Genomic DNA, 106,802 nt, shown 5'->3' on the forward strand with positions numbered 1-106,802 from the left:
CTGTGCTAACACACTAGTTCCCACCCATGTAATTGAGCATTGCGTGGCACATCCAACATACTGTTTTACTTTAGTCCATGACGCGCTTACCTTCAGGGTCATACGTCACATGAAAACTAAAATAATTCCAAACGCCAGATCTGAATGAGGGTGGGGAAGGTCCATGTTGCAAGGAGAGCTTAACTTCTGTCTCGCTAGCTTGCCCTGCTCTCTTCCTTCTGACGATGCTGTCTGTGTTGAGCGCTCAGTGGATCTGCGCTCGACAGTGCAGTCTAGGCGGAGTAGTCGAACGCAGATTCACTGAGCGCTCCACACAGACAGCATCGTCAGAAGGAAAGTTGATAAAATAAATTACAAATTTTGTATTGTTCGATACATATGCGTACCGAACCGAAAGCACTGTATCGAACGGTTCAATATCGATACGAATATCGTTGCACCCCTAGTGATTAGGGGAAGTGGGAACACATGGAGGAACAGCTGACTGACATGAACCTAATGACAGGACAGGGGAAGTGAAACTAAATACAATGAACAAAGAACACACGACTCCTTCAAAATAAAACAGGAAACACTGAAACTAGACATGACAACACAAGCTTAACAGACCTAACACGTGATGAATGATACAAGAACTCAAACATAGAAACCAAGGAAACAATAAATAATAACTGCCTTTCTTTAACTAAAGCTAAATAGGAATGACACAAACTAATCACATATCTAAAATGAGACAAATACAAAATGAACTCAGAGCGCTGGGTCAGAGACCCAGCCTGTGACATTATGTTTCATAACTGCATAGTTTTACAGACGTTTAATGGTTCACTGGCACATGTGTTAGACTGAACTATTCGTTTTTCTTTATCTGGTGTGTTTTGGATTTAACAGTGAATTTTGAGATTAAACTGACTTTTAAAATGTTTTATACAAAGAGGAAAGAGAAGGCGCATTTCCACCAAGAGGAGCAGGGTTTGCAACAGCATGTTCATCATGAAGTCTGCAACCTGCACAGAAATATTATATCGTCTGTTTTTTTTAATAGTTATTCAACTGTATTCTAAGCACCAGCTGTCTGTTAGAATGTGATTTTTTTCTCTCTCTCTTTTTTTTTTTGCTTTTTCGGTCATGTTATGTTTACCTGTCAAAGGCTTGTTACAAACTATGAAACACATCGTGCAGACTTCTGGATGTTAGAAGAAAACTAATACTGCTCATGAAGGAGACTAAAGGCAGGAAGGTGTCCTTTAAAACTAAACATGTTAATAGGACCTCCCTATTTATATCATAGTTTATGATACAGCACGTGTATTTCAGTAATAGCCTGCTGATTTCAGTGTAGTGGTGAACAGTCGCACAGCTCACGTAGGCGTTATCTGTGATACTCCTTAACTATAATTTATCCAAGTTAACTTCAGTTAACCATTCAGACGGTTCTTTTGCAATGAAAAACATAAACACCCATGCTGCCGGTAGGTTTCCTCAGTGCCAGCTGTTAACATTATAGCTGATTATGCGGTAACCATGGTAACCACGGACTCTGAGCGGCTGGATCGACAGAGGTCAGACAACAATTTTACATGTATGATCTTAAAACAGGACACAGCCACTATACGTGCTGGCCTCATATCAAATGTGAAGGCAGACTGAGTCTATGTTTGACGTTTTTTATACCTAATCTTCCTCTCAAACATTTAAACAGCAGCGAGTCTGCAGCTGAGGGAATACAAACTCAGGTTTGCTCGTTTCTTGGATTCATTTGGTGATTTATTAAATGTATAACTGTTATTCTAATCTGCTGCTGAGTCTCTTACACTTTTCTTTATGCTGTATATTTTCACGTCTCTGGAATAGTTGGCAGTTAGATAGTCAGCTGGGAAACTCTGTCTTAACTCATGGAGCTGAGGATATCGTGGATATGCTGACCTCGCTCCGTGGTGTACAGGGCCGTTTACCCTCATGATTAATATTCACAATAAAAATATTAGCCGAACATCATGAAGTCTTCAAGGTTCAAGGTTCAAGGTTCTTTATTTGTCACATGCAAAGTTATACAAGTATAACACACAGTGAAATGTGGCCTGACACGCTCCTCGACATGTGCAAAAATTTGGGGGGGGGGGTGTAGAGGAAGAACATTATATATATATATATATATATATATATATATATATATATATATACATACATATAGTATATACACTGGGTGAATGTGCAGTAGTAGCAGCAAGCAGGTGAATTCTGTACATTAATATGAATAGACATCTGACTATTTTACAGGATAGACAATATAAACATATTTAAAATTAAAGGAATTTGGAATGTACATTGTGCCTTGGTTTAGTGTCTGGAAGAGAGTCCTGTCTCAGTCAATTATAGATGATGTGAGAGGGCGGGTGTGTGTGTTTAGGGAACGGATGGCTTGGGGATAGAAGCTCCTCTTGAGTCTCTCTGTCCTTGCCCGGAAGATGCGGAACCTTCTACCATATTGCAGAAGTTGGAACAGTTTGTTGCCAGGATGAGACGGGTCCTTCAGTATCTGCGCTGCTCTAGTCCGGCATCTCCTGGTGTAGGTGTCCTGAAGCGGGGGGAGAGGAATCCTGCAGCAGCGTTCTGCTGTACGGATCACTCTCTGGAGAGCTTTTTGGTCCTTCACACAGCTGTTCCCAAACCACGATGTCATGTTCTGTGTGAGGATGCTCTCCACAGCGCCTGTATAGAAAATCCTGAGGATCTTTGGAGAGACCCTGAACTTCCTCAGTTGTCGAAAGTGATACAGGCGCTGCCTAGCCTTTTTGGTCTGGACCTGAATGTGGGCAGCCCATGTCAGGTCTGAGGAGATGTGGACACCAAGATACTTGAAGGACTGCACCCTCTCCACTGGAGCTCCATTGATGATAATGGGCTTGTAGTCTCTGTGCTGACCCCTTCTGAAGTCCACCACCAGCTCCTTGGTCTTGCTGACGTTCAGCTGGAGGTGGTTGTCCTGGCACCATGATGCCAGATTCTTCACTTCATCCATGTAGGCCGCCTCATCATTGTTGGAGATGGCACCCAACACCACTGTGTCGTCAGCAAACTTCACAATGGTGTTGGAGCCATGGGTGGCCACACAGTCTGAAGTGTAGAGGGAGTAGAGCAGTGGCGAGAGGACACATCCCTGAGGTGCTCCTGTGTTGATGGTGATGCTGTTGGAGAAGCACCTGCCCACCCTCACCACCTGAGTTCTGCCAGTGAGGAAGTCCAACACCCATGCACACAGACGGCTGTTAAGTCCCAGATCCCTGAGCTTTGTGAACAGTCTGCAGGGCACTATTGTGTTAAACCCTGAACTGTAATCAACAAACAGCATTCGCACATAGTTACCCTGTTTCTTGTCCACGTGGCTGAGTGTGGTGTGTAGGACGTGGGCGATGGCATCCTCTGTAGATCTGTTGGATCTGTAGGCGAACTGCAGCGGATCTATGGTGTCTGGGATGGAGGAGGAGATGATGTTCTTCAGCAGCCTCTCAAACACCTTCATTACTACCGAGGTCAGTGCAACTGGCCGGTAATCGTTCAGGGATGAGGGTTTGCTGTTCTTGGGCACAGGGATGATGGTGGATCTTTTGAAGCATGTGGGGACCACAGACTTCGCCAGGGACTCGTTGAAGATGTAAGTGAACACACCTGCTAGCTGGTCAGCACAGCAGCGCAGCAGACGGCCGGTGATGCCATCTGGCCCCGCCGCTTTCCTTGTGTTCACTCTCCTCAGTGCTGCTCGGACGTCATGCTCCGCGATGCTGGTCACCGGTCTCTCGCTGATGACGTCACTGTCCTCGGTAGCCAGGCGGTAGATAGCATTAGCTGCCTGGTTAACCTCGAAACAGGCGTAGAACCGATTCAGCTCGTTGGTGAATGCAGAGTCGGCGTTGATCGGCGCAGTGTCCCTGGCTTTGTAGTCCGTAATGGTGCGTAGTCCGTGCCACATACTCCGTGTGTCGCCCTGGTGGAAGCGGGACTCCACACGTTCCCGGTACCGGCGTTTGGCATCTCTCACTGCGCGCCGTATGAGGCCGCTTTGTAGGCGCTCATATCGCCAGTGGCGAGACCCGCGTTGTAGGAGGCGGTCCTGGCGTTTACTGCAGTGCGGATCAATCTGTCCATCCACGGTTTCTGGTTTGGGAATGTGGTGACTCTCGCAGTGCGGATAATCTCGCAGTGGGGATAAACAACCTTTGTACAGTTAAAGCCAGCAGTTATCCAACACCAACGTTATCTCTTTTATGCGTTTATACACAGGTCACGCTGATTACTGAACAAAAACCCAAAGATCAGATGTTAAACAGATTTATTTGCTCTCTGTCCTCCTTAAACATGTTTTTAATGTTAGTTATAATTCAGAATTGGCGACTGAAACACGTAGGACACATAAGAACATCAGGAAATAAAACACCGATAAATATAACCTCAGTAAAAGAAGTCAGCGGGGGTTACTACAGCTGTGTACCGGGGCCTGCGCTTTGTCAGCGGTAATAACAGCTCGATTGCTTGCGAGGCGAGCGGGTCTATCCACGCTTTGCCGTGAGACTGGGCAGACATCTCCGAAATCATTGAAGCACTTTTGCAAAGAGGCTGTATCTTGACAAACCGACCAGGCACATGAAGATTAAACTGCTACATGCTCGGCTAAAAAAACATTAAAACGGTATTTGGTGACACACAAACAGGGTTTTTCAAAGTTCAGTTCTGTTAGCTTCCACATGCCGGTTGTTGTGTGCTAGAAACAATGGCCACCAGGCCAAAGCAATGGTTTTGACTCGATCAGCGTTAACCCCGCCCCCTGAGTTTGATGGGTGAGGCTGACAGATAAAATTAATCCAAGATGAGAGCCAGGCGCCAGGACTGCCAAAATGAAATAAATAAATATATCATTAAATAATTAATTAAATGTGTCAATAATTAATTAAAATGTGAAATACATGAATAATTAATTAAATGTGTCAATAATTAATTAATTACATGTGTCATAACTATCTATTTAATTAATTAATTCCAATTTTAATTAATTATTGCCACATTTAATTAAATATTTAATGGTGTATTTAATTAATTCATTATGGCGTGCTTAGGGCGTCGGGGGGTTCCCCGGAGGCATCTTCCTTGGGGGGCTCAACCCGGGGTAGCGGTCATGTCCGGTTGGGGGCTCTTTTCTGACTGTTTCCTCGTGGCTGCGTGCAGCGGGGCTAGGGGAGGGTCTGTGCTGACGGACGTGGGTTACTGACCTGGTAGCCTGGCTGCAGCTGGGTGGGTCCGGGATGGGCGTGAGGTTCTGGGGGCGCTCCGTCTCTGGGCTGGGGCCCTGGTCGGGCCTCGGGGCCTTGGGTCCTGGTTTGTGTGTTGCCGGGGTTGTGGGCGGGTGGGTGCATGGGGGCCCATCCCTGGCGCATGGTGCCGCCGGTGTGTCGAGCCACCTGGGGGGCTCTTCAACTGGTGGGGGAGATTGTCACACCTTGCAGGAGCTTTCCTCTCCTCAGGAACTCTCTGCTGGAGGGGGAGATACAGGAGAGGTGGAGGAAGATCTCAGCCTGGGCGTCTATCGTCTCATGTAATCTGGAAGATGAGTGGATGGGGGGGTGGGTGCAGTTTTCTCTGTGGTGGGGTTGGGTGGACTGTCCCGGGCTCAGTGGGGCCGGGAGGCGCTGCTGCACTGGGCCCCGGTCTGGATGGGCCTGGGCCCCCTTTCCCTGGCGGGTCACGGAGTATGGGAGTGCCTACTGGGGTCAGCGGGGGAGCTGGCCCCAGGGAGGGGTCACCTGCCCCTCCCTTCCTTCCCTCCCCATCTCCAGCTGCCTCCCTCTTCCCGCTCCACCACAACCACCCACACATGCAGGGCCTTGGAGTAGGGGTATGTCACCAGGGTGCAGAGGAGGCTACCCCCCCCCCCCCCCCCCCTCTGTCCCCTTCTGGCTGCCTCTGCCTCAATTTTATCCCACAACTTAGACATTCACATTACTCACACTCTCATTACACATACATATAGGATCTTGGGGGTGGGCACAATACACGGAATCCAAATTACCATCAGGGTGTACACCTCACCCCTGGCGTCGTTGCCCACCTCTCAATTTTAAATACACGTAGACATTGAGGGCTAGCAGGAGGGACTATGCGCTTACCTGCTGCTCTCTGGCAGGTAGCTCCATGCCCTCCTGGGTTTTAATTGCACCTTAGAACACACATGCATCAACACTACAATGAGCGGGTGGAGGGAGGTTTGGAGTCTTCTCTCACCCCCGTTCTCTGCGACCTGCTGGAGCGGGGGGGCTAGGAGGAGTTGGCCGTCCGACTGCGGTCTGGGGTGTGGGGCCTCCCTGCTGCTGCGGAGTCGGGGCGGTCTGCCTCTCCCCACCGCAGGGAAAAGGGTAACACCACCTGGGTCTGGGTGCAGTTCCCCCCTCCATGGGCAAGGGTACCTAGACCCGGTTCGTAGAGTACGCTTGGGGAGTGTGATCGTGTATACAGCGTCTTTTTATGTCTGTCTCCACGTTGGTTGAGTGTGGAGTAAGTGCATATGGGAGCATGAGGGTGGGAATGGATGTTTGTATCTGTGTGTGCCTGTATGCCTGTGTCTATATGTCAGGTTGGGTATCAGACGCCACCTCTCTGGGGACATCTCAGGCCCTCCAAGGTTTAATAATAATAATAATAATAATGGATTGGATTTATATAGCGCTTGTTAAGGCACCCAAAGCGCTTTACAATACCACTATTCATTCACTCTCACATTCATACACTGGTGGAGGCAGCTACAGTTGTAGCCACAGCTGCCCTGGGGCAGACTGACAGAAGCGAGGCTGCCATATCGCGCCATCGGCCCCTCTGGCCAACACCAGTAGGCGGTAGGTGAAGTGTCTTGCCCAGGGACACAATGACCAGGACAGAGAGCCCAGGGATCGAACCAGCGACCTTCCGGTTACAGATGCGATTCCCAACCCCCTGAGCCACGGTCGCCCACGTTTGGAGGCCTATCTCCACCCACCACCACTTCCCCTGCCGGTGGCGGACTCCCTCAGGTGTCGGTGCGTTGGTGGTTCTTTGTATCTGGGGGTGGGTACACACCGGCTCACTCCTTGGCGGCCGCTTATTGGGGCTCGCTCGGGCCACTTCGGAGGTGGGGTGCTCCCGGCCTCTCGGCTTGGGGCTCGGTCACTCAGGCACAGCTGGCTGCCGGCGGAGCTCACGGGCGCGTCACTGCAACTCCCCCTGGCTTCTGCTCCGCGGCTGCTGAATGAGCCCTCATCTGGGACTCTCCTTAGCTCTTACTGGGACAGTGGCGCGGCTGCCCCTCTGTTGGTCTTCCTTGGTCTCTTGTGTTCTGGGGGCCTCTGGATGTCTGGAGTTTTGATCTCCTCCATACCTGCTTGATACCATAGAGGACAGGGCTGTGGCCCCCCACACTCCCTAGCAGATCATTACATGGAGAAACCTTTGGAATGCAAGCATGCTGATCCACACAGGTATGCACACAGGTGTACACATGGGTATTCACAGACGCGGGCTACAGCTTTCTTGGCTGCTGCCTCAAAGCACATTGTGCGCTGTCTATCTTGCGTGCTGCACAATATCGTTTATTATTTAGTAACTATTGATATCTACGGCTAGCTAGTTTATTGTGATGGTGCTGTATTTATTATGTTGCTCTTTGTTGTTTGCTTTCTCTTCTGTTTTTTTTTCTCCATACAGGTGACCCAGGTGTTTTTTTTTTTTGTTTGTTTGTTTTTTTCTCTCTTCCCCCCCTTCTCACCGTCTCTTCTCCCCTTTGGTTTTCTTTCTCTCCCTCTCTTTCTTTCATTCTTTCCCCCTGTCCTATCCCACAGTCATGTCTGTCCCGTTTGCAACTGAAAATAAAATAAATTCATAATTATAATAAAGGTCAATCAAATGGACCAATATGGCAAGGCCATGATGATCCACTTGGTAAAATAAATCCGCTTGGCATCTTTCTTGGCCTTAAGACAACAATTCTGATGGCTAAAGATCCAAACGGGACAAAAAAAAAAAAAAATGTATTCATTATGGCAGTCCTGGCGTTCCATAGTCTGTGAGATAGGCGGTAAACCAGGTAAGTGGGCTATGACTAATACCAATGGAAGCTAACCTGTTCAGGAGAATATTGTGAGAAATGGTATCAAACGCCACACTAAGATCAAGAAGGATAAGAATGGATAGGAGACCAGAATCACCTGCCATCAGAGGGCCATTAGTAATTCTTAACAGAGCAGTTTCTGTGCTATGATTGGGGCGGAAACCAGATTGAAATTGTTCATAGAGATTATGGTCATTGAGATGTAAATGAAGCTGGGCGGTGACAACTTTTTCAAGAATTTTTGAAATAAAGGGGAGATTTGATATAGGGCGAAGATTATCAAAGTTATTGGGGTCTGCACCTGTCATGAACTGGCTGTGTGGAGGCAGATGAGGACCCAAACGCAAAACTCACGGAGACAAAAATCTGAACTCAAAATCACTGCTTTATTGCAGGCTTCACAAAGAAACAGAACTAAACTGGGAATGCTAATTGAGGACCGAGGGAACACAGAAAAGCACACAGGTTCGGGGAGGAGACATAGACGACGCGACCCTGAACTGAGGGAGACATGCACATAAATACACAGAGGGTGACACAGATAATCATAATGCCTCCGGTGAATTATCGCGACACCTCCGCCCCTCCCCGAGATGCGAGGTTGACAAGTGTAAACAAACTCAGATGGAGTGGAGTAGTTGAGAGAAACAAAGTCATTAGGCTTGTTTCAGTCAAACAAAGAAAGTCCAACTTGCGATCACAGAGGAGATGTCCCTTACCAGTGAGAGAGCGGATGTTTAATAGACCGAAGTTGATGCTGGAGTTACCATGCCTGACAGTCATAGGGCGAGATGCAGGGTACACCTCAGACAGGTCGCCAGTCTGTCGCAGGGCTAACACAAAGGTTAATTTAAAAATCGAAATTGCCCATAGGTGTGAATGCGGGAGTGAATGTGAGTCTGTTCCTATCCCCACAGGTCTTATATTCTAAGGTAAAGATTGTACAATAATACAGTGACTCATAATTAAATGCAGAGTGTATAAGCACATGGTGAGTGAAAAAGAAACACCCAGTGGATAATTTCTTAGCAGTCAACACCTATTGCGGCATAACTAAGGGAGGATTCACGGTCACCTGGTCCAGCCCTAACTACATGCTTTAGCAAAAAGGAAAGTTTTAAGCCTAATCTTAAAAGTAGAGATAGTGTCTGTCTCCTGAATCCAAACTGGAAGCTGGTTCCACAGAAGAGGGGCCTGAAAACTGAAGGCTCTGCCTCCCATTCTACTTTCAAATACTCTAGGAACAACAAGTAGGCCTGCAGAGCGAGAGCGAAGTGCTCTAATAGGGTGATATGGTATTACAAGGTCATTAAGATAAGATGGGGCCAATGGCTTCCTGTTATTTTTTTTTTCTCCATACAGGTGATCCAGGTGTTTTGTTTGTTTTCTTTCTTCCTTCCCCCCCTTCTCACCGTCTCTTCTCCCCTTTGGTTTTCTTTCTCTCCCTCTCTTTCTTTCATTTTTTCTCCCTGTCCTATCCCACAGTCATGTCTGTCCCGTTTGTAGCAACTGAAAATAAAATAAATTCATAATTATAATAAAGGTCAATCAAATGGACCAATATGGCAAGGCCATGATGATCCACTTGGTAAAATAAATCCGCTTGGCATCTTTCTTGGCCTTAAGACAACAATTCTGATGGCTATAGATCCAAACGGGACACAAAAAAAAATGTTGCTTAAGACAACAATTCTGAAATAATAAAAAAATAAAGGGGGTACAAAACTGGGCGACACTTGATGGTTTAAACATGCGAGAAGCAGTAGGAGGACACAACTAGTGATGTTACAGGGAAGAGAAGTTTCAAACAATACAGGCATGTGATCAGAAAAGACGACATCATAAATTTGAAGATTATAAACAGGTAAACCATGAGACAAAACCAGAGTGTGTCCATGTTTATGAGTGGGACCTGTGACACACTGCAACACATTAAAAGCATCAAGTAGGTTTAAAAAGTCCTTTGCCAGTGGTTTAGTAGGACAACACACATGAATATCACCCAGGATTAAACTTTGTCCTACTTTGTCATTATTTCAGCCAAGAACTCAGAGAAGTCATGAACAAAGTTGCTGTTATATTTAGGTGGACGGTAGATCAGCGCACAGAGAACAGGATGACCCAGCTCAAACATATTCAGGTCAAAACTGGAGAAAGTGACAGGTGACAGTTGGCGAAAAGTATTTCTGTAAACTGTGGCCACTCCTCCACCTCGGCCCGTCCTCGGTGAGTTAAAATACCAACAGTTTGGCGGTGACAGTTCTGAGAAAGCGCTTAACTCACCGTCACTTAGCCAGGTTTCTGTCACACAGAGGAAATCAACATGAACGTTTTATTTGCTAACGACCGAGCGTTAACAAGGGCGATCCTGGTAGGGTCCATCAGACCGGTGACAGCCATCCAGGGAACCGGTTACAGTGGCCACAGATTCTGCGGATTCACTGCAGCGAAGACGAGGTGAGAGAAGGCGGGGACGCTGGATCTCCTCAGCCGAGCCGACCACAGGTGCCGATAGATACTTACTTAAATTAAATTTAAATTATATCAAATTGTTTAGTATGAAGCAATTGTGAGAGTTTTTACTGAGACCATAAAACTACATCTCCCTGATGATGACGACCATGACGACGATGTTAAAGATGATGGCGAGTGCTTCACCAGATCTCAAACTGCGTGTGCTCCTTGAAGGCTGCTCTGATGATGATGATGACGACCATGATGATAATGACAACCAGGAGGATGATGATAATGATGATGGTGATGATGGCGAGTGCTTCACCAGATCTCAAACTGCGTGTGCTCTTTGAAGGCTGCTCTGATGATGACGACCATGATGATAACGATGACCAGGAGGATGATGATAATGACGATGGTGATGATGGCGAGTGCTTCACCAGATCTTAAACTGCGTGTGCTCCTTGAAGGCTGCTCTGTGCACGATGTTGTTGCTGAAGAGTCTAGAAAGAGACCAAAGCAGAGAGAGCAGACGTCACTCACACAGAACAACATGAATCCACGTGAGCTCAGGCTGTGAATGATTCCTCTCAGAGTCTGAGAAGAAACTCCTTCATGTTGGCTCACCGCACACAGTGGATGGAGGGGTTGATGGAGAGCAGCTGCAGTAACACATCGGTCGAAGCATCAGTGATCTGATTGTGACTCAGACTGTAACACAAACACAACATGTGGCTCTAACTGATCGCTGCACATTATATTACTGTAGTGTGTGTGAACAGGCTGATGGTTGTTGGTGCCTCCCACAGGAGGATCAGTGTGTGACACTCACTCTAGGACTTGGACTTTGTGCAGATGTGTGATGAGAGGGAGCAGCAGCTGGTCAGTGAGCTGACAGTGACTGAGGTCCAGCTCTGTCAGCCCTTCACACGAGTCCAGCATCTGGACCAATGCCCCGCAGACCCTCTGATCCAGCGTGCTGTGACTGAGATCCAGCTCTCCACCCAGGGCTGTACACAGGGACACCGCCCGCCTCACTGCGTCCCTCTCACTGTTCACAGGAACCAGAGACAGCAGCTGGAGGAGGACAGTGTTACTGACTCTAAACAGGACAAACAGAGAAACTGTCAGGATGCATCAACACCAGCGTGAACAAGGTTCTCTCTGGTTCAGACTCTTCGGTGGTCTTTCCCACCTGAGGCGGACCCTGTGGAGGACAGGAAACAGCAGGTCCAGCACGCTGTCCTCCACCTCACAGTCTCGCAGGTCCAGCTGTGTGTCCCGGCTGCCCTGTGTCAGGATGGTGGAGACGGCCCTGCTGTCATCAGCAGTCAGACTCAGAGGCTCAGTCTGATCCTCCTCCGGTAGCTCCACACAGGAGGAGCAGGACAGATCCAAGCTGTGCTGCAGAGTCCTCAGCAGGCCTGACGCTGCCTCCTGCTGGACGTCACAGGCAGCACAGCAGTGGATGAACCTCAGCAGCTGGTTCCTGTCAACACTGGAAAGAAACGCATGGAGACAGAAAATCTCAAATGATAGATGCTGCAAACAAACTGCTGGCTTCAATAAAATGTGTTGATCTTTAAAACTAAAGGATTTTAAGAACAGCATCTATGAACTAGCAGCAGACACATTATTGTAATTAGATGTTGGATTTATGCACAGCACTCATGTTATTAAGACAAAGTCACACTGAGCCCAGTTTCCCTGCTTGGGCTGATTGTGCAGGTGGATGTTAACAGATAACAGCTTTAAATGAATAAGGACTCTGTTCATCTGGTAACTCGTTGTTCATAATTTACTGCATTTATCAGATTAAAAGCATCATTTGTCAGCAGTGATGAAGAGTAAATGTCTCCTTTGTGTCCAGGAAGCCACAGAAACACAGCATGTAGCAGATTATTTTAATGGGTCCAGTTCAAATGTGTCTGCAGACAAACTTGTGATTTCCAGCCTTCAGCTTGTTGTTCGAGCAGCTGATAAAAGTAGCCCAGGAGGTGTAATGACAACACTTGATAATAACTATAATTAATACAATTAAATTGTTAATTCGACCAATTTTAATTCACTAAGATTAAAATGACAATAACGCTGATGATACCATTTGGTAAAACCACAAATGAGACACACAAATCAGAAGCAACAAGTCAGAGGCTGCAGTTTGGGAAACACTGAAGATCACCAGAAATGTTTGGGCCTCATTTGTAAACTTCACCAAAATTATTTCCAATAATATATTTTTAAAGGTGAAGGGAGCCACCAGGCTGAAGAAGGAGTCCTATCGGGCTTGGTTAGCCTGTGGGACTCCGGAGGCAGCCGACAGGTATCGACAGGCCAAGTGGAATGCGGCTCGGGCAGTGGCTGAAGCAAAAACTCGGGTGTGGGAGGAGTTCGGAGAGGCCATGGAAAAAGACTTTCGGACTGCCTTGAAGAGATTCTGGCAAACCGTCAGGCGTCTCAGGAGGGGAAAGCGGTGCTCTACCTGCACTGTGTATAGTGCTGGCGGAGCGCTGCTGACGTCGACTGAGAAAATTGTCAGGCGGCGGAAGGAATACTTCGAGGACCTCCTTAATCCCACTGACACGTCTTCCGAGGAGGAAGCAGAGTCTGGGGATGAGGGGAATGACCCGCAAATTTCCGGGGGCGAGGTCACTGAGGCAGTTAAACAACTCCTTGGTGGCAGAGCCCCTGGTGTTGATGAGGTCCGCCCCGAGTTCCTGAAGGCTCTGGACGTTGTAGGGCTGTCCTGGTTGACACGCCTCTGCAATGTTGCGTGGAGATCAGGGGCAGTACCTGTGGACTGGCAGACCGGGGTGGTGGTCCCCATCTTTAAGAAGGGGGACCGGAGGGTGTGTTCCAACTACAGGGGGATCACACTCCTCAGCCTCCCTGGGAAAGTCTATGCCAGGGTGCTGGAAAGGAGAGTTCGTCCGCTAGTCGAACCTCGGATACAGGAGGAACAATGCGGTTTTCGTCCTTGTCGCGGAACACTGGACCAGCTCTTTATCCTCTCCAGGATACTTGAGGGTGCATGGGAGTTTGCCCAACCAGTCTGCATGTGTTTTGTGGACTTGGAGAAGGCATTCGACCGTGTCCCTCGGGGCGTCCTGTGGGAGGTGTTGCGGGAGTATGGGGTGTCTGGCCCATTGCTACGGGCCATTTGATCCCTATACAACCGTTGCAAAAGCTTGGTTCGCATTGCCGGCAATAAGTCGGACTCGTTCCCAGTGGGTGATGGGCTCCGCCAGGGCTGCCGTTTGTCTCCGGTTCTGTTCATAATTTTTATGGACAGGATTTCTAGGCGCAGCCAAGTGGCGGAGGGCTTTCGCTTTGGTGGCCTCAGAATCTCATCTCTGATTTTTGCGGATGATGTGGTTCTGTTGGCTTCATCGGGTGAGGGCCTCCAGCTCGCACTGGAACGGTTCGCAGCCAAGTGTGAAGCAGCGGGAATGAGGATCAGCACCTCCAAATCTGAGGCCATGGTTCTCAGCCGGAAATGGGTGGAGTGCCCACTCCGGGTCGGGGATGAGTTCCTGCCCCAAGTGGAGGAGTTCAAGTATCTCGGGGTCTTGTTCGCGAGTGATGGGAGAAGGGAGCCGGAGATCGACAGACGGATTGGGGCTGCAGCTGCAGTAATGCGGACGCTGCACCGGTCCGTCGTGGGGAAGAGGGAGCTGAGTGTAAAAGCGAAGCTCTCAATTTACCGGTCGATCTACGTCCCTACCCTCACCTATGGCCACGAGCTGTGGGTAGTGACCGAAAGAACGAGATCGCGGATACAAGCGGCAGAAATGAGCTTCCTCCGAAGGGTGGCTGGCCTCTCCCTTAGAGATAGGGTGAGAAGTTCGGCCATCCGGGAGGGGCTCAGAGTAGAGCCGCTGCTGCTCCACATCGAAAGGAGCCAGCTGAGGTGGTTCGGGCATCCGACAAGGATGCCCCCTGGGCGCCTCCTGGGTGAGGTGTTCCAGGCATGTCCCACCGGGAGGAGGCCCCGGGGCAGACCCAGGACACGCTGGAGAGATTATATCTCTCGGCTGGCCTGGGAACGCCTTGGTATTCCCCCGGATAAGCTGGAGGAGGTGGCTGGGGAGAGGGAGGTCTGGGCCTCTTTGCTTAGGCTGCTGCCCCCGCGACCCGGCCTCGGATAAAGCGGATGAAGATGGATGGATGGATGGATATATTTTTAAACAATTATCTGTATAATTAATGAGAAATTGCAAAGCTGACATTTGTAAACTTTGTAAATAATTCATGAATATTGTGTGACATCTAAAAACAGGACGGCTAATGCTAAGCTGCAGTGTGTTCAGCGATAAGTCGGCCCTTGGGTGTAAATAAAAAAAACAAAAAAACTTTTGATTAGTCTGAATTTCTTTGTTGTTTAGTAAAGTTTGTGTTGGATTAAAATACAACAAACGGCTCTCACTGTTGCCATGACAGCGGGCTAATGCTAAAGAAAAGCTTGCGTGAATCTCTGAGACTAAACAACAGTCGGGGGCGGGGCATCTGTGATGAAACCCTCGATGATAAGTAGTGAAATAAACATCTGGTCATCATTAAAGAACACATACCATAGTGATAACATGTTGTTTGTGTCATCAGAGTGTAATTATCGTCTCTTTCCAACTATGATATATAAGATATGAAGCTTCACCACATTGTTGTTCGTACATGTCGCCACTATGAGCACCACTATCAGCGGCTCTGGGATTCTTTTCCAGGAAAACTGAACTCAAAGCCGTCTTCAAACCAGCTTACTGTCTGTAAACATCAACATGAACCAGTTACTGTTTGATCCTGTTTCCTGTTCCGTGTTTGCTACGGTGACCCTGGGTTGTTAGACAGGCGCCCACTAATAAAATGTGTTATTGTTGCTGTTGTTGTTATTATTACTGCTCTACCTTTAAATGATGTTCACTCTGCCTGCTGTTTGAAACTTTCCTTGTAGTTTCTTGTTCAACTGTTCACGTAATCTGTTCCACACTAACAGTAAAATGTTAGCTTGTTTTTGAAGCAATGTCATTATGTTACAATAAAGTGTGTTGTTCAGCAATCACACAGCGCAGCACAGAGAAACGAGCTCTAATATCGGACCTGAGACGAGAAACGCTGTCCAGCATGAGGAGGATGGACTCTACTCCCCCTGCTGGTATGGAGGTCCACAGCAGGTTCAGTCTGACTCCGTCTCCGTGTCTGAGGATGAAGATCAGAGCAGCACAGTCCACTGAGTCCAGCTGTCTGCAGCTCAGGCTGATCACATGACCGAGTGACCTCAGCAAACTGGGAACAGCGTGACTGTCGTGAGCTCTGTAGAGCTCTCTGATGGAGCTCATCACAAAGCTGGGACTGGGCCTGAAAACAAAGAGTTTATTTCCAACTTTGTTTAAAGGATCCATGAAGTGCTGATTAAAGATGAGACAGCATTTCAAATCCTCCTGATTAATCAGCAGAAACTGTGTAAAAGATCAAACCACATTCAGCACCTTGTAAACACAATCCTGTCCAGAAAGGGAAGCAGACGTGTGGTCTCCTCCTGTAAGAACAGGCTCTTCCTCAGGTCCACAGTGATGGTCTGAGCCGACGGCTGCTGCAGCAGATAGTGAAGCAGCTCCCAGCTCAGGCAGCAGGAGGTCAGGTCTCCACCAACCTTACTCAAGAAGGACAACGTCAAGTCCTTGTCCTGGGTTTCATGGAGGAGAGACAGAAGCTGCTGGAAGCTCTCTTCACTCAGTCTGCAGAGATCATCAATATAAAATAAGCTTTGAAGTAAAAATCGACATTTTATTTGTCCTGTGATGTTCAGAAAGACATTTACTTGACTGTCAGAGGACCATGATGGAGCAGCAGTGCAATGAGACCCTGAGCAGGGATGCAGGTCTCAGTCAGGTCTAACCGTCCGACTGTCCAGTATCTCAGCAGGGAAGCCAAACTACTGACGGCCCTCAACAATACTCTGTGTGATGGTCGGGCTTTCTTAGGCACAAGAGAAAGCTCTTCAACAGCCAGCCGACGGGCCGCTCTGCCTCTTCTTACCCACTGAGACAGCAGCAAGGACATGTCGATGGAAAGCCTGAAGAACGAAGAGACGAAAGAGCAGAAATGATGAACACCAAGAACTAAAGATTCACATAGAAATGATGTTAGAAGAGCAGGAGAGAGTCATGGTTTCACTTCCTGCCTCAGACTGTGTAGTTGTGTTGTGTGTCTGAAGAGCAGAGCGCCTCCTCTGGCAGACATCTTGCTGGGTGTGAGGATGAGATCCACTTTAGAGCCGCACAGTTTGAGAACTCTCCCCACAGACCAGCAGCTTTTCCTGTGTAACGCGCCTGTTAGCAGCAGCTGGAAGCCCAGCAGCTGCAGCAGAGACTCCAGCTGCTGGGCCTCCTCTCTGGATCTTACAGACATGGATGTGCACACACTCTGGAAGAACTCTGGATCACAGCTGGAACACAGCGAAGATGGGATCAGAGAACATGCTGGAAACGTTCTGCAAATGAAATCATCACGACTTATTTACCTGAGCTGTGAGATAAAAGGCAGACACTGCAGCAAACTCCTCACTTCACTCTCTTCATGTGAGCAGCCTGTCAGCTCCACTTGTTTCTTCTCTGGTTGGAGTTTCAGCAGCTCCAGGAGGATGGAGGTCTTTCTCTCTGAGAGGTCTATGGACCAGACTGCAGGAGCTGACTGGAAAACTGACTGTAATGATGGAAGGACACTCACACCTGTTTTAGTCTCACAGTCCTTCACATGGGAGCACAGATCCAACAGGAAGTCACTCTGATATTGCTTCAGATCATCATCATCATCCTCCATGTGTCTCTCATGAAGAGGGAATGTCTGATATGTGCACACTGATGCTAACAGCTCCAGGATCTTCTCTCCTGTCTTCTGCTCTCTCTCTGCTGCTGCACAGAACAGACTCACAAAGATCCTGACTGCTTCATCAGGATCTGAACACCCATCATATGCAACACTGGAACAATAAGAAGGAAACATTTAGAGATGATTTGATGTGAGCTGCATAAAAACAGCCACACACTGCTGATGGACCATCTGGTCCATGTTTCCTGTACATAATGACGCTCCATGTTAAATATAACATAAACGAGGGAAACATATCATCTCAGTTGCAGCACATAACTAATTTATTAATCCTCATAAAAACAAGAAAACACAAATATTTTAGAAATTTCTCAAAATTCCACTTTTAGAAGCTTCTTTAAATCAAGAAGAGACGGTCAAAACTTTACTTTAAGATTAAATGAATAGAAAAGTTGTTTTCTGCTTTCTTTGTAAAGTAACTATATACTATGTGTATACTGCATGTGGTGAACGCATGTTCTCCATCAAAACTCTTCACTAAGCTTCTGAATACAATCTGACTTACCTGAGCTGTGAGATAAAAGGCAGACACTGCAGCAAACTCCTCACTTCACTCTCTTCATGTGAGCAGCCTGTCAGCTCCACTTGTTTCTTCTCTGGTTGGAGTTTCAGCAGCTCCAGGAGGATGGAGGTCTTTCTCTCTGAGAGGTCTATGGACCAGACTGCAGGAGCTGACTGGAAAACTGACTGTAATGATGGAAGGACACTCACACCTGTTTTAGTCTCATAAGAGTACAGGTCCAGGAGGAAGTCACACCATTTCTCTTTAAGAGGACTGTTTTTGTATGTGCACACTGATGCTAACAGCTCCAGGATCTTCTCTCCTGTCTGCTGCTCTCTCTCTGCTGCTGCACAGAACAGACTCACAAAGATCCTCGTTCGGTCTTCATCTGATGTCTCAGCATCAACTCTGCAACAATAAGAAGGAAACATTCAGTGATGATTTGATGTGAGCTGCATTGAAACAACCACACACTGCTGACACACTTTGCAATGTTTGTGAGTTTAATCTGGATCTTTGCTGATTTTCTGTCTTCAGTAAAATGAAACTTTGATAAAAATCAGAGTCTGTTTATTTCTTTGGAAGTCAGCAAACTCATAAATTGAGCAGAGGATCAAATAATTATGTCACTGCTGTAAAAAGGTAGAACACTGTGAGAACAGCTGTAATACAGTGTTGTATTATTCATGTACGTCGGAGTATTTGGAGAGTTTAGATTTTATATTTGCTATGGTCACTGAATCCTGGTATTTCTTGGTTTAATGCAGTAACATCTGTTTTCTACAATGACAGGAAATGCTGTTTGCGTTGGATTCTCTATGATGAAGGAGATGGCAAGCCACCTCTGAACCTCATCACCTCCTTAGCCTGAGCAGCTGCTCTGAGTTTTCACTGTGCCAGACGAGGAGGCCACGCCCCCTTTTTCAGCCTTCACCTGAGTTCACCTGTGTGAAAGCACAGCACCAAACAGCTTAGCTGCTGTGTTTCACTCAGGAGCACTTTGGAAGTGAACCTGACTGGACGTCTTTACTAAAACTGACTGACTACAAACCAGAGGAGCCAACGACAGAACTTCCAAACTCTTCAACATCCCAGAGACACTTTCCTGCATCATCAGGTGACTCCTTGTGATGAGGGAGCAGCTAAAGTAGCCTTGATCACTTCAATATCAACACTGTGTTCGTGCTGTTTACACTCGTCTGTGACGCTGTGTGAAATATTCACTAGTGTTTTGTGATCATTCACATTTGATTTGATAGAAGAAGTTTCAGGACATTGAAGTTACAGCTCTGAGTGGCTCCAGCTGCTCAGTGAGTCTCTTCCTCTCTTAAAGCCTCAAACTCACACTCTGGCCCTGCTCATTTAATATTCTGCAAACCTTCAGTGAGTTATGTTTGCACTGTGTGATCAATATTTGTATGTTCTGTATCACTTTGTGCGTTTTCCTTTTCCTGTCATGAAGACAGCTCAGACCTGCTGGCGTCTCCAGGTCCTGCTGAGCTTTCAGGTTATGTGATAAATGCTTTGGAAGTCATGGATGGGCCTCACTTTAGACCAGCTCACACAACATACTTCACTAACAACCAGTAACTGTCTGAATTAACTCAGGAATATCTGTAACACATGTACAACTTTATAAAGTGTTCGTCCATCATTGGAAAAGTATCAGACTGCTGTCATTGAACATGTTATATTTGAGCCTCTTCAGCAAAACGTCATCATGTGTATCCATGATTATGAACGACATACTGAGGAGGAGTAATGCTTCATAAATGATGAAACAAGTATTAACTAACACTAATGCTGAAGAGTGCGCAGCTGTTATAAAGTGTTAGCAGCAAAACACTAAACATCAACAATACAGAAACACACAGAGGGGAACAACAACATCTACAACAGCAGCTTCACCTGCTGCTCACATCACACACGTGGAAATCACATATTTACTAACATTTTACAGTTAATTCATTTAGATTAAGATTTGTTTACACTGAAAATTAGACTCAATTAATATTTTCTGGTTCAGAAACGTCTTAAACACAAAGATTTACATGTTAGTGGCCACGTTGAGCCTCCTGTCAGTGTTTAGTTTCACCAGACTAGCTCTCTGTACCTGGCTATATCACCATGGTAACAGATGCTGAACACAGCCTGGTGTAGATCAGGTTATGTTCAGTGTCAGATTAAAATCAGCTGTAAGTGACACATTTTCTCTGAGTCTTTTATGTCCAGTCTGCTCTGAGCTGGAGCTCATGATAACATGAACGTCACTTTGATGTGGTGACAAACTCCTTCACCAGATTGTGTGTCAGAGCTGAATGCAGCGAGTAACCTTTCATGTTTAAGTGGATCGAGGTCAAAGTGTCACAGCTTTAATGTGCAGCTGTCAGCTTACAAATAAACTGCAGCACAGAGCGCTCACACACATTCATTCATTCACATGTTAATGATTGCTACCAGCATCGCTTAGTCTCCTTTGATGCAGCAACAGTGTTGCCTGTGTTGTTATAGTTACATATTGTTTATAGCTCTGTGTCACCTGTTAATGTAACAATATTTCTTATTAATGGAGGTGAAATCAGTGGGTCTACTTTGTGTGGAAGAAGACAGAAATAACGTATGAATGGTCGTTGTGTGGATGTGGAGAAGAGAGGCCCCAAATGCAGGCTGAAGCTGAACATCCTGGATGACTCAAACTGTTTCCCTCTGCAGTGACAGCTGCTTGATGCTGTTTTGTTTTAAAGCCCATCAGAAACACATAAATACCTTAACAGTACAATTTTTATTAATATTTGTAATGAAGCTTTTTTTCCCAGGAGGTCTTAGTGATGCTGTAAATGTCACTAAGTGCAGTTTTATTCTCACAGACAAACTGTCACATGTTAAAAAACTGTTGAAGGTAAACGTTACAAATTTGTGGACTCATTTCTATAAACTGGCTTCAACCAAGCAGCAACTAAATTGTCAAATAGAGCTAAAATATTTTCATGAATTATTTTCAGCACTCATTTATTGACAGACAGACTTTATTGTGTGAAGAGCGTGTCGTTTACCTGAGCTGTGAGATAAAAGGCAGACACTGCAGCAAACTCCTCACTTCACTCTCTTCATGTGAGCAGCCTGTCAGCTCCACTTGTTTCTTCTCTGGTTGGAGTTTCAGCAGCTCCAGGAGGATGGAGGTCTTTCTCTCTGAGAGGTCTATGGACCAGACTGCAGGAGCTGACTGGAAAACTGGCTGTAATGATGGAAGGACACTCAGACCTGTTTTAGTCTCACAGTCCTTCACATGGGAGCACAGATCCAGCAGGAAGTCACTCTGATATTTGTCATTGTAATGAGAATGAAGAGGGAATGTCTGATAAGAGCAGACTGATGATAGCATGTTGAGGATCTTCTCTCCTGTCCTCTGTTCTCTCTCTGCTGCTAGAATGAAGAGATTCATCAACAACTCAGTTTGATCTGAGAGATTTCCTGATGACTGACAGAAACTGGAAGAAAGAAAAGGAAACACGATGTGATGATTTGATCTGAGCACAACAAACAGAAACAAGCAGCACTGACACCGTCCTAGATATGTCTCGGATAAATATCTCCAGCATTAAAAATACATTAAAACCATAAGGTCAGTACTACAGTTGGTTCAATTATTTCTATAAAGTAACTCAACTGGATTTTAAACCACAATTGAAGATCACATGAAAACATTGAGTGTTTAATAAGTAAAACCAAAGAGCATACCTGAGTGAGTGGATGTGGGGTAAATGGTGTAAGAGGAATGAGCTCGCACTTTGACAGACTCTGTGATCACAGTGAAGGCAGACTTTCACCTTCCTCTTCCTCTTCTGCAGGACTCTCACAGCTCGGTCATACAGTTGTGTTTCACTGTTGACTGGGAGGTGCAGCTGATTCTCAGTGAAGTCAAGTAAACTCACGTAATCCACGTCCCCATCAGTCAGAAGAGAAATGCTCCACAGCTGGCGTGACAAGGAGTCACTCCTACAGTTGGAAGGTTGGTAGAGAAATTCATTAGTTCACATGTAATCAGCTGCTGAGAACAAAGTCTATTTGTGTAGATTCATGCTGAAACTGAAGAACCATGTTCGCCTTTTTTTATGCAAAACTCCTAATTTGTGCAAAGCTGCCAGAGGCTTAAGAGGATTGACTCTGCATACGATATAAAGAGACGGGTGAGCTGATGTGAGTTTGCAGCCTTCAAGGTTTAGAAAGTAAATCTTAAACAAGTGTAAAATGTACATTCAAAATACGAACAGATATAGTCAGCAGAGTCACCGCAGTTTGAACAGGATGTAAGAATCATTCTGTCTACAGAAATAACACCATATAAGACACATGTGGAGCTTCAAATGTTAGAGATCCTGCAGCTGGCTTTTGGGGCTGTGCAGGGCTCTCTCTTCTGGAAGATGATTGAATAAAAAGAAATATAAAATGTTTTGACCACTATGAGTCAGATTTTCTCTGTTCTATCATGGGGACAAAAGAATCGGGGTTTAATACCAATTTACCTCTTGTAGCAGTTTTTATCTCTGGTTATAAGGACAACTTTACCCTCCTAGGATGTGGCGTCCACATATGGGGACATCACATTTTGGTTGCCTAGTAGGGCTGCCACGATTAGTCGACTAGTCACGATTACGTCGACTATCAAAATCATCGACGACTGATTTAATAGTCGACACGTCGTTTGAAGGTTTGTAAGATCGCAAAAGACACAGGAATAAGTAGTAGGATTTAAGAGTGTAATAACGGACTGAAACAGAAGAGGGCAGCACTGCATGTACAAGGATGCCAGCTGCCGTTAAACCCCGAAGAAGAAGAAGCTGTGTCCCAGAATTCATAGCACGGCCCAGCTCAGTTTCCAACAATGGCGGCAGCCACTTAGTTTTAATGTTACTCTTATTATTCTTTCTGGGTCACAAAATAAATGTTTAACATATTTTCAGGCGAGAATGTAGCTGTGTAAACCTCAAATATCTGCTCAGTTTATCAAGACACCACATATTTTCAAAAGCGCTCCGACGTTTTCGGAGACGTCTGTTACACACCAGCTCGATAGCTAGCCGGGGGCTAGGCTCACTAGAGCCGTGAGAACACCGGACTCCCAGCAAATCGTTTTCAAACCCACCGCCTACTCAGGTTAAACATGATATATAAGTCACTTAGATAATTTAAAAATGTTATTGTTTGGCTTTTTTTTAGTATCTTATTTGTTCCTGAGTAAATCGGTTTGGCTGAGATTAAAGTTAGAGTTTTTACACAGCTGAATAAAGGTCAAGCAGACAGCTGATCATCAGAAGTGTGAGATGCTCGAGAATTTACTCCGGTGTCCTGTTATATTTTAGATAGCAAGGAGTTTATTAAACTTCACCGAAACAATCTGCAAACTTCATTGAAATTTAACAAACTATCATCTTGTCTTTATTTTTAGTTTGCACAGACCTTAAACACTTAAAGCTGTAAGCTAATGATAGTTATATAAGAGCAGATGCTGCTGGTGCAATAAGCTGTACGTTTTACGTCCAGTGGATGATGATCTGATTAGTCAACTATCAAAATAATCGTTTGTGGCAGCCCTATTGCCTAGACAACAATACTAAGTTTTGCTCTTTCAAATGAACCATGTGGCTCAAAGGGGCACAATTGTTGTTTCTCATTTTGTTTTTGTACTCAGGAAAAATGCTGCTGTGTTCAGACACCAAATAAAGAGTTTTTTACATCATTACTCAATTGTGACTGTATAGTGTTCTACTATAAAGTCACAAGAGCAAAAAGAAATGTAAAATGCATGAAAGAGTTCAGGTGTTAGGAGGTTAATGGACTGATCATTGCTGACGTGTTTGGGTCTTGCTGTTTGGTTAGAAACTAAAAAACAAAGATACTTCTCTTAAATCTTAAAGGTTTTGACTCACTGTCAGCTTGTTTGTTGTGTTCAGGAGATGAGCTAATATTTACACTGAACAAAAATATAAACGCAACACCTTTGTTACTGCTCCCATTCCCCATGGGATGGACGTAGAGACCTAAAATTCATTCCAGATACACAATATAACCATCCCTCCCAAACAGTGGTCACAAATCAGTCCAAATGTGTGGTAGTGGGCACATCTGCCATATTGAGATAATCCATCCCACCTCACAGGTGTGCCACATCAGGATGCTGATCTGACATCATGAGTAGTGCACAGGTGTACCTCAGACTGCCCACAACAAAAGGCCACCCTGGAATGTGCAGTTTTTTGCGCTATTGGGGGTCTGGGGACCCAGAACCGGTCAGTATCTGGTGTGACCACCATTTGCCTCATGCAGTGCAACACATCGTCGCATGGAGTCTATCAGATTGTCAATTGTGGCCTGTGGAATGTTGGTCCACTCCACTTCAATGGCTGTGCGTGGTTGTTGGATATTCGTGGGAACTGGTACACGCTGTCGTATACGCCGGTCAAGCACATCCCGAACATGCTCAATGGGTGACATATCCGGTGAGTATGCTGGCCATGCAAGAACTGGGACATTCTCAGCTGCCATCTGCCCTGAACAATGTGAACCATGATTCATCCGTGAAGCGCACACCTCTCCAACGTGCCAGACGCCATCGAATGTGAGCATTTGCCCACACAAGTCTGTTACGGCGACGAGCTGGAGTCAGGTCAAGACCCCGATGAGGACGACGGGCATGCAGTTGAGCGTCCCCGAGACGGTTTCTGACAGTTTGTGCAGAAATTGTTTGGTTGTGCAAACCAATTGTTCCAGCAGCTGTCTGGGTGGCTGGTCTCAGACGATCTTGGAGGTGAACCTGCTGGATGTGGAGGTCCTGGGCTGGTGTGGTTACACGAGGTCTGCGGTTGTGAGGCCGGTTGGATGTGCTGCCATATTCTCTGAAACGCCTGTGGAGACGGCTTATGGTTGAGAAATGAACATTCAATGCACGGGCGACAGATCTGGTTGACATTCCTGCTGTCAGCATGCCAGTTGCACACTCCCTCATTGCTTGTGGCATCTGTGGCATTTTGCTGTGAGACAAAACTGCACATTCCAGGGTGGCCTTTTGTTGTGGGCAGTCTGAGGTACACCTGTGCACTACTCATGATGTCAGATCAGCATCCTGATGTGGCACACCTGTGAGGTGGGATGGATTATCTCAATATGGCAGATGTGCCCACTACCACACATTTGGACTGATTTGTGACCACTGTTTGGGAGGGATGGTTATATTGTGTATCTGGAATGAATTTTAGGTCTCTACGTCCATCCCATGGGGAATGGGAGCAGTAACAAAGGTGTTGCGTTTATATTTTTGTTGAGTGTATATATATATATACATTCTAGCCTCCTTCTCCATGGAGGGTACTGCCCCTTGTGGCTGTTCAACTTGTAGCCAAGCATCTCACTGATCACTGCTGCCGTATTGTAGATCAGCTTGTTAGTGTCGGTAATCGTGGTTGTAGGTATTGTCCATAGTGCTGCATTAACATCATCTAGCAGACCTGCTGAGGGTACTTCACGTAATCTTGGTAACCGGCTACGGGGGATCCAGGTTTCAAGCTTGGCCATGATCCTATTTTTCAGGTCAGTTCCTCTCGCACTCAACGATCCTTCTCCTATCGCACTTGGGGCTATGTACCCAATCTCGGGTGGGGGTGATGATATCTCCCCCCTGACCTGGCGTCCTGACTCCTCCTTGCCGTAGCATTTGTGTTGTACCTCGTCAATCTCTAGCTGTGAGAGCAGTCCCTTCTTTCGAATGTTGGAACACTGAGCTACTAGTTGTTTCGCCGTCATTGTGGATGTTGGGTATCGAAGAATCCATAGGTCCGTCATCCTATTCATCATATATATATATATATATATATATATATATATATATATATATATATATATATATATATATATATATATATATATATATATATATATATATATAAAAGCAGCTGGATAGCGTAGTGGTTAGACTACACGCCTTTGGAACAGAGGATCGCAAGTTTGATTCCTGCCTGGGGCATCTGTATCCAGTAAGGGTCCTAAGGCTAGACCCCCTATGCTAAGCAAGCCTACCGCAGACATGAGCGAGACAGATAAATATGAAGGCATGCCGGCTCGGACGTCGCCCGGATCAACAAGGTCCGTGTCAGGTGTTGAGGAACCAGGGCACCCTGACGAAAAGTGGGCTACTGGAACAAGAAGGCATCGGTGGGCAAGAGACGAAAACAGGGCGTTGTTGGAATGCTACTACGCAAGTAACCCTGGCGGAAGGGGCTACATGAATAGGATGAGGGACCTATGGATTCTTCGATACCCAACATCCACAATGACGGCGAAACAACTAGTAGCTCAGTGTTCCAACATTCGAAAGAAGGGACTGCTCTCACAGCTAGAGATTGACGAGGTACAACACAAATGCTACGGCAAGGAGGAGTCAGGACGCCAGGTCAGGGGGGAGATATCATCACCCGAGATTGGGTACATAGCCCCAAGTGCGATAGGAGAAGGATCGTTGAGTGCGAGAGGAACTGACCTGAAAAATAGGATCATGGCCAAGCTTGAAACCTGGATCCCCCGTAGCCGGTTACCAAGATTACGTGAAGTACCCTCAGAAGGTCTGCTAGATGATGTTAATGCAGCACTACGGGCAATACCTACAACCACGATTACCGACACTAACAAGCTCATCTACAATACGGCAACAGTGATCAGTGAGATGCTTGGCTACAAGTTGAACAGCGACAAGGGGCAGTACCCTCCATGGAGAAGGAGGCTAGAGGGCAAGATCAAAGTAGCACGGAGGGAGGTTAGCCAACTAACGGAGTTGCAGAAAGGTGCGACAAATAAGGTGCCTAAGAAATACAGCAAGCTGTCCATACCTGAGGCCTTGGAAACTGCCAAGTAAAGACTCACAGCCTTGGCCAGCCGCTTGAGGAGGTACACCAGAGAGATAGAAGGCAGGAGAATAAACCAGCTGTTCTCCACAGAACCAGCAAAGGTGTACTCTCAGTGGCAAGGGAACAATAAGAGAACAGCACCACCAAGGCTGGAGACGGAGCAATACTGGAAGAGCATATGGGAGAAGGATGCAACCCATAACGGCAATGCTCAGTGGCTAGAGGATCTGAGGGCAGACCACAGCGACCTCCCTGAACAGGGTCCAGTAACCATCACAGTGGCAGATATCCAAGAAAGGGTCTCCAGTATGAAGAGTTGGACAGCACCAGGGCCCGACATGGTTCACGCCTACTGGCTGAAGAAGCTGACTGCACTCCACGAGCGTCTGGCAGCACAAATGAACCAGCTGCTAGTTAACGAGAGACACCCGGAATGGCTAACTGAAGGCCGGACGGTCCTGATCCCCAAGGACCCCAAGAAGGGACCGGTCCCCTCCAACTACCGACCAATAACCTGCCTCAGTACTACATGGAAGCTCCTGTCAGGCATCATATCGGCTAAGATGAACAGGCACATGGGTCAATACATGAGCGGGACACAGAAAGGAATTGGCAAGAATACCAGAGGCGCAAAACACCAGCTACTGGTAGACAGAACAATCAGCCGAGACTGCAAGACCAGACTGACCAACCTGTGCACTGCCTGGATTGATTACAAGAAGGCCTATGACTCAATGCCCCACAGCTGGATACTGGAATGCCTAGAATTGTACAAGATCAATGGGACCCTAAGAGCCTTCATCAGGAACTCAATGGGGATGTGGCGTACAACACTAGAGGCCAACTCCAAGCCCATAGCACAAGTCACCATCAAGTGCGGGATCTACCAAGGAGATGCTCTGTCCCCACTGCTGTTCTGCATAGGCCTGAACCCCCTCAGTGAGATCATTAACAAGACTGGCTACGGATACCGACTACGGAACAGAGCAGTTGTCAGCCACCTCCTGTACATGGATGACATCAAGCTGTATGCCAAGAGTGAACGAGACATCGATTCACTGATCCACACTACCAGGCTATACAGCAATGACATTGGAATGTCGTTCGGACTGGAGAAGTGTAGTCGGATGGTAACAAAGAGAGGGAAGGTAGTCAGAACTGAGGGGATTGAACTACCAGAAGGCAACATTGCAGACATAGAGGACAGTTACAAGTACTTGGGGATCCCACAGGCGAATGGGAACCATGAAGAGGCCGCTAGAAAAGCTGCAACCACCAAGTACCTGCAGAGGGTCAGGCAAGTCCTGAGGAGTCAGCTGAATGGTAAGAACAAGATCCGGGCCATCAACACGTACGCCCTGCCCGTGATCAGGTACCCTGCTGGGGTAATAGGCTGGCCAAAGGAGGAGATAGAAGCCACTGACATAAAGACAAGAAAGCTCCTTACCATGCATGGAGGGTTTCACCCCAAATCCAGCACCCTGAGGCTGTACGCTAAGCGGAAGAAAGGGGGCCGGGGACTGGTGAGTGTCAGCACCACAGTCCAGGATGAGACAACGAACATCCAAGAATACATTGGGAAGATGGCCCCAACTGACCGAGTGCTCAGTGAATACCTCAGGCAGCAGAAACCCAAGAAAGAGGAGGGAGACGAGGAACCATCATGGAAGGACAGGCCCCTGCACGGTATGTACCACCGGCAGATAGAGGAGGTGGCTGATATCCAGAAATCCTACCAGTGGCTGGACAAAGCTGGACTGAAAGACAGCACAGAAGCACTAATCATGGCAGCACAAGAACAAGCTCTGAGCACAAGATCCATAGAGGCTGGGGTCTATCACACCAGGCAAGACCCCAGGTGCAGGCTGTGTAAAGATGCCCCAGAGACAATCCAGCACATAACAGCAGGGTGCAAGATGCTAGCAGGCAAGGCATACATGGAACGCCATAACCAAGTGGCCGGCATAGTGTACAGGAACATCTGTGCCGAGTATAACCTGGAAGTCCCGAGGTCAAAATGGGAGATACCCCCAAGGGTGGTGGAGAATGACCGAGCTAAGATCCTGTGGGACTTCCAGATACAGACGGACAAAATGGTGGTGGCTAACCAACCGGACATAGTGGTGGTAGACAAACAGAAGAAGACGGCCGTAGTGATCGATGTAGCGGTTCCGAATGACAGCAATATCAGGAAGAAGGAACACGAGAAGCTGGAGAAATACCAAGGGCTCAGAGAAGAGCTCGAGAGGATGTGGAGGGTGAAGGTAACGGTGGTCCCTGTGGTAATCGGAGCACTAGGTGCGGTGACTCCCAAGCTAGGCGAGTGGCTCCAGCAGATCCCGGGAACAACATCGGAGATCTCTGTCCAGAAGAGCGCAGTCCTGGGAACAGCTAAGATACTGCGCAGGACCCTCAAGCTCCCAGGCCTCTGGTAGAGGACCCGAGCTTGAAGGATAAACCGCCCGCAGGGGCGTGCTGGGTGTTTTTTATATATATATATACATACATATAGCCACTGGATATCCTACCAGTGGCTGGACAAAGCTGGACTGAAAGACAGCACAGAGGCACTAATCATGGCAGCACAAGAACAAGCTCTGAGTACAAGATCCATAGAGGCTGGGGTCTATCACACCAGGCAAGACCCCAGGTGCAGGCTGTGTAAAGATGCCCCAGAGACAATCCAGCACATAACAGCAGGGTGCAAGATGCTAGCAGGCAAGGCATACATGGAACGCCATAACCAGGTGGCCGGCATAGTGTACAGGAACATCTGTGCCGAGTATAACCTGGAAGTCACGAGGTCAAAATGGGAGATGCCCCCAAGGGTGGTGGAGAATGACCGAGCTAAGATCCTGTGGGACTTCCAGATACAGACGGACAAAATGGTGGTGGCTAACCAACCGGACATAGTGGTGGTAGACAAACAGAAGAAGACGGCCGTAGTGATCGATGTAGCGGTTCCGAATGACAGCAATATCAGGAAGAAGGAACACGAGAAGCTGGAGAAATACCAAGGGCTCAGAGAAGAGCTCGAGAGGATGTGGAGGGTGAAGGTAATGGTGGTCCCCGTGGTGATCGGAGCACTAGGTGCGGTGACTCCCAAGCTAGGCGAGTGGCTCCAGCAGATCCCGGGAATAACATCGGAGATCTCTGTCCAGAAGAGCGCAGTCCTGGGAACAGCTAAGATACTGCGCAGGACCCTCAAGCTCCCAGGCCTCTGGCAGAGGACCCAAGCTTGAAGGATAAACCACCCGCAGGGGCGTGCTGGGTGTTTTTATATATATATATATATATATATATATATATGTATATATATATATATGTGTATATATATATATATATGACACCACGGTGATTGGCCTCATCAGTGACAATGATGAGGCCGCCTACAGGGAGGAGGTGGATCGTGGTGCGACAGAAACAACCTGCTGCTTAACACCGAGAAGACCAAGGAGCTCATCGTGGACTACAAGAGGAATGCTGACCCACATCCACCCATCCACATTAAGGGGACGGCTGTGGAGTGTGTGAGCAGCATCAAGCTCCTGGGAGTCTACATCTCCGAGGATCTCATCTGGACGACCAACTGCTCCAAGCTGGTCAAAAAGGCTCACCAGCGCCTCCTCTTCTTGAGGACTCTGAGGAAGAACCACCTGTCCTCAGACATCCTGGTGAACTTCTATCGCTGCACCATTGAGAGCATCCTGACCAACTGTATAACAGTCTGGTACGGGAACTGCTCTGCCTCGGACCGGAAGGCGTTGCAGAGGGTCGTGAAAACTGCCCAGTGCATCGCCGGAGCACCACTTCCTGCCATAAAGGACATCTACAGGAAGCGGTGTCTTAAAAGGGCTGGGAAAATCATCAAAGACCCCAGTCACCCATCACATGGACTCTTCACCCTCCTGCCCTCTGGGAGCCTCCGGACTAAGACCACCAGGTACCGGAACAGCTTCTTCCCCACAGCTGTCAGACTCCTGAACTCTGCCTCCTGACATCTGACCCACGTTAAACTCATGGACTGAACATACACACACCCACAACCACCTACACACACAATGGACAACTGTACCCTCAAACACACAATAATAACATGGACTGAACCACCACTCACAACCTCTAGCACTTTATATAGCCTCTGTAGAAATTATCCACATATCTCACTTATCTTAACTGCACTACTGTATAGTTCTGTGTAAATAATCATTCTGTACATACGATAATTTTTAATCCTACAACTGTTTATAACTTGCATAGTTCACATTTCTTTATAACTGTATATCTCAGATTTCTGTATAGTTTTTTATTTCATATTTATATCCTGTTCATAGCCTTTACATAGCTTGTACTCACTACAGCCTGTACATACTTATAGTTATAAAATATTCATAACATACTTCATACCGTGTACTTTATAACATACCATAATAGACCCTTTTTCGTAATATACTTACATATCTATATTATTGGTAATATATATTGTAATATATCTATATCACTAAAGCACTTCTGGATGGATGCAAACTGCATTTCGATGCCCTGTACCTGTGCATGTGCAATGACAATAAAGTTGAATTCTATTCTATTCTATTCTATTTTATATATATATATATATATATATATGTATATATATATATATATATATATATATATATATTTACTGTATCTACAGGAATTTGCTAGCTTAACATGGTATTAGCTTAGTTCTTAATTGAAAGACTGGCAGTATGACAGCAGCAAGTGACACCAACACTTTCCTGCTCAGTTAGTCACACCTCAGTTAGTCAGTTGTATTCCCGAGGCCAGAGGAGGTGACATTTAAGTAAATCTGAAAATGTTGGCTCAGGATAACCATAAATTAGGTAAAAAAATTACATTGACAGTAATGGGCGATCGTGGCTCAAGAGTTGGGAGTTCGCCTTGTAATCGGAAGGTTGCTGGTTCGAGCCCTGACTTGGACAGTCTTGGTCGTTGTGTCTTTGGGCAAGACACTTCACCCGTTGCCTACTGGTGGTGGTCAGAGGGCCCGGTGGCGCCAGTGTCCGGCAGCCTCACCTCTGTCAGTGCGCCCCAGGGTGGCTATGGCTACAATGTAGCTTGCCATCACCAGTGTGTGAATGGGTGGATGACTGGTTGTGTAAAGCGCTTTGGGGTCCTTAGGGACTAGAAAAGCGCTATACAAATACAGGCCATTTACCATTTAATGACACCCGGATTAAATCAACACCAGCAAGTAATACTGTCAGAATTAACAAAGCGCTGGTTGATCAAGAGTGGCAGCAATCTGATCTTGTGGAGGGAAATGTTGTTTGGTAGTGGAGTGAGTAACCAAATGCAGGTCTCAGCAGGCATAAGTCAAACTTAAAACACAGCTTACCCAGCTAACACAGCTAACAAGTAACCAAACATGGCAAAGAAAAACCAGACACCGGTGACTCAAGTTAGCAACTTGGGAAACAAAACTGAACACAATACATACAGGACAAGAGACAGAATAACCAGTATAAAACACAAAACTGACACACCAAAGTAAAATTATAATGTAAAAACTGGTTGAGAAAGGCAATTCTTATTGGTTGTGCTTGTATCTCATGCTCAGTGGTGCAGTGAAACTACACCAACACCCTTTGTGCAGGTTTTTGCACTAAGGGTGTTGGTGTAGCTTAATTTTAGCTGATGCTGACTCTCAGAGAGAAGCTGACCTTGCAAAATAAAAAATACATACTAGGACGACGGAGACACCACACGAAAACAAGCAAAACGTTTTTGCATTAAAAACATTTCCTAAGAGTATTTAACTCTTACCTTCTGATGAAAGTAATGAAGGTGCCTGAACTGAGGGATTTCCTGTTGGATGAAAGAACATTTTGAATCATGGCCTCTTAAAAGTGATTTATTAATTAGATTAGATAGTAATTTATTAATACCTTGAGTTGGTTCCTCCGAGAAACTCAGTATAATGTTGTGCCTGCATATTGCATTACTGTGTTGAGTGTCTCTTTTCTCAGACTGACCTTGACTCATCATCTCTAAAATGGATGTCGCCAATTCTATCACATGGTCAGTAGTATATGTCTGCACCATCAAATCTATAGTTTCCAGTCTGTTTGCTTTCTCCAGATGGCACTTCCGAATGGTAGTGAAATCACCTACAGGTACATTCTGTAGGTACCAGTGGAAATGTTTCAGCTCCTCTTCTCCCAGATTCTGCAGCATATACAACAGCTGCTCATGTACAGACCGTTCCATATTGCATCTATAGACACATTAAAAACATCAATGCAGAGACAATGTAATCTTTTACTAATGTACATTTACAAAGAAATATGTAATATTTCTTACTTTTTTGAGAAGGTTATGTATGTGTGGTTGTTTAGGACTACAGTGAATAGGGGGGTGCTTGTTCCACAAACTGCGGTTACAGTACTTTTGCATATAAAAGAAAATCTGTTACATTTCAGGTCTTGTCAATGATTTCACAAAACACTGAAAAACCCTATCAACATGAGATCCTTGGGCAAGATACTAACCCCAAATTGCTTTCCGATGCATCCATCGGAGTGTGAATGTTAGTCAGAAAGCACTAAGAAAAATGTGCTTGTGTCAATGGGCACAAGTTATATAACACGCTTTGAGTGCTCAGAAAAGCGCTATATAAGAACTAGTGCATTTACCATTGGAATCTGGTGACTTCTGGTTAGGCCAGATGGAACAGACCCATCATAACTTTACATATGAAAACAGATTTTTTGGTTATCGTAACATTAGATAAAATAAAGACTTAATAGATTTAGTGAGTGAAAAAGAAACAGTCAGCAGCCTACACCTATTGCAGCATAACTAAAGGGAGGATTCAGGGTCACCTGGTCCAGCCCTAACTATATGCTTTAGCAGAAAGGAAAGTTTGAAGCCTAATCTTAAAAGTAGAGATAGTGTCTGTCTCCTGAATCCAAACTGGAAGCTGGTTCCACAGAAGAGGGGCCTGAAAACTGAAGGCTCTGCCTCCCATTCTACTTTTAAATACTCTAGGAACAACAAGTAGGCCTGCAGTGTAAAAGCGAAGTGCTCTAATAGGCTGATATGGTGGTGACTGTGCTGAAGAGGAAGCGTGTGTGTGGATTACGCCCTCTCTCTGGAGCCCCTTCCAACTCACTGCACATATATGTAGCACTGAGTTGTTCCCTGTTGTAAATAAACTGTCTTCTTTTGATTGCAAAGAACTCTGTCTGCACGTGAGTCCATCCAGTAGCCATGACACTAAAATTAAGTTATTGACTTGTTGAATGCTTTGACATAACTTGTTTTGGTTAATTATTCAGTTTTGTTTACCAAGCGTTATTTTGCGATCTTATTAGACAAACATGATGCTCGTTCGGTTAGCTTGCTAGATCTGGAGACTTGGAGCTGTTTCTTTGGTGAGAAAAGTAACAGTTGCAGTTGCTAAACATGCTGAAATGCTTGGTCACCATTGTTGTTATAATTTTGTACCAAGTCAGCTGCCTTAAACGAACAGTATGGATTAAATCCTTTAGTTTCATGAGTGGTGGGGACGAGATTACGATTTATTACAATTATTACAAGTAAAGAAAAGTGGAAGCAATTAAAAAAAATCCCTAAAAGTCAGCTGTGGTGGAAGATTCTAAAATAAAATTGCTTCTGTCAGATTCAGAAGTGTTTTCATTAAAATGTAAACATTAGGGACTGTTGTGATATTTTGATACCATGATAGCATTTACAGGATATTGTTTTATACAGGAAAACTGTTACTCAATAAGGCCCATCTACTAGTTGTTTTTCTCTTTCTCTGTGACCCAAGAATTAATGTGTAGGACTCACAGGCTGGTCCCCCAAGGTCGAAAACACCACAGAGATGAGACCACTTCCTTACTCCCATCCTCCCTTTTTCTTTATCTCCTGGAAAAGGCTCGTTAAAGGCTAGGTGGTTTGTTTCAGAATTCACTAATGAAAGAACTCTGTATTTTATGTCTAGGAGTGTATTTTGCTGGGATGATCATAAATTGTAGCTGAACTGATAAACTACACACAGGATACTTCTTTGCTCACAAGGCAGGAAGACGTTTCCTTATTTGGTCTGTACCGGTTTGAACTGGGAAAGCTGACACACGAACCTTTTTTTCTCTATATAAACTGCTGTGTATCAAATAAACCTTTGAGTCGATTTGGGAAGACAACCTGAAGCAGTCTGTGTTTCCTTGTTCTCCCAAGCTGCTCCCGACGTCGTAACTAACCCAGCTGAATGGCATACCTGAGTGTTACTTTGAATAATTAGGAATCTTATAAGGAAAGGACAAAACTCTGCTTATCGCTCGTGCCTTGGAGGGAAAACCGGGATGGACATTTTTTCCTTCAGGGACAACGTCTGATTTAACAGCATGTTCAGGACATAAATATAGAAGTAGTATTTTAATTTTATAACAAGTTCAGCTATTAAAGTGCAGAGCAGAAAATGGGGAAATGTTCAAATGGAGCAGACAAACTTAAAGAGAACAGAGAAGAAAATTCAAGGATCTCAAACCTTTAAAGAACGAAGTGCCTCTAATGTCTGAGTGTAAAGATTAATTCAAAAAGAGCCCTGCTGCTGCTCTTATTCCAGATTTATACTCACATGTGCTAAAAGACGGAAGACAGCAGCCTCGTTGGTCCAGCTGTGAGTCCGTCGCCGTGAACTATGGAATGGCAAATTTGTGCTTTTTGTGCTGGAACTAAGCTGCATACAGCTGATGTTAGCCAGGAAAGCATTACCTTGACATGGAGCTTCAGACAAACACGATAATTTCAGGTCAGGAAAGAGAATTGAAATTTTAATGAGGAACCAAACACTGAAGAGGCATTTATAGGGAAATTAGAATTGAGCAAAAGCAGAAATGGATCTGTGTGGATCAGCTGCACTTTGACAGAAACTTTTATACCGAGAATATTTCCTACATATTTTAGACATGAAGCAAAAATGTATTTGATTTCTTACATGTTCATGGACGGATGGACGTGTTTAAACTGCTTCAATGTCCCATGTCTTCTATTTAAGTATGTCTGTCTGTGCTGATTTGTCGCCCTCTCGAGGTCAAAACACAAAGTGCATGATGTCAGAGGTCAAAGGTCAGAGCTCCTGTCGGTCTGAGGGCGGCCTCATGCTGGAGAAGGATGGAGTCTGACCTGAGCCAGTGTTTGACATGAACACATCAGCACTGCTGTCAGTGAGCCTAACGACAGCCGTTAGCATCATTTTAGTGTTTCAGTCATTTAAAAACACTTCCTGTCACTGTGGAGGTTAATAACCATAACCATTTTAGTCTCTTTGCATCTTTAAATGCAAATCCATCCAGACTGTAGCAGAGCAAAAGAAGGTGGAAGCTGTTCTATGATGTTCCTGTTTCCAGCTCAGACGTGTTAAACGCTGCTGCTGTGCTACATTTGTCACTTCCTGCTTTCACTACCATCCATGTCAAAGTGCTGATGTCATCTTAACACTTTAACACTAAGTCTGACATTTATTCACTGTCATCACAAACACACACAGCTGGACTAGCACCCAGACAAAGGTCTGAAAAGCTGAAAATCAGCATTTGATTATTATTATTACATATCCTGTTTTTGTGGATGCACTTTTCTATCTGTCAGTGCTGAAGCAGACGTCACTGATCACATGACTCTGAGGGATGTTTCCAGCACCTTGCTGAGTCTGAGCCATGAAGATTTAAGGCTCAGCTCTGAAGGCAAAGCAGGTCTGAGCCTATGTTAGCAAGCTGTACCTAATAAAGTGGCAGCAAGGACTCAGTCAGTAATGATCAGAGCCAGCAGGGGGCAGCACAGAGAGGTGATGTCATAGAAGCAGGCTGACATCAGACTGGTCATATTCCACAATCTATACCTGAAATAATCACCAAACACACGGCAGAGCAGAAACATGTGGAAACATCTGGACCTCAGTCTCAGCCTCAGACCTGCTCCTCTGCTTCCTGTTTACAGCGCACACATCATGCTGTGTACTGAGAGTCATGTGGTCAAAGCGAGGACCTGGTACTCTGACAGAGAGCTAGCACAGTTATCCTAATGTGTGACATCACTTCTAACCAGAGAGCATTCAGCTTTCACAGCAGCCAACATCCTGTCACACTGAGCATGTGCAAACACAGCTCTCAGCTTCCATCACTCACAAGCTCCAGCCTCCACTTAAAAGCCCAGAACAAAGCTTGTGACCAACACAGCGCAGACAGAGGTGATGTCCACACTCTGTTTCTGGGTGGGAAACTCACCTGTGGGCGTGGCTGTTCCTCCCCTACAATCTCTGATGTCACAGCTGCTAAATTAGACTGAAGCCAGACTCAAACAGAAAACAGCCTCAAAGACTCAGAGAGAGCGCTGCTCCATCTCTAGACCCAAATATATGTTCCAACACCACGCTGCAATGCATCTTGGGATAGGGTGGGCCCACCTGTCCTTCAAATCCAGGGAGAAGGAGGACATGTTTGTGGGAGCCTGGGAGCCTGGGAGTCTGGACGGCCTTTGTGGCCTCGCTGTTATGTCATCAACCTTCAGAGGAAGCAGAGGCTGAATTCAAACACAGCCGCTGACTTCCTGTGTTCTGCTCTGACAGCTGCCATGTGTCACAGCCTGGATAATAAAGCCATCAAACTTCACTCAGCTCCAATAACACCATCAGTGTTTGATGTCCAGAGGATTCATCAGCTTTAACCATGATAGAAGCAGGAAGTTAAGATGAACCATGTTGTGCCTGAAGGACAAAGCTGAAACATACAGATGTGTACAGATGTGTCAAGCTTTGGACGTAAACACAGGTGGAAAACGAAGCAGCAGTCATGTTTGGAGGCTCACTGAAATCATCCCAGCTGACAGTAGAAAAGTTTGACTTTTAAAAGCAGCAAATGTATTTAATGAATCATTTTTAGAACTTCAAAGCTTCAAGTCTATATACAAGCTTTACATGAAATGAAGCAAATGCAAACTCAGCTATCATCTATACAAATACTTTAAAGTGTTTCCACTACAATCAGCTTCAGTTTTATGCAAGTTAGCATATGACAAATAAAACTGTCACAAAGTCAATATTGCAATTATATGTATTTTCACAGGACTGTAAAACTTGATTATTGGGCTTCATTTATGTACTGAACAGTTATTTAAGATTAGTTAGTAAATAACAATTAGCTTATGTTGTTCATGAGACCAAAATCATCTCACTTTGGTAATGTAAATATAATATGGCCAATATGAAAGTTATTATTACATTAATCGTTATTAGTTATTACAGCAGTGAACTTGAACTCTGTGTCGAATACTGAGCTTCAGTAAAGATTCAAGTTTTAGTTATTTATATTTCCTATCACCTTAAATCTTCACAGTCTCTGTTACGCCTTTTCCATTAGTACTTAGCTCGGCTCATCACAGCTCCACTTGGTTCTTATGGTTTAAGTGGAGGAGAGGAAGACAAGAGCGAGTGAGGGAACATGAGGTAGAGCACAGACATGACAGGCTGGGGAAACATGATGGAATAAAACACAAGGAGAGGAAACCAGGCACAAGGACTCACACAACTAAATAAATACAGAGGGCAAAGACACAAGGGAAAATATAATAAACCATACTGGACAGAATATCCTAGGAACCATAGAATACAAGTGAACTCAAAAATAATAGAGAATTATCAAAATTGCATGAAAATTCAAAACACTGCATCAAAATGGGGGACCATGATAGATATAGTGGGATTCATATTAGATTCTTTATGAGTGTGGGTTGTTGTTATTCAGCCTGGTTCTATGCACCTGTTTTTAGCTTTAACATGTCTGCACAGCACTGTGTAGGAGTGTTTATTACAAGCACACGAACAAGCTCTTGTTTCACTGTTTACAGAGAGGAAATCTGCTTCTGTGAATCAGCCTGCAGTACAGAAAGGAGTTCCAGCAGAACAGCCCATTCCTGTGGTCACAGTCAAAGGAATGTGTTGCTAAGCAGCAGTTATTATTCCATGTGTGGAGTTGTTGACTTTTCTTTCTGTGACTCCGCCCAGATTAAAGAGTGGACTTTGGATTTTCCTCTTTTTCTGTGACTGTTACTGTCAGGGGTGCAGACATTTGTTCACAAGTAAGAGAAATAAGACACTGCAGACCGACTCAGAGAGTTTTAAGACATGCGCATGGGTGTGTGCCTCTCAGCAAAATCACACACACTCAAGCGCAGGCTGGTTGCTTTATTTATAAGGCAAAATGAGTTACATAGTACTTCCTCTTTTAACAGAAAGGGGAAAGTTCAGACATTATCTCAGCTTATCTGACCTCTACACACAAACTAAAAATAAAAACATAGAAGTATATCATGCTTATCTGACATCACACACACTGGGTTAAAGAATACATCTTATATCATGACTTGTCAAACATCTCAGACACTGAAGTAAGGAATGCATTATATTCTCCTTAACAATAAGCTTGGTTATGTGAAAATATATGAACACTCGATTATAAGGCACACTTGATTATACTTGATTTCATAAAAATCCTCTCACAGTTACACAAATGTGATCCTTCACCATCACTGACGGTTTTCAGATGTTCAGGAGTTTGTCTCATAGCAAAAAATATTACCTTTATCAGGTTCTGGGAAGATATTTTAAATATTCACTAAACTAACTTTTTTATTTTTGTCACAGTTTGAAGTTTAGGATTTATTCTGTTTGTAGTAATATTGACTCCTAATATTCACAGCTCTGCTCCACAAACACAACATATCATTCTTTGATTTCTGCGGTCAAATATTTTCTTCCAGGAGTGTCACTGCAGGGAATCAAACCTGGTCCTGCAGTTTGTTCCTCCTGACATGTATCTGAGTATAAATGCAGTCTGTGCTCATTAACTGAGGCTGTCCTGCTTCTAAGTTCGCCTGCTTTAATTTAAAGGTGACATGAATCCATGTAAAGCTTTCAGTGAGAGTAAACACAGAGAATCAAAGCATCAACATGAAGAGTCTGAGAAACTGAATCAAGCACATGAACAAAGACTTCCTGACTCTGACTGAACACCTGAAGTCCAGTCTACAAGATGAGCTGTGAAGGTGACTGTGAGCCAGTAAAGATCCACTAAACTCTGCTGTGTTTGAAACAGCTGCAGGGTTTTCAGCCTGAGCTGAATCGAATGAATGAAGCTGTGTGTGAGCTTTAAAAGAAGAAGCCCTGTTAGAGACGCTGCTCACTGACAGGAGAATTCACGTCAAATCAAAGGTTACTGAAGAGACAACTCATTATAATGAAGCTTTCATCAAGCTGGGTATTATAGTATCTGGGGTCTTGCCAGTTTGATACAAAGATCCATTAATTCTTAAATCAACAGATTTAATGCAGACTAAACGTATTCTCTGTGTTTTTCTACTTTTAATAGAAAATCTTATGTGCTGCGTTCAATGAGTCCCTCCTCTCTGACTGTTACTGACACTCAGCACAGCCACCAACTGACTGTACTTAACTGCTGTGAGAAAAATAACAGAAAAAAATAGAAACGCAACAAACAAAGTGAATTTTGGGGGGCTGTGATTGTTCCTTAAAAAAAAAGAAGAAAATTCAGTCCCTGGTGAGGGAGGCGGGCTCTAGCCCCTAGTGATGGGATTTCTGGCTCTTTTTAGAGAACCGGCTCTTTCGGCTCGGCTCACTAAAAAGAACCGGCTCTTCAGGTTTTGGTTGCTTTAATTAATTTATTATTAACAACAATATAAAATTATGCACAGAATGAATTACTAATGTAAAAAAAACTATTGTTTTATTTATATATATTTATATATAAATATATGCAGTGGCCCCTAGAGACAAAGCACGTAAAAACTCAAAAACACATTTCTAGCATGAACTGAACTTCAAAGCAGAGCTACTAGATCACTTAAATTACACAATTGAAAGCATGTGTGTATTGTTTGTGTATTTATACACAGGCACTCATATATATTCAAATAATTTAAAAAATGTTCATTTTCCTGTTACTACCACACACCAAATCTGGTCGTTGGTACTTCCTGGCTTGTGTAGCCACCAGGTAACAAAAGCTCAACACTGCCCCCTAGCATCCTGGAGCACTTCTGTTGTGTTTTATACATGTTTTGTCCTAGTGGCCACCGTAAATATACTTTTATTTATTTACTCCACATAAAATGTAATAAATAAATCATATAATACAAAAACCAACTCTTCACATTTCAACTTTTAACTATTTAAATTTTCAGCTTTTTCCTTTTAAACAAATTTAAAGTGAAACAACACAAAACACTGCAAACCACAACACAATAAAATATAAATATGAAAAAATATGAAAACAAAAAGAAGATGCATATTCTCTGTCATATGGACCTGCATGAATAAACTTTCTGAATCCTTTATCATCTGCAGCGGAAAATAGTTGTGGATGATTACTGTACCTTTATATATTACTATACTATACTATACTATACTATACTATATTATACCTTTCTAATGTGACGTTGTTGTCCCTGGCTCTCTTTCTCTCCCTCTGTCTCTGTTCCTGTGCTACTGCGAGTGTAACTACCGCCCCTCCTCCCCTTCCCAGCGTAAAGCACAAGGCTCACGTGCGGAGTGAAGCGGAAAAAACGTGCGAGAGAGAGAGAGAGGGTGAGAGAAAAAAAAAAAAACACGTCTCCCAATAAGGAGCCGGCTCACGTCGTTCACTTCAAAGAGTCAGATCTAAGAGCCGTTTCGTTCGTGACCGACACATCACTACTGGCCCCTCAGGCCCACCCACAAACAACTCTGGGTTTTTCCTTCTTTCCCAAACTTTTTCTCTCCTGATCTTTGTGTCTTTCCTGACGCTGATCGTCTCCATGTGAAAGTAAGTGAGGCAGTGTCTAAAGTTTTCCTGACTTACATCAGCTTTATTCAGCATTAGTTCTTCTGTGAAACAGCAGCAGAGTTACCTGATGGTCAGCAGCTGACACATTGAATGCGGAATGAAGTCATCCAGAGAGCCGCTCCAGAGACTCTGAGCTCTGGTCTTTATACTCAGAGAAAGAGGTCACAGTTGGTTTCATAAGCTGTGTCCCAATCCAGCGACCGCACGCTCCGGAGTACGCGCAGTTCGCGTACTAGGTACAGCACGTACTAGGAAGTACGAGAAGTGCGGATGTGACAGCAGAGTGAAGCTGACCCCCCACCCACTTGAAACGTAAAGGCAAATAGGCGGAGCGGTTAGTGCTACTTTATTTTATAGGTCATTCAAATGTCACCATCCCCCCAGACTGCTCCAAAACAGACCAAAATGGTCTCCTTTTTTAGTGCTACGTTTGTGCAGATTTGTGCAGGTAAAATTAGTAGGGCAGGGACAGTTAGCAGGGCAGGGATAGCTCAGTAGGTAGCGTGGTCGCCCCATGATCGGAAGGTCGGGGGTTCGAATCCACTAAATGGCTATCCTGAGGTACCCTCACTGCTCCCCGAGAGGTTCACTGAGTGAGTGAGTCAAATGAAGAGAAAAACAAGTAGTTTCCCCACAGGGATCAATAAATATTAGCGTTTGTGCTGCTACGGTTTCTGAGATATTCTGTTATGGTATTACTGCTGAAAAATGTCTTTTTAAAATGACTTTGCGCTTTGTGTGTTCACTTGTTCAATAAAGTTTTGTTAAAAAAAACTTGTGTTATTCTATTTAATCGGCTAAATTTGTAATGAGTGTAATTTTTTTTTATTTCAATTTCTTTACTTCAATCACTTTTCGTTCATAAACCTACGATGCAAATCTTGAGGATTTTTTTTAGAGTGGATTAAAAAAACTATTGAAAACTACATTTGAACATTTTACACTCCCATGAACACTTTTTGAGAAACGAACAAGCTAGCAGTCTTTTGCATCAAATGCACATTTTTTGGTAGAAATTAGTATTTATTGGCATTACTGTGTCTGAAGGATTCCTAGAACAGCGTGTTAAATCTGATTTCTGAACAAGGTAAGCTTACATTTAAAATACTGCAGTTTTAGTTACTGAGTTAATACATGATATAGCTAACTCTCTGGATCAAAGGGATTTTTTTTCAATGCTAAACATTTTACAGCAATTGCAAATTTGCAAATCGAAGAATACAACACGTGTTAATGGGTTAAACACTCAGACTCAAGTCAATAAAACTCACAAATTAAATAGCTCCATCGTAAAAACAAGAATTCAACAAAATATGAAAGTGTAGATTGGGGGAGGGGTATGGGCTCAAAATGTGGTCATAAATATTTTGTACTTGTAAAAAAGATTTGTATGTGTAAAAAAGATTTGTGAGTAGCCAGCAGTTCAGCGCAGGTTTTGAGGCAGGAGGGTGAAACACCATCTGGTCCGGGGGCTTTCCTGGGCTTCTGTTTCTGAAATAGAATCCAGGAATTTCCTTTCCAGGGTGGTGATCTGGTCAGCCAGCTCGCACAGTGCGTTGTTTGGCCTGAGGAGGGATGTAAACTCCGACCAGCATGAAGGAAGAAAACTCCCACGGTGAATAAAACGGTTTACATCCATCCATTCGCTTCCTCTTATCCTTTTCAGGGTCACGGGGGGCGCTGGAGCCTATCCCAGCTGTCATAGGGCGAGAGGCGGGGTACACCCTGGACAGGTCGCCAGTCTGTCGCAGGGCCAACACACAGGGACAGACAACCATTCACACTCACATTCACTCGCACATTCACACCTAGTGACAATTTGGATTATCCAATTAACCTATCCCCACAAGTTGCATGTCTTTGGACGGCGGGAGGAAGCCGGAGTACCCGGAGGGAACCCACGCAAACACGGGGAGAACATGCAAACTCCACACAGAAAGACCCCGGCCTGATGGTGGAATTGAACTCAGGACCTTCTTGCTGTGCGGCAACAGTGCTAACCACCGTGCCTAAAACGGTTTACAATTGATGAAAAAAGTTTCCAAGTTTGGGCTGCAGTGTTTCTGTAACACTGTGACATCAGTACACCAACCTCCATTAATGTAGAAGCAGACTCCACCACCCTTTGTTTTCCCTGAGAGCTTCGTTTCGCAGTCCACCCGGTGAAGTTGGAAGCCCGGCAGATTTAAGACAGCGTCTGGGACTCAACTGAACTCAACTGGGACCCAACTGAACCAGGTTTCAGTGAAGCAGAGTTCAGCAGAGCCTGCAAAGTCCTTGTCAGTCCGGTTTAAGAGCAGTAATTCGTGGACTTTGTTTGGAAGAGAGCGGAGACGCCAACATAGTTTCATTAGCGCACCAGGGCGACTCCCCCGTCTACGTCTCCTCCAGGAGCCACAGAGAGCTGCTGCGCATCCAACTAAAATCTCCCAAAAACTTTCTGGGTTTGTGAAAAATGGATAAGAACTATTGTGACACGACTGCCTGATGTTTAGCAGTTGATCTCTGGAGAAAGTGATGTGTTCTGAGTAACCAAAAGCGTAGAAAATAAACAAAAACAAGAAAAGTGCAAGAGAGCGCAGTACCGAGGCTGCCATCCGTGGCACCATCTAGAAAGTTTCTTTCGTGGAGATACGGTGGCTTTCAAAAGTATTCGGCCCCCTTGAACTTTTCCACATTTTATCACATTACAGCCACAAACATGAATCAATTTTATTGGAATTCCACGTGAAAGACCAACACAAAGTGGTGCACACGTGAGAAGTGGAACGAAAATCAGACATGATTCCAAACATTTTTTTACAAATAAATAACTTAAAATTGGGGTGTGCGTAAAAAAAGAATGATAGAGAGAATAAAAATAGAGCTTTAACAGAGTTCCTGCTGCCACTGCAGCACTTTTCTCTCAAATGGGAGAATGAAGTCTCTGAATACGTCTCTACGAGCTTTTACTTTGAAGGTTGAAACTGAAAGTAAAACTTTCTCATTACAGCTGGAAAGTTAGAGCCGTGTGAGTATTTGGGTGTTGGGTGGAGCAGAGGTGGGACCAGGTTATAGTCTTTGTCACAGGGGGATGGAGAGCCTCATGCCCTTCCTGCTGCTCGTGCACGGTAAGAACTTTGAACCCGTGTGTAGTTGGGCTGCCGTCAGCCACAGGGGGATGTTTTCAGTATTTACCGTTCCCTGCTGCAGTCAGTGAATAACAGAGTGCTGGGTGAGCCACTCTCAATCCGTTACTCTCCAGGGTTATCTGCTTTCAATCCATCCAGTCTTCATCAAAAGACGCAGGTGGCTCCTGGCCTACATGTGAAGTAGTTTTATATTTTACAAATAAAGTTTTTTCTCCAACTGAACACACAATTTGTTTTAACTCTTATATGTAGTTAGTTTAAAACGTGTGATCAGGATGTTTCACAACCTTTTCACAATAAAGCAAGGAGTTGGCTGACCTTGGGTGACCAGTAGAAACTTTTATTAATATTTTTAAAACAGAAGCAGCACAAACATTTGACATCAGTTTGGTCTGATTTGAAGAAGGGAGGGGGGCAACTTCACTCACTTTGTTTCAGCACTAGCACAGGGACAGACAACCCTTCTTTTCCTTCGTCTCTGCATTACCTCATAAATACGTCATAATGCTTGAACTCTAATCTTGAATGCTTCCACACCCTCTGCCGTGATCAAACGTTTGCATTTCACTGCTGCTTGTGTGCCAGGAAGAAATTTCCGTGCGTGTTTTTTTTAGCTGGATAAAAAGGAATTTTTTACCCTGTGGCAGGAATGTTCAGGCTCAAAATGTCTCCATATCATTCACGACAAATTATAGGCCAACAAGTCATTTCCAGCAGTTTGGATGCAGGCAATACATTTTTTGCTAAATAACATCAAATGTGTGTGTGAGGATTTGTCTGACAGAGAAGTGCATGTGCTGAAGGACCTACTTTTACGGAACAGCTACTAAAAAAAAAAGGAAATAAGCATGACTCGTGTCATGTGAGAGGACTTTACACTGAGTTTCAGGTCAGATTAATAAGGGGAGGTTTGCATTGACGTGAAACAACAAGCTTGCTGGAAAGGAAAAAGTGGAGTTTTAAAAAGATAGAGGGTAAAAATATGAGCTTCCCGAGAAATGCTCAAAGTACAGAAAACCGAAAATGAAACATCTGAAACTCAGAGAAGCGCTGGAGTTTGAAAATGGGAAGTTTACTCATTTCATTTTATATAAACTCAGTTCCACAAAAGTCCTGACTGTAAAATCTGAATAAAAACAGAGTGCAATGATTTGTAAATGTCATGAAACAACAATTTACAGTTGTTTACAGTAGAAAACAAAACATTTTTCAGCTGTCTCTGAAGTATTACAGTTCCATGTGTCCTCTCCAGTGATGCGAATAACGGCGTTACAAGTAATGGCGTTATTACTTTACTTTTTTCAGTAATGTAAGTTATAGTTACTAACAAGAAAATGCGGTCCGTTACTATTTTTCAACAAACAGACGGTTGAAGCTGTGTTCAGCTTACTGCACCTTATATTAGCTGCAGGAAGTAGCTGACTACGTAAGTAATCTGGGCGCTACAGCTTTAAGCAGCTGCGCGCTCCCGCGGACGGTTTTCACGATCTAGCACAACACCTGGAGCTAAGGGGGCAAAACAATCACATGAGTGCTGCTGTTTGACTGAGGAAGAATAAAGTAATCGTGGTAAGCTAATTACATGACCACTTAAAGGCAAAACAACAAGGTGATATATACCAGTTTTAAATTGTGTTGAAAAACCAGAGTCATCATAAACAATACACGTGTTTTTTTCCTCAATAATTCCATCACGTTTACTGTCTAATGTTAGCGCAGCAAGAACTCTCTGCTTATGAGCAAAAACAAACAAACAAACCAAAAAAATAAGTTTTAGGAGTGACTGAGAGAGAGAGAGAGAGAGAGAGAGAGAGAGCAGAAAAAGAGAGAGAGCAGGTTTTGAAATGTGAGAGATTTGTGACGTTTAGCGTGTCTGGAGTGTGTAGTTAATGTGTTGTCTTGTGTAGTTAGTGTGTAGTGTTGTGGATAGTTTTGTGTTGTGTATCAGAACAATGAGGCGACTGCTGTCTCCAGGTAGAAACAGGAGTGATACACCTGCTGCTGTCAGACCTGCAGGTATCAGGCTGTGATGTTCTCGTTTATAGTGGACAGAAATTATGTTTTTGGAGTGGCACAAATAAATTGTGGCATCTTATTGAAGAACAGCTGATTGTTCTGTAAATAGTTTGAAATGGTTATTTAAAAAAAGGGTAAAAGATAAATGGATGCAAATAACTTTGTTGTTTACAAAACTTGTGCATAGGATTTTAAAACTGACAATTTATATTTGCATTTAAAGTTATGAAATATGATTCATTAAACATGTTTGTGGTTGTTACAGTAAAAAATATAACTTTTTCTACTCTGATTTTGTGTTTTTTGTCTGATTTTAGATCAATTGTGTTAATACAGTATGTCAAAATGAAAAATAACTGTAAATTCAGACACATTAGGTTGTGCTGAAAAGAATGATACCAAACAAGGCAAAGTAAATAGTCTTTAAAGGTAAAGATCAAAAGTAGTTAAAAATGGCCAATTATACCCTGGACCCCAGAGGGTTAAATGTTTTTTCTTTTTTTAAGTAACGCGATAGTTACTTTTCAAGTAATTAACATTTTAATTTAACTAGTAATTAACTTACTTTTAGAATATTGTAACTCAGTTACTTTTTTGTGTTATTTTATTATGTATGTTGTATTCTTGTACAGCACTTTGGTCAACGCTCCTGTTGTAATTAAATGTGCTATATAAATAATTAAACAATTAAAGAATTTTTAAAAGAAGTAGTAACTAGTAACTATAATTAATTACTTTTTCAAAGTAACTTGCCCAACACTGGTCCTCTCTAACATCAGTCTGTGACCTCGGGACAGCAGCGGTTCTGGTCTGATGGAGGGTTCCAGCTGTTCCAGCAGTCCTGGCTCTGCTTCGTCCTGTCGTTGAGCTCATGATGCTCCAGATGTTGTCGCTGGTGACAGGTCTGAACTGCAGGCAGGAGTAGATGCAATCTGCAGATTAGCATTCTTCTGCTCAAATATTAAGGCCATCAATCCATCCATCCATCCATCCATCTTCATCCGCTTTATCCGAGGCCGGGTCGCGGGGGCAGCAGCCTAAGCAAAGAGGCCCAGACCTCCCTCTCCCCAGCCACCTCCTCCAGCTTATCCGGGGGAACACCAAGGCGTTCCCAGGCCAGCCGAGAGATATAATCTCTCCAGCATGTCCTGGGTCTGCCCCGGGGCCTCCTCCCGGTGGGACATGCCTGGAACACCTCACCCAGGAGGCGCCCAGGGGGCATCCTTGTCTGATGCCCGAACCACCTCAGCTGGCTCCTTTCGATGTGGAGCAGCAGCTGCTCTACTCTGAGCCCCTCCCGGATGGCCGAACTTCTCACCCTATCTCTAAGGGAGAGGCCAGCCACCCTTCGGAGGAAGCTCATTTCTGCCGCTTGTATCCGTGATCTCGTTCTTTCGGTGACTACCGACAGCTCGTGGCCATAGGTGAGGGTAGGGACGTAGATCGACCGGTAAATTGAGAGCTTCGCTTTTACACTCAGCTCCCTCTTCACCACGACGGACCGGTGCAGCGTCTGCATTACTGCAGCTGCAGCCCCAATCCGTCTGTCGATCTCCGGCTTCCTTCTCCCATCACTCGCGAACAAGACCCCGAGATACTTGAACTCCTCCACTTGGGGCAGGAACTCATCCCCGACCCGGAGTGGGCACTCCACCCTTTTCCGGCTGAGAACCATGGCCTCAGATTTGGAGGTGCTGATCCTCATTCCCACTGCTTCACACTCGGCTGCGAACCGTTCCAGTGCGAGCTGGAGGCCCTCACCCGATGAAGCCAACAGAACCACATCATCCGCAAAAATCAGAGATGAGATTCTGAGGCCACCAAAGCGAAAGCCCTCCGCCACTTGGCTGCGCCTAGAAATCCTGTCCATAAAAATTATGAACAGAACCGGAGACAAAGGGCAGCCCTGGCGGAGCCCATCACCCACCGGGAACGAGTCCGACTTATTGCCGGCAATGCGAACCAAGCTCTTGCAACGGTTGTATGTATAGGGATCGAATGGACCGTAGCAATGGGCCAGACACCCCATACTCCCGCAACACCTCCCACAGGACACCCCGAGGGACACGGTCGAATGCCTTCTCCAAGTCCACAAAACACATGTAGACTGGTTGGGCAAACTCCCATGCACCCTCAAGTATCCTGGAGAGGATAAAGAGCTGGTCCAGTGTTCCGCGACCAGGACGAAAACCGCATTGTTCCTCCTGTATTTGAGGTTCGACTAGCGGATGAACTCTCCTTTCCAGCACCCTGGCATAGACTTTCCCAGGGAGGCTGAGGAATGTGATCCCCCTGTAGTTGGAACACACCCTCCGGTCCCCCTTCTTAAAGATGGGGACCACCACCCCGGTCTGCCAGTCCACAGGTACTGCCCCTGATCTCCACGCAACATTGCAGAGGCGTGTCAACCAGGACAGCCCTACAACGTCCAGAGCCTTCAGGAACTCGGGGCGGACCTCATCAACACCAGGGGCTCTGCCACCAAGGAGTTGTTTAACTGCCTCAGTGACCTCGCCCCTGGAAAATGGCGGGTCATTCCCCTCATCCCCAGACTCTGCTTCCTCCTCGGAAGACGTGTCAGTGGGATTAAGGAGGTCCTCGAAGTATTCCTTCCACCGCCTGACAATTTTCTCAGTCGACGTCAGCAGCGCTCCGCCAGCACTATACACAGTGCAGGTAGAGCACCGCTTTCCCCCCCTGAGACGCCTGACGGTTTGCCAGAATCTCTTTGAGGCAGTCCGAAAGTCTTTTTCCACAGCCTCTCCAAACTCCTCCCACACCCGAGTTTTTGCTTCAGCCACTGCCTGAGCCGCATTCCGCTTGGCCTGTCGATACCTGTCGGCTGCCTCCGGAGTCCCACCGGCTAACCATGCCCGATAGGACTCCTTCTTCAGCCTGGTGGCTCCCTTCACCTCTGGTGTCCACCATTTGGTTCAGGGATTACCACCACGGCAGGCACCAACCACCTTGCGGCCGCAGCTCAATGCAGCAGCTTCGGCAATGGAGACGCTGAACATGGTCCATTCAGACTCAATGTCCCCAGTCTCCCTCCTCCTTGAATCGCTACCTTATCATGGTGGAGGGGTTTGTGTGTCCCAGGGATCCCAGGGGCTATGTTGTCTGGGGGTTTTTGCCCCCTGGTAGGGTCTCCCATGGCAAATTGGTCCTGGGTGAGGGACCAGACAAAGAGCGATTCAGAAGACCCTTATGAAAAGAATATCGAGGGAACAGTTTACCCTGCCCGGGATAGGGTTACCGGGGCCCCGCCCTGGAGCCAGGCCCGGGGAGGGTGCCCGAGGGCGAGCGTCTGGTGGCCGGGCCTTAGTCCATGGGGCCCGGCCGGGCACAGCCCGAAGAGGAGACATGGGCCCATCCTCCCGCAGGCCCACCACCCGCAGGAGGCGCCATAGGGGTCGGGTGCATTGTGTGCCGGGTGGCGGCCAGGAGCGGAGGCCCTGGCGGACTGACCCCCGGCTGCCAAGACTGGCAATAGGGACAAACATTAAGGCCTTCCATGAAAACACATCTGCATCTTTTTAATTTATTTATTTTATTTACTTTATACCATTTCCCCAGCTTTGGAAAACTCACAGGCATAGATGAAGCTGGGGTACACAAACTGTAAAGCCAGGTGGAAAAGGTTCTGATAAGATGTATTCCTCATTCCCCAGTACGTTAAAGGATCCTCTGATCTTGGAATGTTTCTCTTCGACACAATACTAAGGGGTTGGCAGTCCAGGGGTTGGCAATTATTTCAAAATAATGAAACCAATATCATTAAAAAAACTGATGATAAAGCTGTTCAGTGTCAATATAGGCGGACCTGTGTTCATTCTCAGTGTGTTTGTCTCCTCATTTTCATGTTTGGCTCTGTAATACCTAAACACTGAGGAGGTGCTTGTGTTTGTGTAAAAAGCTCCACAGAACAGATGCGACATTCAACTTGCATAAAATGAAATAAATAATTTACACTGCAAGTCACATTGTTGTTTTTCTTATTCTGATAGATTACACTGAAACAGAGACAGACAAACAGTCTGGTCAAACTATTCCCTTATTTGCAGATAAAAGATAGATGATCCCACACAGCAGTAACATTTCTTTTTCTTTCGGGCTCCATTTTGTTATGGAGAGATGTGTATTGTCATTTGTTGTAGAGAGATATGTATTTTTTTATATATCTTTGCGAGAGTAATTTTGTGTTTTTTCTTTGGTGGCAACTCATTCCGTTGGCAGATGCGGTACCTTTTAAACATAGTTTGGCGCGTTGCCAATGAGCGATACAGCAGCTGTATCGATCACCTGACTTTTTCTTAAAGCGACGCACGCATTGATACAGGTTTCGCTCAATGAGCTTGATACATGCGTCGGCGCGTCAGTGTTGCTGGACCCATCACTAGCGTAACTCAGCTCATAACCTTAGCACCTCGGAGCAGTGTGCTCATGTGATAGAGCGGCTGTGCGAGACCTCTTGGCGGTCTGGTTTAGTATTAGGAGCCTCGCTATAAACTGGCATTTCATTTCCGAGGAAGTGATCCCAGAGAGAAGTAAAGCAAGTTCATCTCTGAATGTTTGTAAAGCATTCCCACGTTAAGATTAACAACAGATATATGGAGCGACTGCCTCTCTCTCTCCTGCTGCTACTTCAATCATGAAACTGATCAATGATCATCTGATCTGCTTTTCTGTCGGACTCCCGTCTCTATTGTTTGTTTTTGCACCAGAAAGAGGAAACCAGCGACTGAACAACAGCAGCACGTTCAAGCTTGAGAAGCTGTTGTTAGAATTTATTTTATTTAATATTACTTTCTACACCAGGATCTTTTTCTACGTAGCTGACAGCTGGTAACTGTGCAGGGGCAGATCTAGCAAAGTTTGGCCAGGGGGGCCCAGGTAGGGCGTCAACAGGGAAAAGGGGGCACAAAGACATACTTTTCTTTCTTATTCTCATTTAAAATGTCGAGCTTTTAATAAATAATTATCTGAATCTTACACCCAAAGTTTTAATCTGATGTAAAATGTATAGAAGTCCTTTGCTGTATATAATTAAATCTAATTGGCTGTAGCTCAGGTGGCACAGCAGGTCAGCCACTAATCAGAAGGTCGGTGGTTCGATCCCAGGCTGCCTCCTGGCTGCATGCCAAATATCCATGTTTGCCTACTAGTGATGGTCAGAGAGTGACTGGCAGCCTCACCTCTGTCTGAGTAAAAACCGCTATAAAAATGCAGGCCATTTACCATTTAATATATATCCCAGCAAGCTGTAGTACTTTTTCCTTTGGGAAGGTACCATCTGTGCAGTCTGCAGTCCTGCTGAAGAAAGATGTTGAATCTTTTTAAATATTGTAGAAAAATAATTGATTTCTGTGCTTTTTTTATTTTTATTTTTTAAACACACATGCATTAAATTAATGTTGATTGCGTTGATTAAGCATCACGAGGCAGAGGGTGGAGGGTGGTTCCCTATTTTTTTTTTTTTGTTGGGAGTTGGAACCCTATTAGTTAGGTTGCTTAATATTTCTGCTAAGCACTCTTTAAAATACCAGAATAGGGAGGATGGTGCAGGTTTAAGTTCATTAGATTGATCAGTATCGCTGAACTATGAAATATTTTGGGTGCAGTGTATTTTTTTATTTATTTTTTTATTTTTTTACATACAGGTATAACAGAATAGCTTTAGTGTTTTGTTTTTAAACTTGAGTATGAACTTATACAAAATGAAGCAAGATATAAAAAAAAGTTTTATTGATTATTAAATACACTATAATGGATTCATATCGATATCAGCAGATATCTAAGTTTATGATATCGGTATCGGACATAAAAAAGTGGTATCGTGCCATCTCTAGCGTGCCATCTCTAGTTAAAACCAGTCAGAGCGGGCACGCTCCGTTTTGCCTAACTATTTTTAAACCCCTGTAGCACTGCAACCACGTAAGCTAGCACAATAAAAGTTTTTGCATATGAAACCCAAGGAGTTGTACTTAGGCCTATATCTTATGCCATCGGGTTGTCCTAGGTCATGGTTTCCTTCCACTTATAGCTTTGCAAATATTGCACACTGTCGTCATTACTGGTACTAATTTAAAACCTGTTGTTAGAACTCATCCCTACATGTGACCCACACTGTGGACAGACTGAATGATGGGACACTGTTTCTCTCCTCAGTTTCCCATCATGCCTCAGGGGTGGAGGTGTATCAGGTGTATGAGGGGGAGGAGTCTGTCCTGCTGCCCTGTCAGGTACCTGTTAATGCTTCCAGTAGCTCCACAGCAGTGGTCTGGGACCGTGATGAGTTCAAGATCCCAACAGTCCACATGCGTGTGCAGAGCAGAGATGATATTCTGAATGATCAGAACCATCGTTACACCAACCGAACATCGATGAAAGCCGACGCCCTGCAGACTGGAGACCTCAGCCTCACCCTGAGGAACCCTACAGTCTCTGATGGTGGGACCTACACCTGCATCGTCCGCAAATATGGACAAGATCAGAGCAAGACCCATGTGCAACTGAAGGTCAAAGGTCAGTGTGTGAAATCAGTCAGTACTCAGTATGATGCCTTTAAAATATTGTCTGTCTGAGATGTTGTTGCTCTGAGCTCACAAATCATGACTGACTAATAATACACATTCCAAAACACTGACTAAAGGTTCCTGGGCACTTCATTAGGTACACTTGTAAGCTGCTCATTGATCTAAATATCTAATCAGCCAATGTCATGACACCAACTTACTGCACTTAAAACAACCTGCAGAAGTTCAAACTAACCAACATAATGGAGAAGAAACGATGATTTCAGTGACTTTAAATGTGGCAATGATTGCTGGTTTGTGTATTTCACAAACTGGTGATTTGCAGGGATTTTCCCTCCAGTCAGTTTACAGAGGTCTGAAACACAGAAACACAGCACACCACACTTATCCACACCAATCAGGTTAGACCAGAGCACAGACTCACTGGACAACAGAAGGTTGACACATGTTTACTGGTTTCTGCTGCAACATTCAGATGGTAGAGTCACAGTTTGGTGAAAACATCATGAAAGCATGGATCCATACTGACTTGTACCAAAGGCTCAGCTTGCTGGTGGTATAATGGTGTAGTGGAGATTTTCCTGAGACACCTTTGGCCTCTTAAATACCAACAGAGCATTGTTTAAACCCCACAGCCATGAGTACTGTTGCTGACTGTGTCCATCCCAGAATGACCTCAGTGTACCGTCCTCTGATGCTTCCTGCAGGATAACAAATGAGTAACAATGAGTTTGCTGCACTCAGAGGGCTTACAGAGTCTCAGATCTCAGTCCAACAGAGCATCTTTTGTCATGTGAAGGCTGTGTGCAGGCAGGAATAGGACCCAAAGTGCAGACTCACGGCAGGCAAAAGTGTACTTCAAAACTCAACTTTTATTGCTGGATGGCAAAACGTAACTAAAATCCAAATAAACTTAGATAAGCAGGCAGCCGGCGCGCGCGCACACACACACACACACACACACAACATAAATGAGGGTCGGTCGGTCGGAAGCAAATCCAGATACATTAACATCAGACAAGGACCTTCAAAATAAAACAGGAAACATAACACAAATTGAACTAAAGACACAGACTCACATGCAGGCACTGCAACAGAGGGAACAAAGACATGGGACCAGGGCAGACAGACACTGACTGGACACGAGGATATAGCAACTAAGGATTACACAGAGACATAAACCATAAGACATAACTCTGAAACCAAAGACTAGAAATGATAAATAATATAATAAACTCAAAAACCCTGGGTCAACGACCCAGGCATCCTAACATCTTTGCTATGTGCTGGAACAAAAGAGTCACATGATAAATGTGCAGCATATCTGTGATGATGTCACATCGGAGCCATTAACAAGCAAAGGAACAGGATACCAGCAAGGTGTACCTAATAAAGTGTCCAGTAAGGCTCTGTGACAGTGGCTCTGTAATGGTGTGAAAGAAAAACAGATGTCCGAGTGACTCCAGCAGGGGGAGCAATCTGACTTCAACACACATATACACTCAGTGCCACTTTATTAGGCACACCTGTTCAGCTGTTCTTTAACAAAAATATCTAATCAACCAATCACATGGCAGCAGTTTAGTGGATGCTAATAAAGTATCTGGTTAGTAAAAACCTATCATCTTTTCACTTATAGGTTGCTGACATCTTGCTAGTTTATCAGGAATGGCACATCTCTGAGCCGTAGATTGTACAGTCCGCCAGCCCACACTTTTGTCATCTGCTGTGAATTCATCATGTTTCATGTCCAGGTTTCTTTTGTTCACCACAGAGCGGCCTCCGACTTGGCTCTGGGCTCTCTTTGTTGTCCTGGCTATCTTGGCTCTCCTGGCTGTCAGTGGGATCGTCATGTGTTATAGATATAAATGGATCAAACGCCCAGCAGGTATGGTAGTTTGGTTTGTTGTTGGTTCTTTAAAGCAGCAATAAAAAAACAAACAAAAAAAACAAACAAACAAAACTCACTTTTGCAGGGATCTAATGAAGAATTCCCAATACTTATGAAAATAATCATGATTATCATTTTGATCGGGGTTGTGCATTATACACATTATATACATTGTACGATAAAGCAGCACTGGACAGGCAGTAATAAAAGAATGATTATTTCCTCATCGGGGCTTTGTGGGCACTCATTTCCCTGCAGAGGAAGCTGGAACCAGATCAGGAGAAGCTAGCTAATGTGAACGTGACTAAATGATACATTGTTAGTAGCTCCACTTCAATCTGAAAAATCACCTGCTCTTTGAGGTCCTGGTAGACTGATGTGTTGGTGTTGTGTGCACATGTCATGATCTGCTCTGTTGTCCTCACAGACAGTCAGGTATTGATGGTGGAGATCTTGGAGGGAGAGAAAAAGTCTGTCCTGCTGCCCTTTAAGACCACAGAGGATCTTCCCCAGGACGCAACAGTGGAGTGGAGACTCACTGACCCCAAACACATGCAGGTTCACGTGTATGACAGTGGAAAAAATCAGCCGGACAAACAGGACGAGGTGTACCAAGGCCGCACAGAGATGAAGGAAGAGCCACTGAGAGATAAAGACCTCAGTCTGAAACTAAAGGAGCCCCGCGTTACTGACACCGGAGTCTACACCTGCACCGTCAGCAGCAAGGATGGAAGCCTCCTACTTCAGAAAGTGGTGTCTCTCACTGTCAGAGGTGAGTGGAACAGCTTTGATAGTCTTCTGGATCCATATCTGTACAAGATCAAACTGCTGGTGACACATTTTCGATTGATTGAGTTTAATGTATCGTCTCGTTAACTCAGGAATTAGACTTCCACACTGCTGTTTTGTTCTACGGAGCTTAACATATGGCCATACTATGTCAGGTCTCCATGGCAACCTATTCTACCTATATGACAACAAATTTACCACCGTCAATACAAAAACACAAAAATGACACTGAACCCAAACAAAGGTTTGATCCATGCAGTTCAGCAGAGACTGTGATTCCTGCTGCCTCTCTGCTCTGATAAAACAAAAACGCTCTCAGTTTCATGCTGAAGGGTAGACACTGTATGTGTCTGCAGGTGTCACAGAATAAATCCAGAAAACTAAAGAAAGCAGCTGTTTGTGCAGCCTCACACATCAACACACAAGCTGTTCAGCTCCAAGTCAGAGAAACACTGAAAACAGGAGCTGCTGGTTACACAGCAGAGGACATGATGGAGGATCCACCTCACTGATGTCTGTCTGTCTCATGTTCTACTGTGTTCTCCTCTCAGAGAGCCAGATGGAGACGGTGGAGGTGACAGAATGGAGCAAGTCTGTCCTGCTGCCCTTTAAAACCAAAGATGACCTTTCTCAGGATGCCACAGTGGAGTGGAGACGCTCAGACTCCAAACACAAAAAAGTTCACATGTTTCAGAGCAGCCAGCACCTTTCAGGTGAACAGGACGAGATTTACAGAGGTCGCACAGAGATGAACAAAGAGGCACTGAGAATCGGAGACCTCAGTCTGACCCTGAAAGACCTCCGACTAACTGACAGCGGAGTCTACACCTGTACTGTCTGCACGCATGGAAAAGTCCTAAAACAGAAAGTGGTGGTGCTCAGTGTCAGAGGTCAGTAAGCACATCAGAGAGGCTGTGGTATGTTGTCATTTCCTTTTGTCAACTCTCTAGACTCCATTGACTGTATGAAAAACATGAATCTGTGGTCTTTACAAGAAATCTAGAGGTGTCCTATCTAGAGTTGGCTGAGATGCAATATGAAAAAGATCCATCTTTGGCAGGTCTTTTTCATATTGAATCTCAGCCAGTATTAAAAATATATGGTCTTTAGAGCTGCCTACCAATGGGTTGAGGATTGAAGCCAGAAACATTGATCTTTCACCATCTTACAGTGCTGTGATTGCAGGCATTCCCCAGCTCTCTGTAAATGGCATTTTTTTTTAAAAGAAGGCAACATTTTGAACTGTTTTTCATGTTTTATCATATGTCATTAATTACAAAGAAAAAGCTTAAAATAATTTTAACCTCCTTTTGGGCCTGGTATGAAAAATCAATGGGAATAAAGGATCAAAGGTGGGAAGAGATAAGAGTCTAAGGAGCTTGGAAAGAAAACCATCTGGACTTCTTTAAGTTGCTTGAAGACATTTCACCTCTTATACGAGAAGGTCCAACATTTGCTCTTAGAACTGAAGAAGCTTTTCAGATGAAACATCTTCATGCAATTTAACAAAGTCTAAGGAGATTTTCATTCCAAGCTCCTTAGACCTCAATGACCTACATGACTGAGAACCTTCACAGACAGAGATCATCAGTTTCAGTACTGAGTAAAGAATGGATGGTTTCCTTTGATCAACAGGTTAGAAAAGCAATGGCTGAAATTTCTCTGAGTTTCTCTGTAAGCACAACACTCATTTAAATCCTGCTGTTTATAGGTATTTTTCTATACAGTGGTCCAACGTTTATCGTGGGAGTTATATCCTAAAAATTACCCGCGATAGCTGTAATCTGCGTAGTAGTCAACGTTATTGTTTTAAAAATTATTATAGATGTTTTAATGCTGTAAATACCCCTCACTACACACTTTATACACTTTTCTCAGACAGGCATGAACAGTTTCATGTTTCTCTCTTAAAAACTCTCAAAGTTCAAACCTTCATAGAAAAATAAGTCCATTATTACAGAAGGAAACCAAAGATCAAACCCTGTTTTCAGGTCCAGAACATGGAAATAGAGCAGCTGCCAGAGAATTCAACATTAATGAATCAATGGTGCAGAATTGGAGAAAGCAAGAGTAAAAAGTTGAGTAAAGTTTCACTTATCTGACTGTTTTGTTTCACTTATTGCGCCTTATAATCTGAAAAATACGGTAACTTCTACCTTCCTTTAGCATGTCCAGAAGCCCAACTTCTTGTGCGATATTTAGCATCAGCCTCTGCCTTCTGGGTGCTACTGCAGGTGCCTTTGACAGTGCAAAATGTTTCGTCAACATTATTGTTTTTGTTGGCGAGAAAACTTACAAGCATACAGTACAGCACTTCAGAGTCACACTCCTAGCGATCGAAGATTTCTATAAGTTTGACAAGCTGAACACATTCTGTACTGTACAGGAGACAAAGAACAGGAGATGGACAGGAGATTGTTTGACAATGGTCTAGAGCCAATCAAGACACAGTACACAATGCACTGTTAAAAAAATGCATGCAAAATTGCACTCAAAAAAAATCTGTGAAACAGCAAGGCCGCGAAAGGTGAACCACGTTATAGCAAGGGACCACTGTACATCCATCCATTCATGCTGAGTGCTTTCTTTAACTCCACAAAACACATCTAGACTGGTTAATTTAATGAGAGATGATGAGATAGCCTTTATTTGTCAGTTGCAGGTCTTTTGCCCACAACCGAGATGACAGACCTTGCCGACCATACATACAATACACAAACATCACATTGGGGAGACAGGTCAGGCTAGGTAGCGAGGAAAGAAAACGTCGAAATGTGTAACACAGAAGGATAATACAGGAATGCACAGGTATCAACACACCATAGCACAATAAACACAGACAGTAACATGGGAAAGTGTTCCAGTGTGTACATCTGATCTGGGACCGCTGCAATCTTTTGACTGCGCCTCCAACTGACCCAATGTCCACATCAGAGGGGAGGTAAGCGTTGGAGGTGGCGTTGGATCCGGGGTAGAGAGGGTGATGCATCAGTGAGTGCTTATCAGTATCAGTATATGTATGTGTATTCGTGTCCATAGTTCAGCTGTGACAGTGTCCTTCGCCCTGCCAGGCTAAGTAAACAGTCTTCCAGCCAACCCAGGTGGCCTTGCATGGAATGGGAAGGAACAGACTCAACACAGTCGTTATCAGGGAGTTTTTGTTCAGCTCCAGCCTTGAGCTCTGGCCTTGAGCCCACAGCTGGCGCCGAAGGGGTAGCCGGATTATGATGGTAATTTTTCTTTCTTTGCGACAAGTCATGAGAATTTCAAAGCTGTTCTTTAACACTCCGACACTGGTCTCTCAATCTCCCGTTGGAGAACGGCGAGCCTCCCGATGATGGTATCAAACTTGCTGGTGTTTTCATTCTTTTGCCCAAACAGGCGATTCTGAGAACTCACAACTGCAGTGAGCCGTTCTGCGATGCAATCCATCTTTCGCTCAAGGGTGTTATTTTGAGCAGGCCTCTCCTTGATGTATCCCATTATATGTTCAGAGGTGTTATTCTGAGTATTTACGGCAGCTGTAAGCGCCTCCAAGGTCTTAACCATTCTGCTTTTGAGCCCGTTCTGAGAAGTCGCGGCTCGTCCCATCGTTTTAATCCCAGCGGGCAGCCTTGAGGGGGTTTGAACAGCCGGATCCGCTGTCTTAATTCTCCGATAAGCCAGGGCCAAGCCAGCTCCAATCAGCAAGAACCCTGTTATCATGATTCCGAATAGGTAGATATCTTCAGCGTCCTCGATCGACAGTCCCGCCAGGCACACGACCCTCCATTTCTGCCACCTGTCCATCGTGTATCCGGCAGGGAAAGTCCCTTCAGGGCACTCGGGCTCTCCCAAGCCCAGACTTCTTGTTGAGAAAAGGGTGTCAATAGCATTCAGAGACCAGTTGATCAAATCCATAATTCTCTTTAGGTTTTTAAACCATTAAACCTCAAGTATCCTTGAGAGGATGAAGAGCTGGTCCAGTGTTGGTCAGTGACCTAGAAGGAAACTACATTGTTCTTCCAGTATCTGAGGTTCACCCTATCATAAACTTTGCAGAGGAGGCTATGGAGTGTGATCCCCCTTTAAGAATGGAAACTCCACCCCAGTCAGACTCTGCTTCCTCTACATAAAAACCAGTTTCTGGCGGACAGGATAAGGTCCTCAAAGTATTCCTTCCATTGCCCGACAATATCGTCATTAGAAGTCAGCAGCACTCACCCGGACTATAGACTGTGAGAGTAGCACACTGCTTTCCCCTCCTGAGTCGCTCGACAGTTTGCCAGAATCCCTCTAGACAGACTGAAAGTCTTTTTCCAGACTCCTACCACAACCTGATTTTGCTTCAGCTACCGCCCAGGCCATGTTGTGCTTAGCCTGTTTGTACTCATCAGCTGTCTCCTAAGTATCACAGGGAAACAAAGCCTGATAAGACTCCTTCTTCAGCCTGATGCCTCCCTCAGAAAACTGTCAAAGCTCAGCTGGATGTGGGAGTTGAAGATACTATGGACAAATTCAAATTCAAATTTTATTTGTCACATACACAGTCATACACAGTACAATATGCAGTGAAATGCTCTGACAACTGCTCGTGACCTAAAATAAAAGACTATGAATAGGATAGGAAATAAATATAAAAATTAAAACGAAGGGTAAATTTAACTGGGAAAGAATAAAATAAAATATAAAAATTAAAGTTAAAAATAAAATAACTGTACAACAAAATACACAATACACAAAATACACAATATAGAAAATATATAAGAATATATGAAGAAATATAGAACAATGGGAGCAGCTGTACAAGTAATAAATGGTAATGAAAGAAATGTAATGTCCAGGGTTGTGCAATCCACATATTTAAGTGCCTTGTGCAGTGCAAATATGCTTAAAAGTGATTTATTTAAGTGACTTTAAGTGACTAAGCAAGTGATTTGATTAGATGTCCACGCAGTGTAGTTGTGCAGCGGCCACTAGTGTAAACAAATGTCCAGAATGTCCAGTGTGTGTAAGAACTATATGTGTGAGTCAGTACTATGTGGTGGTGTGATTGAGAGACCGTACCGCCTGCGGGAAGAAGCTCCTCCTCAGTCTCTCTGTGTTGGTCTTCAGGGAGCGGAATCACTTTCCTGACCTCAACAGAGAGAACAGTCTGTTGTTGGGATGGCTGAGGTCCTTCACGATCTTCCTGGCCTTGGTCCAGCACCGCCTGCTGTAGATTGAGTGCAGGTCAGGGAGCTCGGAGCGGATGGTGCGCTCAGCTGACCGCACAACCCTCTGTAGAGCTCGTCTGTCCTGCATGGTGCTGTTCCCGAACCAGGTTGAGATGTTTCCCGTCAGGATGCTCTCTATGGTGCACGAGTAAAAGTTCCTGAGCACCTTGGAGGGCAGTTGGAAGTCTCTCAAGCGTCTGAGGTGGTAGAGACGCTGTCAGCCTTTTTCACCACGGTGTTGATGTGACAGGACCATGACAGGTCCTGCGTGATGTGAACTCCGAGGTATTTGAAGCTGTCCACTCTCTCCACTGGGCACTCGTTGATGACGGGGGTCTGGTAGTTCCTCTCCTGCTTAGTGCTGAAGTCCACTATCAGCTCCTTTGTCTTACTGACGTTTAGAAGGAGGTTGTTCCTCTGGCACCAGTTCTCCAGATTCCTAATCTCCTTCAGGTAGGCCGCCTCGTTGTTGTCAGAGATCAGGCCCACCACGACGGTGTCGTCGGTAAACTTAATGATGGTGGTGGAGCTGGTAGTGGCCACACAGTCATATGTGTAAAAAGAGTACAGCAGGGGGCTCAGAACACACCCCTGGGGGGCTCCAGTGCTGAGAGTGGTGGAGGCTGAGACATGTCCGCCCATCCTTACTGCCTGTGGTCTGCCAATTAGGAAGTTGGTGATCCACTGACACATAGATGAGCTGAGTCCCAGATGCTCCAGCTTGGTGGTGAGTGTGGAGGGAATTATGGTATTAAATGCAGAGCTGTAGTCTATGAAGAGCATTTTAACATAATTCCCCTTCTAGAATCCAAGTGAGTGAGTGATGTGTGGAGGAGATGAGAGATGGCATCGTCTGTGGAACGATTTGGACGGTAAGCGAACTGTAGTGGGTCCAGTGTGTCTGGTAGTGAAGAAATGATGAAGTCTCTGACCAGGCGTTCAAAACACTTCATCACTACTGAGGTGAGGGCTACAGGGCGATAGTCATTGAGAGAAGCAGGGTGGGGTTTCTTCGGGACAGGAACCATGATGGACTCCTTGAAGCATGTGGGGATCACCGACCGAGATAAAGAGATGTTGAATATCTCAGTGAACACAGGTGCTAGCTGGTTAGCGCAGACTCTGAGGATACAACCTATTTACATTGCAGATTCTTACTGAAAGCATCAAAACTATGAATGAACACATATGGAATTATTTAGTAAACAAAAACTGTGAAATAACTCAAAACATGTTTTAAATTTTTGATTTTTTGCAACAGCCACCCATTGCTTTGATTATTGCTTTGCACACTCTCAACATTTTTTCGATGAGCTTCATGAGGTCATAAATGTCTTCCTGAAATGGTTTTCCAACACCCTTGAAGGAGTTCCCAGAGATGTTGAGCACTTGTCGGCCCTTTTGTCTTCACTCTGCGGCCTCCACTCTTGTCCCAAACCATCTCCATTGTGTTTAGGTCAGGTGACTGTGTAGGCCAGGCCATCCTTCTTGGTCAAATAGCCCTTACACAGCCTGGAGGTGTGTTTGGGGTCATTGACTTGTCGAAAAATAAATGGTGGTCCAACTAAATGCAAACCACATAAGATGGCATGTGGTAGGATGTTGTGGTAGCCATGCTGGTTCAGTGTGCTTTTAGTTGTGAATACATCCCCCACAATGTCACCAACGTAAAACAGCAGGAGAATCCAAAAAACCAAAGATCTCAAATTTGGACTCATCAGACCAAAGCACAGATTTCCACTGGTCTAATGTCCATTCCTTGTGTTTCTTGACCCAAACAAATCTCTTCTGTTTGTTGTTTTTCCTTATTGTCTAGTCATTGTTTCTTAGCAGCTATTTGGCCTGATTCACACAGTCTCCTCTGAACAGCTGATGAAGAGATGTGTCTGCTACTGGAAATCTGTGTGGCATTTATCTGAGCTCTAATCTGAGGTGATGCTAAATTGTGATTTCTGAGGCTGGTGACTCAGATGAATTTATCCTCAGCAGCAGACGTGACTCTTGGTCTTCCCTTACTGGGGCGATTCTCATGTGAGCCAGTTTCATCGTAGCACTTGGTGGTTTTTGTGACTGCACTTGGAGACACATTCAAAGTTTTAGCATTTTTCCTGACTGACTGACCTTCATTTCTCTTTACTTAGCTGTAAAGAATTCTAACTGTTGTCAAATAGGGCCGTCAGCTGTGTACCAGCCTGACTTGTGCACACACACCTGATGGTGCCAACCCAATTAAGAAGGCAAGAAATTCAACCCTGACAGGCACACCTGTGACGTTAAAATCATTTCAGGTGACTACATCATGAAACTCATTGAGGGGAGGCCACAGTCAACAAAACAAAGAGTGCCGAAAAAGTTGATTCTGTTTAGCTGGACGTAGCGTTTTGTGGGAGAAATGTTTTGTCACTCATCCAAGTGACTTCTTCAGTGTCAGCTGACTGCAGTTTTCCCCAATCTTATAAACAGTACATTTGCATAATGACTGAAACCAGCCCACTAAAGGATCAATGGGTTTGAGGTCAGACAATTTGCACATTTCTGATCAAGGAACTGACCTCACATGTGTTGCTCAGAGGAGATTTTTTGATCAGTGTGGTTCTCTCTTTGATTTTGTAGAGTTATTTTCCTCAGATATACTTTTGTTAGGATCTGACACTGTACAAATGAAATGCAGGACATAGCTTATGTGTGTCTGTACAACTTGTTTCTCTTTTCTTCAGTCTACGAGCTTCAGACAGTGGAGGTGACACCGGGGGTGAAGCGTGTTCTGCTTCCCTTCAAAACCAAAGCTGACCTGCCTGAGGACGTCAGAGTGGAGTGGAGACGTTCAGACCTTGACGATGTGAAGGTCCTTGTTTATGAGAACAGCCAAAAAAAGCATGAAGAGCAACACCAGGACTATCAAGGCCGCCCTGAGATGAATGAAGAGCTACTGAGAACCGGAGACCTCAGTCTGACCCTTTACTACCCTCGACTTACTGACAGTGGAGTCTACACCTGCACCGTCTACAGAAAAGATGGAGCCATCCTGAAACAGAAAGTAGTGATACTCACTATCAGAGGTCAGTAAACTCATCTGAGGCCAGTAAATTTATAATTTGTGTCTGTATTTACAGCTCATGTTGTATTTTATCAGGCTACAAGGTGGAAATAGTCGAAGTAACAAAGGGGAAGAAGTCTGTGCTGCTGCCCTTTAAAACCACTCTTGATTTACCCGATGATGTCACAATCGAGTGGAGACGTGGTGATTCCAGAGATACAGTCCACACCTATCAGGATGGCCAAAACCTGCTAGAAGAACAGGGACAGGATTATAGAGGTCGCACAGAGATGAATGAAGAGCCACTGAGGACTGGAGACCTCAGTCTGACCCTGAAAGATCTCCAAAAAAACCACAGTGGTTTCTACATGTGCACAGTCTCCCAGGGTGAAGACATCCTGAGACAGAAAGGAGTGACGCTTACTTTCAGAGGTAAATGCATCACAGAGGTCAGTAAATGCAGCTTCCTCCAGCTTCTGCTACTTTAGTGGAGGAACTGCTGTGAAAACAGTAAGTAATCCATTTCTGTTGAGTGTTAGATGGGTCAGAAAGAGATTCACATAATAGACTTATTCTGAAACTATATATATATATATATATATATATATATATATATATATATATATATATATATATATAACAATATTCAAACATTATCTATTAGTGTTATTTTTGGTTCTGCTTCGTGTTTAAATGAGGAAAGGTTCTCATAGATTTCTTCGATTTCTCTGGTTGCAGTCTTGATTCCAGTGATTCAAATATTCTTAATGAATCACACCTGAGGTTAAAGACACATTAAGAGCCACGTGATGTGTGTAACCACTCTGCTATTTTAAATTTGTTTTATGTCTCATGCTTTTATGATTGTGTAAACTAATTTTTTTTATCTTGCTTTTTATTATTCTGCTGTGTACAGTGTCCTTGAGTGTTCTGTGCTTTCAAATAAAATGTATTATTATTATTAACTGAGACTTTGAATCACAGTTGTCTGTTTCCTCTGCAGGAAAACATGGTGCAAGCTTTACAGAGCTGTTTCAAGGTTTCCGAAAGAAGAGAAAATCCATAATTGATGGACCTTCTTCCTCTGTGTAAAGTTATCTTCCTCCCTCTTTCTCTTTGTCATGTGTTGCAAAGTTGACGTGAAATGGACAGACTAAAACTGTATCATTTAAAATGTATTCTTAACGCATCAGCGCACATCCTGCAGGTTTAAATCCAATATTTGGTAAAGCCTCAACTTACATCAGAACCTGAATACTGAAAGCATTGCTCATCTATCTTTCAATCCCCTTTTATTGATCAAGTTTGTCTTATTTCTATTATATATCGAAATTGAATCAAGTGAATCATTATTTGATTGTCATGTTAAACTGGAAACTGGAAATAGCAATGTTACAAATGTCGATCATTTGGTTGCCCTGACCGTCTGTTTTGTATTCCCTGGACCAGGATTTATGAATCTATTCCTCTCACGGCTAATGAAACAACTTGATGTTAAATTGAGGAGAGCTGGCAGGTAAGTCATCGTCCACAGCCGTTCCTCTCAGAAATGTTTGATTCAAATTACATGCATATCTGGGTTTGGTTCGTTGTTGTATGTCTGACTGACTGTTCTCTCTCACATTTGGAACAGGATGATCCTCATCTGATCATCTCATCTGTTCATCTTCTGTCTTCCGGAGTACCACAAGATCTACATCAGGGCAACTTAGTTTTCCCTGAATATTCTTCTTTGGTTCCACTTTTGTGTGGAGTTTGCATGTTCTCCCCGTGTTTGCGTGGGTTCTCTCCGGGTACTCCGGCTTCCTCCCACCGTCCAAAGACATGCAGCTTGTGGGGATAGGTTAATTGGATAATCCAAATTGCCACTAGGTGTGAATGTGCGAGTGAATGTGAGTGTGAATGGTTGTCTGTCCCTGTGTGTTGGCCCTGCGACAGACTGGCGACCTGTCCAGGGTGTACCCCGCCTTTCGCCCTATGACAGCTGGGATAGGCTCCAGCGCCCCCCGCGACCCTGAAAAGGATAAGCGGAAGCGAATGGATGGATGGATGGTTCCACTTTTAGAAAACATAATTTCCTCCTGCGACATCATGGATATTGTTTTTGTCTCAAGCGGTTCCAATGACCCACTTGAGACCACTTGAGGTACCCTTCATGTCCCTTTGGAGCTAAATAGATGTAAGGCTAGTTTTCCAGCTTGTAAAAACAAATGAACATGTGTCGACCGTCAGTGTGTTGCTCACAGACTGCAACATGTTCCAGTGTAAGGTGAGTTCATTGATCAAGTCTGCACCTGGAGGAAAGGTGTCTCCTGTTTCTTTACACTATGACATGAAAGAGCCATGTTTTTATTAGTTTTATATCTGTGGTACTGTGTGTGATTGTAATCATACAAACCGGTTTGTGAAGCAGTTTAAAGTAACTGTTGACTTTGTTGTATATATCAGAGGAGCTCTGTCAATATTTAATCTTTTCATTTACTTTCATGAATTTATTTTATGAAAAAGCAAGCTTTTGTACTGCAGGTTATCAGACATGACCATTAATGCTGAAGCAAAGGAGAAGTAACATTGACCGATAGTGAAACTGAGACACTGACCAGAGAAGTGGATAAGAGGAAACAAGCTTTATTTACTGATCTCAGTTCAGGATTCTGCTCAGACGAGACACATAAAAACACAAATCAACTGTTAAAAATAAACACCAAAGATCAGGTGACATTTGTTTGCAAAGCACTTTATAAATAGTATTCTGTGTATAATAGTTTAAATGTATGTTTTAAGTTGAAAATATAGTGTATGAATGAAATATGAAATAAGAAAACTTACATGTGGTTTATCTGTGACCCCTGAGTTGGGTTTCTAGACACTGGAAACCAAACCAGTACTGTGCCATAATGACTCGTGAACCAGCCAAACCTCTGCCAAGTGGTGATTTCTACTGTCAGGCGACTTTTCGTCTGCATCACATCTACTGTCTTTTCACAAACTACTTTGTACTTTGTTTGATTTATACATGAGGTTTTGATGTTAATGTTTTTCTAAGAACTAGCTGGTGGGTTGCTAACAGATCCATGTCATAAAACACAATTACCAAATAATCACCAGCAAACTGTCTTATAGACAGGACGTTGACTCAAACAGTTTATCAGTTCATCATTTCATATTAATGACAAATGTTCAGAATATTTTTATTTTTGATATACATGTATGATTTATGTTTCAGCCATAAATGGTTTTATATTCATATAAACATGACCGATGAATGTGTAGCTCAGTAAAGTTCCATTAAATCTGTCCACACTGTTGTGGGTTGTTTTGATTATTTAATTCTGCTTATCAGGATTTTTAAAAATGTGTTTTTATTTGATTGAATTTATCAGTCATATGAAACTATAATTTCATGTCTCTGTAAAGTTTCTCTGTCGTTGCTTTTTTAAAGAAGACATGGGCAGTGTTGCTCTTGTTCTTATGTTATACTCCTAAAAGAATGCTGTATAAAGCAGAAAGGCCCACTCTATTTTTTCTATTGTTTCATACATATTTATTTTATTAATATTGTGAATGTAGGAAATATATCTTTATTTATAGTTTTTAATGACAGACATAAAGTATATATAACAAGTTATTAACAGCCTCAGTGAGGCTCTGATGAAACAGCTTCAGGGGCTTCACAGGAAGTGAACAAGAGAAAACCAGAATTACGTTTTCCTTCTAATAAACAAGAAGCTGAAGCTTCCGATGAGATGGTCGCTCTCTTTGATCATGTATCATAAAGTTTCATCAGAATTTAAGAAGATTGACATGTTTCAGGTCCCTGCTGCACTGAAACATTAATTTGGATCACTCAGAGAAGTCATGCTCAGTGGTGACATCAACAGCAACCTCCTCATTCTGCCCACCCTGGTGGGTCATCTCCATGGAAACAACAACTCTGTTTCCTGTGGACAGAGTAAAAACATCAGTGACCAGTACAATGAAACAGGTCTAACATAACTATTGTGTCTTTAGGTTTCCTGGATTTGCTTCATTTAGCACTCACACAAAGATGTTTATTTAATCTAGATATAAGTATGAAGAAAGTGTGAAGACGTTTTACTTCCTTTGCCTACTGATTGATCATCAGTGGACCCAGATGCAGACACACTAATTAAAAAACAGCTTTTATTAGACACATGAATGACGGGTAAACAGGAGAGTATCTTAACAGAGACTCAAACAGTGTCATGGCTCGGCTGTGTGGCAGGCAGGAGGAGGACCCAAAATGCAAAACTCACACACACGGGGATGAACTCAAAAGGCAGCTTTATTGCTGACAAAAGATAATGGGAGATACAAAACTAAACTGGGAAAAACTAACGTAAAGCTCATCAGGAAACACGGGGGAATCACACACAGCATGAGGGAGAACACGACGCCGAACAGAGGGAGACTCAGACAGAAATACACAGAGGGTAAACGAGGAAAGTGGGCACACACGGGGAACACAGGTGACACTGATAATCATAACGAGACAGGGCGGGGTGAACTGAACATGACATGTAGAGGCACAGAGGTTCCGACAGGAGGAGAGAGAGCACGGGGAAAACAGACATAACGGGCTGGGGAAACATGAAACAACCACAAAGGGAGACGAGGGCTCATCAATACATAGAGGGCACACAGGGGGGAGAGAGCCATGAAGGGAAAAACACTTAGGGAACAACACAACAGGGCAACTCAGAAGACATGGCCTAAATAAGGAACGAAATACGAAAATACAAAGAACTAAGAATACTGGGCCCACATGGCCCAGGACCATGACAAACAGAAGACAAGTGAAAACTGTTGCTACACACAGTCACAATGAGGATGAATCAGGAAACACCAGAAAACAACAACAGCTGAAACTAATCAGGGACACTGAGATAAGGGAAGCAAAACTAAATCAAGAACCGAAAAGATTAAAAAAAGCAACAACAAAAGTACAGTGACATAGACACACCAAACATGAAGTAAAAGCTGAAAAACAAGAAAGTGAGAATGAACTACAACTCTAACCACGATAATTTTACTTCTAAAAGGTTCCAAACGTAAGAAACATGAAGACTAAACTGAGAAAATAATCCAGGAACAATCTACTCCTACACCAGTAATAATAATTATGATAACGTAAACTCAAAACACCATGAACACAGATATCTAAACTCAATGAAGCAAAACTAAAAACAATGAAACACATCACCTAGCTCACAGTGATGCACCTGTGTGCAGATATCTACCTGAGCGTGTGGCGGAGATCCGGTCGAGGTAAATAGACAGCAGCAGACCGGTTGTGATGAAATATGGACAGAAGACCAGCAGGTGGAAGAGAAGTCTGAACACAGACAGAGAGGAAGGAGGAGGTTGAGGAGCAGGTGAGGAAGAGCTGGTTGGATGAGAAGAAGAGGGAAGAGAGGAGCTGGAGCGCATGGTTTCAAGATGAGGAGCCACAGAAGATCTGAAAGCAGTTACAGGATCTGTAGGAGGAGAGGTGAGGGAGTGATTTCAGTTCATTAAATCGTATTGTCACTCAAAGTAAAATGTCTTGGTCCAAACTTGGCACCGCACGCTCAGAAACACTGCTAATGATTTCATTCCTCACTAATGGTTGTTGATAGGGAATTGTCTTAAATATATGATTCTACTCTTCCTCAGTTCTTCGTGACAACACCTTTCCTCCACCTCATGATGCTTTCCATCAAGGTCAAGGAAAGTGTTTAGGAAAATGTTAAACAGGTGACTTTTGTACTATGTAACCACAATGACATGAACTGATGTCAGTGTACTGACCTCTGATCTTCAGGAAGCTTTTAGGAGATGGTCCAGCCAGATCAGTAGCACACCAGTACAGACCCTCATTAGACTGCTGCACATTGGAGATGGTGTGCTCTTTATATCCAGATCCAAGAAGACGTCCACTGAAGAAGAAGTAAGCTGCCACCATGTCACCATTGATCTGTCTGCAACGCAGAGTAACATCACTTCCTGTTATCACAGGAAGTGCAGGGATCTCCAAGATCACTCCTTTTTCTGTATAAGAGACAAAACGATTCATAAAGAGAGACAGAGTTACACTAACAGAGCAGTCAGAAGCTAAAGCTTCAGCAGGGGTCATCAGTCACCTGTGACTTTGGAGTCAGTCAGACAGTACAGCCACTTTGGTTTTTGGCGTTATTTTTGTGCTACTATTCTGAGTGCATGTAAAAAAAAAAATTGCAGGTGCAAGTGTTGCATTTTGAGGAGAAATTTATTTTGAGCGAAGAAAAGATAAATTTGAGTGAACAAAAGTCATTGCTGCGTGCAAAAACTGTATTTCAGTGTTTGCTATTGTCCATACACACACACACAACAGCAGCCCCTGTCACTCAGTTTTTGCATTTGCTCTTGCTCACATTGTGTTACTCGCGCTCTCAACATTTCTGCCCGTGGGCGCTCAACTCTTTCTGTACACTGTTGTATTTGTGCTACAAAACCAGCCAATCACAGACTTGGATGCAAAAAAAATCTGATTGGCTGTTTTGTTTTCCAATCAGCTTGAAATGACGGAATTCAATATCCCAGAATCCATTTTGTCCAAAACTCAAACAAGGCAGTGGCGGAGGAGCACAGAGTGGTTGAGTTTGAAATATTTGAAATGCAAAATCTATTTAGTTTTGGACACTGAGTCTCTTTAGTAAATCCAGCAGTGTTAAATGTCAAATAGAGGTTTTGTGCCACTACAGTGAATAAGGACCTCTTTGTTCCTTCTTTAATATTCCAACATTTGTAACAATGGGATAGATTTCACTGGCTCTTCTAGTTTATGTGACTTGAATACATTAACAGGGGAAGAACATGTATCGTTAAAGTAAGATGTAAACTACAACCTTTCATTGATCTCTATGACATTTCTATTATAGTCAAGGAAAAGAGTTTGAATAAGGAAAAAGATCACTTCCTTCAGAATCAGATCTGATTCTATACATTACTATACATTAGAAAGGTATAGTAATCATCCACAACTATTTTCAGTTGCAGATGATAAAGGATTCAGAAAGTTTATTCATGCAGGTCCATATGACAGAGAATATGCATCTTCTTTTTGTTTTCATATTTTAATTTATATTTAATTGTGTTGTGGTTTGCAGTGTTTTGTGTTGTTTCATTTTAAATTTGTAAAAGGAAAAAGCTGAAAATTTAAATAGTTAAAAGTTGAAATGTGAAGAGTTGGTTTTTGTATTATATGATTTATTTATTACATTTTATGTGGAGTGAATAAATAAAATTATATTTACGGTGGCCACTAGAACAAAACACGTACAAACACAACAGAAGTGCTCCAGGATGCTAGGGGGCAGTGTTGAGCTTTTGTTACGTAGTGGCTACACAAGCCAGCAAGTACCAACGACCAGATTTGGTGTGTGGTAGTAACAGGTAAATGAACATTTTTTTTAATTATTTGAATATATATGAGTGCTTGTGTATAAATACACAAACAATACACACATGCTTTCAATTGTGTAATTTAAGTGATCTAGTAGCTCTGTTTTGAAGTCCAGTTAACGCTAGAAATGTGTTTTGGAGTTTGTACGTGCTTTGTCTCTAGGGGCAACTGCATATATTTATATATAAATAATACCACTTTTTTTTTACATTAGTAATTATTTTTGTGCATAATTTTATTTTGTTGTTAATACTAAATTAATTAAAGCAACAAAACAACCTGAAGAGCCGGTTTGGAGCCGAAGAAGCGGGCTCTTTTTAGTGAGCCGAACCGAAAGAGCCGGTTCTCTAAAAAGAGCCAGAAATCCCATCACTAATCTGTACCTGAAACAGTGATGTTAACTTCATCGCTACGCTGTCCAGATGAGCTTTCACAGAAGTAAGCTCCATCAGAGGGGCTGCACAAATTGAGATTACATTGAGAATCATCAAGATCAAAGCCTGCAGCTGCTCCACAGTCCTCAGTGAGTCCTCCTCTGGTCCTCTTCACTGTCCATCCATCAGCTGTCTGTTTATCGTCAACACAATGCAGAGACACTTGACCACAATTACTGAAGAACTGCTTTGAGTCTGGTTTAGCATGCAAAGAGACTGGAGGACAGACAGACAGAGCAAATTTATTTGTGTTCTTGTTGGAGTTTCACTGATTGTTTTCACTTCCATCGACTCACCTGCAGAAACAGTCGGTGCAGACAGCAGCAGCACACACACACCTGTAACAGGTGAAAAGTCCACAGAGTTAAAAGTCTTTAAACTCCTTCTTATTGTCCTCAGAGAAAAAAAAACTGCTGTTGCTCTTTTTCTAGGAGATATTCAACTCATAACAACTGTCGCCCCAAGGCGCTTTATATTGTATGGTAGACCCTACAATAATACATACAGAGATTGTTGGGTTTCAACAATCATATGACCCGCTATGAGCAAGCACTTTGGTGACAGTGGGAAGAAAAAACTCACTTGAAACAGGAAGAAACCTCCGGCAGAGCCAGGCTCAGGTAGGGGTGGCCATCTGCTGTGATATCCACGCTTGATGTCTTAGATGGCTATATTTAAAAGCATGACCTAATCTGGGCATGCCTGGATAAAGTTAGCCCAACCAAGTCATCAGCCTGTAAACTGTTAGAAGCACTTTACAAAAATCTGCTGGGTTACCAAAGCTCAACCATCTGTGCAGCACTTCATGTATCAGGCCTTTTGGGATAATGTCATCAGAGGAAGTCATTCCTCACTAAAGGCACCTGAACAGCTTTTAAATCATGACAAGCTAAATCCTAAATCTCAAGTTTGATTGACTTCACGAAGAATAATGAGTTTGTTTCCAGCTTACAGGGCCAGAGCTCCTCCTTTACTGATTTTTAATCCCTCAGCACTTCTCATCAGTGATTGGGAGATACAAACCTTTTCACATTGAAGATTTCTTCAGTCACGTACCTGAGCACAATCACACAGTGGCTTACAGGTGCTAATTATGCTGTCTAATTAGCTTTCACAGCTAAAAAGATGCTGTCTGCAATATTTCCCCTATAATTGAGCAATTCATTTTGAGTAGTTTTGGAGGTTTTCTTGGCAGCCTGAGTCCTTAAAAGAATAGCAGCCAACTGGCTGCCCAAAACAGAGAGCTGGTTCTGGGTTTTTAAAAATTAGCCCATTTAGCTCATTCATATCCTTTCCTTTAAACTGACAAATGCCGTTGCTGAACTCGGTAGGACCAAATTTTAAACAATCTGTTTTAAGATGATTATCCATCTTCCTGAAACCCAGAAGAAAAAAAAATATGGTCTCGGGTCAGTTTAAGCAGTGTTTTTGAGTTTGGGACTTCAGCTTCCAAGTCATCTTGTGTTTCATTCTGTAATCACAGATATTCTGAAGATAATTTAGTTTTAATGCTCCTGCCAGAGAGGAGTTTCCTCCCTCTATTTTGTGTATTTAAATTATTATTTTTTCCATTCTTTCTAAACGTTGCTACTACTTGTTACTGACTCAGAGAACTATGTGTTTAGTGTTTGATGTTAAAAACAGCATGACATATTTAACATGAACCATCGGTATGGTCGAAACTGAACTGATAAAGACAGGAGACGTTGTAGGAGTGTTTAGCTTATTTTAGAGTTTAGAAATGTGTTAACATAGAATGTAGGATTATTGTAGAGACACTGTCTGTAAAGTAATAAAGGCCTCATTGGGTTGTGAAGTTAGGAGTAGATTTTAGAAGGCTTCTCCCCCACTGAGTGGAAATTCCCCAGAGGATGTTTTAAGGTGGGGGTGTTAACATTTGTAACTGTGGGGGGAGTTTTATGACCTCTAGGAAGATATCTTCACCCACAGTGTTTTAACTGTCACGCACACACATCCACACGCACACTCACTCATGTGCATTCACACATACACACAGGTATGCGCACGCACTCACTCACGAGCACTCACATAGACACGTGGGAACGTGCACATGTAGGCATTCACGTGCTCGTGCACATAGACACAGACAGAGTTTGCAGCACACCGTAGGGGGTTTTATGATGGGGTCACTTCTATAAAGCTGGCTGTAACTAACAAAGGGGTGAAGATTTTGGAGAGGGACACCGGCCTCATCTTCCCTTCTAGAAGTGCATGCTTAAATGAAGATAAATGAAGATGAATAAAGATGAATAAAAGATTTTGTGAAAATGACTACTGAGTCCGGTGCCATCTCTGGATGCTCGAGGAATAGAAAGAACCGGGGTAAAACTGATTTCGCAACAACGTACAGTTTAATACACTTTTATCATGTATATTAATTGTACAAAACGGGATAAAAGATGAAGCATGTGTCCCTTTCTAGTTTCTTAATTTAATTTATTTTTCTCATTTCTGCTGCAGCTGTCTCTACTTCACACTTGTCTACAAAAACAAGCTGACTTCCTGTTTTTACCTCCTGTAGCACCAAGGAAACTCAGCATTCACAGAGTGTCTGTTCTTTAGCTGGACTCGCTCTGATCTCTGTGGGAGCTGAAATTATTAAGTGTAGGAGCTCTGTGTGACTCACCAAAGAGCAGTGTGACGGCTGCAGTCTTCATGGTGTCTTGATGATGACTGAAGATGAAAGTGAGCAACAGAGTCTCACTTCAGCTCTTTACGGCAGCATGTTACCACATTAAAGACAGAAGCCTCAGAGTGAAAGCTCTTTGCTTACCCTCCCTTCCCTGTTAATGCCCTTCATGGCCCCCTGGCAAAACTTTGATAGACCCGCCCCTGCACAGTTACCAGCTGTCAGCTGCTTAGAAAAGGATCCTGATGTTATTTGTCTCTCAGAAACAGTTCATAACTTCAACTCATTCATGTCTCCTAAAAGGTAAACCTGTTTCTCCATCACAGCTCTGATGGTTCAGTAAGGACATCTCCTGGTTTCATCTTCATGTTTCCCTCTCACCAAATAACCAAACCGACATCATGACAAGTAGACAATTAGAAAGTAATATTAAATAAACTCTAACAACAGCTGATCAAGCTTAAACATGCTGCTGTTGTTCATCTGCTGGTTTCCCTTTTTAGCGCAAAGTGACCGGTAAACAAACTAGAGAAAAGCCGATCAGCTGATCAGTGATCATTTTCATGATTGAAGTAGCAACAAGAGAGAGAGGGGGGGAGAATGAGAGAAGAAGAGGCAGCTGTGCAGCATAAAGACGCAGAATAACTCCAGCTTTGTGTTTTTGTTTCATTCTAGCTGAAGTACGGGACAAACTGTGCTCCTTCTCAGCTCAATATGAAAGGTGTAGCATTTTCTCTGAATACTGGGCGATTCCGTTTTTTAGAGGACAGTTGGCAACTCTACTAACTATTCCAACTATCTAAGCATTCTTTGCTAAACTTCTCTTTTGACAGAATTCTCTTAAGAGACTATCCAAACTCTGCAGCTTGCTTAGAGAAACAGTAGCTATGCTTTTTAGACGAACATCCTACACCAGACCACATCCTACCATTTCTTGCCATCATGCAGGTTTCCAGCCAACCACAGCCTCGGATGTTATGCAATACTGGTTGTTCACAAAAACAATACATGAAGCTGGACCTTATACAGAACAGACACTGCTTTGTTCCTGTTTACAAGCTGGTAAAGCAAACACTTTGAATCAGTACTCAATACCACACTGTTCTTGATGCTTTTACATGTATATGGAAAGGTTCAGTTTCCTCAAATGTCACATCAGGCTTGTTTTAGGATTTTGTGTCACAGATGACATACTGATTAAATTTAAGTGTCCATCCATTCGCTTCCGCTTATCCTTTTCAGGGTCGCGGGGGGTGCTGGAGCCTATCCCAGCTGTCATAGGGCAAGAGGCGGGGTACACCCTGGACAGGTCGCCAGTCTGTCGCAGGGCCAACACACAGGGACAGACAACCATTCGCACTCACATTTTTTCGCACATTCACACCTAGTGACAATTTGGATTATCCAATTAACCTATCCCCACAAGCTGCATGTCTTTGGACGATGGGAGGAAGCCGGAGTACCCGGAGGGAACCCACGCAAACACGGGGAGAACATGCAAACTCCACACAGGGAGACCCCGGCCTGATGGTGGAATTGAACTCAGGACCTTCTTGCTGTGCGACAACAGTGCTAACCACCGTGCCACCATGCTAAATTTAAGTGTAATTATCAATTTATGTGAAGCATTGTTGACAACTGTATGGTTTAAGCATACTGAAAGGGAATTGTGAGAACAGAGTTTGGCTGTAAGCCTGCTGATTGTCAGCTTTAAACACTCACACAAACTATGATAAATAAACTAGTGTAGGAAATTATGAGTACCTGTAAATGATGTGAAGCTCTGTGTTGGATGATTGTCGTACAGTTCTCAGTGTCATTACTATGTTTTTGTCATTTCTGTGAAGATGAAATACTTCAGGGGTATACATCCAGCTGTGTCAGCTGACAGGATGTCAGAGCAGTGTTTGCTCTGCTTCAGAAGGTCAGCAGTCTTCACAGGAAGCTGATTCTAGTCAGGTGTAAAGTTTCCATTACTGTCTTAACAGCTACATGATGATCATCTTTGGTCTTGCAGCAGAGGAGGAATGATCAGAATAACCTGCCCCAGTCACACTGCAACTTTGAGGGTGGATGCTGATGAGTGAGAGGAACACTGGTGGAGTCTGAGATCCACAACTTTATCGTTATTATTATATTATTATCAGTGTTGGGCAAGTTACTTTGAAAACGTAATTAAAATATAGTTACTTCTTCAAAAAAGTAACTGAGTTAGTAACTGAGTTATAATATTCTAAAAGTAATTAATTAACTATTGCATTACTTAAAAAAAAATGTTTTACCATCTGGGGCCCAGGGTATAATCGGCCATTTTTAACTACTTTTGATGTTTCCTCTACATTTCACCTTTAAAAACTATTTACTTTGCCTTTTTTTGTTATCATTCTTTTCAGCACAACCCCATGTGTCTGAATTTACAGTTATGTTTCCATTTTGACATACTGTATTAACTCAATTGATCTAAAATTAGACAAAAAACATAAAATCCGAGTTGAAAAAGTGATATTTTTTACTGTAACAAACCACAAAGATGCTTAATGAATCATATTTCGTAACTTTAAATGCAAATATAAATTGAAAATGTTTAAAATCATATGCACAAGTTTTACAAACAACATCACAGCCTGACACCTGCAGGTCTGACAGCAGCAGGTGTATCACTCCTGTTTCTACCTGGAGACACTTCATTGTTCTGACACACAACACAAAACTATCCACAGCACTACACACTAACTACACAAGACAACACGTCACTCCTAAAACTTTCCTCTCTTCCTAAACAACCAGATGTCATGTTGCCATATCATTTTTTGATTGGTCGACATGGTGCATTTTCCCACCAACACGAAAGGGCAGGTTTGGGGTTTTTTTTGCTCATAAGCAGTGCTTATGAGTGCTTGTTAGCGCTGTCCTTAGACAGTAAACATGATGAAACTATTGAGGAAAAACGCCGGGTATAAATTGTTTATCATGACTCTGGTTTTACATGGCCTATCAACACAATTTAGAAACTGGTATATATCACCTTGTTGCTTTGTCATCTTGAAGTGGTCATGTGATTGGCTTACCACGACTTTATTCTTCCTCAGTCAAACAGCAGCACTCATGAGATTGTTTTGCCCCCTTAGCTCCAGGCAGAAAATGATTGCCGTCCGCGGGACGGCAATCAAAACACAAACCAAGCACACCATTGTTTTTCTTGTGACATTACCAATAAGTTTGATGTGTCACATGGCCCTCTTCCTATTGAAAAAACAAAAGTTGTATCCAAGATGGCCGACTTCTAAATGGCCACCATGGTCACCACCCATCTTAAGGAGTTTGCCCCCTCACATATACTAATGTGCCACAAACAGGACTTTAATATCACCAACCATTACCATGTTGTTACAGTGTATCCATATAAATGGTCCATCCTGTATATACCAGTTTTTGAATTGTGTCGATGGGCCACGTAAAACCAGAGTTATGATAAAAAATACACACGATGTCTTTTTCTGAACAAAACAGCGGTGTTTACAGCGGGAAGAACAGTAAAAACGACGTTTTTTCAATTTTAAATACACGTAGACATTGAGGGCTATCAGGAGGGACTATGCACTTACCTGCTGCTCTCTGGCAGGTAGCTCCATGCCCTCCTGGGTTTTAATTGCACCTTAGAACACACATGCATCAACACTACAATGAGCGGGTGGAGGGAGGTTTGGAGTCTTCTCTCACCCCCGTTCTCTGCGGCCTGCTGGAGCGGGGGGGCTAGGAGGAGTTGGCCGTCTGACTGCGGTCTGGAGTGTGGGGCCTCCCTGCTGCTGCGGAGTCGGGGCGGTCTGCCTCTCCCCACCGCAGGGAAAAGGGTAACACCACCTGGGTCTGGGTGCAGTTCCCCCCTCCAGGGGCAAAGGTACCTAGACCCGGCTCGTAGAGTACGCTTGGGGAGTGTGATCGTATGTACAGCGTCTCTTTATGTCTGTCTCCACGTTGGTTGAGTGTGGAGTAAGTGCATATGAGAGCATGAGGGTGGGAATGGATGTTTGTGTCTGTGTGTGCCTGTATGTCTGTGTCTATATGTCAGGTTGGGTATCAGACGCCACCTCTCTGGGGACATCTCAGGCCCTCCAAGGTTTGGAGGCCTATCTCCCCCCACCACCACTTCCCCTGCCGGTGGCGGACTCCCTCAGACATCGGTGCGTTGGTGGTTCTTTGTGTCTGGGGGTGGGCGTCCGGGTACACACCGGCTCACTCCTTGGCGGCCGCTTATTGGGGCTCGCTCGGGCCACTTCGGAGGTGGGGTGCCCCCGGCCTCTCGGCCTGGGGCTCGGTCACTCAGGCACAGCTGGCTGCCGGCGGAGCTCACGGGCGCGTCACTGCAACTCCCCCTGGCTTCTGCTCCGCGCCTGCTGAATGAGCCCTCATCTGGGACTCTCCTTAGTAGGGATGGGTACCGGTGTCATGATGGCACCGGTTCTGACATAAACGGTAGTAACCAGACCGAAAGCAGTGCACATTTCGGTGCTTTATTTCGGTGCTTTTTTTCCCTGAGCTGTGATACACTTCTAGCCAATCATTTTACGTTTCCGAGGATAGTAGGCGGGTCCAGGTACGTACGGTCTTTTGGAGCAGAGCTACAGATTAAAAATGCCCAAGGCGAAGCGGTCAAAAGTCTGGCTGTATTTCACAGCAAAATATGCAAACTCAGCAGCCTGCAACAAGCGCTTTAAGCTGATACTGTGATACTGTCAAAGGAGGTAACACCTCGAATCCGATGAAACACCTGGCGACGCATAGCGGGTTTTTTTTAAAAGCCGAGAAATGCACCGTATTTGACGGCAGCAGCAGCCGTTCTTCTCTGCATGAGTAGCTTAATGTTGTTCGTGTGTAATTTACGTTGAGTAGGCTAACCACGTTATTACATTAATGCATGTAAGGTGAACTAGCAAACATCATCATAGCTACATGCGGCTGTCTTCTTGTTTGATGGCAGATACTCCCGTCACCCTGGCCAAAAAGGCTAAAATGACCAAAGAAAAAGAGGGAAACAGCTAAACATGAGAGGTTTATGGACAAAGTTTGTATTTTTTCCATTGTTTAAGCTTCCAGCCAAGAGTGATACCATATATGCCCCATTTGTGCAGAAAAGGCTAACATTGTTATCTTTTTACAAAAAACAGCTGAACATGAGAGGTTTTTGGACCAATTTTGTGTTCTCCATTCTTTAAACACCGGTTTGAGCACAGTTTAAGCACCGGCACCGTTTCAAAAGTACCGATTTGGCACCGGTATCGGATAAAACCTAAACGATACCCATCCCTACTCCTTAGCTCTTACTAGAACAGTGGCGCGGCTGCCCCTCTGTGGGTCTTCCTTGGTCTCTTGTGTTCTGGGGGCCTCTGGATGTCTGGAGTTTTGATCTCCTCCATACCTGCTTCATACCATAGAGGACAGGGCTGTGGCTCCCCCCACGCCCTAGCAGATCATTACATGGAGAAACCTTTGGAATGCAAGCATGCTGATCCACACAGGTATGCACACAGGTGTACACATGGGTATTCACAGACGCGGACTACAGCTTTCTTGGCTGCTGCCTCAAAGCACATTGTGCGCTGTCTATCTTGCATGCTACACAATATCGTTTATTATTTAGTAACTATTGATATCTATTGCTAGCTAGTTTATTGTGATGGTGCTTTTTTTTCTTATTATGTTGCTCTTTGTTGTTTGCTTTCTCTTCTGTTTTTTTTTCTCCATACAGGTGACCCAGGAGTTTTGTTTTTTTTGTTTGTTTGTTTGTTTGTTTTTTCTCTCTTCCCCCCCCTTCTCACCGTCTCTTCTCCCCTTTAGGTTTTCTTTCTCTCCCTCTCTTTCATTCTTTCTCCCTGTCCTATCCCACAGTCATGTCTGTCCCGTTTGTAGCAACTGAAAATAAAATAAACTCATAATTATAATAAAGGTCAATCAAATGGATCAATATGGCAAGGCCACGATGATCCACTTGATAAAATAAATCCGCTTGGAATCTTTCTTGGCCTTAAGACAACAATTCTGATGGCTATAGATCCAAACGGGACAAAAAACCCCAAAAAAAACCCCCCAAAAAAAACGACGTTTTCTATGGACATCACTAGCAAACACTCTCCGCTTGTGAGTGAAAAAAGAAAAAGAAAAAACACCCCTTCCCTATAGGTGTTAAAGTTTACCATGTCAGCCAATCAAAAAGATAATATGGCAACATGTGGCATTTGGTTGTTTAGGTAGAAGGGGAAGTTTTAGGAGCAACACCCGCGACGGAAAGTGGGCAAGCGAAAGAAAGAGAGAGAGCGAGTTTTCATATGTAAGACATTAGTGACGTTTAGTGATGGGTCTTTCTAGCACAAACCCGCCGCTGGAACGAGACATTTCAGCTACACAGCAAAGCAAGACACGAGCAGGCAAAGTTCTTTGTGTTACTCATATATGATGGAGAGAACCATATATGGTTCCAGTCGCTCTTGTCCGCTCCCTCGTAACACTGCTCTTTTATTAGAAAAAAGAGTACTGTGTGTGTATGTAGCTGTGTGTGTGTGTGGGTGGGGGGGGGGGGGGGGGGGGGTCAAGATGTGACCCCATTAACGACTTCCCTAAACCTGCTGGTCTGGAAATCCAGCAGTCCACCTAAACAAAAGGCACTTAGACTAAAACAGATATAGATGTGTTTGCTATACCATATATCAGTAAGGGAAGATAACCTCTCTCATGACCCTAGGATCTGAGTGTGAATGCCAGAACACTCTGGAATGCACACAAAGTCTTTGCAGACGACTAAGGATCAGACCCCTATCAATATGACATCGATTATAAACCTTAAGCATATATGAGTAAATATTTCTAAGGATAAATGACAATCAACAATATAAACCTGACATTTAGCATGTTTGGAGGCTATTGTTAGCGTGTTGTGTTGTTATTGTTTTGTTTTGTGTGTCAGTTAAACTGCTGAATGTCACACAAAACAAAAAAAGCCATCATAGGCAGATTGCAGTGTAAACGCTGTCTCCACATGGAAAACAGGACTGATGCGCCTCCTGCTGTCAGACCTGCAGGGTTTAGGCCTGTGCTGTTCTCCTCTGTCTTATACTGAACTTTTTTGGACTGGCACAAATAATTTGTGTGCCTTCTTATTTGATGCAGCCCAGCTGATTGTTCTGTAAATAGATTTAAATGGTTATATAAAAAACGCCTGAGGCCTTTGCTGCATTTTTTGATAAATAGTACAATATAACTTTGTTGTTTGCAAAACTTGTGCATAATTTTTAGAAATGTACAATTTCTATTTGCATTTCAAGTTATGAAATTGATTTGTTAAACATGTTTGTGGGTTTTACAGTAAAAAATATAACTTTTTTCTACTCTGATTTTGAATTTTTTGACTGAATTTAGATCAATTGTGCTAATATAGTATTCCAAAATGAAAAAAAAAACCCTAAAATTTCAGATATTGAGGTTGTGATGAAAATAATGATACCAAACAAGGCAAGATAAACAGCTTTTAAAGGTTAAATATAGAGGTAAAATCAAAAGTAGTCAAAAGTGGCCAATTATGCCCTGGACCCCAGAGGGTTAATATTGTTGTAATTGTTTATAAGTCTATAGAACAATTAGGGGCTGGGAATGTATAAGATAAAGGTCTAAATTTATCTTACTTTGCTCACATTTCACTGAGTGTATATTTGTTAATAACTTGAATTGCATTATTTTTATGGATGAGGATAAAGTGTAAGATAATTGGGAATTTCAGGGTTTACTTTATTCTGTTTAGTGTAATGTTTCTTTCCTTATTTAAATTTTTACATACTGTTCCCTTAATACATGGTAATTGTGCACAGAGGGAGCAGTCGCAATCAGCACTATGGAGTAACAGAGGCTTTAACTAGCTTTGGAGGCAAACTGTTTTCTTGCCGTGCTTGGAAGTGTACAGGAACATTCAGACGGATTACTATAATTCAAGACTGTGAAAATAAATGTTTGCATGTTTGTTTTCAACTACAAGGGAACTTTGTGGATTATTTTCAACTGTACAAGGACACGCGTGCGGCCTGAGTACCAATAAGTACTTCCTTGGTAATACTGCGACTTCCGTCTTTAATGTGGTAACAGGCTAAAGTGAGACTCTGTTGCTCACTTTCATCTTCAGTCATCATCAAGACAACATGAAGACTGCAGTTGTCACACTGCTCTTTGGTGAGTCACACAGAGCTTCTACACTTATTTATTTCAGCTCCCACAAAGATCAGAGCGAGTCCAGCTAAAGGACAGACACTCTGTGAATGCTTAGTTTTCTTGGTGCTACACGAGGTAAAAAACAGGAAGTCAGCTTGTTTTTGTAGACAGGTGTGAAGTAGAGGAAGCTGCACCAGAAAAAGAAAACATTTTTTTTTTAAGTTAAGAAACTGGAAAGGGACACATGCTTCATCTTTTATCCCATTTTGTATAATTAATATACATGATAAAATTGTATTAAACTGTACGTCTCCTGTCTTTATCAGTTCAGTTTCGATCATACTGATAGTTCATGTTAAATATGTCATGCTGTTTTTAACATCAAATCACAATAACCAAACACATGGTCCTCTATTTAGGTCAATCGTAGCAATAGTAGTAGTCAATAGTAGTAGTAGCAACATTTAGAAAGAATGAAAAAGTAAAAATCTGAGTACACAAACCAGAAGGAGGCACTCATCTCTGAAGGAAGCATTAAAACTTAAAATGTTCGTCAGAAAACCTGAATCTACTAGTTCCAGGTTATAGCCAGTTCAGGAAGTTGAGACAGATTCTTCAAGATTAGGAATCCATCAATTTTACCATTTTTTTTATTTTAAATTTTTTTTTTTATCATTTTACCATTTTACCATTAATGAAACAAATGATCCTGATGTCACTGACATCCAGTGTTGGTCAAGTTACTTGAAAAAGTAATCAGTAACTAATTACTGATTACTTCCCCAAAAAGTAATCCTGTTACTTTACTGATTACTTATTTTCAAAAGTAATTAATTACTTAGTTACTTAGTTACTTTTTAAAAACACGATTTACAACTTGAATAGGTGATAAAGCGATAGATCTTTCAGCCCAATTCTACTTTTTCTACTTAAGACTACTTCTCACCGTCACCCAGCCGCCCTCTTTCCCCAGCTGCTTGGGGTCTCCCGGGGAACAGCTAGCGGGGCCTACGCTATCTTCAGCTGCACCAGCTACAGGGGCCTGGCTAGCTACTGGTGAATGAAAGGTGGGAAGCTGACTCCCCAATTCTGTAATCCTGGCCTCCAGAGCTGCAAATATGCTAGATTTGTTACAAGTATCACTACTGATAAAGGAGGCAGAGGAGTAAGCATCTCACACAATGAGTAGGAAAGTGCAGGGGGGACAGGTGAAGAGGCCATGCTGCTAGCAAGTTGGCTATGAGCTAAGCTCAGCTAGCGAAACATAAAAAAAACACAGTGAGTGAATACTTCTTCTAAATTAGGTAGTGAGTACACAGAAAGTGTGCTTCGGATGAAGCAGGTGAAGATTATACTATGAAATTTTTTTAAATTGAATTGCTAAGAGGAGAAGCTACTCAAAAACACCACTGTGTTTGAGCAGGAACAGGAAGTGATACTTGTTGGGTCTGTGTTTCCACAAGCCCAGCTGGTTTAGAGACTTATTCATCATGAAGAAAACAAGACAGTCAGCGATCGATCGATTTATTTGCAAGGGAGGCCTCGTTGGTGTCTACCACAAAATGACCCCAAATCCAGCCTCCTCTCGCTGCCTTTTATTGGGAAAACAGTTCACACAATACACATCACAGTAACGCCCACATGGTTCTAAGACAAGGCACTGTATGTATATGTGTGAACATCTGTATGCATGTGAGGCTGTGTGTGTGTTATGTGAGAATGTGTGTGTGTGACCTCCTGCTGACCAAAAGGGTCATAAAAGCAGGAAGCAACATCACAATAAACAGATCTTCCAGAAAGGATGTACCTGCAATAAAACACTACATCCCCCCCAGAACCTCGAGAGGCTGGAGAGGGGGACAAAGGACTTCCTTTCATTACAGAGTTAAAACAATGTAGAGATGGAAAGCATAAAAATTACAACATTTAACAATTCACTCTAACAATACTCTACCGCAATGAGAGCGAACACCAAGTGACAGCGCCACCAAGAGTCAGAAGAAGGATTCACCCTCTCCTTCTCGCGCCCCTACAATCTGGCATTGTTTGACAGGACATCTGCAGGCAGATACGTGGCGTTTTTGTTTTGGTTGTTTTGGATCATGTTGTTTTGTATGGTTTATTTGTGTGAAGTGACAAGACAGCGGGAAGGACTTCTGGTTTTATAAAGAGATTTTAATACTCTTCTGTTTTATTATGAAGGAAGAACTCGTACAGCTAAAGGACTTGGTAGAAAATCTGCGGATGCGGCAAGAGCGAAAATCGGAGCAGCCTGAGACCAGTGCTGCTTCTACAGGTTCATTGATCCATGGGTATTCTGCTGTCTCAGCTCCCGTGACTGATAGACTGATTTATCTTCCTCAGAAGAGGACGTTCCCATGGTTAAACAATAAGACTGGTATAGGTATTGCCAAGTGGTGGAAGAGATGCAAGCCTGTTTGAGGGCACGACATCATTCACCAGCCAACCAAACCCTTTTCATCTATGTTCATCCAGAAGGCGAGCCCAGAGAAGAGATTAAATATCAGCTTCCAGAGGAGAAAAACAATCCCAAAAAAGATTTTGACTATTTTACAGGAACTGTATGGGTGTACTAAGTCATATGTTTCTCTGTAGGAGTTGGGGTTTTTTTGGGGTTTTTTTTTCAAGAAAACGGCAGGAGGGAGAGATATTACAGGAATTATCACATGCTCTTATGTGTCTCATGAATAGGGTTGTAAAAACAGTCCCCTCCTGATCTGCTGAACACAGATGTCTTACTTAGAGATCAATTTTTGGAAAATGTGCCTGATTGTTTCTTACCCAGACAATTCAAGCATTATGTCCGTGCCCACCCTACTGCCAACTTGATGGATGTTCGTCGTGAGGGTATATTATGGGAGCGTGGAGGTATGTGCAGGTTGGGCATTTTGCCAGAGAGTGCCCTGGTGAGCCCACAGTCATGCCTGCGCAGTCAGCTGGTATAGCAACGCAAGTCAGTTCAAATAATGTTGTTTGTTCTTCCATTAAGGGAAATTTCCACCCCCTGAACCACTGAGGCAAGGTTCAGGAGGGGACTGTTTTTACAACCCTATTCATGAGACACATAAGAGCATGTGATAATTCCTGTAATATCTCTCTAGGCTCAGAGTCTGTAGTACCTGACCCTTTGCCCCAGGTTATTGGTAGGAAACCAGTAACCCCCGCCGTTCAAGCCACTACCTCAGTCTTTCCTGGGTGTGCATTGTTTGACCTTCATGTTTTGCAGAAGACTGGCCCCATGATCCGGGAGTTTCTGCAGTTCTGGAGATGGAGATGGGGGCCTGAGTCCAAGGAGCGTGGTCTTCTTTTGGTAACATCCGATACATGAGCTGTCTCATGTTGCTTCCAGGTGGGGAAAGAATGAAAAGATAAACCATTTTCAACCTTATTCCCTTGCCGGTTGTGCGATCTAACTTTACAACCGACCGCACAGCAAGTACGAACCATAGCTGGTGTTATCCGTGTACATTCGCTCCTCTTTCGCTAGCACTTTGTTTGGCCCAGAAACATGGCGCCTCAACCAAAAATCCTGGCCACGCCCCTCTCGTGACATCATGCTCCAAAAGCCCTATTAGGCTAATCGTTGTGTCACGTTGTGTCAGACAATCCCTTTCCGTCAAGGATTTTTAATTTGTTGTGGGGTTTTTTAATTTGTTGTGGGTTTTTGTAATTTGTTGTGGTTTTTTTAATTTGTTGCGGGTTTTTAATTTGTTGCGGTTTTTTAATTTGTTGCGATTTGCACTTCCCAGCCACCGTACTTCTCCCTCCTAATCACAGATCTGTAAGCAGGGAGGAGGTGAATAACATTGTGATCCGAAGAACCTAGCGCAGGTCCAGCCACAGACTTATATGCCCCCTTAATTGGTCCATAACACAAATCCAGCGTTTTGTTATGCCTTGTAGGACAAGTGACATATTGAAAGAAATTGTTCAGTGATTTCTTAAGATTACAATTGTTAAAATCACCAAGAATAAAATTAGGAGCATCCGGTGAGAGAGTCTGCAGATTGTGTACCACTTTAAAAATGGCATCGGCAGCAACTTTAACGTCAGCTTTAGGATGAATGTAAACAACAGTGACAAAGATTTGAGGGAACTCCCTTGGTAAGTAACAAGGCCTAACAGATACTGAAAGGAGCTCGATGTCAGGAAGATACAACCGCTCCCGCACAGTAAAGTTATTACACCAGCCCTGGTTGATATACAAACATATCCCTCCTCCGTGAGATTTGCGTGTTACTCCACAGTTTCGATCCAATCTGACAGGGGTCCCAAAGCTGCTGATTCACAGTGAAGTGTCACTGTCCATATCGGTCAGCCATGTCTCGGTAAGCGCCATTAGACAAGCCTCCCTGTTTTCCCGTAGATGAAGCACATTTCCTTGTAATTCATCCGTTTTGTTCCTAAGAGATTGGACATTGGCCAGAAAGATAGAAGGCAGAGGAACACGATTCTTCCTCCGAAGTTTTCTTACACGCTGACGCACGCTGCCTTTTTTCCCGCGTTTTCTCAAGCATCGGGGCTTTCCAAAATTAGTCTTCGACTGGGCAAATAAATCCTCACCAAGAATCTCATCTGTCCAAGCATTAGAAGAGTCGTACATAGACAAACAGGACCACTGTAATCCAAGTAGTTCCTCGCATGTATAAGTGATTATCAGTGAGAGTGAATGACTCCAGGTGAATATCGCCAACAACAATAAAACTAAGGTGTAGAAGATCTCCATCTCGGCAAAAAAAACCCAACTTAATAAAAAGTTAAAACCACGGTTAAAAACAGAGTTAAAAAGAAAAAGAAAAAGAAAACGCCAGTAAACACCTGCTGCAGGTCGCCACAAGAGCAGCGCCCCTCCTGTCACCTTTGCTTTCTTGTTTTATATGCAAAAAAAAAATGATTGCGCTAGCTTACGTGGTTCCGGTTCTACAGGGATTTAAAAATAGTTACCCAAAATGGAGCGTGCCCGCTCCGACCGGCTTTAAAGGGTTAAAAAATTGCCTTCCAACAACTGCTCACATGGCACAGCAAATACACCGGACAATTACATCCACGCTCTTTGGTTCTGTCCACCAGTTCAGAAGTTTTGGCGTGAGACATGTGAAGACTTATCAAAGTGTCTGAAATGTAACATTCCTCTGGGTTTTTCAACATTATGCTGGGCAGACACTGCGATTTTTTCAGTCGCGCGATTCAGCTCCTGCTCAAACTGTACGGTTGACTCGCAGGGGTTAGAAGTTCATAGGTCACGATGCAGGGTCTCACACTAGTGAGAGTGCTCACACTGTGCGTCCATAAGATGAAGGTTATAACAGAAATTCTGTCGCTCGCTCTCCCTCTCTGTCTTTCACTCACACAGACACGCACACCACCACCATCAACTTTGCTAAATTGCTAATGAAAAACATTGATCAGGCAGCTGTGATTGAGCAGCAGTGTAGATCCAACTATTTTCACGGTTGTTGTGGTTGTGATAATTTTGTGATGCCACATCGAAAAGGCTCGGATGAGCTTGCCATAGTTCTACAAGTTGTACCTCCATCGCTTGTGTCCAGATCACACAGTGCACTGCTGCGCCGTCTTTTTCGCTGACATTTGTGTTTGCGCGTGCGCAGTGTCACAAACTGCGGTGACACCCTCACGACGATTGATGATCGGGAGCTGGTCGTGAGGTGTTAATCGCGTCTCGTTACCCCACGTATACTACACGATGCACGACGCACGATGAAGGCCAAAATCGGGCCGATCGCCAAAACGGTCGCACGACTCAAAAATCAGCTCAAAATGGGCCAAAAATCGCACAGTGTAAGCCCAGCATAAGTATGCTTGCTGGGCAACTTGGATGAGGTCACTGCAGAAATAAACACAGCCCACGTTGTTTTTACGGCCCTATGCATTGCCAAGAAAATGGTCCTCATTAACTGGAAAAATAATCTTAATTCTAACCAATATAAAAACCATCTAATAGATCACATTAGTCTTGAAACAGCCTCTGCCATCACATTTGATCAATCCCTTTGGGCTCCTTTGATCGGCTTCATCACCTAGTGGGGGTTGGGGGGGTCATGGTTTGGTCCTGCCTTCGCTATTGTGGTGGATATGGGGGTAGGGACGGCCTTAGGGCGTCTGGGGAGTCCCTAGGGACGTTTCCCTAGAGGGACTAACCTGGGGGATGTGGCCATGACCTGGTTAGGGGCTCTGGTGGCTCTTAGATGGTGTTTTCCACGTGGCTGCATACAGCGGAGATGGGGGATGGTCTGTGCTGGCGGACGTTGGTTACTGGCCTGGTAGCCTGGTTGCCCCTGGGTGGGTCCGGGACAGGCGTGGAGGCTTGAGGGTCCGGGGGTGCTCCGCCCCCGGTCTGGGGTGCTGGCTGGGCCTTGGGGGCTTGGGTCCTGGCTGTTGTGTCGCCGGAGCTGTGGGCGGGTGGGTGCAGGGGGCTCAGCCCCAGTGCAGGGGACCTCTGGTGCATCGGCCCAACTAGGGGGCTCTCTAACTGGTGGGGAGGTTGTTATATCTTTGTAGGTGGTCTCCTCACTACAGGAGCTCACTCTGCAGGTGGGGGGAGAGATATAGGAGAGGTGGAGAATGAACTCAACCTGGGTGTCTATTGTCTTGTGTAGTTTGGGAGATGATTGGATGATGGGGTGAGTGCAGTTTTCTCTGGGGTGGAGTCGGGTGGGCTGCCCCGGACTCTGTGGGGCTGGGCGGTGCTGCTGCTGCTGCGGGCCCCGGTCCGGATGGGCCTGGGCCCCCTTGCCCTGGTGGGTTCCAGAGTGTGGGGGTGCCTACTGGGGTCAGCGGATGAGCTGGCCCCAGAGAGGGGCCGCTTGCCCCTCCCTTTCTTCCCTCCCCATCCTCAGCTGCCTCCCTATTCCCGGTCTGCCACACCCACTCACACACGCAGGGCTTGGGGTGCAGGATGTCACCAGGGTGCAGGGGAGGCACTCCCCCTCTGTCCCCTTCTGGCCGCCTGTGCCTCAATTTTATTCTGCAACCTAGACATCCACATTACTCACACTCTCACATAACACATACATATAGGGCCTTGGGGGTGGGCACGTTCTACAGCATCCAGAGGATGGTCGGTGTATTCCAACCCACCTCTGGCGCTGGTGCCCTACCCTCAGTTTTAAATTTATATAGACACTAAGGGTTTTCGGGAGGAGACGTGCTGCTCTCTGAGAGAAAGCAGGAACCATCCTCTCCTGTGTTTTAAATGCACTTTAGAACAGCACACAGCAACACTACATATGAGCGGGCATAGGGAGGTTTGGGGTCTTCACTCACCCCGGTTCTGTTAGCCGTCAGGGCTGGGGGGCTGGGAGGAGGTGCTGGCCGTCAGATTGGGATCTGGGTTGCGGGGCCTCCCTGCTACTGCAGATAAGGAGGTGGTCCGCTTGCCTCCACCCCAGAGAGAAGGGTTACATCTCCTGGGTCTGGGTGCGGCTTGCCCCTCTGAGGGCGGGGGTACCTAGAGCTGGGATATAGAGTATGTTTGGGGAGTGCGACTGTCTGTGCAGTGTCTATTTGTGTCTGTCTACATGTTGGGTGAGTGCCGAGTATTTGGTTGTGTATATGGGGTGGGAATGCACGTTTGTGTCCGCGTGCGCCTGTTCGTCTTTGTCTATATGTCAGGTTGGGTCTTAGACTCAACCTCTCTGGGAACATCTCAGGCCCTCCAAAGTACGGAAGCCTATCTCCCCTCACCACACTCCCTGCCGGTGGCTGATGCCCCCAGACGTTGGTGTGTTGGTGGTCCTTGTCGACTGGGACTGGGCGCTCATGTATGTACCGGCTCACTCCTGGTGGCCGATTGGCGGGGCCGGGCACCTGTGGCCCAGCTGGTCTCTGCTCCGTAGCTGCTGGGTGACCTCTCGTTTGGGGCTCTACTCAACTCTTCCCAGGAGGGTGGCATGGTTCCCCCCCTTTTGGTGGTCCTTCTCGGGTCCTTGTACTCTGGGGCCTCTGGATATCTGGGGCCTGGATCTCCTCCATACCTGCTTCATACCCTGGTGGACGGGGCTATGGCTCCCCACACTCCCTAGCAGATCGTTACATGGAGAAACCTTTGTAATACAAGCATGCTGATCCACACAGGTATGCACACAGGTGTACACACGGGTGTTCACAGACGCGGACTACACCTTTCTTGGCTGCTGCCTCAAAGCACATTGTGTCCTGTCTATCTTGCGTGCTGCACAATATTGTTTAATATTCAGTATCTACTGTTATCTACTGCTAGCTAGTTTATTGTGATAGTGCTGTATTTATTATGTTGCTCTTTTTTTTGTTTGCTTTCTCTTCTGTTTTTTTCTTCTTCTCCATACAGGTGATCCAGGTGTTTTGTTTTGTTTTCTCTTTTCCCCCCCTTCTCACCATCTCTTCTCCCCTTTGGTTTTCTTTCTCTCCCTCTCTTTCTTTCATTCTTTCCCCCTGTCCTATCCCACAGTCATGTCTGTCCCGTTTGTAGCAACCGAAAATGAAATAAATACATGATTATAATAAAGGTCACTCAAATGGACCAATATGGCAAGGCCATGATGATCCACTTGGTAAAATAAATCCGCTTGGCATCTTTCTTGGCCTTAAGACAACAATTCTGATGGCTATAGATCCAAACGGGACACAAAAACAACAACAACAAAAAAAACAAATAAAAAAAAACAAAACAAAAAAAAAGGGTTAAAAAATTAAGTCAATGAAAATTGAATTTTTTCTTCATATATATGAATTTTATAGCATTTTGTAAAAGTAAATGAGGGGTGGCCATTTTGGCCACGAACAAGCTGAGAGGGAGTTTTTGTGTTTTTGCTCTCCCTGCACAAAAATAACAATGCATTATTATCAGTGTTGATGTGAATCAATTACATGTCCTCTACTATTAATAATACAAGAAATTCCAGTAGCACTGCAATTATATAAAATTGTGAGATTTGAGGTTGTCTTCCAACTCGTGCAATGGACAGACAAACTGGTGTTTAAAGGATTAAAAATTTAAAAAGTAATAACTATTTTTTATTTATGAAAAGAACTGAAGTTAGTTAAAAGCTTTATGCAGAAAAAATTGTAAAAAAACAAAAAATAAAAATAAAAATTACAGACCTAATCTGTTGGTGGCCACTTTTGGGAAAAAATAAGCTGAAAGGGTAGTGATTTTGAACAAACCCAGAGGGTTAAAGGTTACTCTAGGCTAGAGTCTGTGTTTCATGTTCATTTTAGTTGTATGTTTTCTGTAATTCTTTTGTCCTTTTCTTTGGAGAAGGTCCGGTTGTGTGTGGGACGCTAGGCATGTGTAGTGTTTTCCCTTTCTCCGAAGCATGCACGTGTGTACACTGGGGTATAGTTATAATACAACGGTTAGAGTGCAGTGAGGATTGCCCTTGGACTGGAAAAGACTGCATAATGCCTAGTAGTAATACGATGGCATTAGTCCAATATGGCGGCCAACCAAACCGGTTTGACAACCTGTTTGACGGTTTCGTGCGTGTGCGCATGCGCGTTCAGGTGTGCTACCGGTTATGCTTGTTCATGTGTGGAAACACCACAGGGCATCATAGGGGTTATATGAGTTTATAGGTTTATCTGAGTTTATGTGTTTTTAACTGGGTTTTAATTTAATCAAACCATAGGGTTTTTTAATTAAACTATTTTTATCACTTAGGTGTATCGCAACATTCAGTTATGCAGACATATGTGTTCTTAAAAGCAATTCTTTGTTTCTTGTTTCATTCTTGGCGGAGTGGAAGCTGTTTTGGTTCACAGTGCACCTTAACAAAGAGGGGGTGCTCTAGTCAAAAGTGTTGGTAATAGTGTTTTAATCACACTAATTTTCTAAATCTGACAATGTCTCAGCTTGCAGTGATGCAAGCATTTTATTTTATAAATGTCACAGATGGGAATTTCTTCTGAATGGGTCAGCATGTTCACAAGCGTTTCATTTAATCAAACCCCAAGTTTTAATTTAACTAGTTTTTACACATCTACTGGGGTTTCTTTCCAGGGTTGATGCGATCATTTTATTTAAAAATCGGGATTTCGGAATGTTGAACTAAGAGTGAGAGGAAGCCAGCTAGTTTTTAACACAGTAAATGGCAGAAATAGCATTCAGTCCTTTAGAAAATAAATGCTATAAGCAGCCAGTATCGCTCTTTTCAAACGAATCGTCTTTTAAATACACTCATTTTGTGATTCTGGTGTCACACCTTGCAGCGATGCAAGCATTGTATTTATTTAAAAACGGATCAAACGGGCATTTCTTCTGTAAGTGGTTTCATGGTTTCAGAGTAGTTTTTAACACAACAGATGGTCGCAAATAACATTCAGCCCTTTAGAAAATAAACGCTACAGTGATACTTCTAAAGCCAGTCGCCCAGACCCGCTCCGACTTTTCAACAGCTGGCTAATTGTTTGAATTTGTTCAGGATTGCAAAAGCCCACCGTGGGTATCACTTAGTTGTTGAGAGGACCATGCGAACAAGGGCCCAACCTATTGTTTAAAGTGGCCGGTATCGGCTCTTTTTGTAATTCCTCGACAAGGTAAAAGCCCCGCAGATGTACCAGTCGAGCCAGGTCTCGCCTATTTTCTGAAGTAGCCAGCACACCGGATCTCAGAAACTGCATGCCCCACCCTCATTGTTTTAAACTTGCACAGCAAGGTGATGCCCTGCAGGTGTATCACCCCCCCAAGACTTATAGGCACCCCAAATATTGTTTTTGGAAGCACCCGGTCCTATATGAAGCGTTCCCGAGAGCGTGAGACCCTCGCCATTTCGCGTCTGGACCAGCGCCGGTGCAGACCATTTTCTACCCACACAGAGCGTTTCTGACAGGCTGGCGTTGCTTTGTGTGTGCGTGTTTATGACCAACCGGCGTTGCTTATGCATAAGAGAAAAGTGACAATACAACGCGGTTTTCTGCTCCAAGACATCCGCAGTCCTTTCACACGGTAAGCATGTGTGTTATAGCCAGCGCTTCATAAATGTCTGTCAAATTCAAACTGTTTTTAAAACGTGCCTCATTTGTTGTCCAAAAAACATTTCATTTGCTAAGTTGCTGATTTAAAAATATATATTTTTTGAATTTTTTGCTGGATGTCAAACATATGATAGACTCTTGAGTATATTTATATAGCAAAATTCACAGTGGTATAACCATGTAAAATAAAAGATGCCCAAGTGTGCACCAATGCACTCTAATGCAAGCCTTTGAAATGTATGTTGATAAGTACATGAAGCGTACATCTACCTCTATAGTTGAAAAGAGTCTGTATCCATACTTTGCGGATCTGCTGATTTGTTTTTAATGTGGCACTTATTTCACCAACCGCAGATGATGAAATCCTCTTTATTTGAGAAAGTGTCCCTAAGCTGTGGCTACTCATAATTACTGAGTTCCCTAGCCACTTCTTTACTATGTCAGCAAACTTTCTGAACAGGAAAGATATCGTAGATTTAAAGACACATCTTCATTGAAGCAAAGGCAAAAAATTGGAATGAATTTTATGTGGCTGTTCATATTAATTCCAACAAAGAGTGAAAATCCAAATCCAATCTTTTGTATTAATGATCTCTCTCTCTCTCTCCCTCCGTGTGTGTGTGTGTGTGTGTGTGTGTGTGTGTGTGTGTGTGTGTGTGTGTGTGTGTGTGTGTGTGTGTGTGTTTGTGTGTGTGTGTGTGTGTGTGTGTGTGTACGTGTACAGGAGAAAGGTGATGGCTGGAGCTATTTTTTTTTAATGCATTTCGAATCAACTTATTTTTTGTTTTACAAGAAGTGTATTTCATACATTGGAATAAATGTATTCTTTTCTATACTTTATAAGTATGAAACTCTAAAGAGTTTAAGTTCATGCACATTGTGAAACAAGAATCTAAATCTTTGTGAAACAATGATTTCTATAAAAGCATGTTGTTTATGGGGATAATGTGAAAAATCTTTTGCGGGCTCTAATAATGATCAGTGGTAACTGAAGAGTAAGCTTGAACCCTAACTCTGGACATTTTCATGACAAGTGACAGTGCAGACATCTGCTAACGAGAGAACATGTTTTATCATCATAACGACTGCGAATTTAAGCATCGTTAAAGTGTCACTTCAGTAATGCTACCGGAGAAAGAAGTGTTGACTCGTGTTTTTTAATAGAAGACTTAAAACACTAACTCTAATTTCAGTGGTTTATTTTAAGTTTACAGAATATAACATCCGGTAAGACGATGATTTTTTACTTCTCACTGTCTGTGTTATGTGTATCTATTTATCATGTGTGCTTTGCTCTGTAAACTGTTTCATTGTATTCATGAAATAAACCAGAATTTCAAATATCCGAATCTTTTACTGTTTTTCTGCTTTTGTTCACTCCAAGTTTGACAAAACCCACAGCTCACTAACTATGTGGAGCAATCTCAGTGTATTTAGCTGCTTTTTCCCTAAACACAATCAGTTGACTGAGAGAAATGCCTGTAGTCATCCACTCTGGTCATTGTCAATGTTGAAGGAGCTTTGTTCCATAGACACCTTATACTAGCGTTTCCTGCACTTAATCCAACACTGCTATGTTCTATTTACCCCCACAGAGGGACATAAACCTTGTCCCTCTGTGGGGGGAAACTCCCACTAGGTTTACATCTGGGACTCTCCACCATTTGACCTTAGAACTGAAGAAGCTTCTCGGATGAGAGGTGAAACGTCTTCAAGTAACTTAAAGAAGTCCAGACGCTTTTCTTTGCAAGTTCATCCTTGTTGTACTAATACAACTTATTATAGAATAACTTGGCATTTTACTACCCTTGTCGCACAGTGTTGCCTTGAAGCAACAAACTAATATCTGTTTTGGGGGGGGCAGAGTGTCAAATTTTATGATTGATATATTATTAGGGACCCTAAAGCTCCCCCAAAATAGGGAGAAATATTTTTTTTTCCCAAAAAATTAAAAAGTCATGCAGTAGAGGGCTAAGTCCCAAACTCGAAAGCACTACTTGAACTGACCCAGGACCATGTTTTTTCTCCGAGGACAGTAAGAAAGACTTTAAAGACTTTTAACTTCATTTTTTTGTTTTTCACTTGTTGCAGGTGTGTGTGTACTGCTGCAGTCTGCACTGACTGTTTCTGCAGGTGAGTTGATGGAAGTGTAAAACAATCAGTGAGACTCCAACAAGAACACAAATACATTTACTCTGTCTGTTTGTCTGTGTGTCTGTCTGTCCTCCAGTCTTTCTGTCTGTCAGTCCAAACCTTCAGCAGTTCTTCAGTGGATCATCTTCAGTGTCTCTGAGTTGTGTTGATGATGGACAGACAGTTGATGGATGGGCAGTGAGGAGGACCAGAGGAGGACTCACTGAGGACTGTGGAGCAGCTGCAGGCTTTGGGAAGGTTCATGGTTCCCCCTGTGTTCTTGACTTCATGAAAGTTTCAAGTGCAGATTACTGGTGTGAATCCAGTTTTGGACAGAAGAGCGATAATATCTCCATCAGTAGTTCAGGTACAGACAATGTTCCCATAGGTCTCTGTAAAGTTCCCCTCAAATATAATGCTGTACATAACTTTTCAAGAATTACAAATCATCTGTCGGATCAGACATTTAAGAATGTTAGCTCTCACTGTAGTCTTATATCACTTCATCTTGCTGTTTGAGTACACTGGTGTTTTCTCTTGTTAAATCGAGAATTGAATTCAAAATCCTTCTCCTCACATACAAGGTCTTAAATAATCAGGCCCCATCTTATCTTAATGACCTTATCAGCCCATTAGAGCACTCTCACACTGCAGGCTTACTTGTTTTTCCTAGAGTATTTAAAAGTAGAATGGAAGGCAGAGCCTTCAGTTTTTAAGCCCCCACTTCTATGTAAGCAGTTTCCTGTTTGGATTCAGGAGACAGACACTATCTCTACTTTTAAGATTGGGCTTGGTTTTCGGTTCTTAGAAAGGGACTCTTAGTGCTTCAGCATACCAAGACATTTTGGACTATTTCATACTTCAACTTTGTGGGAACAGTTTGGTGATAGGCTCTTTATGTTCCAAGATGGCCGCAAAGCAGGTTCATAAAAACATGGATAACTGAGTTCGGTGTGGAACAACTTGACTGGCCTGCACAAAGTCCTGACCCCAACCCGGATGAATTTAGGATTAATTTAGGATGAATCAGAACAAAGACTGTGAGCCACTCCTTTTAGTCCAACATCAGTATCTCACAAATATGCTCCTGGAAGAATGGTCAAAACTTCCCATAAAACTTCTAAGCCTGTGGAAAGCCTTTCCAGAAAAGCTATTGCTTCAAAGGGTGGGCCGGCATCATGTCGAACCCTCTGGAATTCTGGATTTTGGCTTTCAGATATGGTGCAGAAGTTAGAAGTAGGAATATCTGAGTTTCCAGTAAGAACTTGAATCTATATTGCCCCCAAACATAACAGCGGTAAAACTATAAAACTAAACTTTTATTCTGTATTTCTAGTGTTGTATATTTGTGTCTCACTAAATACACCATTTGCACAGCACTGACCAGGTTGTCACGTGACCGAGTGGTCTGTACCAAACTGAACTCAGGTGCAGGACCCAGACAGAGACAACAGGTGGTTTAACAATATTTATTTGACTCTGGAAATGTGTCAAAAACAAAGCAATAGAACATGAAGCGTGACTTGGCGTGACCTGGGAAACGTGAAAAACCGGGTGAATCCAGAGACTTGGGGAAGCTTGAGTTTCACAGCAGTGGGCCAGATAACCGAGTGGATGACATATGGCCCAATAAAATGAGGAGCCAGCTTGCGGGAGGAAACCTTAAGGGGAACGTCCTTAGCTGAAAGCCACACCTTCTGCATTGGAGCGTACTGAGGACCTGGTGATCGTAGACGATCCGTATAGTGGCAGTGACAGGCAGCAGCTTTCCGTAGTGCCTCCGGAGTCTGAATCCAGACGCGGCAGCAGGGCCGGAGGTGGTGCTGGATGGAAGGCACAGCCAAATCAGCCTCTTTCTCAGGAAATAGGGGAGGCTGATAGCCTAGGGACACCTCAAAAGGAGCGAGACCAGTGGATGCAGAAACATGTGAATTATGTGCATACTCTACCCATGGGAGATGTGCTGACGAGGTTGCCAGGTTATGAGAAACCATGCAGGGGAGTGTCAATTCCAATTCCTGGTTTAGTCTCTCAGTCTGTCCATTGGTTTGAGGGTGGTAACCGGAGCTGAGGTTGACTTGCGCACCTAGGGCAGAGCACAAAGATTTCCAAACCTGGGACGTAAATTGAGGTCCCCTGTCTGAAGTGACTTCTGCTGGAATTCTGTGGAGTTGGAAGACGTGGTCAATCATGAGTCTTGCGGTTTCCATGGCAGTGGGTATTTTTTCCAGGGCAATGAAGTGAGCTGCTTTTCGATCACAGAGAGTATTACTGTTTTACCTGCTGACCTAGGCAGTCCAGTGACAAAGTCTAGGGAAATGTGGGACTAAGAGCGAGAAGGGACAGCCAGATGTTGTAGAAGCCAGCTGGACGCTGACTTCGGGCCTTGCTCCTGGCACACACGTCAGAGGCGTATTCCTGCACATCTTGCTCCAAAGTTGCCCACCAGAAGTGACGACGTAGTAGTGAGATGGTGCGGCGGATTCCGGGATGGCAGAAAAATCTGGAGATATGTGCCAACTTGAGTACAGCCAAGCAGGCTGCTGTGGGTACGAAGTAGCGGCCTGAAGGACCCATGCCAGGGTCTGGTTCGTCCTGTAATGCTTGCTGGATGGTTTCCTCTATGTCCCAGGATAAGGATGCCACGCGGCAGGAAGTAGGAAGCAAAGGAGCTGGTTCGGTGGGTTCCATGTCTGGATCATAAAGATGAGACAGAGCGTCTGTCTTGGTGTTCTTGGAACCTGGACGGAAGGAGATGGCAAACTTGAAGCGATCAAAGAACAGAGACCAATGGGCCTGGCGTGCATTAAGATGTTTAGCTGTTTTTAGATAAGTAAGGTTTTTATGGTCTATGAAGATGGTGAATGAGTGTTCAACTCCTTCCAGTAGGTGACGCCACTCCTCTAGGGCCAACTTGATAGCAAGCAACTTTCTGTCTCCTACATCATACTTATGCTCAGCTGATGAAAGTCGACATGAAAAAAAGGCACATGGGTATAACTTGCCCTGAATGCTCTGAGAGGACAGCCCCGACGCCAACGTCGGATACGTCCACCTCCAGGCTTGGAGTGGTCTGGGTGACACAACACCGGAGCCAAGGTAAACCATTGTTTGAGCCTACTAAAAGCTGCCTCAGCTTAAGGTGTCCAGATGAAATGTCTTTTGGTGGATGTGAGTGCAGTGAGAGGTGCGGCTACCTGGCTGTAGTTGCAAATAAACCTCCGGTAGAAATTGGCGAAGCCAAGGAAACGCTGTAGGTGCTTGTGTGACGTGGGCGTGGGCCACTCCAGAATCGTGCGAATCTTGGCTGGATCAGTCTTCACCTGCCCCCCCTGCAAGTATATAGCCAAGGAATGTGACAGATTGTGCATGAAACTCCCAATTTTCGGCTTTGACTAAAGTCTGTTTTCCAGGAGGCGTTGGAGGACTGCTCGGACAGAAAATGAGTATGTCATCAAGATAAACAAAGACAAAACGGTTCAGGAAATCACGGAGCATATCGTTGACCAGGTTCTGAAAGACAGCGGGGGCATTGGTTAACCCAAAAGGCATGACCAAATACTCAAAATGCCCTAGGGGCATATTGAAAGGTGTCTTCCACTCGGCGACGCTGCGGTTTCCCTGCTGCAACGCTAGCAACCTTTCATCAGCACTGCCCTCCGATATTGGATGAGTAAAGGTCTTTTTAAACTCACCCAGAAAATCATCATATGAGCAGGTTGGAAGGGGATGGGCCAACAGGCAAGCCTCAGACCATAACAGTGCCTTGCCCTGAAGCTTAGCCACCAGATATGCTACCCGAGCTGAGTCACTAGCAAATGAGCGAGGTAAATGTGTGAACACAAGGGAACATTTTAATACAAAGGCAGTACAGCGAACCTGCTCCCTGGAATAAGGCTCGAGTTCCGGGAATGCAGCGTCACAGAAAATGGAACTTGACGGTGTGGCCTGTGCTGTGGATGACTGGACAGGTTCAGCCGCAGGGGCGGTGGATGCTGGGGACGGGTTCGGTGTAGGGGAAAGAGCTAACTGAATTTCCTGCAGGGCAGCTAAGATCTTAGCCTGAGTCTCGCCTATGGTTTGACACCGGGTATCGAGGTCCTGCAGAGCTTGCTCATGAGCCCCTAAGATGGCTCCCTGCTTGGAGACTGCTGTACGTACTGGGTCTGCTGAATCAATTTTCTGGCCAGTTTGTATTGTCACGTAATCGAATGGTTTGTACCAAACTGAACTCAGGTACAGGACCCAGACAGAGACAGAAAGTGGTTTTACAATATTTATTTGACTTAAGCTCTGGAAATGTGTCAAAAACAAAGCAATAGAATGTGGAGCATGACTTGGCGTGACCTAGGAAACGTGGCTAAGGTGAGGGAATGAGGCCTGAGATGCAGAGTGGAGCAGAGTGGAGCTGGGCAGGAACCTGTCACACTGAAGAGACAAGACAGAAGAGTTTGGGAGGCAGTGGAGGTAGCCCTGAAGTGGAAAGTATTGAGTTTATCAGTCTTATTTGCAGTTGGGGACGCAACCTGAGATCCGGGGCCTGTAGATAGAGTGCGATGGCAGGAGGGCAGGCAGGTGAGGCACAGAGGGATTATCAGAATGATTGTTTGGTATCCTGAGTCCGAAGGTAGAGCGTGAGCTGAGGGTTTGAGCCAAGATGAGTCTGGGAACTGTAGCACAAGAAAGTTTTGTTAGTAAGGTAAACACCAAGAGAACTTGAAGCATGAGGGACGGTTACCAACATGGGTTGCTGACCTTCCCCCGAATTCGGACACAGCAAGTGTCATGGTCCGCAGTGGGTTGCTGAAATTTCCATGAGGCTCCTGCTCCTACCTGGGATCCGCCCCTGGGCAGGGCCACCTCCTCCAGCTTCTGCACACCTGGAGCCAATTGCAAGCAATCAGGCAACAGTTATTTAAGCCACACGCTGATGTTCATTCCCCCGCAAGTTCGTTGCTCATAAGGACACTACCTACTTACGTCACAAGGTAGTGTCCTTAGACAGACAGGTAATCAGGAAGTGAGCGGCTGTGGACAGCCCCCTTTTTTTCCTCCATAGAAACTTTATTGAACAAACAATGAGTATCCAACATAACAGATGGGCTGTGGACAGCCTCCTAGCCTTCAACTCCACCCTTACTTGTGTGTTTTTCCGGTCGCCAGCGCCACAGCGCGAAAACTTTAAAATGGACCCAGAAATGTCGCTCCGTTGTTTGGACAATTTTAATTCTCGAGGAGCTAGGACAACCTTATTGTTGTCGCCCGCACGTTTTGTACCTGAGGCTCATCAGAGACAATCATATCCAGGTAAAATAATTTCCTTTAATCTACATCTCTACAATCTTTAGGAATTACTTAGCTAATTTAATGTGCCAAAAAAGTGTTCACCTGCCAAAACTGATTACCAATGTTTCCGTGTGTAATATGTGTAATATCTTTATGTATGTTGGTAAACAGACTTCGGTGAACATGGTTTACAAAGGGGTTTTATATATACAATAAATACCTGTTGTTCAAGTGTCTTTATAACTCTGGTTATAATGTAGGTACAATTGATATATTTGTTGCGCTCTCTGCTGTCCTCTTGGCCAGATTACTCTTAAAAAATAAATTTCTAATGTCAACAAGATTGTTTTTGAACTGGATAAATAAAGGATATATACATGTCAGTGCCAAGAACTGATTGCAGCTTCTACCTTGTTACAGGAATGTTGTTTGTGGCTCAAGGTGACTTGATATCATTAATGAGGGATACATTTGACATTCCACATATTATAGACCAACAAGTTATTCATAGCAGGTTAAATATGAGCAATCAGTTTAGGGCAAAAACCGGAAATCAGTTTTTGGCAGACAATCGTTTTTTGGCACAACACTGGTCATTCTTACACATGTACTTTATCATATAAAATATATAAACTAAATATCTTTGAAACACATAGAATCTAATCTTTTGTTTGTTTGTTTTTTTACATAGCACTTTATCAAACTGTTGTCTGCTACAACTATTATACTAGTAGTAATATAGCATCCACCATCTCCTGCTTGCATATTTCTGAAAACATTTTAGTGGTGTGGCACCCATCGATTGAGCCAGCCCTGCAAACCCTGTGGATGGACGATGCAGTGGACAGTGGGAGGAAGCATCCTAAAGCTCTCTTTGCAGACCACCCTGTGTGGTTCTCCACTCGCCCACCAGAAAAGACAAACCGCAGGTCTCAGTTGCAGCACCCCATCCATGTCTGATCTTGCTCGTGCAGATTCAGCAACACTGCCAGAGACTTCCTGTAATCTATTACAGTTGTTAAAGAGACGGTCCAGGAACAGCTCACTCAGGTTAATCCTGTGTGAACAACTGAAAATATTGTTTTTCCATCTTTACATACTGTGTATTTGAAATATTCTTGTTTAATTGTTATTGTTATTTACTTTATTGCTATCAAATAAATATCCATGTAATATTGTTCAAAGTTAGCGTTATGTTCATACATGTTACAAATACCTGTAAATTAAATTGAGTTCAGTGACAATTACTGTTTGTTTTAATGAATTTATTAATAAAATAAAACCTTTAAACTAATGCAACACATATAACAATGTAACAAATATATTCAAATAATTACATTTCTCAATACATAACTCATTTTGGAACTAATCTTTCTAGAAGTGAAAACAGTCTTTCCATCCTCTACCTGCTCTCCTCTCCTCAGCCTCTCTTTGCTGCCTCATGTCCTCTCTGATGAGGTCTGCCAGCTCATCATCCCTGTCTCTTTTCCTCTTTCTCCCTCATCCATGAGGGCAAACCAGGGCCAAGTAGCAGCAGTGGGCTTTCCACTGACCCCTCTCCTGAGCCTGGATACTTGCAATCCTAAAGGCAGAGCAAATCAAAAATGGCAGCAGGCAAATACAAACACCACAACAACTCTTAGTAATTGCACATTTATTAATTTGTGTTCTTGAGAATTATCTTCTTGATAACACACATACCTACTTTGTATTTTTTTAAAGTTATCCCATGTCTTATGGCTTGCAAGGGGGTGACTTTCCCCTGCAGGCCCATCTTCTCCAGAATTGTCCTGATCACACACAACAAATAAGAGAAGAAAGGAAACCATGGCAACTATGTTAATCCCTAAACCCAAAAGTTTTCCCAGCAAAACACCAGAGGAATACCGTCTGGACATAACAGGTTCTGTACAGCAGCGGTCCATGAGTCGTTTGATACCGGGCTACGAGAGTTGAGGCTCCGGTGTGAAATTTATGGTTTTAGTGTTTTTCTCATTAACTCAGTTTCCCTGGGCCTTTTCCCTTGTTGTAGTCGTGTGTCTTATTTTGAAAGAAATATTTACACGTTACCATAGTGACCAGAGAGCATTAAGCGGCAGAGAGGAGGATGTTACTCTCAATGTTGTCGGCGCATTTTCAGGAGGATGCTGCTAATAAAGTTACACAGTTACACAGTACATTCACGTTTATTATTATATTTACAAAATACCACAGTTTTTGTCTTGGTCAGATCATTTTATGTGGTTGTTTTTATCCGCGATTCCTTAAAGGCCGCTCCGTGTCTGACATGAACCGGTCTGTGGCGCAAAAAAGGTTGGGACCGCTGCTGTACAGGATGGGGGTTAATAGAACCGTACACATATGACTATGATGTGTAAATTGATTTATTCTTGTACCTCCACGCAATAGTGGCCCAATTCTTCACCCCAGTGAAGAGGTGATCGTTTTCTCCTCGTTTTAATAAATTAAGCCGTTTGGTCTTTGTTTCCCACAACATATCACCAATTCAAAAAATCTAAATTAGCTGTATGTAAGCGGCCATACATGAAAAACCGCGGGACCCGCGATACAAGCTGGTTTACGGTTATTTTAAATAAAATAAAAAAATGTCTATGCAGATGCCCAAAGCTTAACAACACCACCTCTATAACAATTTAACTTTTGTACAACCAGATTTTCATATACTTACATTTGAAAGTGTTTTCCTCTCCTGTTTCGACCACCATCGTTAGAGAGAGGCGTTGAAAGGCTGCTCCAACAGAGCTTATTGTTTTGGAGGAAAACACGAACACAGCGTACAGTCGAGTCTTAATAGCTTACTTACAACTGGGCTCGTCAGGCACTCTTCTTGGCTGCAGTGGTTATTATTATATTTACATGCTTCCAGCTCCCGTTTTTCCTCGATGACAACTCGTACCTTTCCACTCTCCTTTTTCTCCCTCCTCGTGCTCACAGACCCATAACGTGTATGGCAGTCCATTCTCCCTGCAACACGGACTACACTGCCCATGATGCTACATTCTTTAGAGCTATACCTGTAGCATTCTGCCTGTTAGCTTAGCACAACAACAACAACAAAAAGGCGCTCTTTCACCCAGGAAACACAGTCGCAGAGAGACTGTCACCCTGTAACCATGGCAACCGTAACGCTGCCACCTGGAACAACAGAACGTAGCTGTCAAACAAAACCCAAACAGTCCTGACCCGCGACAAAATGAAACAGGAAAGTACCGCAGTGTAATCCATTTATTTCAACAAAGTAACTGTATTCTAAATACCACCTTTTTAAACGGTAACTGTAACGGAATACAGTTACTCATATTTTGTATTCTAAATACGTAACGCCGGTACATGTATTCCGTTACTCCCCAACACTGGTCATCACACAACCCATTTTCTCTGTTCACCAACTGGGGCAGGGGGCCCCAGAAGACCCGGCCATTTGGTCGGGGTCTAGGCTGGCACGAGATCCCAAAGAGGATCCCTATCCCTCTTCTCCTAAATAATAATAATAATAATAATAATAATAATAATAATAATAATAATTAATAAATGCTAATAAAAATCAAATAAACTATGGGATACAAGTGGACCAGGAAAAAGTCCACTTGGGAAAGTAAACCTGTTGGGGATTTGTTTGGCCTTCAGACAATAATTCAAAGTTGCTACAGTGCTAGACAGGAAAGGCAAAAACCAGTTTTTCCTCAGTCTCACTCTCTCAACTGTTTGGATGTTCCTGGAACACAGCTCCAAATTCACTGTACTGTCTGATTGACCCTGAAGTCACAAGAGACCGATGACCCCTGCTGAAGCTTTAGCTTCTGACTGCTCTGTTGGTGAAACTCTGTCTCTATTTATGAATCTTTTTGTCTCTTATGCAGAAAAAGGAGTGATCCTGGAGATCCCTGCACTTCCTGTGACAAGAGGAAGTGATGTTACTCTGCGTTGCAGACAGATCAATGGTGACATGGTGGCAGCTTACTTCTTCTTCAGTGGACGTCTTCTTGGATCTGGTTATAAAGAGCACACCATCTCCAACGTGCAGCAGTCTAATAAGGGGGTATACTGGTGTGCTACTGATCTAGCTGGACCATCTCCTCAAAGCTTCCTAAAGATCAGAGGTTGGTACACTGACATCATTTCCTATCATTGTGGTTATATAGTAAAAAAGTTACCTGTTTTACATTTTCCTAAACATTTTCACTTGATGGAAAGCATCATGAGGTGGAGGAAAGGTGTTATCATGAAAAACTGAGGAACAGTTGAATCATATTTAGGACAATTTCCTGTAATCGTATATAACCTCCTCAGATCCGAACTCTTTCATGGTATGCATTTTTATTTCTCTTTGCTATTTGGGCTGATTGTTACCTGATGAATTTAAAAACCATAGAATTATCTTTTTACCTCGTGTAGTTTCTGAGAAAAGTGTATCAGGCCCTTGTAGAGCAAAATTTTGTATTGCGGTCTAGACAACCTAAAATGTGATGCCAGGTCCTCGGAGGTTTTCACTAGTAAAAGCGCTATACAAATACAGGCCATTTACCATTTCACAACCATCGGTTTCAAAATACGAGCAGCGTTTCTGAGGGTGCAGTGCCAAGTTTGGACCAAGTCAATTTACTCAGATTAACCCTTCAGAGTGACATACTGATTTAATAAACTGAAATCGCTCTTCCTACAGATCCTCCTACAACTGCTGTCAGATCTGCTGTGGCTTCTCCCCATCTTATAACCATGCCCTCCAACTCCTCCCTTCCCTCTTTTTCTCATCCAACCAGCTCTTCCTCACCCCCTCCTCCTCCTCCTCAACCTCCTCCTTCCTCTCTGTCTGTGTTCAGACTTCTTTTCCACCTGCTGGTCTTCTGTCCATACTTCATCATGACGGGTCTGCTGCTGTCCATCTGCTTGGATCAGATCTACACCACACGCTCAGGTAGATACCTGCACACAGGTGCAGCACTGCTGCCATCCTGAGTTAGGTGATATGTTTCATTGTACTTAGTTTTGCTTTCTTGGCTTTAGATACCTGTGTTCATGGTGTTTCAAGTTTACATTATTATAATTATTATTATAGTTATAATAGTAGATATTTCCTGGTTTTTCTGTTTTTTTTTCTCAGTTTTATTTTTATGTTTCTTACATTTTGAACCTTTTGAAGGTAAAACTATCGAGTTGCAGTTCAGTTTTAGTTTCTTGTATTTCAGCTTTTACTTTTATCCTCTTATTGTCTTGCATCTTTTTGAATATTTGCATTTGTCTTTGTGTTTGGTGTCTCTATGCCACTGTACTTTTGTTGTTGTTTTTTATTTGTCTTTTCTGTCCTT

The 106,802-nt window shown here is 43.9% G+C and overlaps 4 protein-coding genes across 5 annotated transcripts; 2 read left to right on the forward strand and 2 right to left on the reverse strand.

The window, feature by feature from the left end:
• Positions 1-8,525: 8,525 nt before the first annotated feature.
• Positions 8,526-32,855, reverse strand: LOC309703480 (uncharacterized protein). Its single transcript, XM_082528337.1, has 14 exons — positions 32,794-32,855; positions 32,672-32,713; positions 21,708-21,965; positions 21,023-21,457; positions 17,973-18,377; positions 17,100-17,558; positions 16,761-17,024; positions 16,398-16,652; positions 16,066-16,314; positions 15,677-15,934; positions 11,778-12,080; positions 11,415-11,684; positions 11,210-11,293; positions 8,526-11,085 (listed from the first exon to the last, which is right to left on the reverse strand). Exons 1-14 carry the CDS (start codon positions 32,838-32,840, stop codon positions 11,019-11,021), a joined length of 3,396 nt encoding a protein of 1,131 aa, XP_082384463.1. The 5' UTR covers positions 32,841-32,855; the 3' UTR covers positions 8,526-11,018.
• An 11,907-nt stretch (positions 32,856-44,762) lies between these two features.
• On the forward strand, positions 44,763-66,081 carry LOC309703511 (uncharacterized protein). 2 transcript variants are annotated; one of them, XM_082528397.1, is made up of 10 exons: positions 44,763-44,861; positions 53,067-53,423; positions 55,209-55,322; positions 55,753-56,097; positions 56,666-57,004; positions 64,027-64,368; positions 64,443-64,778; positions 65,350-65,434; positions 65,796-65,862; positions 65,980-66,081. In XM_082528397.1, exons 1-9 carry the CDS (start codon positions 44,825-44,827, stop codon positions 65,836-65,838), a joined length of 1,998 nt encoding a protein of 665 aa, XP_082384523.1. In that variant the 5' UTR covers positions 44,763-44,824; the 3' UTR covers positions 65,839-65,862; positions 65,980-66,081. The 2 variants fall into 2 exon arrangements, with proteins under 2 accessions (XP_082384523.1, XP_082384524.1); XM_082528398.1 differs by lacking the exon at positions 65,980-66,081 and having other exon boundaries at positions 65,350-65,439; positions 65,796-65,823.
• On the reverse strand, positions 66,000-74,973 carry LOC309703626 (uncharacterized protein). Its single transcript, XM_082528552.1, has 6 exons — positions 74,872-74,973; positions 72,521-72,562; positions 72,174-72,440; positions 70,158-70,397; positions 69,608-69,844; positions 66,000-68,287 (listed from the first exon to the last, which is right to left on the reverse strand). The coding sequence occupies exons 1-6, from the start codon at positions 74,900-74,902 to the stop codon at positions 68,190-68,192; spliced, it is 915 nt and encodes a 304-aa protein (XP_082384678.1). The 5' UTR covers positions 74,903-74,973; the 3' UTR covers positions 66,000-68,189.
• Positions 74,974-83,051: 8,078 nt separating this feature from the next.
• LOC309699017 (uncharacterized protein) lies at positions 83,052-106,452 on the forward strand (the record flags this gene model as incomplete). Its single annotated transcript, XM_082521839.1, has 5 exons — positions 83,052-83,085; positions 96,148-96,189; positions 96,287-96,556; positions 105,357-105,596; positions 106,160-106,452. The coding sequence occupies exons 1-5, from the start codon at positions 83,055-83,057 to the stop codon at positions 106,450-106,452; spliced, it is 876 nt and encodes a 291-aa protein (XP_082377965.1). The 5' UTR covers positions 83,052-83,054.
• Positions 106,453-106,802: the final 350 nt, after the last annotated feature.

This window comes from Aulonocara stuartgranti (genome assembly GCF_965226115.1).
Source record: "Aulonocara stuartgranti genome assembly, chromosome: 3".
NCBI classification, from domain to species: Eukaryota; Metazoa; Chordata; class Actinopteri; order Cichliformes; family Cichlidae; genus Aulonocara; species Aulonocara stuartgranti.

Bases quoted from the DNA above. Each gene is read 5' to 3' on its own strand.
- LOC309703511 (XM_082528397.1), top strand. From the start codon at position 44,825: ATGGAGAGCCTCATGCCCTTCCTGCTGCTCGTGCACG. The intron at 44,862-53,066 runs GTAAGAACTTTG...TTCTCTCCTCAG, and splicing joins CTTCCTGCTGCTCGTGCACG to TTTCCCATCATGCCTCAGGG. The intron at 55,323-55,752 runs GTATGGTAGTTT...TTGTCCTCACAG, and splicing joins ATGGATCAAACGCCCAGCAG to ACAGTCAGGTATTGATGGTG.
- LOC309703626 (XM_082528552.1), bottom strand. From the start codon at position 74,902: ATGAAGACTGCAGCCGTCACACTGCTCTTTG. The intron at 72,563-74,871 runs GTGAGTCACACA...CACCTGTTACAG, and splicing joins AGCCGTCACACTGCTCTTTG to GTGTGTGTGTGCTGCTGCTG. The intron at 70,398-72,173 runs GTACAGATTAGT...TCTCTTATACAG, and splicing joins AGTTAACATCACTGTTTCAG to AAAAAGGAGTGATCTTGGAG.
- LOC309703480 (XM_082528337.1), bottom strand. From the start codon at position 32,840: ATGCAGGCACAACATTATACTGAGTTTCTCGGAGGAACCAACTCAAG. The intron at 32,714-32,793 runs GTATTAATAAAT...TTCATCCAACAG, and splicing joins CTCGGAGGAACCAACTCAAG to GAAATCCCTCAGTTCAGGCA. The intron at 18,378-21,022 runs GTAAACGACACG...TTATTGTTGCAG, and splicing joins CCTTTTATCTCACAGCTCAG to AGTTGATGCTGAGACATCAG.